Genomic DNA, 116,155 nt, shown 5'->3' on the forward strand with positions numbered 1-116,155 from the left:
TGGATCCCCTGAGGATTAAACCCTTTGCATATATGCTAAAATCACGTGGAGTGCATATCTTTTAATAGTTTTTATTTTCACTTAAAAAAATGACTTCAATGCCAGATCTGTGTTAGGAAACTGTTCTCGCAGTGCTAGCTGTGTAATTTTTGAGGCTTGAGAAAGGAACACAGAACTCTGACACATATGCTTCAACTCATGACAGGTCTCTGGGTATTTGGATCAACCATATATATAAGATATACAAGATATTACTCCCTCAATCTGAGGACACAGGGAGATTCAAACATGTCTGAGAATTCTAATAGAAACTCTAGAAACAGCTGGTGAATCCTCACCGCTCTACATAAACTATTTGGGGGAAGCAGGGAGAAGATTACTGATAATTTTAATTTCCTTGTTGGAAATTTCCAAATTTATTATAATAAACATATTTTATAAAAAAGTGTTTTAAGAAATATACCATAAAGGAATAAGAGCATACCTTAATAATGTAAATGGAGATGGAAGAAAGCAGCCTAGATTTGTTCAAAAACTTTTTTCCAGTTATAAAGTCCTTTCTCTGTTACTTAAAAAAAAGTCTAGAGAAGATGCATCTTGAAAAAAGAGTTATTTGTTAGTTTTTAAAAAATGCTTTTCGGGTTTCCCTGGTGGCACAGTGGTTAAGAATCTGCCTGCCAATGCAAGGGACACAGGTTCGAGCCCTGGCCTGGGAGGATCCCGCATGCCGCGGAGCAACTGAGCCCGTGCACCACAACTACCGAGCCTGAGCTCTAGAGCCCCTGCGCCACAACTACTGAGCCCCTGCGCCACAACTACTGAGCCCCTGTGCCACAACTACTGAGCCCCCGTGCCACAACTACTGAAGCTTGCACGCCTAGATCCCGTGCTCTGCAACGAGAAGCCACGGCAATGAGAAGCCCGCGCACCGCAACGAAGACCCAACACAGCCAAAAAAAAAAAAAAGTAAATAAATTTATATAAAAAAATGCTTTTCAAAAATGCAGCTAGAAAAACTAGCTTGATCATAAGTATCATTAAACTTGCCAATAATGTTGCTGTTTTTAGTTGAAAAGAGCTTCCTAATCCTTTTTTAATTTTCCTGATTTTCTTTTAATTAAAAAAACAAAGTAATGCATGTACATGGTAAAATATTCAAACAGTTCAAAATGGTATATAAAGTAAGTATTTCTCCTAACCCAGACACCAATTCTTTTCCCAGAGGTAATCACTGTTAGCAAGTTTCTTACATATTCTTCCAGAAATGTTTTATGCAACTACAAAGGATATATGTATACTATTTATTCCCACGAGATCATAATTTCTACTCCTCTTAAAATCCATCCACTTGATGGGATAATGTGAGGAAAAAATAGAATTACATAAAAATTAGGCCAAGATAAAAATTAGCCCAAAATTGTTGAAGAAAACTCAAATGGTCTATGAGAGAGCCAGAATTGAGGAGGAAAAAATATGAGGGGAAAATGCTTCTTAGGTCCTAAAAATTTTTCACCCTTTAAAAATTGTTATTCCTCAGGCTTCCCTGGTGGCGCAGTGGTTGAGAGTCTGCCTGCTAATGCAGGGGACACGGGTTCGAGCCCTGGTCTGGGAGGATCCCACATGCCGCGGAGCAACTAGGCCCGTGAGCCACAACTGCTGAGCCTGCGCATCTGGAGCCTGTGCTCCGCAACAGGAGAGGCCACGATAGTGAGAGGCCTGTGCACTGCGATGAAGAGTGGCCCCCGCTTGCCGCAACTAGAGAAAGCCCTCGCACAGAAACTAAGACCCAACACAGCCAAAAATAAATAAATAAATAAATTAATTAATTAAAAAAAAAATACTCATGTTAAAAAAAAAAATTGTTATTTCTCTCTTTAAGAGAATCTTCTTTAACATGAAGGAAAGTCATGCTACTGATGTTTATTTGGTAAGTAGGCTAAACATTTAAGCATTTTTTTCTCTGCTGGTTCTAGAAATTATCTCCTTCCTTTAAAAAAAAAAATGTTTAAAGGTAAAATTTTAAATGGTAAGAGAGTAAAGTGATGTAGAATAAGAAAAGTACTTTATTCAGTGCACCCTGACAGTTTTTTCAGTTCCATTCATAATTACAGCAAAAAAAAAAAAAAAAAAAAAATCCGCTGCTGAGTTTTTGTTATGTTTTACTTAAATAGTTATGCTCAAGAAGAAAATGCTAAATTTAAAAACTCCTATTATTGAAAGTTTATACTTCTTATAAATATATATGTATATATATATAATATATATGTATGTGCATATATATATATATCTGTCCTTTCATATGAACCACTCAAAACAATTTTAAAAGCTGTTCTTTTCTGTATTTAAAATTACTCGTTTAAATATTTAGAAGTTCCACAGGAGGTGGCTTTAATGGAATTTTTCCCAGAGTAAATTTCTTGGATTGAAATTGTTCCAGTTCTTCTGCTGTTAGTTGATCTTTGGGTGTGAATAATACATTATCTGTTGTGGTGCTGCCATTTGAGAATGAGAGAGAAGTGGATATGCTGCTGTTTCCAAAGGTGCCACTGGATGACTTGGAAAAAGCAGTGTGAGACTGTGAGCCTAGACTACCAAAACGAGCCGAAGAACTGCCGCTTCCAAAGGCTGGGGCCTCTGGAGCTCCAACAGGGCCTACTGCCATAGGAGCTGGAAATGCTGAAAACCCGGATGATCCAAAACCAGAAGCTGCAGGGCTTTTAAATGAAAATGAAGCAGCAGATGTGATTTGGGGTTTCCCAAGTCCAAAAGCTGGAGTAGAAGCAGTGATGGCAGAATTGGCGGAGGGTACAGCTCCAAATGCTGGAGTATTCCCAAACACAGAAGGGTTTCCAGAAGGGGCAGTAGCAAATCCAGAGCTTGGTTTAAAACTAAAATTCTGAGCATTATTGCTGCTGTTGTTATTCACTGGAAAACCTACAAAAACCAGAAAAAGAAAAAAAGAATCTATTAGTCAGAAAATGTAGCTATATTACTATTCCCCACCCGCCCTTTTTTTTCTTATTTCTGCCATATTTAGATGATAATTAACTTATTGGAAGGAAGAAGAGAAAAGTGAAAATGAGAAGCTAGGACAAACCCACTATACTCTGTTGTCCTGTCTTTCTGCTACATTGATCTCATTTGCACCATAATTTACACTCAAGGAGGCAGCTCTTGAGAAACCTCAGGAATTAGGGAGTGAGCCTTCACTTCACCTGTCCCCTCATCTCATCGGAGTTGTCATTTGAGGACAATACTATGCTGTTATGTACAGGGACAATGAAGTCCTCAAAGGTGCTGCTACCTTAACTATGTATTCCTATGGACGTCTTGAAAAACCATTCCTAAAATACTTCTAAAGCCTGAGCCATGTTCTTCTTTCAAAGAACATGCCCATTCTTAACCCTATTTCGCAAATGCTTGATGAGCCAAATTCTTTGAAGTTCTATTATGGAAGGTGGTAGAAGGTGGCAAGGGTGACTTAAAATGGCACTAAACAAAACTTCAGGCTTTATATTTGAAACCTATAAAATCCTATTTTTCTGAATCAGTGGAGTCCTTCATTACTTTGTCACTTACCTGGTGACCCAAATGTTACTGATGGCCTACTGCCAAATCCAAACGCAGGTGCTGCTTGATTTACTCCACCCTTTATATCAGAGAGCTATTAAAAAAAAGGTAGGCAAGTGAATAATTCTCAAGTACCTTTTCTATACACTTTATAGCCAAATTCAATTTTTAAAATGTGCACTTAAAAACGTCTTCATTTTGTTTAACATAGAAAAATGCCTACAAGTGAATGTTCATAGAAAAAAATGGGCCAACCTCAATGAGTTCGAAGTGATTGTCTGGCTGATGAATTATGAATGATTTTAATTTTACTTATGCTTTTAAAACACTTTCTAAATTTCTTCAATGAACACATATTAAAATCAGGAAAATACTTTTTAATTCTAGGTTTTAGTTTCTACTGGTTGATCTGCATTTACCAAAAAACCTAGAGATTAGGTAAAGGACCTTTAGAGGCTACCCAGTCTACTTACTCAAATGCTTGAACTGAAGTTAATTTGCAATTACATTATTAAAAGCTTACCACTAAAATCTATTAAACATTTCCTATTCCCTGAAAATATTTTATGCTCTTGCTATTTTCTGCTCTAGAAATGTCTTTCATCTCTGCTTACTGAAATCTTAATCTCCTTTTCAAGGAACATTTCACTTAAATCCTTAACTCTAAGAAGCCTTTCCTCATCAACCTAAGCGTATAAGATTTCTCTCATTTTAAAACCCTATTGGCATTTTTTCTTTAAAAAAAAAACAACTTTACTGAGGTACAGTTTACATAAAATAAAATGCATCCATTAAAACAATCTATCTATATTTTGATGAGTTTTGATAAACTTATAACCACCACTACAATCAAGATTTAGAATATTTCCATCACCCATAAAAGTTCCCTTGTGTCCCCTTCCAGTCAACACTGTCCCAACCTCTGGCCCCAGGGAACCATTCACCTACTTTCTATTACTAGAGATGAGGTTTGTCTTTTCTAGAGTGTCATATAAATGGAATCATATAGTATGTACTTTTTCTTTTTTTCATCTAGCTTCTCTCCCTCAGTCATTAACAGGTATGTGATAAACAAATTATATCCATATAATAGATTAAAAGAATAAAGAATAAACCACTTGGCAGGGACTTCCCTAGTGGTCCAGTGGTTAAGAATCGCCTTCCAATGCAGGGGACGTGGGCTTGACCCCTGGTTGGGGAACTAAGATCCCACATGACGTGAGGCAGCTAACCCCGCACACCACAGCTACTGAGCACGCGGGCCACAACTAGAGAGAAGCCCGCACCCTGCAATGAGGAGCCTGCGCAATGAGGAGCCTGGGTGCCGCAGCGGAGGATCCCGCATGCCGCGATGAAGATCCCGCTAACCGCAACTAAGACCCGACACAGCCAAAAATAAAATAAATAAATAAATATTAAAAAAAAACCAATCACTTGGCATAAAGAATTGACACATGGTAAGCCAGTTGTAGGTAGGCTGTCCAAGATTCTCACCTACAGAAGGGCCCCTAGGAAGGTGGCAAAGAACATGGAACTTCCAACCTTGAAGGAAGCTCTGTAGTTCTCTGGACTCAGTTATCCCTTCTACATCAGTAATGGTGATGGTGGGCCACCTCTCATCTAGAGAAAAAATACTTCCGAGGAGTCCTACTGAATTCAAATGGCATTACAACAACCGAAAGGTAGAAGAAATTAGCTTGCACAAGAGTCTAGTCATTTGGGAGGGTGTGAGGAATTGGGGCATTGGGGTTGACACATATACACTATTGATACTGTGCATAAAATAGACAACTAATGAGAACATACTGTATAGCACAGAAAACTCTACTTAATGCACTGTGGTGACCTAAACAGTAAGGAAATCCAAAAAAGAGGGAATATATGTATATGTACAGTTGATTCATTTTGCTGTACAGTAGAAACTAACACAACATTGTAAAGCAACTATACTCCAATAAAAATTAATTAAACAAAAATAAAATGCAATGCCAAAAAAAAAGTCTAGTCATTTAGAAGCACATATTTAAGAAAAGAGTAGGGGGACTTCTCTGGTGGCGCAGTGGCTGAGAATCTGCCTGCCAATGCAGGGGACACGGGTTTGAGCGCTGGTTTGGGAAGATCCCATATGCCGCGGAGCAACTAAGCCTGTGTGCCACAACTACTGAGCCTGCGTTCTAGAGCCCGTGAGCCACAACTACTGAGCCCGCGTGCCACAACTACTAAAGCCCACGTGCCTAGAGCCCGTGCTCCACAACAAGAGAAGCCACCGCGATGAGACATCCGCGCACTGCAACGAAGCGTAGCCCCCTCTCGCCACAACTAGAGAAAGCCCACACACAGCAACGAAGACCCAACACAACCAAAAATAAATAAATAAATAAATAAATTTAAAAAAAAAAGAAAGGAGTAGGGTGTCGGGACTTTCAAACAGTCATTCACTAACTTTAGGCAGCTACAACTCTCATAGCCTTTTTCAGAAAGTACAAAGAAAAACCACCTAGGAGACTGGAAATATCAAATTCTAAATGTAAATATCTTATTTAAAAATAATATTCTTAAGAACTTCTTATGGGGGTAGCAAAATAAACTTAATTGACAGAGATAATGAATATGCTGCAGTAGGATCATGTATCTTTGGGGACAAGTGGGCATATATCTCCTAAAGGCATTTCTGTATAAGACAAGGAACATATGGTCCTTCAGTCACAAAAGTATACATTAGTCTAAATATGCATTCATATTTTTCAAAGCAATTTCTTTTTAAATGCTGATAACCTGGAATACTTGAATTTATGTAATATTTTCCAATTTTTAAAACTAGTACCACCAAAGTTAAAAACCTTATCCTAAAAATAGTTTTAGAAAAGCATAATTATCTGTGCTTTTCTGACGAAGGAACAGAGAGAAAACAATTCCAGGACCGTGCCTCTAAATGATAATATAGTTCTTGAGAATGTGTGTATCACAATTCTTGACAGAGAATTTTAGCTTTGCTTTCCAAATCCAAAGTGAAATTCTGCAAAAAAGCAATAGATAAGACATCTCCCTGTAGAAAATTCTCCAATACTCACCAAAGCTATTGTAGTTGATGTATTTAGACTTTTCAGTTCATTTACCCTGTTCCTCCACTGATTTATTAACTGTTGGATAGAATGTAGCTGGAGAGAAGACAGAAAAATAATGAGTCAATATTGAGTGTTTAAGATAATCTCTCCAACAACTTCATTTCTGTATTTCCAAAGTCACAATAAATTTATAAAACATTTTTACGGCCCATAACTTGTAAAATTTGCATTGACCTACCCCTACTTGCCAAAGATACTCCAGCTGTAGACCCCTTTCCCTGTTCTCCAACTCCTTGTATCACCTAGTTAAAATCACAAGTACCTGGCAGTACAGAGACAAACATGTGTACTAGGTGAAACACATGATATTGACTGTAGACAATAGAAAAATACAGGATTTATGTCCTTTCCTTTAGGCACTGAACTTATTCAAGCCCAGCTTTTCAATTTTTTGATATTTGATATATGAGAATGTTAATCTATATACAACACTGCATTTTATTTAAGTTTGTTTTTCTAGCATTCATTGTGGTGTCTGCACCTAAGAGATGCTCCATAGATGTTTGCCAAATGATGAAAGGTATGATTTCTGGGACTGATTGCTGGATAACCCGTAATAAAAAGAATGACATTCCTAGTTACTACAGTCAAAGTATATTATCACCATTTTAGATAACCAAGCAATTTCAAAGAAATTCTAAATTTTAATTTAGAATAGAAAAATAGCCTTGTTCTGAAAAAAAATTATAGACCTCATCCACTTTGCCAACACACAAGCAAGCCACTACAGAGAAGACAATAATTAACAGCTAATCTGTTAGGTAGATGAATAGGAAACAAACTTACATAACTCTGTAAGTTATTGCTTGTTAAGAAGTTATGGTATTCAAGTCTCAACTCCTCTGGTGAAATATCTGTAAAACCTGAAGTGAGGAATCAATTGGAATCTTTAAATACCAATACTTTTGATAGTATAGTAAAATAAGAGGTGCTAGACAGGAAAATATGCTAATCTTGATCATTAGAAAAATTTCATAATCATAAGGAAAAAATTCAAAGCCTGTACTCTATTTAATAAAGTATAAAATTAGAATAAAATATAGTTGGTTATTTGATCTTTTTTTAATAAATTTATTTATTTATTTATTTAGTTAGTTAGTTTTTTTGGCTGTGTTGGGTCTTCGTTTCTGTGCGAGGGCTTTCTCTAGTTGCGGCGAGCGGGGGCCACTCTTCATCGCGGTGCGTGGGCCTCTCACTATCGCGGCCTCTCTTGTTGCGGAGCACAGGCTCCAGACACGCAGGCTCAGTAGTTGTGGCTCACGGGCCCAGTTGCTCCGCGGCATGTGGGATCTTCCCAGACCAGGGCTCGAACCCGTGTCCCCTGCATTGGCAGGCAGATTCTCAACCACTGTGCCACCAGGGAAGCCCTGGTTATTCGATCTTTGAAGGGGAAAAATTTTCTAAAGATAAATGGAGTGGAAGGAATAATAAACAAAAGAAACAAGAAAGAGTTGACTACATATACATTCATACTTCTAAAAAAAATATTCTGCAAGTCAGAAACTACAATAGCAGAATTGAAAGGCAAACAGTAAACTGGGAAAACCATAATTGCAACATATATGACAGGAGAAGAGCTAACATCAATGTATAAATAGCTATTACAAATTAGTAAGAAAAATAAGTTAGTATGGGTAAAGATAATGAACGGGCAATTCACAAAACAATTCAAATAGCCAGTAAATAAATGAAACTAAAAAGTTCACACACACACACACAAAAAGTTCAATTAAAAAATACAACTTAAATAGAGCTACAATGCTTTATTTATCAGACTGACAAAAATTAATAATGAATAACTGTTATTAAGGATGTGGTGAAATGGACATTCTCCTAAGTTGCCATTATGGAAATCAAAAAGGTAAAACTTTTCTGGGAGGAAAATTGTCAATAAATGTCGAATGCCTTAAAAATGCTCATACCTTTTGATCTTAGAATTTCTAGGATTTAACCTCAGGAAATAATTAAATGTATAAACAAAGGGTGTTACATAAAAAGATGTTCATTCTAGTATTTTTAGTAATAGAGACACTGAAAACAAAGCAGAATACAACACTAGGTTATGATTCCTAATTATACATATAAATAAGAAATATGTGTGTGCATGTTTTGAAAGAAATACACTAAAATGTTACAGTTGTTATCTCTGAGATCAGTAGATCTTTATTCACATATTTCTGTATTTTCCAAGTTTTCTATGGCAACAGCTGTAACTTTCATAATTAGGAAAACTTTTTAAGAAAGGGAAAAAAAGTTCAGGATATTTTTCTACAGAGAATTACTTATAACCAGACACCATTAACTCCAAAGACCCTTACCTCAGAATAAAGAAAAGACTAAACATTCAAATCAGAATCCTGGAGGCTCTCTAACAACTTGTCTTTACCACCTTTATTAACTGCTCAGGCCACAAAACCTAGAATCACTTTGCATTTCTCTCTTTCCCCATATCTAATTAATAAGCCTCTTGCCAGTTCTAGCTCCAAAACAGAACACGAATTTGACCTATTCCGTCTCCACCGCTAGTAACTCTCAGTCATCAGCAGTTGTCTCTGAACTCATTGCCCTGCCGCTATTTTGCCCCCCAACAGACCATTTCTTTTCATACAACAGTCTAAGTGAGCTTTTTAAAAATTAATTAATTTATTTATTTTAATTATTTATTTTTGGCTGCATTGAGTCTTTGCTGCTTGTGCGCGGCCTTTCTCAAGTTGCGGTGAGCAGGGGTTACTCTTTGCTGCGGTGCGCAGGCTTCTCAGTGCGGTGGCTTTTATTGTTGCGGAGCACGGGCTTCATTAGCTGTGGCAGGCGGGCTCAGCAGTTGTGGCTCGCGGGCTCTAGAGTGCTGGCTCAGTAGTTGTGGCGCATGGGCTTAGTTGCTCCGCGGCATGTGGGATCTTCCCGGACCAGGGCTTGAACGCATGTCCCCTGCGTTGGCAGGTGGATTCTTAACCACTGTGCCGCCAGGGAAGTCCCTAAGTGAGCTTTTTCTAATCAGATCATATCCCTCCTCCTGCTCAAAGCTCTTTCTGGCTTCCTAGTGCAATTTGGCCCAACATAATCTGGCCCCTGGCTGCCTCTCTCTGGCCTTATGTCATATTACTCTTTCTCTTATTTACTCTCCTCTGGCAATTCAGGCCTTGCTAGACTAAATACATGCCAACCTTGTTTCCACAAGGGCCTCTGCACTAGCTATTGTACTGTCAGGAACATTTTCCCCCAAATCTTCCCGTAAGTGACATCTTCTCTTCATTCAGGACTCAGCTCCAATACTGCTTCCTAAGAATAGATAACCACTCTCTGTGAAGAAACACTATCCCTCTGGATACTTTCTCCTCCTTCCATCTGTTACTCATCTGAACCATGAAGACAGAAAATGATTTGAGTGACTATTTCCTCAATTCTTTCAAGGGTGGTACAAACGTAGTATCATTCTAGCTGCACAGGAAAAATTAATTCATTATAATGGATGCCTACAGACAGTGATTCTCCAACTTTCTGGTTTCAGGACCCATTTACATTCTTAAAAGTAAATAAGGATGCCAGACCTTTTGCTTACATGGGTTACATAAATCAATATTTACCATATTTGAAATGAGAACTGAAAAAATGTAGAAAATATTAATTCCCTTAAAAATAAGAAACAAATATATCAACATAAATGAAAAAACTATTTTCCAAAACAAAAAATAAAAATTCAGTGATACAAGTGGCATTGTCTTATGTTTGTAAATCTCTTTAATGTATGGCTTCATAGAAGACTGTTGGATTATTATATCTGCTTCTGCTGTTCAATCTGCTTCAACCTGTTTCAGTATATTGCCTGGTTCAAGTATATGAAGAAAAACTGTTCTCACACAGATGTGTAGCTGGAAAAGGATGACTTTAATGGCCTTTTCAGATAATTGTGGATATCCTTCTTGATACTATACCAAAACTTGACAGACAGTAGTTTCTTAAAGGTTAGCTATAATGTGGACTCAAATCATATTAATGAAATCATATTAATAAACCAAAACTATTAACTGTTTTATCTTGCACTTTGAAAGGATTTTTCAAACATGCATAATTTTGTAACATCACACATTGGTCATCTGGAAAATATTGGTTCAGTGAGTTATCCAGAACCTCCAAATGTTGGCACATGTCATCTTACAATATCAAAAAATTTGTTAATGTTACTTTGTGTGTGCTTCCCATTTTGTCACATAGAATATTTAAAAGGTGTACACTTAAGGGTCAATATTTAATAAAATTAATAATTTTTACCTCTTCATCAAGGACATTCTTAAGTGAAAATGGCGTTAAAATTTTTTTTTATTGACTATTATAATCTACTAGTACAGTTTGTTGCCTGTGCCTCATCAAAGCTTTTGTACCAACAGTGCAAATGTCAACACAGTGAAAATGGCAATTAATGTCTTAGTATTATTATGAAAATATTTCTAAACTTGTACAGCCTCTAAAAGGATTTTAGGAATAGGGTTGCCAGATTTAGCCAAAAAAAAGAGGATGCCCAGGTAAATTTGAATATTTGACAAACAACAAATACTTTAAAAGTATAAGTATGTCCTGGGAATTCCCTGGTGGTCCAGTGGTTAGGACTTGGTGCTTTCACTGCCGTGGGCCCGGGTTCAATCCCTGGTCGGGGAGCTAAGATCCCACAAGCTGCACGGCACAGCCAAAAAAAAAAAAAAAAAAAAAAAGTATAAGTATGTTCTAAATACTACATGGGATATTCATATACTAAAAATATTGTTTATCTGAAATTTAAATTCAACTGGATGTCCCATATTTTATCTTACAACCCTGCTTATGGATCTACATTTCACACTGAGAACCACTGCTCTAGGGCGTTAGGCATTAAGTTCAATTCTGAACTTTTTAAAAAAGGCTTAACACTTATTTTCGTTTTGTTTTTTTTTTAATATTTTGCTTGTAGAGAAGAATCCTTCGAAGGTGTCAAAGATTTCAAGTTGCAAATTCAAGAAGATTGTTGATCATTTTTTTTTTAAAATTAATTAATTAATTAATTAATTTATGGCTGTGTTGGGTCTTCGTTTCTGTGCGAGGGCTTTCTCTAGTTGTGGCAGGCGGGGGCCACTCTTCATCACGGTGCGCGGGCCTCTCACTATCGCGGCCTCTTTTGTCGCGGAGCACAGGCTCCAGACGCGCAGGCTCAGTAATTGTGGCTCACGGGCCCAGTTGCTCTGCGGCATGTGGGATCTTCCCAGACCAGGGCTCGAACCCGTGTCCCCTGCATTGGCAGGCAGATTCTCAACTGCTGCGCCACCAGGGAAGCCCTGTTGATCATTTTTTAATTTAAATAATCAACATATATGGTCATATTGGGGGAAGCTTTTTTTTTTTTTTTTTTTAATTTATTTTTGGGTGTGTTGGGTCTTCGCTTCTGTGCGAGGGCTTTCTCTAGTTGTGGCAAGCGAGGGCCACTCTTCATCGCGGTGCACGGGCCTCTCACTATCGTGGCCTCTCTTGTTGAGGAGCACAGGCTCCAGACGCGCAGGCTCAGTCGTGGCTCACGGGCCTAGTTGCTCCATGGCATATGGGATCTTCCCAGACCAGGGCTCGAACCCGTGTCCCCTGCATTGGCAGGCAGACTCTCAACCACTGCGCTACCAGGGAAGCCCACACTTATTTTCTTTACAGAAAAATGACTATCTAAAATTATCTTATTTATTTGTATTACTTACTGCCTCCATCCCTCAAGAAAATAAACTTCATAAGGGATGGATCCTATCTATCTTACTCATTGCTATATCCCTAGCACCTAGAATGAGGCCTGGCACAAAAGAAATTCAATAAGTATTTGTTGAATGATTAAGTAAATAAATGACTAAGGAGTGGTGTGACACAAATGCTCACAGAGAATGAGCAGATAGAGCAGAGACAGACAGAAATCCCAGAGTTCTGAGAGACTGAAAGGGCTCTCATCTTCTAGGCACTTGCTGTTCAACTTAATGCCCAGGACCACCCAGAGTAGGCTTAGAAAACTGTGGTGGTCTAATGCAAGAGGGAGGGGATATGGGGATATATGTATGCATATAGCTGATTCACTTTGTTATACAGCAGAAACTAACATACCATTGTAAAGCAATTATACTCCAATAAAGATGTCAAAAAACCAAAACAAAACAAAACAAAAAAATCTGTGGTTGTCTAGCTTTCAGCCCAAAAAGGGCTATGGGCAAAAGAAAATGGGAAGGAAAGGAGTATTCTAAAGAAATGCTATCTCTGTAGCCCAGCTAAAGCTCCTTCCCTTCAAATATTACCCCCAGAATAGATCTCAACATGCTTTATGAAAAATAACTATCCTTAGAAAAAAAGATAGGGGAGAAAGAACAGAATCAGGCAGCCAAAGCCTTGGCATAACAGGACTCTTCTATTCACTGCAGGCAGCTAAAGGGTTCTGAAGTTGTATCTACAGGAAACCAAGGAAGCAGAACCTCTTCTTGGGCTTACAGAATTGGAAATGTGGTGGGTCCTGATTCTACTATTTTTCCCAAGGGATCTATATATCTTGAACTATATCTTCCAACCTCAATCTCTGAATTATGAAGTTCTGCTAGAATACTCGGATACTTTAAACAATGTCCAAACTCTCCTAACTGTAGCTAAGTTTGTGGTCGATTTCTTTATTTGACATAGTCTTAGTTTTAGAAAATAATAGTTGTAAAACACAATTTAAAAACACATAATTTCTAGTTACCTGAAATATTAGGTTTCTTTTTCACTGGTGAATAAACAGAAAACATCCACTGCCCTGATGATTCCCAAACCTCCATATCTTTTACAATTCCTTCCCTGAAAGAATAAAAAGGGCAAAAGATCTTTTTCTTCTGACTGTTAAAATTTATCATTCATAATTTTCAATCATGGAAATTTTAATTGTAGTAAATATATAATTTTAGATTTTTCCGTTATATTTTCTGAGGAGTATTCTTTAAAGCAGAAGCTTATAGAAATATGAGCTATATTTCATGATTATAAATATTATAATATCAAAGAAGTTCATAATTTTGGTTTTCCAATACACTGAACCATTAACTGATACATTTACTGAGAACTCAACTATCGTACCATACATATCTTAAAGAACTGAAATATAATAAAATACACAATACTAAGTTTAATCTTTCTTTGTTCATTATCATTAACATCAATGATCATTTAACTGGGAAAGAAAGAACCAGTAAGTAATAAAGAACCATAAAATATTTAAGTGGTTAGGACTTCAGAGATCATTTTGTCTAATTCTCACATTTTGCAAAAAGGGAACAGACCCATGTCCATGGTTAACTTGTTGGCAAAGTCATGGATATATCTGGGTCTAAATTAAACATTTTCCCTTTATCCAGAAGAGCAAAATTAATCAAATAAGAATAACTGATAATAAAATAATAATAAAATTTAGGATTTTTATGACAACATCAAATATAGGAAGGGGGGTTTCTTTTTTCTTTTTTTATTTGTTTTTTTACTTTATTTATTTATTTTAATTAATTATATATGGTACATGGTTCAAAATGTTTACAACTAGTCTAATTTAGTTATGGGATGTAAAAGACTAATGAGTATATTTAAGTTCTGTCCTAGTTGCTGGGGGCTGACGGAACAGTTATACACAGCCAGGCACTGTTTCGGCACCAATCATAAATTCTACTACGAATGTTCTCAATAAATGATAAGAAATCTACTCCACAATAATGAAGGAAATCAAATGAAATGTTTGCATGGGCTTACTGAAGTAAACGTTTTAGAAAGAAGAATACAAGATGCTATAAGTGACCTCCAAGATCACAAGTTGCTTTAAATCACCCCATACTTTGTAAAGAACTCATAATTTAATATAAGCAGGACTACATTAGAAAGATATTCACAGGACAGTGTTATCAATAGAAAAGTGGAAAAAGCATAATTATCCCCAAGAACTCACTGTATTGATAAAGAAGAATGACATTTTTAAGTGAAATAAAGTCTAGTATGATACCTGCAAAATAGTAGTTATCTCTGATCATGGATGTTTTTTCTGCTTTTTGCTTATTCTGATTTTTTAACAATTTAATAATAATAACATTACCTCTTTTTTAAGGAAAGTACTGTAGGTATTTTTGAAAAAAATAAGCAAATGGGCAGGAATTTTTCTGAAGGCTTTCACTTACAGAAGTTTCTTTTCATCTTTCTGCCCATCAGAGTTAGGTGAAGCAAATGGGTTCTGAGACAATCCAAACCCACTGTTCCTGCTAGCTGACGCTCCAGAATCAAAAGAAGCAAAAGATGGCTTTTCTTGATCTCTGCTGCCCCCCCATGGTGGGGATTTGGAGAAACTGGATGGCTGGATAACACTGGAATATCTCTGGCTGGTGGTATTCCATCCTCGTCTGTTACTACCTGAAATAAACAACAAAATAAACAACTTTACTAGCAACTCATTTTTAAAATCTCTTAAAATTTCATTGTAGTTTGTCTTATTATGTGCAGACGTTATGTAAAGATTCAACAAGCACTACATTTCCACTCATTTTAAATTACAAAACTCTTCATTTTCAATTTATATAGGTAAGTGTAGTATCCACAAATCACATAATGGTCTAAGTTAACAAGATTGAGAAGACTGTAAATACACAGAAAAATAACGATATATTACTAAATTCAGCTGACGTAAGTTTATTAGGTAAACAACTGTTCGATAATGGAGTGGATAGAAGGCATGTATCTTAAATCATAAGCTCCTTCATGATAAAAAGATGTGTCTGTATCATTCTTTGCTCCCCAACTGGGCCCTATATAGTAGTAAAATCTGAAAAACAGACAATGTATTGAGAAGTGTATTGAATATAAAAGATTAGATTCTATCTTCTGTCCTTGAATAGATGGGTAAGTCTATTTGACTCAGTATTCTCTCTGAGAAAACAACACCTACCCACCTACCTTCCATAAGGAGATTATAGAGGTAATTTACACATGAATAAAGTGCACTGAGTTCCTCTATTATGAGCAGATTTCTAGTATTCTATAACTATCAAAATAAGCCAACATTTTCCTCCTCTCTGTCTCTATATTTTACAAAATTTTTTCACTTCTACTGTCTCATTTATTCATCACTTCTTAGTTGGGGTCAAGATAATTCACCTTGTTTCTGACTGAATTAGGAGATATGCCATTAAATATGTATATTAAAAACTGGAGTGGGGCTTCCCTGGTGGCGCAGTGGTTGAGAATCTGCCTGCCGATGCAGGGGACACGGGTTCGAGCCCTGGTCTGGGAAGATCCCACATGCCGCGGAGCAACTAGGCCCGTGAGCCACAACTACTGAGCCTGCGCGTCTGGAGCTTGTCCTCCCCAACAAGAGAGGCCGCGACAGTGAGAGGCCCGCGCACCGCGATGAAGAGTGGCCCCCGCTCGCCGCAACTAGAGAAAGCCCTCGCACAGAAACGAAGACCCAACACAGCCAAAAATAAATAAATAAATTCATTAATTAAAAATCCTCTGCCTATAAAAAAAAAATTGCTTGTTGCGGAGCACAGGCTCCAGATGCGCAGACTCAGCCGTTGTGGCTCACGGGCCCAGCCGCTCCGTGGCATGTGGGATCCTCCCAGACCAGGGCCCGAACCCGTGTCCCCTGCATTGGCAGGCAGACTCTCAACCACTGCGCCACCAGGGAAGCCCCACAAGGTAAGTTCTGACACGTATTCCGACTTAAAAATTAACTGTTCTTCATTAGTAACCAGGACCAGTAACCATGCCTCCAACCGCTCAACAAAAGATAACCGAGTTCCTAATAAATGAATAAAAAAGCCGGTGGGCGGGGTGGGCGGGGCGGGGCGGGCGAGGGGACGACGCGGGCACGTCCGCGTCACCTGACTGGTGCGCTACGGCGCTGTGCCCAGCGGCTGGGCCCACGAGGGACGGCTGTTCCTCGCCGGCCCGGCCCCACGCCAGGCCTTCCTCAGCTCGGCTAGGGGCGAAGGATGGAGGAGAACGTCACCTGAGAGCTGCTGCTGCCGTCCTTCGCCCAAACCCCCGGCGCCGGGATGTTCGTTCCAGCATCGATCTCCGAAGCGACACCGGCCTTGAAGGAAGAACTGACAAATGGTCATGGCGACGGCATCGCGGACGGAACTGTTTTCAGTCCACACCCTCAGCTAGCAGAGCCCAAAGCAACCGGAGGTCGCAGGTCCGCTACTGTGACGTCATCTTCTCGCGCCTGGGAAAGGCCCTTTCTCTCTTGTCCCGCCCCCAATGCGAAGAGAGGCGTGGATTTTACCCAATAGGATTTGAGAAGAGTGGGACCGCCCCCCACGCACTGAGCGTGGGCTGGGAAGGCAGGATGATTGAAAGGTTATGTGAAGAAAGGTGCTGAAGACCGTGGTGTAGGGTCTCGTTCATCAGGGGAGGCTTGAGGTCCAAAATGAGAGGAAAGAAGGTTCGTCAGGCAAACCCATAACTTCAGCAAGGCCCTGAGAGGAGGATTAAATGTGGTTTGAGAGACCGAGTCGTATTTTTCATTTGTAACTGCTGAGAAAGTAAAAATCTGCCCAGCCATTCATCAGGATGGGTAACAGTATAAGATAAAGCCAGTTGTAACGTTTACAGGAAACAGTTTCTTTTAAGGACAAACTGCAACTAAAAAGTATCATAACAACCCGCGTCTTTGGATGAGTACTACATTCTTACACGGAGAAACCTTGTTCTTTAAAGTCCATGTAAACGTTGCTATTTGAAATTTTATCAGTAAGAATGAAACATTCCACTCTTGCCTGGAGGATCTAAGACACTTTGACACAGAGAAGCAGCTTCTATTTCTAATCAGGTGCAGAGCTGCGGACAAGGGGTTCCTGAAAAGAACATTACTTATTCTCTTAACTTTGTGGTTTCCAAGGGAACATGACCCTACACCCACTTCTCACTCCAGATGTGATGTTGATGCCTCTTTACACCGCTCTGCTTTGCTTTGAGACTATCAAAACTGTTTCATTTAGATTTTACCTGAACTACACCTTTCCCACAAATCCTACATCTACCTTTTCCATTGTGTGGTGAGACACCCTACACTTCCTCTAGTGTGCAGTCTCCTTGGTTGCAGTGCGTCAATAAATCTGACTTTGCTGGATTACAGGTTCGTCCCCGGTGGTTTAAGATGACTAGCCATTGTTCTGGCTCATATACTTTGTTTGGATTTTGATGACAGCAGAATCTACAGGAGCACTGGGAATAACTGGTGCAACCTAGTTTTTTAAATCAGTTTAATTCATTTATTTTGAAAAAAATTTATGGAGGAGTTACATGTATATATAGTACAAAGATCTTTTTCCTGAACCATTTGAGACTATATTGCAGACCTCATGCCCCAATACCCAATTATTTATTGTATTTCCTACAGACAAGGACACTCTACTTAACCACAATATAATCACCAAAATCAGGACATTAATATTGCTGCATACTACTATGTAATCCTTAGATTCTATTCATATTTTGCCTAATGTCCCAGTAATGTCCTTTAAAGGACAAGGATGCAGTTCGGAATCATTGTTGCCTTACTCATGTTTCTTCAGGCTTCATTCTGGAACATTTTCTCAGTCTCTCCTTGACTTTCATGACCTTGACACAAACATTACAGCTAGTTATTTTGTAGAATTTCCTTAATGCAGACTTATCTGTTTTCTAGTAATTAGATTTAGATTATGCATCTTTGGCATCCATGGCCTTCACAATGTACCTGTCAAGTTGTGCACAATTTCTGTTTGTCACATTGTCACGTTCACTTTGATCACTTCAGGTGTTGTCTGGCAAGCTGCTCCACTGTAAAATTACTCTTTTCCTCTTTGTTAGTAATAAGGATTTTGTAGGGAGAGACTTTGAAAGTATATAAAAACCTCATTCCTCAGCAAACTTTTAGTTCACTCATTTATTTATCCCTATCAGTATGACTTACGGTTTCCAATTTTATTCATTGGGTTATAATTTGTTACTATCATTTGTTGTGATGCTCAAATCATTTCCAGTTGACACATCCCATGATTCTTTGAGCACTTCACTTCCTGGCCTAAAAGATGCTCCAGGGTCATCTGACAGTTTCCCTGCTTCAGTCCTGGAATCAGCCTGTTCTCCAAGGAGCCCTGGGTCTTTTTTGGTGGCACTTAGAAGCCAAGATCTGAGCTCTAAATTTGCTCATTGCTATTGTGGTATCTTTGTTCCCAAATCCTTTCATGGGCATTGCTAGAGAATACATACTATACACAGACACATTTACATTAATACATATTCCTATAGCTATATGTATATTAAAAACTATGACTTCACACTGATAACCTCCAATTTCAACCCAAGATCACAGAATTCATTTTATTTCCCCTCTGTATTTTTTTCTTTCATAGTGAGAAACTTGGCTCCCATTATTCTTAACATATCTATTTTGAGCAGTCCCTTTGTAGTAATGAATCTCTGTGTTCACTGACTTTTCACCCATGCAAACGCCAGCATGTGTAAGGACTTTGCTGGCATCAAAGACCTAAAATAATACCAGTTAGGCTGAAGCTTAAACGAGGGTGTGTATGGTGCTCCGTGAAGGTGGAGAGGTGGGCAAGGGCAGAATTCTGACTGAAATCATCTGGATAAAGTGCTGCGTGAGATGATGACAGCCTAGGGCTGAGGCATGTAGAACTCAGTAGTGATAGGGGAGGGGTAGGTGGAAATCAGGAGAGTGAGGTCACGGGAAGGAAATGTCTGGTTTCAAGGTGGCAGAGTAAAAACGCCTCTGCCACCCTTTCCTCTTGAAAATATCTCAAAATGAGAGGGAAGACAAACAAAAACATCGTCTTTGATTATACTAGGAGATAACCGTGATTTCAAACCACAATTTATGAAGACTGAATGCACATAGAAGAGTACATAGTAAATTACTTACAGGAAGAATCATATTCCTGTAAGATGGACGACTGATGTCCCCAGAGAAGGCTGAAAAGCCACAAGAATTAAGAACCACCAGGTATCACAGAACGGTGGACTGTTTGAAAATCTGTATGAGGTTCAGTTAGAAATCCATTAGGTGACTATCCTTACCTGTTGGGAGACAGGTTCTTTTCTTGAAAAAAGGGAACAAGAGAGGCTTTAGAGTTCAGGATGTAAATATAGAGGGTCAAGTTATGGTACTGACAAAAGAGGAACCGAACTCTGCCTGTTGAATGGCGCTTTGCCTGAGCTCCAGAAATCCTGCAGCCAGGCTTATAGTCAGTCTCTTCCCAGCTTGCCCTCCCCCACCCAAGGGGCAGGAGTTTGTAAGTTTATATTCTGGAGAATCAAACATCCCAGAAAAAGATCTGTGGATCTCTTATGGATCTCCAACAAAAACAGGCAGACAGGGGCTTCCCTGGTGGCACAGTGGTTAAGAATTTGTCTGCCAGTGCAAGGGACACGGGTTTGAGCCCTGGCCCGGGAAGATCCCACATGCCGCGGAGCAACTAAGCCCGTGCGCCACAACTACTGAGCCTGAGCTCTAGAGCCCGCGAGCCACAACTACTGAGCCCATGTGCCACAACTACTGAAGGCTGCGCGCCTAGAGCCCATGCTCTGCAACGAGAAGCCACGACAATGAGAAGCCTGTGCACCGCAACGAAGAGTAGTCCCCGCTCACCACAACTAGAGAAAGCCCGCGTGCAGCAACGAAGACCCAACACAGCCATAAATAAATAAATAAATAAATAAATAAATAAATAAGTAAATAAATAAATAAATAAATTTATTAAAAAACAGGCAGCCATTTCCTTAACATATGATGAGATTCACTGACAATTCAGCTCACGTTTGTAAACAAAAGTTCGCAACTTCTTAATGTCTAATTTTAAATATAAAATGCACAGCCAGGCACCAGATATTTGAGGAAAGACTCCAATAGGAAAGAGCAAAGCAATCGAAAAAGAAGTCAGAGGAAAGAGAAACACACCAAAAATATAAGTAATGTTAAGGAAACTAAAATATCCTCAGACAGGGCAACATGAAACAAGACCAACATGCTATATAAAAGGACAATCCTAAAAAGAAAATGCTCTTGGAAATTAAACATGGATAGTGGAAACAAATTCAATGGATGGCTGGAAGATAGTCAGGGAGATCCCCTACAAGAACTGAATAAATTGTACTCCAATGAAGATGTTAAAAAAAAAAAAAAAAGAACTGAATAAACCAGACCTTGAACCCCATTTTACAGCTTTGTTATCAGAAGAGGTTTAAAGCTCTGGAAAGTAAAAAAGCTTTCTACTTAGTAAGGATGACATTTCAGACAATTTCCCAGTACAGATTTTCTCCTAAAGTAGTTTGGATCACCTTGGGAAGGAGGAAAGTTAGGAAGATGAAAGTAGATTCAAGCTTTTAAAAGTCTTTTGAGGCAACTGTAAGGAGAAAGGGGGTTATTTAAAGGAATGATTTATCAAGTGCTGAATGATATAACCTGTAAAATATACTTTCATATTAACAAATTACGGGGACTTAGTGAGAGCTGTTTTGGTGCCATGTTTGTGTGGATTGAATTTTTGAAGTTGTTGATGTGTGTTAACACTACCACCCTTAAAAAGCAAAATTTCCTTCAAATATCTCCTTTACCCTGGCCTCTGCAGCAAATCCAAAATATTTGCCGTTAACAGTATATGAGGCAAAAGGAAAATAGACTGCTGGTTTTAAAAAATGTCTCCTTTTCATGACTCTAAATTTTCCATGACACTGTATGTCACATTTTTGAAAGCTAGGTCACAATTGTAATTAATGACTGTTTTTGACAGCAGCAATTTTTTTCAAGACATTAAAATTTCATGTTCACACTGTGATTTTCAAAAGTAAAAGCTAAACTGCTATGTCATCAAAGTCGTGTCACTGCAAAAAATATAACATTAACAATCACTTATCTACTAAAAAGAAAGTAGAGCACTATACAGGATAGGAATTTTGGGTGGGGGAGTAATAGAAAATATACTCGCCAACATATTGTACTTTTACTCATTATCATGATATTGACAATATCATAGACTATTTCCAGGACAGAAAACAGACACTAATTGGAATTACTAAGATTACTAAGGAAAAAAACCAAACACACTTCATTATAACCTACATCAAAGCTGTCTACATACTTATCGTAGTGTGCTCTAGTCAGCAGATACAGCCTAAAGAAAAGGGTAGTTATTTAAAATACCTTAAACAGCTGCATATTCCCATATGGGAAATTATTGTATCAAATTAAGTAATATAACCATTGTAATATGATAAATGGATATTCTACCCTCAAAAAAAATTGACACATTTTTTTCCAACGGAGAGAAAAATTCAAAATCCAACATAAAAATGTTCAGAATGGGCAAATCTAGAGACAGAAAGATTAATGGTTTCCTAGGGATGGGGTGTTTGGGAGATGCAACTGGGTTGAATAATGTCTCCCCAAAACTCCAAAATGGGACCTTATTTGGAGACAGGGTCTTTGCAGATGTCATTGGTTAAGATATGGTCACAATGGATTAAGAGGAGGGTGAGCTAAATCCAATGACTGTTGTCCTTATAACACCACATGAAGATGCAGAGAGACGAGACACACAGGGAAGAAGGCCATGTGAAGACTGGGGCAGTGACTGAAGTGATGTAGTTATAAGCCAAGAAACACCGACATTTGCCGGCAGCCATCAGAAGCTACAGGAGAGGCGTGGGAAGTTTTCCCCTCAGAGCCTGCAGAAGGACTCAACTCTAACAGCACCTTGATTTAGGATTTCTGGTCTCCCAAATTGTGAAAGAATAAATTTCTGTTGTTTTAAGCAACAAAGTTTATGGTAATTTGTTCCAGGAGCCATAAGAAAGTAATACAGGGAAAATGGGGAGTGACTGCTAATGAGGATGGGGTTTCTTTTTGTGGTGAAGAAAGTGTTCCAAAATTATGGTGATGGTTGCACAACTCTGTGAATATATTAAAGACCATTGAATAGTACACTTTAAATCAGTGAACTGTATGACATGTAAATTATATCTTAATAAAGCTGTTATGTACATAAAACCTTACATAAATAGAAATATATCTACCATAATCTTTTTATAATTCCTTTTTCATTTAAACATTTTTAGGTTCTAAGCTTATAACCCCCATTATAAAGAAAACAATAAAAATTTAAAAAGAAACATTGTTTCACAAGTTCAAAAAACAACCATTACCTAACACATTTAAAATGAAGAATGAACTTAGCGGTCTACTTGAAGTTTAAAAATATTTAATATTACCAGGTAAAAACATGGATGGTGACAGCTTTACATGGCTCACTCCATACATTTCATAATGTGAAAGGGCAAAACATTACTAGGAAAGAAATGAATAGGTGGGTTTGTAAAAGATTTACTGACCACATATAAGCAATTAATACAAGATGACAAATATTTAACTCAACTAAAAAACTTTTAGAGACAACTGAGTCAAATATCAATGATGTGCTCTGCTAAGGAAGAGAAGTCATGTACCTTTCTAATCTGTAAGAAGTTCAAAATGTATAACTATCAGTGCTGTTCTAGTGACCTAGAAATTTGCTCTAAGTAGCTTTCTTTTGCTAGGTAATAATTCTTATAATGATTGGATTTTATTTAACAGAGTGAGCACTGAAGAGGCATAATCCTTTTTTAACCCCTGGGAAAAAAAGTGATATAAATTAGTGATGGGTGCTAGGCTTGACATTTTGTGTTAAAAAGATGGAATGATTTAACTGGATAGAATATATTTCATGAGGAGTTGGGTACATTTTTAACTCTCAAAATGTGTTTATGAAGTTTTGTGAGATATAAGTGTATGCTTTGACTCACTCTGGCTTGTTTTTAAAATGCAATACATTTGGCACTAAATGGAACAAATGAAGACAAGCAAAACTACGTGAGACTAAGCTGCTCCATCAGAACCGCCTATCTTTGACTTACAATCCATACTATTTCTTAGTTCTTGACTGAACAGAAACAAACAGACCTAACTACATAGCACTTCTATGATGTATGAAAATAGAATCTAGAGCTAAGATGAGGTTGCTTCTATGGTGAGTCAGTCCCCCATTCTGCCATAATCATAGTTACAAATGTGAAATTCATTTAAGAATTCATACTTTCACCAAGTGCTTATAACTTTACAAGTTTTCTTGCTAGATACGTTCTTGGTTATGTGGCCAGCTGAAATACGGTCTTTGAATTAAGTAAGAAATCCCATATAAAAGAAAATCTATTTTATAGGAATCTTACTTTACTTGAAACTTCCTTGAAAAAAACAAAACACCAAACTAAAACTTTGCAACCAAACTCTTGGAACAAAGCACTGGTGGCCATAGTTTTGAATCTCCAGTGAGTCTTGAAGTTCACTCATTTTTCATGTTTCAAGGGTTTCTTCATTTGCTCCACAAGTATCAACAACACAAATTAAACAACTTGTTACTGGAAAAGCTCGGACTTTGGAGTTGGCGATCCATTTGTCTGTTTCAGTGTTATATTCAAGGATGTGTCCTAATCGACCCACACCTTGAAAACCAGCCAAGACATAAACTACAGAGCCGACTGCTGCACACTTCACAGTTACACCCTTCCATGGCATTGGTGAGACCATCTTCCATTCGTTTAATTTAATATCGTAATATTCCACATTGTCCAGACCACCTTCAAAAGAATAAAACGTGAACAACTACATGAACAAGTCTAAGATCTCTTAAAGTAATAATTCTTTGTATTTTTTCCAAACCTTTTATTATGAAAAACTTCAAACATGTAGAAGAGTTGTCAGAATTTTACAATGAATCCTCACATATCTACCATTTAAATTCCTATTCTTACTTGAACACAACAGAAATTTAACTTAATTTTTATTTGTCATTTTAGAATCATAAATACTTATATTTATTCTATAAAATTAAAGATGTTCTATCTTCTCTGGAAAAATTAAAAAGTAGACCAGTGACGTTTCCTTCTGATTAAGTTTGATTATAATCATTCAAATGTCCTTCTGTTTCCTTCTACCATTTATCTGTCAGCAGCTTATGAAAAACAGCAATGGATAGAGACAGAAGAAGGAAATAAAGTTATTTCTTTGTTATACTTAAGTAATGATTAAAGGTACTGACTAAAATAAGCTTTGTGGAATCTTATCTATAGATTCAGTCCAAATTCTACATTATTAAAAGAAATTATTTAAGATTCTTTAGTACAACATTATTTAAGAAAATAAAAAGATCAAATTTACTCATTTAAAAAAGTAATACTGATATTTTCACGCAACGTTTAAAAATGTTTAGGAAACACTGCCATTCAGAGCCTGGATACAAGTCTTAAAAGTTAAATTAAAAAGTTATATTCAAGTTCAAATGTTTCTGTCACTCAATAGTTTTTTTTTTTAAATATTTATTTATTTGGCTGTGCCAGGTCTTAGTTGTGGCATGTGGGATCTTTAGTTGCGGTACGTGATCTCTTAGTTGCAGCATGTGGGATCTAGTTCCCAGACCAGGAATCGAACCCGGGCCCCCTGCATTGGGAGCATGGAGTCTTAGCCACTGGACCACCAGGGAAGTCCCCACTCAATAGTTCTTAAGCTAATGTGATACCATTCCCCAGAGGGTATTTGGAAATGTGCTAAAGCCACCTGAGACTGTCACAATGACTGGTGGCTATTACCTACATTCGTGGACAGAAATGTTAAATGTATTACAATGTTTCATAAACCATTAGTTACAGAAACTATAAAAAGAAAAGTCTAATGATGCATGTGATTAATGCTTGTATCTAGATCTCAAGAAACATTTTCATAACTTAAGATAAGGAAATATCAGCAAATTCATTGCAAAAGTTGAGAAGTGAACTAACTTCACATACCTAAGCCATTCTGACCACCCACAGCAAATATCTTGTCTTTTACAAATACCAGTCCATGATTCTTCCTGGCTTCAATCATTGGACACAGCTCAGTCCATCTGAAAAAACAAAGGTAAGTTTTCAGTACACATGTTCACAAGAAGGTAAAAGGACTCATACGAATTTATAAGAAAGGTCTGTTATCCCAAGTAAGCGCTCATTTACCACTCACATATGTGTACACATGCACGCACACACACACAAATGTGCACGTGCACGTTTGGAAAGCTAGAAAACAAAAGTTTAACAGTGGTTTTCAGTAATTTATAGGTGGGGTAAATAGGGATTTTATTCCTTTCAACTCCAATAGGATATGGGAAATAGAGGATATCTGGAGACTATTAACATGTCTTTGGAAGACATCCATTTCCTACAGTTCACAATAACTTGTAAAACAGTAACAAACAAAACGGGGAAGATATGTAAGAAAATATAAGGTACTAATATGGTTTTAGTCACACGTGGTTTTAATTAATATTTACATAGGGTAAGTAAAACAAATTTATCATGGGCCTCTAGCAATCAGCAAATTAGCATATCTGTTACTATTCACACACCCATCTTTAAATATACACTTAGAACTTCAGGCAGCTCCTATCATTCTGTCATGTTTAATAACTTATCAGCACGTTGCTGTGTTCACAGGCACTACTATAAAGAAAGAGACGGAGAATATAAATGTGGACACAAGTGTTGAAGGATACTAATTCACAGGTAGCAGCATTAAACACACAGACAATTTTGTTATTGTTTTCTATGAGATTCATCTCTTCTTTTGCACGTACTCCCATACAGATAACTGACATTGGTGACTGTGAAGGTGGTACCAACACACAGCTCTTAACAGCTGATATAAATCGAAAGACTCCAAACAAAAACAAAAAAAGGGCAATGTGGCATAAGTGTAATGCTCTAATATGGTTATTTATAACTCTTCTTTTAAATAATTTAATACATTTAGCTTTTCAAAACATAATTAGAGCATAATGATGAACTCTGAAATATCAACAACTCTTGTTGCCTTATATTTACATACTTTTGGTTTGTTTTAAAAATGGTTTGACAGTCACCACTCTCATTTTCTGAGCATTCAGTTAAAGTAAGTCCTCCTGTTTTTCAGGATGAACACACGTGCTCCTCCAGGTGAAAAGACCAGCATTCAGCTCGGAAGTAGGAGAGGCAGTACTCGACCTCCACAGCCTCTCCACACAGTGAGCTGTCAAAGTGTGTTAAACAGAGTATCTGACTTGGAAAAATTCAATATACATACCCCTTTCTTCTCTAAATATGTCTATGATATAAAATAAGAGAATGTTTTATGTACATCTAAGTCTCCTCAAGGTTTAGAATTAAGGAACTTCGTGAACCACGCTTCCTTCCTCCTATAATTCACATGCAGAGTATGCACTAGGTCTTCGCTCTCTCCAACCTGAGTTTAGTGTTCAATAGCTTTCCTTAAAATTCTAACTGTGGAAACTGTGTTGTGTTGTTTCCATAGGTTTCATTTCTTAGCTTCCAATCGAACATATTCTAGTTAAAAAACACTTTAAAAATTGTCAAAATTGGGAAGAAACAGTTTTACAAAAAATACGTTGGATGGACACAACATATTAGAAAGGAAATCATAGTAGTATATAACATCTTTCACTTTGAGATTTGGATAATTATATTCACACTAGCTTTTTCACTTAGGAAAATTTAGAGAATATAGAGAATTCAAATTTAATACATAAGCTCAGTATATACAAAAGAAATGCTAAGTTGTGTAAGTTTTAAAATATTCCCCAAACTGATTATATTCACCTAGTTTTAAAAAATATTGAAGTTGTAGAATCCCTTTATACTCTTTCTCTGCTACTATAAATAAGAATATATTGATTTCCACCGATACTGCCTGAATAAAGATCTCAGAATTTAGAAGCCTGGAGTTCATATGGTATGGGTTCTACTCTAAGATATTTTTTTAGAAACAATAATTAGGCAGCAGAATGAATGAGATTACAGCTTTCCAACTAGTATGCTGTAATGCTTTTTGAGTATAGGATTTATGGGAGGTTAAGTAGAGATTGATATAGGAGGGAGGACAGTTGTTATATACCCTGCTCCTATGGTTTAGGACAAGAGGGGGTGGATAGATAGCTGGATGGACGGATGATGGGATTAGGATAAGGCGTATCCCTAGCGTGCCCTGGCAAGTACAAAGGTACAGTTTAAAAAAAACATTGGGAAGTATTAAGTTTGATGATCTCAAGAGATTTCCTAGTCTAGACACTTAGCAAAAGATAAGTTTCAAGATAAGCTTCTTTCAATTCTATCCCTAACATGGGTGACTAGTTGAGCAAAAAATGAGAAAAGAACAATTGTAATTGCACTTTTCTTTGGGAAAGGAGTTACTGATTTTGCTTCCTTAAATCCTTCAAAAATAGGTGGGAAGCATAAATAACTGCAAATGACAATCATATTTTATAATTAAATCTTTACTCTTAATTTAATAAAAGCAATAGCTGGAGTAGAAGACTTCTATGTTTCGTAGCCTGGAAATATTTCCTAAATACAAAAATTGAGCACAAGAGTTTTGGTGCAGCTCTTTGGCATAACATTTAAGTTGAACATATTTGCCCAATAACTTGTTCTGGTAAAGGAAGAACAATCCTTTCAAACGAGCAAGTTAATTTTCTTATTGAAGGTCTTTGGATGTTTCTGATTATCAACAAAAGGTCTGACTGGAAGATCATCTGGGTTCATTTTCTTGTTAGTTAATTACACTATACTTACCACCCCCCACTATCAATAACTAGCTCATATCCTTTGGCTGTATTGAATGGGTTCCATCATTAATTACGAGATCAGAAAAGTGGGCTAACCATTTATTTCTTTGTATTTTGCCTTTTTTTTTTTTTAATGTCTGAAACATTTATATGAACATATTTCCATACATATTTCCATACACATACAAATATAAGATTTTTAGAAATTTCATGTAATGTCTGAAACATTTATATTAACATATTTCCATACAAATAACCCAATGAAAGTTTAGTATTAGTTGTTTTGTTTGTTTTTTTATACTGCAGGTTATTAGGCATCAATTTTATAAACATCAGTGTATACATGTCAATCCCAATCGCCCAATTCAGCACACCACCATCCCCACCCCACCGCAGTTTTCCCCCCTTGGTGTCCATATGTCCATTCTCTACATCTGTGTCTCAACTTCTGCCCTGCAAACTGGCTCATCTGTACCATTTTTCTAGGTTCCACATACATGCATTAATATACGATATTTGTTTTTCTCTTTCTGACTTACTTCACTCTGTATGACAGTCTCTAGATCCATCCACGTCTCAACAAATGACTCAATTTCGTTCCTTTTTATGGCTGAGTAATATTCCATTGTATATATGTACCACAACTTCTTTATCCATTCGTCTGTCGATGGGCATTTAGGTTGCTTCCATGACCTGGCTATTGTAAATAGTGCTGCAATGAACATTCGGGTGCATGTGTCTTTTTGAATTACGGTTTTCTCTGGGTATATGCCCAGTAGTGGGATTGCTGGGTCATATGGTAATTCTATTTTTAGTTTTTTAAGGAACCTCCATATTGTTCTCCATAGTGGCTGTATCAATTTACATTCCCACCAACAGTGCAAGAGGGTTCCCTTTTCTCCACACCCTCTCCAGCATTTGTTGTTTGTAGATTTTCTGATGATGCCCATTCTAACAGGAGTGAGGTGATACCTCATTGTAGTTTTGATTTGCATTTCTCTAATAATTAGTGATGTTGAGCAGCTTTTCATGTGCTTCTTGGCCGTCTGTATGTCTTCTTTGGAGAAATGTCTATTTAGGTCTTCTGCCCATTTTTGGATTGGGGTGTTTGTTTCTTTAATATTGAGCTGAATGAGATGTTTATATATTTTGGAGATTAATCCTTTGTCCATTGATTCATTTGCAAATATTTTCTCCCATTCTGAGGGTTGTCTTTTTGTCTTGTTTATGGTTTCCTTTGCTGTGCAAAAGCTTTGAAGTTTCATTAGGTCCCACTTGTTTATTTTTGTTTTTATTTCCATTACTTTAGGAGGTGGATCAAAAAAGATCTTGCTGTGATTTATGTCAAAGAGTGTTCTTCCTATGTTTTCCTCTAAGAGTTTTATAGTGTCCAGTCTTATATTTAGGTCTCTAATCCATTTTGAGTTTATTTTTGTGTATGGTGTTAGGGAGTATTCTAATTTCATTCTTTTACATGTAGCTGTCCAGTTTTCCCAGCACCACTTATTGAAGAGACTGTCTTTTCTCCATTGTATATCTTTGCCTCCTTTGTCATAGATTAGTTGACCATAGGTGCGTGGGTTTATCTCTGGGCTTTCTATCTTGTTCCATTGATCTATGTTTCTGTTTTTGTGCCAGTACCATATTGTCTTGATTACTGTAGCTTTGTAGTATAGTCTGAAGTCAGGGAGTCTGATTCCTCCAGCTCCATTTTTTTGCCTCAAGACTGCTTTGGCTATTCGGGGTCTTTTGTGTCTCCATACAAATTTTAAGATGATTTGTTCTAGCTCCGTAAAAAATGCCATTGGTAATTTGATAGGGATTGCATTGAATCTGTAGATTGCTTTGGGTAGTATACTCATTTTCACAATGTTGATTCTTCCAATCCAAGAACATGGTATATCTCTCCATCTGTTGGTATCATCTTTAATTTCTTTCATCAGTGTCTTATAGTTTTCTGCATACAGGTCTTTTGTCTCCCTAGGTAGGTTTATTCCTAGGTATTTTATTCTTTTTGTTGCAATGGTAAATGGGAGTGTTTCCTTAACTTCTCTTTCAGACTTTTCATCATTAGTGTATAGGAATGCAAGAGATTTCTGTGCATTAATTTTGTATCCTGCAACTTTACCATATTCATTAATTAGCTCTAGCAGTTTTCTGGTGGCAGTTTTAGGATTCTCTATGTATAGTATCATGTCATCCGCAAACAGTGACAGTTTTACTTCTTCTTTTCCAATTTGTATTCCTTTTATTTCTTTTTCTTCTCTGATTGCCGTGGCTAGGACTTCCAGAACTATGTTGAATAATAGTGGTGAGAGTGGACATCCTTGTCTCATTCCTGATCTTAGAGGAAATGCTTTCAATTTTTCACCATTGAGAATGATGTTTGCTGTGGGTTTGTCATATATGGCCTTTATTATGTTGAGGTAGGTTCCCTCTATGCCCACTTTCTGGAGAGTTTTTATCAGAAATGGGTGTTGAATTTTGTCAAAAGCTTTTTCTGCATCTATTGAGATGATCATATGGTTTTTATTCTTCAATTTGTTAATATGGTGTATCACATTGATTGATTTGCGTGTATTGAAGAATCCTTGCATCCCTGGGATAAATCCCACTTGATCGTGGTGTATGATCCTTTTAATGTGTTGTTGGATTCTGTTTGCTAGTATTTTGTTGAGGATTTTTGCATCTATATTCATCAGTGATATCGGTCTGTAATTTTCTTTTTTTGTAGTGTCTTTGTCTGGTTTTGGTATCAGGGTGATGGTGGCCTCATAGAATGAGTCTGGGAGTGTTCCTTCCTCTGCAATTTCTTGGAAGAGTTTGAGAAGGATGGGTGTTAGCTCTTCTCTAAATGTTTGATAGAATTCACCTGTGAAGCCATCTGGTCCTGGACTTTTGTTTGTTGGAAGATTTGTAATCACAGTTTCAATTTCATTACTTGTGATTGGTCTGTTCATATTTTCTGTTTCTTCCTGGTTCAGTCTTGGAAGGCTATACCCTTCTAAGAATTTGTCCATTTCTTCCAGGTTGTCCATTTTATTGGCATAAAGTTGCTTGTAGTAGTCTCTTAGGATGCTTTGTATTTCTGCGGTGTCTGTTGTAACTTCTCCTTTTTCATTTCTGATTTTATTGATTTGAGTCCTCTCCCTCTTTTTCTTGATGAGTCTGGCTAATGGCTTATCAATTTTGTTTATCTTCTCAAAGAACCAACTTTTAGTTTTATTAATCTTTGCTATTGTTTTCTTTGTTTCTATTTCATTTATTTCTGCTCTGATTTTTATGATTTCTTTCCTTCTGCTAACTTTGGGTTTTGTTTGTTCTTCTTTCTCTAGTTTCTTTAGGTGTAAGGTTAGATTGTTTACTTGAGATTTTTCTTGTTTCTTTAGGTAGGCTTGTATAGCTATAAACTTCCCTCTTAGAACTGCTTTTGCTGCATCCCATAGGTTTTGGGTCGTCGTGTTTTCATTGTCATTTGTCTCTAGGTATTTTTTTATTTCCTCTTTGATTCCTTCAGTGATCTCTTGGTTATTTAGTAACGTATTGTTTAGCCTCCATGTGTTTGTCTTTTTTACGTTTTTTTCCCTGTAATTCATTTCTAATCTCATAGCGTTGTGGTCAGAAAAGATGCTTGATATGATTTCAATTTTCTTAAATTTACTGAGGCTTGATTTGTGACCCAAGATGTGATCTATCCTGGAGAATGTTCCGTGTGCACTTGAGAAGAACGTGTAATCTGCTGTTTTTGGATGGAATGTCCTATATATATCAATTAAATCTATCTGGTCTATTGTGTCATTTAAAGCTTCTGTTTCCTTATTTATTTTCATTTTGGATGATCTGTCCATTGGTGTAAGTGAGGTGTTAAAGTCCCCCACTATTACTGTGTTACTGTCGATTTCCTCTTTTATAGCTGTTAGCAGTTGCCTTATGTATTGAGGTGCTCCTGTGTTGGGTGCATATATATTTATAACTGTTATATCTTCTTCTTGGATTGATCCCTGGATCATTATGTAGTGTCCTTCCTTGTCTCTTGTAACATTCTTTATTTTAAAGTCTATTTTATCTGATATGAGTATAGCTACTCCAGCTTTCTTTTGATTTCCATTTGCATGGAATATCTTTTTCCATCCCCTCACTTCCAGTCTGTATGTGTCCCTAGGTCTAAAGTGGGTCTCTTGTAGACAGCATATATATGGGTCTTGTTTTTGTATCCATTCAGCCAGTCTATGTCTTTTGGTTGGGGCATTTAATCCATTCACGTTTAAGGTAATTATCGATATGTATGTTCCTATGACCATTTTCTTAATTGTTTTGGGTTTGTTTTTGTAGGTCCTTTTCTTCTCTTGTGTTTCCCACTTAGAGAAGTTCCTTTAGCATTTGTTGTAGAGCTGGTTTGGTGGTGCTGAATTCTCTTAGCTTTTGCTTGTCTGTAAAGCTTTTGATTTCTCCATCAAATCTAAATGAGATCCTTGCCGGGTAGAGTAATCTTGGTTGTAGGTTCTTCCCTTTCATCACTTTAAGTATATCATGCCACTCCCTTCTGGCTTGCAGAGTTTCTGCTGAGAAATCAGCTGTTAACCTTATGGGAGTTCCCTTGTATGTTATTTGTCGTTTTTCCCTTGCTGCTTTCAATAATTTTTCTTTGTCTTTAATTTTTGCCACTTTGATTACTATGTGTCTCGGCGTGTTTCTCCTTGGGTTTATTCTGTATGGGACTCTCTGCGCTTCCTGGACTTGGGTGGCTATTTCCTTTCCCATGTTAGGGAAGTTTTCGACTATAATCTCTTCAAATATTTTCTCTGGTCCTTTCTCTCTCTCTTCTCCTTCTGGGACCCCTATAATGCGAATGTTGTTGCGTTTAATGTTGTCCCAGAGGTCTCTTAGGCTGTCTTCATTTCTTTTCATTCTTTTTTCTTTAGTCTGTTCTGCAGCAGTGAATTCCACCATTCTGTCTTCCAGGTCACTTATCCGTTCTTCTGCCTCAGTTATTCTGCTATTGATTCCTTCTAGTGTAGTTTTCATTTCAGTTATTGTATTGGTCATCTCTGTTTGTTTGTTCTTTAATTCTTCTAGGTCTTTGTTAATCATTTCTTGCATCTTCTCAATCTTTGCCTCCATTCTTATTCCGAGGTCCTGGATCATCTTCACTATCATTATTCTGAATTCTTTTTCTGGAAGGTTGCCTATCTCCACTTCATTTAGTTGTTTTTCTGGGGTTTTTTCTTGTTCCTTCATCTGGTACATAGCCCTCTGCCTTTTCATCTTCTCTACCTTTCTGTAACTGTGGTTTTTGATCCACAGGCTGCAGGATTGTAGTTTTTCTTGCTTCTGCTGTCTGCCCTCTGGTGGTTGAGGCTATCTAAGAGGCTTGATGGGAGGCTCTGGTGGTGGGTAGAGCTGACTGTTGCTGTGATGGTCAGAGCCCAGTAAAACCTTAATCCACTTGACTGTTGATGGGTGGGGCTGGGTTCCCTCCCTGTTGGTTGTTTTGCCTGAGGCAACCCAACACTGGAGCCTACCCGTGCTCTTTGGTGGGGTTAATGGCAGACTCTGGGAGGGCTCACGCCAAGGAGAACTTCCCAGAACCTCTGCTGCCAGTGCCCTTATCCCCACGGTGAAACAGAGCCACCACCCGCCTCTGCAGGAGACCCCCCAACACCAGCAGGTAGGTCTGGTTCAGTCTCCCCCAGGGTCACTGCTCCTTCCCCTGGGTCCCGATGCACACATTACTTTGTGTGTGCCCTCCAAGAGTGGGGTCTCTGTTTCCCCCAGTCCTGTCAAAGTCCTGCAATCAATTCCCACTAGGCTTCAAAGTCTGATTCTCTAGGAATTCCTCCTCCCGTAGCCGGACCCCCAGGTTGGGAAGCCTGACGTGGGGCTCAGAACCTTCACTCCAGTGGGTGGACTTCTGTGGTATAAGTGTTCGCCAGTCTGTGAGTCACCCACCCAGCAGTTATGGGATTTGATTTTACTCTGATTGCGCCCCTCCTACCGTCTCACTGTGGCTTCTCCTCTGTCCTTGGACGTGGGGTATCCTCCTGGGTGAAGTCCAGGGTCTTCCTGTCAATGATTGTCCAGCAGCCAGCTGTGATTCTGGTGCTCTCGCAAGAGGGAGTGAGAGCACGTCCTTCTACTCCGCCATCTTGGTTAATCCCCTTAATTCTTTTTTTATCCAGAGGTTTTTATAACAATTTTATAGCTGTCTTCCTCCATGAAGCATGATACATTTTGTTGTTGAATTCTAACTCTTTTGTTTGGAATATCAATTCTGTTCTTTGATTTTGTTCCTCAAGTCATGCTGGTGATGCTGGTCCAAAGTCGTTGGTCTAGGAAGCAGCATCACCTGGGAGCTTGTTGGAAACCTGTATTTTGCCTTTTAAAAGCAGTTATTTTACTTCCCAGTTGACTTAAGAATATTTTATTTAGGGACCTCCCTGGTGGTCCAGTGGTTAAGTCTCTGCGCTCTCAATGCAGGGGGCCCGGGTTTGATCCCTGGTCAGGGAACTAGATACCACATGCCTCAACTAAGACATGGCACAGCCCAATAAATAAGTAAATAAATATTAAAAAAAAGAATAGTTTTATTTAATAAATATGAATCCAAACATACTTTAGTAAGCACAAACTCAAAAAAGACATTATACCTAGGGGTATGATTCATTAATGCCACGAACCAATACATAATATTTTTCTAATTAAAGGCAAATTTACTACTGATCATAAATTGTTTCCCCTTCTCTACACTTCCTGATCTCTCAAACAAAAATATTTTGAGTTTGATGAATCGGTCATATTTTCTTATTCTCAGACATTTATTTATTGCACAAGCAGGAATAGAAAGAGAGGGGCTCCCATGGGGTATAAGGTCAAGCCATTTCTTAAGGTGTAGAGGAAGGGTCAAGGCTATAAACATGCCCCTGACCCTAGCACATTCAAAAATCCTTCTGCTGGATTCTTTCTACCTTTTGACATCTTCTTCCATTGAGCTTATAGAATACAATTAATTGTGTAGTAAGAGTTTTAAACTGATACATACGTTTCTGTGGCAGGATCATAGACTTCACAGGAATTCAGTACTCGCCCAGAAACATTGTTCCCTAAACTTCCACCACAAACATAGATCAGGCCGTTGGCTTCCACCATCCCATGGCTGCAGCGCTGAGTCAGCATGCTGGGCTTTGTGTGCCAGCTTTCAGTTCTTGTGTCATAGCACTCAAATAAATACAGAGCCGAGTTTCCTGTAAAAGAAAAGGACCCCATCTTGCTTAACTTAGTGTGTATGTGGGCCTGAAGTGAGTTGACTGTAGAGTTGAATCATTAATTACTGGAGGAAAGAATTTAGGGTTGTAGAGTCTTTTCTCTACTCACCAACAACAACAAAATGTAGAAATATTTTCAGAAAAAGCTATCCCTGTTTGTACAGACCTTGGAAAATATTCAAAAAAGGATCTGCTGGAGAGACATTAATTGGTAATTAAACAAAAAAAAAAGAAATTGGTTTGATTTCAAAAGATTTTCAAATTAAATAAGAAACATTATGTATGTCTTCCGGCCCAGTTATGCATGATGGGAATTAATTGAACCTCAAATGTTTATAGAGAGGGGGAAAAACACAGCTGTTTACAGATGGGAAGTCTATATCTTAAAATATGAAGACTACTATCTGAAGAGTATCCTCAGGCTTGTCATTTAATGTTCTACAACAGCTACTGCATCATTAACAAAACTGTTCTTCCTGACTGCTCTCAGTAGTTGTGTGGGTAGGCCCTGAAGTCATGCCAGTCCATTCTTGAGTATACACTCAAAGTATCGTTATGTGTTTCTGGTGTACTTTGATTATACACTTTAACGGCAAAACACACCCATCCTGTTTTGCAACTTCTGCACATTTTAGGAGCTCAATAAAGAGTTTTAGAAATGATACCACTAAAGATCAAGTGCTTTTTTTCTTTCCCAAGAAAAACGAAGCTAGAACTTTATCAAATTATTGCTCCCCTCCCACTTTTCTGGACTTTTCTAACGCTTAAAAGCAATAACACCCTTATAAGTCTCTATCAAAACCAAAGCCTATGAAGAGTAACAGACAGAAGAAGTAATAGTCATGACTAACAGTAACTTCTTTTTAACTTTTTAAACATTTCAAATTTGGTAGATTCAGTCGGCTGACACTAAAGGGAAATATACAGTATATAGCAGATTAAAAAAAGTTACTATTTAAGTGAAAAACTGACTTAGTAAATGCTGAAGAAATGAAGTTATCTACTATACTTTACACAAAAAAGTATATCTATAAAACACTTCCTACTATATTTAGGATTTATTGTATTTGAAATATGCTGTATTAGACATTCTGTGAGAATGCTTTTAAAGAGAGGGAAAGATCACCTCTTAAGTCACATTTAGAAAATCATCATCTTTCTTGTATTCATTTTGCATCTAGTGGGAGCGGGGGGTAGAAACTTAAAACAAATAAATATGCTGACCAAGAGTAAAACAGTCTTTGGGCTAATATAAAAATCATAAAAGAAAATAAAAAGACAATGTTTAAATTCCATACTTTAGATTTACTTGGTCTTCCTAGTTTTCTTTATAAGCCCATTATTTAGCTAAAGAAATTACTTGAAAAGACGAAAGCATATAAAAGCTAGTCTGCACCTAGAATATTCATTTAGAAAAATTATTCATTTAGTAAACGAACACTAGTAGACACTTACAAATTATCTGTCAATGAGAAAGGTTTTTATACCCATACCCACACCCTGTTCTGATCAATAAGCTTAAGATACCACTACCAATCATTACATTAAAAAGTTAAAGAATAGGGACTTCTCTGGTGGTCCAGTGGTAAATAATCTGCCTTCCAATGCAGTGGACACGGGTTCAACCCCTGGTTGGGCAACTAGGCCCACGTGCTTCAACTAGAGAGCCCGAGTGCCGCTAACTACAGAGCCCGCGTGCCACGACCAGAGACAGAAAACCTGCACGCCACAACTAGAGAGAAGCCCACGCACCGCAACGAAGATCCCGCATGCCACAACGAAGACCCGACGAAGCCAAAAGAAACAAAAAAAGTTAAAGAATAAAGCAAATGAAAAAGATTATTCTTACTTTTTTCTGATACAAAGAAAGCAAAGATAATACAGATTTTAAAAGCCTGAATGTGGGTCTATGAGTAAGCCAAACTCTGAAATCTTTAAAGCAAATAATATTACGTATATAAAAATGACTAATCCAGATGGCAACAATGAAGCTAAAATCCAGGTGACTTCAACGAAACCGCTGTCATGACAAAAAATGGACAGTTAACGTAATCAAGGAAGTTGAAGTTCTCGTAAATTAATGACTTATAAAGGGTAAGGTAAACCTTCAGGGAAATGTGCTCTAAAATATGACAGATATGTATTTAAATTTGTCAAAAAGTATCTGGACAAATAATACCAACTCTGTTTAAATATGAAAGCCAAGATCCTCAGCTTTAAAGCACACACAAATACTGAATAAGTCCTTACCAACTTCGGAACCTCCAGATGTATAAATTTTGCCTTCTGCAGCGCAGGCAGCAAGGCTGTCTCGAGGTGTTGGAGGGCCCAGTTTGGAATACCAGCTATCTTTAACGACATTATAGCAGTCCATTCGTTTTATGGGGAAAAGCTGAGAGCCACCCAAAATGTAAACTACATTGTCCCAAAACACGCATGCTGCGTCTCTTCGTTTTTCAAAGGGGCAGCGGATGTCTGTCCAGCTATAATCCTGTAACAGGAAAGGACAGGAAGATTTCAGTAATGGAAAACTATAATAGAAAAGGATGAAGCAAAGATATAATTGAGAACATACAAAACATAAGAATATGTTAAATTTATCAGAGTACATATAAGAATGCTTGGCTTGAGACTATTACTTAATCTTGCGTGGCTTCTTCGGAATGTTGGTTAGTCGTGTCAGAAGGCAAGAGGAAGACAGTGACGGCTTTGGGTCTTTTCTGGCTCTAAAATAAACTTTAACACATTTGTATGTATCACCACCACCCAGTCTTCTATTCCTTCCGTTACTGAGGATAACAATACAAGAAAATACTAAAATAAGCAGTTTTGTTATTTAAAGAAAGATTTTTTTTTCAGATGTAAATATGCACATCCCTTCTTTGCCGGATGTATAGGGATATAAAGAATCAATGGATAATTTGAAGCTTTAACTGCCATTAACCTACTAATGTCTAAAGCCAGAAGGCATTTTGTAGACTTCTGAGAGATATTAATTTTCTGTAAATATTCAGGTGAGCCAGTATAGTCAGCCAGACTCTTAAAGCTGTGATATTATGAAATACTTGAATAACCTGAGTAGTCTGGAAACAATTTTTTTCTTCTCAATGAGAAGAAATGGGCACCCATCAGTACTTCACCATAAAGGCTGTTCACAGCACCACTGATTCCTATGTTTGATGACATCCAAGGACACCTGTGCCCTTCTTCTATGTAAATATGTGGGGGAATGCTCCCAAAGTTATAGCTTGTTGGATCCTCCCCCTATTAAAGCAAGGAAGTTACAGTGTTCCTGCTGCTTTCTGAAAATGGTTGAAAATAATTAGGGTCAGATAGAAATCCAAACAATCCCCAATCTCATCAATCAAAGCACTGTGTGTGATTTATTAATGTTGATTTCCCTTTGGGAAAATTTGATATCTATCATGCTAATGTCCTGTTTTTCAGGCATTCACTGAATTAGATCAAAGCATCATGGAACATAAGAAATGGTCTCTTAGGAAAAAGAAGAGTCCCTGATTGAGAATATCTTGATTCCTAGTGATGATAAACATTCTGCTTTTCAGGTGACCAGAGAAACAGAGCCTTAATCCCTTTCATATTCTCAAATTAGGGTCTATGAGTCCCCCTGGGTTACTCAGTGGTATTTTTATTGGTAGGCACACAGAACTGTAGGATAAACATAACATCTTCCTGAAGCTTCAGTTTTACTCAATGGATTTGAAAAACTGAGGAAGAATATCTTAAAAATTTGTTTTCTTGGGGAAACTGTGTACCACAGGATGAAAAAAAGTAAGCGATAAAATATTCTACAGGGAGCGATACCTCAAAAGTAAACAAAATTACTCTCTTACATATTATGCAAATCTACTCATAGCTCCTACCTGACCAGGTTCATTAGCAGAGAAATACAATTTCATTAATAAGGTACATTAACTTAGTGAATCTCAAGTCTTGCCACTCTTACACCCAATTTATCTGATATTATTAGAAAGTAATAAGCAAATTTTCCCATAATTTCTAAAGACATCATTAAGAACATTATCTTTCTAAACTCTTCCTTAATTTCAGGATGAGCAAGTTGGTCAGATATTCTTTGAAATGGTCTCCAAGACCTGATACTCTTCAAATTAAAAAGAACTGCCCATGTAGAAGCTGGAACTAAAAGAACAATATACTATTTCTTTTAGCTAGATGAGCTTAAACACTTAGGCACTAAGATTATGAGGTTCCAAAGAATGAAATAATTTCAAAGAGGTTGGTAACAGAATAATTCTAACTTTCCAATACTACTCAAGGGTCTGAGTAGGGAATGGATGATCATAAGTCATATAGGACTTGGTTATGCTTCATATCTAAGAATTAAAATGCATTGCTCTCTCAGAACTCTAAGCCCAAGGGAAAATTGATTAGCTTGTGTGTCTGCAGTGTGTGTGTGTAACACGGGAATAGGCACATGTTTCTATCTACTTGCAATGTGGGCTCTGATTTCTCTAGAAGTCCTCAAGTTTTTAAATCTTTTCCAACTCTCCCAATACTGTCATTGGTCACCATACATGTTAAACACTATGCTTGATAAATACTAGCTATAAATAATATTCTCCCTAATAGTTCATCTTCTACGCAGGTAAGTGAAATGATCTTTCTTTTTACCTGGAATGCAAAATAGACTTTATTTCAGATAAAATGTAATGCTTTACATTTGGGCTCATTAAATATACCTGTCAGGTGTTAAATGCACCTATGTTTGAGCATATCTGCCTTTGGTTGTATGCAGGGGAGCTTATGGTATTTTTTTTCTGTGTGTGTATGGGCCAACCTCCCTTGGAAATCTACCCAATTCCCTCAATCTACCCCACATCCAATATAGAGTACTGAGAATGTGATTTAACGTTTGCCCTTTAATAACTTATTACACTACCTAGGAGATGTGTGTAGTTGAAGAAGCAAGCAGAGAGGGGAAAAAAACAGATGGGAAGTCAGGCTTGTCAGCTCAGTGGATATCTTTGCCAGGTCTTATTCTAGTCATGGGACCACTCCCAACCTGGGGCCTGTAGGTGGAGGAAGAATTACTTATGGCTCCCAGCACTCACAGGCTACAGGGCAAGCTAGAGGGACATGGAGCTTTCATGTTAGCAACAGACGGATGAATAGCACTAGAGTCACAGTGTACGTGTGTGGGCAGGAAATTGTTACCCTAAAAATATAATTTAATGCAGTTTTTATTGAGTACCTATTCCAGGCAAGGTTCTATGCTTAGCTGCTGAGAAGATATGAAAATGAGAAAACTGGAAAGCTTAGAAAAAACACAGGTAGAAGGATTTCTTAAGTTCTGACACATCACCCATGTATGCATCCACACATATATATGCAGAAATACCCATGTATAAAGTCCTGTCTTTCCTGGTCCCAGTCAGCCTTTCTTGCCTCTGCTATGATATATCACATTCTAGACTTTTTTCAAGCTCAAGACTCCTTTTCTTTTTGCAAGCTTCCCTCAGATTTCCTTTTTATGAATCCCCACCACACTGAAGTCTGCAGTTGATGACTGAGTACGCCATTACATCTTGTCTTGTGTGACTTTTCAGCTGTAGGACACTGCTACAGGAAGTGAGAGTGAAAGCCCTTCTTGAGTTGAAGGGCTGTAATATTTTTCTCCAAATGCCTTAGGGTAAAAACATCAGCCTGCTATTTTCCTTGAGAGTAAGGATTGATTTTATATAATCTTTATTCTGAAAACACATGAATCCTCAAATAATATAAACACTAAAGATGTAAATTTTAATAATAATCAAGACAACCAAAATGCAAAATGAAAGAACCTTTTTATTTTTAAGACTTGAGAACTTTATTTTGCATCATTTTGAGAGAAAATCAAGCAAAGCTAGGGGAGCGAGGAGGTATAGGCCAAATGCCGCAACATTCCTAGAAGTAGTTTCATGAAAAGTACATCAAAACACTGTGGCTTATAAAAAAGAACAAAATAATGCCATTTACAGCAACATGGATGGACCTAGAGATTGTCATACTGAGTGAAGTAAGTGAGACAGAGAAAGACAAATATATGATATCACAAATATATGATATCCACATATAATGTAGAATCTAAAAAAATGGTACAAATGAACTTACTTACAAAACAGAAATAGAGTCACTATTACAAATAAATGATAATATTACATATCCTTATGAGGAATACTCCACAGCCCTTCAAAAGGATGGTATTTTCATTGACATGAAAATACCACCACGATATAAATGCTGAGAGAGTAAAAAAAAGTTTTTGTAAAATAGCACGTATGGCATGATCTCACATATATAAAGTGGGAACACTGGGGACTTCCCTGGCAGTCCAGTGGTTAAGACTCCGTGCTTCCACTGCAGAGGGCATGGGTTCGATCCCTGGTCAGGGAAGCTCTGCATGCCGCGAGGTGCGGCCAAAAACAAAAAATAAATAAAAAATAAAATTAAAAAAATAAAAAATTCTAAATTAAAAAAAAAAAATGAGAGCACTGGAATGATGTTCACCAACTACTGATGACTGTCTGTTATGCTGGGAGCACTCTGGCTTTCTCCTTTTTATCTTGCTATGTTTGAATTTTCTACAATGAGCATATATTATTTTTTTTTAAACAGAAAAAGTAAATACAACAACCAGGCAAGCAGTACCAAAAGTATGGTACAAAGAAAACAACTTCTCACATCAGATGCTTATAATAGTACTAAATGTTTTAACAGAAATGTGGACTTAAAACTAATTTAAGTTAAGGCTTTAAAAATTTAAACACTTAAATAGCTATTATACTACGTGGCTGAATTTCAACTACAAGACGGATCAGAAACAGTCTTTGCCTTCCTTCTAAATAGCAGACTATTAGGGCACTCTAGTTTTTCAGAAGTGAACACTTGATTGTGCTTAATTTCCTAGGCTGTACCCACCTTGAAATGCACTCATTTTCAATGGGATCACACAGATATTTCTGTAAACATATTAACCTCCCAAAGTCCAGAAAGGGATTTAATAATCAGCCATTGGAAGAAAATACTCTTGTAACTTAAGTTCTTCATAAAACATAGCATCACAGCTAGAAAAAAGGCTTCCACAGTTGGCAGTGGGTGGGCAGGACGTGACTGTGCTACTGTAAGCTGCTAGATAAACTCAGGAACACTGAACATATCAACGGGCAGTTCCCAGCTACTGATCAGTTAAAACTAGCAAGGAGTGGGAAGTGAGGCCAGACACCAGCTCAAAGGGAATTACTAATTAAGAATCACTACTGTTTTATAAAGTCATAAAATGTTCTCCCCACTCCACTCTCAAACTAAAACCATACCACCAAGACACACAACTCAAATCTACTCAGAAATTTAAGTGAGATGAAACTCAGTTCAAAAGTGAAACCTCATATGAATATTATGCTCAATATCAGCTCTTGTCCTTTCAGTAAAAAATACATGAAATAGCAGGGGAGCATCTCTGCGCTAGCACCTTGCCAGACATCTCAATGACAAGATTTGCCTTTAGATGAACTTTGACGTGTAATTTTTTATCTTGGCACAGGAAGGCATATTATACTTTAAATGATTATCTCAAATCTCAAAATGCAGTAACATATCCATTTAATAAAACATTCTCACCAATGGGACAAACATCAACTCTGTCTCAGATGTGTGGAGTATAGGAGATAATGCACCCAGTCAGGGGGTTTGGAAGAGTTAGGCAGGGGGAAGAAAAAAACAAAATGGAGATGGTAAGCCTTTTTACATTTAAATATGGGAAAATGAGAAAAACTTAAGGATGGCAGGGAGAAAGAGACTCAGTGAATGAAGATCAAAGAGTCAAATGAACATAATTGATATTCACGCAAATCCTAAGATTTAAACCTTCTGTTAATAGACCAGAAAACTGAAGTTCAGAAAGGCTGACTTGCCTAAGCTCCTATACCTGGACTTGAAATGCTCCTTCTACAAAATAGCTGCTTTCTTTTAGAAATAAAGGAAGGAAGGAAGGAAAGAAGGAAGGAAAGGAGGGAGGAAGTAAGACAAGACAAGGGACCAAAAAAAAGGTCTCACAAAAGAAAAAAGACCAATGGGTGAGTCCTTCAGTTCTTCCACCTATATCTAAATTCTTTTTTTTTTAAAGCAAAAAGTTAGACTCCATTCAGTTAAATAATACTTTGTATGCATTTTATGAAAACTTTTAATACTCATACTTATCAAACCAAAAAGATATATTCATACTTAGGACTCAATATATTCTTTTCTTTCTCTTTCTTCCTATCTAAACTCTACCAGTAAGTGTCCCTCAAGAAAACTTCCATGGGGCTTCCCTGGTGGCGCAGTGGTTGAGAATCTGCCTGCCAATGCAGGGGACACGGGTTCGAGCCCCGGTCTGGGAAGATCCCACATGCCGCGGAGCAACTGGGCCCGTGAGCCACAATTACTGAGCCTGCGCGTCTGGAGCCTGTGCTCCGCAACGAGAGAGGCCGCGATAGTGAGAGGCCCGCGCACCGCGATGAAGAGTGGCCCCCGCTTGCCACAACTGGAGAAAGCCCTCGCACGGAAACGAAGACCCAACGCAGCCATAAATAAATTAATTTAAAAAAAATGCATTGAGTTTGGGGGACATATATCTAATATTTAAAAAAAAAAGAAAACTTCCATGAAGCTTCCATGGACAAATTCAACCCAGGGGAATCTCCTCTTTTCAGACCACCAAGGCTGTCATTACCTATCCCATACCGGGACTTTTAATTGGCTACATTCAGGGGCAGCTTCACGAACCTCAGCCTCCGTGTTCTCTAATTGCTTCAAGCTTGTATACATCTCATACACTTTGCGTTTTGACTCCTTCATAATCCCTGCTGCAGTCCAACCCCCCAAATTTCAAATTCTAGATGAATTGTCATACTGGTAATATATGACAAAATATTTGTTCAAACTGCAGTTTATAACCAGCTAACTGTACAATATGCTATGGTACAATCTGCTATTGTTTACAGCAACTGAAGTTAGCTTTCTCTTATACTGATCACCAATTTTCAAAGAATATCACAAGAAACCTGTCTGAACATGATTTAATACTTCTAGGATAAAAGATCTTACTGTGCCTTTGGGTCATCATATGAACAATTACCAAAGGTAGCCAACAGTAATTTTTGAATGACATGGTATAGTAAATATTTATTTCATTCCCTGTTGATTTCCCTCAGCCTCTTACCCCCTAGCCCTGCATTTATGTAGCCACTACCCTCCAGCTAATTCCAGGATGACAAGAGTCCTTTAAAACACCACCACACAGATTTATCATCCCTAGTTTCCTTATCCCTTCCCACCTGTGGCCCTCAATCAAATACCTACAGCTTTGTTTGTGCCCTCTCTGTCCTTTAAGGGGACTGATCTGTTAATTTATAATAATTATGGCTGGCTGTGGCTTACAGAGAGTCTGAAGTCATCCCTCTCTTGGTGAGTCATATTTTCACTGGGGTTTTTTGCAGGCACAGTGACTAAACACAAAAGGAAACTGGGGCTTCCATGGTGGTGCAGTGGTTGAGAACCTGCCTGCCAATGCAGGGGACATGGGTTCAAGCCCTGGTCTGGGAAGATCCCACATGCCGCGAAGCAACTGGGCCCGTGAGCCACAATTACTGAGCCTGTGCGTCTGGAGCCTGTGCTCTGCAACAAGAGAGGCCGCGATAGTGAGAGGGCTGCGCATCGCGATGAAGAGTGGCCCCCACTCGCCGCAACTAGAGAGAAAGCCCTCGCACAGAAACGAAGACCCAACACAGCCATAAATAAATAAATAAATAAATAAATAAATAAATAAAAAAAGGGAACTGATCCCTGAAGGTGAGAACTTCAGGTACTGCACCTTTGTAGGGTACAAGGGCTGTGAGGTTGACTTTACAACAAAACTACAAAAGTGTGTTATGGAGATGCTTGAAAACAAAACAAAACAGAGGCTCTCGATATTCCTATTTTGGAAGACATTCTAGGAAGGCACTCTACTGAGAATTTACCTCAGAATGTGTTCCAGTCTCTTCTACTTGAGTGTGAGGACCACCTGTCTAACCAAACTGCCTGCAAACAGTCAGGTATGAGGAATACTTATTGTGCATAAGCGGCAAAGAACACTGATTTTTACCACCGGCGCCTCTTATACTGGCCACTAAGGAAGCTTAAGGGATACCCATGTTGACCCACACTTGCATTCCATCAACGTCAGTCCCTGCGGGACACAGCTATAGGTCCAAACCACCTGGGATTACTGCTGTCCATTTTGGATATTTTGTTCTTACAGGTGCCCCTGATCATTTTAGCAGCACTCACTCTTTGACTCCAGTACACTGCTCCTACAACACTCTTCTGCAGGTGACAAATACTACTGATGCACTCTTACAAAAGCTTCATTAATTTTTTAATGTAACACCATTTTCCTATAAGGTTTACACTTCTTTTACACACAGGTCTTTTAAAATCACATGCAACGTATAACTGCCAGTTTCCACCCTGATGACAGTGTAGGACTGTCTCCTTAGTGAAGGCCTGTTTAAGAGGGAAGGTAGCTATGATACTGTGAGAAAAGGCACTGTGATACCTTTAGTAAACAATATTTCCAAGAGGAAAATGCGTTTTGTGTTGAAAGTAACTTCACCTCTTTTGATTTAGGGTCCACCTATATTTAAGTCCAGTCCTATAAAACCAACTGACAAAATTGCTTATGAAATATTATATAAAGTTATACTGGTTCATTCATCCTCACAAACTTGACTACCCACATTGGGCCAGACACTAAGCTCAGTGATGAGTCTACTTCAGAGTTTTAAGTAGGAAAAGGTAGTAGGAGGGAATTCCCTGGCGGTCCAGTGGTTAGGACTCTGTGCTCTCATTGCCAAGGGCCTGGGTTCAATCCCTGGTTGGGGAACTAAAATCCCACAAGCCCCCGCGGTGAGACCAAAAAAAAAAAAAGAAGAAAAGGTACTCAGGGGAAGAACCCGATGGTTCCATAAAATATGGCACCATATGGTTTTCTGCATTTGCAATTTACAGGGTCTAGTCCTCACTCTGTTGGTCTTACTCCTTGTTTGGTTTTGCCAGGGAATATGCAGAATCCCTTTTTCTCTAGAGCATAGTCTCCTTTTTTTTTTGGTTGTGTTGGGTCTTTGTTGCTGGCCACAGGCTTTCTCTATTTGTGGCGAGCAGGGGCTACTCTTCACTGTGGTGGCTTCTCCTGTTGCAGAGCATGGGCTCTAGGTGCTCGGGCTTCAGTAGTTGCGGCACGTGGGCTTAGTAGTTGTGGCGCACGGGTTTAGCTGCTCTGTGGCATGTGGGATCTTCCCGGACCAGGGATCGAACCTGTATTGGCAGGTAGATTCTTAACCACTGCACCACCAGGGAAGTCCCAGAGTCTCCTATTTCTCCAGCATATGAAAGTGGTGAGCCAAGACCCCTACAAAGTTTTAAGCCCTCAAAGCTGATCATTTCACTGACAAGAATAGTCCAAATAATCTGGTCAATTAAGTCAACTTTTATTTGGCATCAATATCATAAAACATTCCCATACTACAATTTGAGAACACCAATTCTAAGAGAACAGAGCACTGGATTCAGAAAAATAACTCTTTTAGTAATCAATAAGCACTGGAAAACTTTAAAAACAGGTACAGGTGGGGAAGGGGAGACTCAGCAGGCTTCATGAAAGGACCCTGACAAGAAGAGTATCATTTCAATTCAATATAGCAACCCAAGATTTCTTTATCCTTTATCTACTTATCTACCAGAAAAAATGTTAAGATTTTCTTTCTTATCATTTTTCAGTCAGCAGTTAATACAAATATTTGCCACCTCTCATGAGCAATATCCAAGGAATATCTAAAGATAATAGTTTATAGGGATGTTGGCTTAATTCTAGATAATTCAGTTAAGTAGTATTGCTTAAATTGTCTCTTTGAAGGAGATCAATTCAGTGAAAATAATCATTTTGGGTTGGTATAGGACACACATCAATGGGTTCTGTTTAATGACAGTTAAAACCATTTTAGCATCTCTGAAAATAATAAGTTCAAGAATTTTAAAACAATTCCTATACAGTACTTATTATTAAGCAGTCTACCTAAATAATGAAATAATGTTCACCTTGGGAGATTCAAGGTAAATAATAATAACTTATAATGAAATCAGCCTTCCCAATTGTTTTAACATTAGAAATAATAAAGACAACCAACTTATATTAAAATATTATAAATAATAGTAAATAGTGAATATTTTCAAGATGAAGTTTTCAGCAGAAAGAAAGGAGAGGTTGGTACTTCTAATAGAAATATTTAATAAATATTGTAATGGGATTCTAATGGTGTCAGCGTTAGGGAATAAAGTAATAACTGATGGAACGAGGATGTTTTTATTGGTAGTTATAGCCTCAGTTATTTAAATTTTTCCACGGGAAGTCTAAAAGCTTGTGACTGAGTATACAAAAGAGCACTAGGAACGTGCCATTTATAAGAGCAAAGTAAGACATCAAATGAGAATTCTGAAGTTACAGTCTCATTTCCAGGCTCGTGCAGAATACCCATCTTTTTTTTTTTCATCTGTCCAATTTAAAAAAAAAAATTAAGGGAAGTGTTACAACTACAGACCAAAAACAAAGTGCTAGTAGTCATTCCATATTTGCCTTATTCTAAAAACAGTGCTGTCTCCCAAATGAAATCAGGATTCTCCTTGTCCCCCTGTACATCAGAATAGACATCTACTTTAAGATAAAGTATTTTCTACCAAAACATACTTTAATTGCCTTTTAACTGTCAAAATCAACACCAAAGTTAGGCTTTGGGAAACAAGAGGGGTGTAACTATTATCAACACCTGAAAGCTGTGGTTTACAGATTTAAGCTCCTATGACTTCAGATTTTCCTTGGAAAAAAAAAAGTTTATTTACAAATTTCCTGCTGTTGACTCAAAAGGATCCTGAAAAATTAAAAAACAGCGAAATTAAATAGCCACTGAAATGTCAGTAGTCTTAAAACTTACCTGGTGTGAAACAGATGTGTAGGTGTATCAACCTGTTAAGCACACTGACATTGTGCTTATTGAACTGTATTGCACAGGCCATGAAAACTCATGGTACCTGCCAGTCGCTCAGTCTTCTACTAAGAAAGGAAGCTAGATGTCTTTAGTAAAAAATCAGCCTATATATTGGAGATGGAGGAATGGACCAGAGATAGATATATGACCTGAGAGCAGCCCACAGGGACAGTCCATATATGATGGTATTTAACCAATCTAACCTGATACTCTTTCCTTGGAGGTCTTTTTGATATCTGGCAGCATATATACTCTATGAGTTATATGACTCACACTGGTGACTCTAACTATTGTAGCAGGGCCAGATGTGGTCTCCTTACTGGACCAGATTGACTAAAACTTGGTCTGTAGTTAACACTCTGGCTAATGTGTATTTCTGTTACTATTTACCCAGATCATTACATGGAATTTCAACTGGCAGGGAAAGTAAAATAATTTCATAGTCTGACCTCAAGATCTCTAGACTCTAACTCTCTGCTATAATCTCAGCTGCAGGAGCCCTGGTCTATCTCACCTTGCCAAAGGTCTCCTATATTGATGCCTGTAATACTGATCAGTTCAAGAAACAGAACTGAACAGAAAATGGAAAGGATCCCGTATGTCTTGGTGAGACAAGTGCTTCACAGGACAGGAGAGAAGTTATCCTAGAGTACAGTGTTGGTCACTTCAGAGTCCCTAGATGTCCACAGGTCTGCAGCAGGGGTTGGCAAACTATGGCTTGCAGGCTAAATCCAACCCAATGATTGTTTCTGTAAATAAAATTTGATTGGAGGGACTTCCCTGGTGGCGCAGTGGTTAAGAATCCGCCTGCCAATGCAGGGGACACGGGTTCAAGCCCTGGTCCAGGACGATCCCACATGCCGCTAAGCAACTAAGCCCGTGCGCCACAAATGAGCCTGCGCTCTAGAGCCCGCAAGCCACAACTACTGAGCCCGCGTGCCACAACTACTGAAGCCTGTGCGCCTAGATCCTGTGCTCTGCAACAAGAGAAGCCACTGCAATGAGAAGCCCGCGCACTGCAACGAAGAGTAGCCCCCGCTTGCCGCAACCAGAGAAAGCTTGCGCACAGCATTGAAGACGCAACATAGCCAAAAATAAATAAACTAATTAAAAAAAAAAACCTCATCACACTGTTTAAAAAAAAAAATCTGATTGGAATACAGCCATGCCCACTTGTTTATGTATTATCTATGGCTGCTTTCCTGCTACAGCATCAGAGTTGAGCAGTTATGGCAGAGAACGTGTAGCCTAAAAAGCTAAAAATATTCTTTGGTCTTGTATAGAAAAAGTTTGGCAAGCCCTGATCTACAGCATGTTGGCATAGCCCCTTGGAAAGGAAGGACAGCTTGCTGCCCCAACCATCTTCTAACATTTTACAGGTGACACATATCCTGTGTTTGGGTGTCCTACATTTATACTTTTACTGGGTAAACTTTCTAAGTGGGACAGGCTATAATCATATGGCTCAGCTGCTCAGGCTATCCTGTGATCCTAGGGCATTGGGATGTTGATTGAGATGCTGCATATAACTTCAGGCATGTCTCAATATGACCAGAGAGCACACCTGTGGGATTCTGGAGCAAGGCCAACCTACTTTAAGCAGGTACCATTTTTTCAGTAAATATCTCCTGGCTGGCTGCTAGGGTCTGACAGACAGCAAATGTCTGACACCAAGGGACACCAGGTGACCATATCATTAACCCATTTTGAACAGTTTTCCCTGACCTACCAAATCACAAATAGCATGCTTTCAACCCACGATCTAGTATTTAAACATAAAACTGGGCATATGGAGGTCCCAAAGGCACAGAATACCCAAATGGGATAATCACAACCCTTACTCAGTAGGCCTTCTCCCTCACCCAGGGTTATGTCTTCATGGAGGTGGTCCCTACAGATCAGCTGACAAAATTGAGAGACCTGAGCTTGGTTCATTTGTGATAGTACTAGCCAAAAGTGGACTGCTTAAGCATTATACTCCCTTCAGGAATGGTACTGAAGGATAATACAGAAGAGACATATCCTGATATGGCAGATTTTCAAGCAGTTCCTTTTAATGTCCATTATACCTCCCAGTAGAGAAAGCCTCAGGTCAGTTTTTATCCATTCTCGGATGGTGACTAATGGTTTTCCCAGATGGATACAGACTTAAAATAAGCAAGCACGAAAGACTGCTGACAAGGAGATCTGAGGAAGGATAATGTAGAACGCACTCCAGAAAGAAAACAAATTTGGGTCCCACATGAATTCTTACCAGAGTGCCCACAACTGCAGCAAAGCCTCTTAATAATCATGTGGACGGGACTGCATCTATATCTTTCCTCCCCAATCCGATGCTTGCTCAATGGGCTTATGAGTGACTCCAGTGGCAGTGATAGATAAGCATGCAGTAACTGCATAAGTCAGTGGCTACAGAAGCTGATGGACTTTCCCTCCCTGAGGCCAGTGTGGCTGTCCACTACTGGCTAGCACCCACTTTGTTGGCAATATTGACCAATTCTAAGAACTTGATTTGTTATCACACCTTGAGGGAACCAGTTAGTTACCTAACACCAAGCTAACTACACTGGAACCCTTCCATTGTTGAAGGGACAAAGCTCTGTCCTCATTGGAACTGATACTTACTCTGGATTTGGATTGGCCTTTGCTGTCTTTTGCACTCTTGACAACACCATCATATGTGTTTTTATAAATGCCTTGTATTATCACCACTACAGTATTACACAGAAAGCCTCCAAGGACCCACATCTCAGAGAAAGAAGTATCAGAAGTATCCTGATGTAAAAAGGATGCTCTGGACTCACCAGGTTATCTATCATCAACAAAAAATGGGCCTATGAGATGTTGAAAGAGACCATTAAGCGCTAAGATTCAACATCGGTTATGGGTACCACCTTGCAAGGTCGGGGTGCTATCTTTTAGGATTATGGTATCTGCTCTGCTTGGGCAATACATGTAGTAACAGCAAAATATGGTATTATCTCCCCCACAGCCAAACAACACAGTTCTAAGAAACAAGGGGTAGAAATATGAGTGCATTTTCTCATAATCTATTTTTAAAAATTGTGTTCCTAGACCTATGACTCAGGCTCTGCTGTCCAACTGGCATAACACATAATGGAAAACACATTAAAATTGGTAATAATTTCTAGATGGTTGGGGCTTCCCTGGTGACGCAGCGGTTAAGAATCTGCCTACTAATGCAAGGGACACGGGTTTGAGCCCTGGTCTGGGAAGATCCCACATGGCGCGGAGCAACTAAGCCCATGCGCCACAACTCCTGAGCCTGAGCTCTAGAGCCCACGAGCTACAACTACTGAACCCACGCGCCACAACTACTGAGCCTGCGTGCCTAGAGCCCGTGCTCCGCAACAAGAGAAGGCACCGCAATGAGAAGCCCGCGCACCGCAATGAAGAGTAGCCCCCGCTCGCTGCAACTAGAGAAAGCCCATGTGCAGCAATGAAGACCCAACACAGCCAAAAATAAATAAAATAAATTTATATTTTTTTTAGATGATTGGATTAAAGGTAATTTTCTTTTTTTCTTCATGATGGTCTAGATTTTCCACATTTTCTAGAATGACTGTGTATTATTTTATATTCAAACATAATTACTAAGGGGAAAAAAAACCAACCCACATAGCTCTAGAAGCAGATTTTCAATGAAAATCGCACATAAGGAAAGCAAGGAGCTGTAATGAACGCAAGGACCTCCTAACAAAAGAAGCTAGAACTGTTTCCCGTTTTCTTTGATAATGGTTACCATGTAGCACTCCAGAGCAATCATGGAAACATTTGAAATCTGACTAACCCTCACAGTTTCCTTATTTGTAAAATGAAGGTGATAACTATGTATCTTGTAAGGTCTATGAAAGAACACCATAAACTATAACATCTCCTATATGAGTTATTACTACTGGTGGTAGGTGCGTGTCTATGTGCTCAGTGCTTTTAAAAACAAAAACAAGAATAAAAATTAGTTACCTTTGGGTTAAAATATCTACAAGACTGTGGTTGGGAGCCTCCAAATAGTGCTATGCGGTAGTCATGTTTCTTTCTTCTGGGCCTTGTGCCTTCTACCAGTTCTTCTCGATCCTCTGGAGACAGGAGATGATACCTCATTCCACCTGTAGAAAAATACATGGCAACTCTTCAAGAACTTCAGGCACTTTAATACTTTGAAAAGGAAATACCCGAACAAAATAGTGTTTTTATTTCTGGAACTGTTTTTTTTTTTTTTTTTTAAATCATCCCTCTATAGCATTTAAGGAAAGAGTGAGGGAGAAGAGGCAGGAGAAATGTATAATCATCTGAGTCCTAATCAATTTATTATTCTCAGCCATCACCATTAATGCTAAGATTGTCCCACCCACTTACTAAAATACCAGGGAATTATCTGGCTTTTCAAGCAACAGCTGCCATAATACTAATTATTGAAATTCAGATCTCCCAACCCAGCTGTTCTCAATCTTCACTGTACATTAGAATCACCTAGAAAATCTCAGAAACTATCTATACCTGGGCCCGACCACAGGCCAGTTAAATCAAAATCTCTGGTGGTAGGGCTGAGGCACTGGTATCGCCACTTAAATGTGGTTAAAAGATCAGCAGCTTCAGCACCTGGGAGCTTGTTAGAAATACTGAATCCCAGACCTACTGAATCAGAATCCACATATTTAACAAAATCCTAAGGTAAATCAGACGCACATAAAACTTTGAGAAGTACTTACTGCTTAGACGATTCTAAAATGCAGTGAGGATTCAGAACTATTGTGATCTAACATGACCCTTTTCCTTTAAGCAATTCCTTCATTTTGTCAAGTCAGGGGACACTCAACAGTTAAAAACTTTTAAGACGTCATTTCAAATCAGTGTGGGAAAGGTAGATTGTTCAATAAATGATGTTAGACAATGATATGGAGAAAATATTTGTACCGCTACCTCATATTTTACTCTAAAGCAAATGCCAAATCAATAGAATATTTTAAAATGTAAAAAACCTCACAAACGAACTATAGGAAAAATCGGATAGTTAAAAAAATAGGCCCAGAACGAGGAAGCCTAAGAAAAGACAAATAACACAGAAACTATGAAAAAAGTATTCAGAACTACATAAAATTTTAAGTTAAACTACTTCATGGCAAAAAAGAAAAAACAAAATCAAAAGACAATGACAAACTAGGAAAGTATTTATAAATCATATAAAAGACCTAAGGATATTCTTAATAATATTAAGACAATCAACTAACAGAAAATTAGATTAATAATCTGAACAAAGTTCACAGAAAAAGAACTAATTACAAATAACTCTCAAACATATGAAGAGATGCTCAACTGCTCTAGTTAGAGAAATACAAATTAAAATCATACTTTCTCACTCATCAGATTGTACAAGATCAAACTATCTGGAACACAGGGTATGATAAAGGAAGCAGCATGCTCCTACACTGCTGGTGGGGATGTGGATGGGTACAAATTATCTGGAAGGCAATACAGGATAATCTGTGAAAATCACAAATGCACACACCCTTTAGCCAGTAATTCCTCCTTTAGGATTTTATCAACCTAAAGTTCACTGTCAGGCAAGTGGTTAAAAATTATGGTATATCCACATAATGGAATACTGTATGTGGCTGTTGAGAAACTTGAGGAAGGGTAACATGTACACATGGGACGATTTCCAAGAAATAATGTGGAATGAAAAAAAACAAGATGGGAAATTTCCTGGTGGTCCAGTGGTTAGGACTCAGGGCTTCCACTGCCAAGGGCCCAGGTTCCATCCCTGGTTGGGGAACTAAGATCCTACAAGCCATGTGGTGCAGCCAAAAGAAAAAAAAGAAAGAAAAAAAGCAAGACGTAAAAGAGTACACAGAGTGTGATACCATTTGTTTAAAAAATTTATATCTTTATTCATATATATTTTTATACATAATTTATACAAGTATATGTCAGTAAATTACTGTATATGCACAAACTCAAGACTACCTTTGGAAGGATATGCAAGATAATAATGGTTACCTCCACTGAGACTTACTTTTCACCATATACCCTTTTATAACTTTTTGAATTGTAGATGATGTGCAGTATTACTGATCCAAAAATAAAATAATGTAAGCAATTCTCAATACATGCAGAAAACACTTCTGTTCATGAGGCTGTGTTGGGCCTTTATAAGAGAGATAGAGAAGACACGTTTGGAAAACAGGTTGTGAATGAATGAAAATCAGTATCAATATTGCTAGCATCTCCTTCCATTTCAGAGTATGAGTAGAAGCACTGTGCATTAGAACAGCTGGAACGCTCAGCAGCCTGCTCTAGGTCAGGGGTCAGCAAACTTCCTCTGTAAAGGGCCAGAGAGCAAATATTTTAGGCTCTGCAGGCCACATATGGTTTCTATCATATATTCTTCATTTGTTTGTTTTTTACAATCCTTTACAATTATAGAAACCACTTCTCCTCATTCCCTCCTCTCCCACTCTAGGTCTAAGACTGTAGTTCTTAAGGTATATAGTTCCCTGACTAGCAGCATCACTTGGAAACGTGTCAGAAATCCGAATTATTGAACACTACACCTGAACGGATCTTGTGGGGTTTGGGAGCCGCTGCTCTAGTGAGGGCTCCACACAGGGCAGAGGTGTATTGTGGGATCTATGAACATAATACTCCCAACAAGAGAAGACAGGCAGCAGGGAAGGAGAGAAACAGGAGGGAACTGTTCCAGGCAACAGGCCACTGGGTAAAAGTGGCTGAATGTGGCTAACCATGTCGACCCTGGAGGAAGCACAAACTCCTTCACTGATGGGCTGTTTCTCTCCCAGGACAGGGCTGGGGACAAACTCTCTTGCACCTTTCCCTGAGAAACGCCTTGCTCCTTAGGTTTACTCCTTTGGGAGTTATTCCTTTGAGAGTCAGGTACTGTCATTTGCAAATTTTGAATAAGAACTTAGTCTGACCCTTTGTTTAGGTTTTTTTTTAATATAAATTTATGTATTTATTTATTTTTGGCTGTGTTGGGTCTTTGTTGCTGCGTGCGGGCTTTCTCTAGTTGTGGCGAGCGGGGGGCTACTCTTCGTTGTGGTGTGCGGGCTTCTCATTGCTGTGGAACACAGGCTCTAGGTGCGCAGGCTTCAGGAGTTGTGGCACGTGGGCTCAGTAGTTGTGGCACACGGGCTCAGTAGTTGTGGCACGCGGGCTCTAGAGTGCAGGCTCAGTAGTTGTGGTGCACAGGCTTAATTGCTCCGCAGCATGTGGGATCTTCCCAGACCAGGGCTCAAACCCATGTCCCCTGCATTGGCAGGCAAATTCTTAACCACTGCACCACCAGGGAAGCCCCTTTGTTATGGTTTTGACTGTGTTCTTCATTTTGTTTTTATGACTTGTTTTCTTTTAGTTGTAAATTCTTTCAGTTTAGTTTTATTCTATATTCCTATCATCTTTTTTCTTCTTCTCTCAAAAGGCAGCCCCTAAATCAGATGGTAGGAAGGTAACTGATGATCTGAAGAAGGGAGGCCTTCTTTCCTCCACTGAGCTCTACCCAGGCTCCAAAGCCTGGAAGAGTCTCAGCTGCTTGTGCCTAGTCAAGGAATTTTAGAACTCACAGTTCTTTATTAGAACAAGACGAAACAAAAAAGGAAAAGAAAAAGAAAAAAATGTAACAAAAAACAAAGATTCCTGCTCAAGAGCCTAATCCCCACACTTGTTTGGATTTCTTGAATAATCCTGGTATCCTGTTTCTAAATCAATTCAGAATCCACATAAGAACTAAATACTTCACTGAAAATGGCTAATTTATCTTCAACAGCTTACACCATGTATGAAGAAACAGGTGCAGCTCTCTACCCAATGAAACCAGAAATATAACACAGAGTTTGCAAATAGAGGCATAACAAAAAATCTGATATTAACTTGTGAAATCCAAAAGATGAAAGTCCTAATCTAAAGGCATCTTCTAGGCCTGATTTTCTTTGACGTCCCCGTACTTCAAGAAACTAGTGGCAACCTATGCTGTGCTTCTTAAAACTCCCTACATCTTGGTTATCAAGATACCAGCCTGGGAAGGGTAAGCTGGGACGAAGTGAGAGAGTGGCATGGACTTATATATACTACCAATTGTAAAATAGATAGCTAGTGGGAAGCAGCTGCATAGCACAGGGAGATCAGCTTGGTGCTTTGTGACCACCTAGAGGGGTGGGATAGGGAGGGTGGGAGGGAGACGCCAGAGGGAGGGGATATGGGGATATATGTATATGTATATGTATAGCTGATTCACTTTGTTATAAAGCAGAAACTAACACACCATTGTAAAGCAATTATACTCCAATAAAGATGTTAAAAAAAAAAAAAAAAAAAGATACCAGCCTGTGGTTCAAGTAGCTTGGTGAACTCTCTTTTCCCAGTTCTTTGTCTACCAGCCCTTAAATGTAGATATTCACAAGGATATATCTTTGATTCATACCCTCTTTTTTTTTCCCTTGACACCATAACTGTAACCAAAAGGTATTATACCATGCACTGTCTTGTACTTTTGCCACTCATGAAAAATTTTTATATTATTAGATATTCATCTAAAATATTTTTAGTAAATATAGAGCATTCCATTGTATGGATATATTGTAATACTTTTCCAAACTAGGGGACACCATTGGGTCAACTTACCTAAAACCACAATAATATTTTTAGGTAGTAGCTATGTGATGAGTCTGACAGAAATTTTACTTTACTTCCAAATTAACAGGCAAGTGATACTATTTAATAATCAGGACACTCAAACTTATTGCCACTCTTGAGAAGGGTATCTTAGGCAGGAATGAAAGTTCTCATTTCTCTTTTATTTCCTTCCTTAATTTTGTGTCTGAAACCAGCGATACCTTAAATGAAATGTGCAGATGAATGCCAAAAACAACTTAAGGTTTCAAAGTAGGTTTCTAAATACCTTCTAGGAGAGGCTTTCTTGCTCATTACATATTAATTGAAATCTATACTGCTATCCCATGTGTGGATACTGTCTATGTGGTTTTTGGTTTAAGATGAATGGGAACTCAAGAAGAGCCTGGTAGAGTTAGCAGGAACATACTTATCTCAGCATATCACAGTCATACACTACACATTTCATGCCTGTTTAAAGAACAAGCTGAACTTCCACTTACAGCAGTATGACAGTTGAGACTTTTAGAAATAACTTTCTGCTACAAAATTACTATAATGCTGGAAAGAATAAAAGAAACATTCTTTTAAGTGTATAGCTAAGATCAGAGGCCCAAAAATGGAGAGTGAACTAAACACCAGAATAGTGAGCGTTAAGAGACCCTGGAGCTACTCTGAGAGCTTTCGATAATACTGGAAACCTAGAAATGGATATTATTGGCTGTATGAGGGAAATAAGATTAGGTCTTGGATTTGCACAAGTGTTGGAACTGAGAGCTCTATCTAAAGCTGGATCACTTGTATTGGTTATACTTTTGATGAAGATAAGCTAAGAAAACTGTCTAATGGCAAAAAGGAAAAATAGTAATCTGCCTATTTCAACTTCACCTCCAGGCAGAGGTAAAGTCTCCCTCTTTTGAGAATTTATAATGACAGCTCATACAGGTTTGAGGTTTGAATTTACCTGTCTACAAGTCTAGAAACCCATAAGCCGAGAAAAATTCAAAGTAGTCCTGGATTGTTGTGGTCCAGGGCACTTGGCAAAAGCAAACACTATTCTCCTCTTAAGGAAAACAGGGAAAACCTGGAGGAATACAAACCACACCTCCCAATATTTCTGGAGATTAAGATCGATCAAATATAAGCTCACGGGACTTTCCTGGTGGTCTAGTGGCTAAGACTTTGCACTCCCAATGCAGGGGGTCCGGGTTCGATCCCTGGTCAGGGAACTAGATCCCACATGCCGCAACTAAAGATCCTGCACGCCGCAAGGAAGACCCGAAGCAGCCAAATAAACAAATATTTAAAAAAAAAAAAAATATATATATATATATAAATATATATATATATATAAGCTCCCAATCCAAAATTACAAAACACAAAGAATTAAGCCACCAGGAATAAGTCAATGAAAAAACAGCAGCATTTGGTCTTCAAAGACTTCAGATATTGGTATTATCAATCACAGAATATAAAATAACTGTATTTAATGGGACTTCCCTGGTGGTCCAGTGGTCAAGACTCTGAAATTCCACTGCAGGGGGCACAGGTTCGACCCCTTGTCAGGGAACTACAATCCAGCAGGCCACACGGTGCAGCCAAAAAAAAAGAAAAGAAAAGTGCTGAAGGAAAAATTAAGCCTATCTCCAAGAAGATAGAACAAAGAGGCAAAGATGGATAACAAGAGAGACTTTAGAGACTCAATGCCTAAAGAATCACAATATCAATAATAAAGAACTGAGAAATCTGTGGCTGAAAAGATAGAGAATGCCCAATATGATAACTTAAAAAAAAGAAAAAAAAAAAAAGAAAAGATGCACACCAAGGTACATTATTGTGAACTTTCAAAACACCAGGGATTAAAAAAAAAAAAAGATTTAAAATGCTTACAAGGAAGGATAAATAAATAAATAAACTGGCATCAGATTTCTCAAAAGCAACAATGAAAGCTAGCAAATAATGGAGAATGCCTATGATTTTCAACATAATTCTATACCCAGGTTAACTATCTTTCAACATTTTATGATAAAATAAAGGTATGAGATTTGTCAAATCTCCAAATATTTATTGATCATATATTCTTTCTCAGGAACCTTTTAAGGATATGTTCAATCAAACAGAATTAAGAAAGGTAAAGACCTGGGGTTGAGGAAGATAGTGAATCTAACTTAGGAAAGGAGTGAAAGAACATCCCAGTATGGCAGAGAAGGGAAGGCCCAGGACAAGAACTGTGCCTTAAGCCTAAAGGGCAAACACTCCATACTGGAATAGGCAGAAGGAAGGCTCTATAAATGTGTTTCCAAAAAATAAAAGCAACAGATTGTTTAATTGTACAGACAATTTTATTAAGAGGCATTTTACAGAGGGTTTGGAACTTAGCCTGCAAGTCAAGAAAAATTAAGTAAATGAAAAAAAAAACGTGGCAAAAAATGTGCTCCAGGCACAACAAACAAACCTTTTTCTTTAAGAAAGAAAATGTGATCACAGTACACTACTTGACTAAATTATTTTAAAAAGGAAACACAAAACCAAAGTGAATGAAAGTTATTGTACACAAAAGGAGACAAAGCATAAGTAATTTTTAAACTTCTATCACACATGTTCCTATAAATAAGGGCTGAGGCTAAGTTCCGTCCAGATAGACAGTTGAGAACCCCAATAGATTAATTATCCAGAAGGGCAAAGTCTTGAGCGTTTCTCCCTGGCTACCGAGTCTGATCCATTCTGAAGGGTTTTAAGCCCATGAGAAACTGGCTACACGATAAGTTATAAATGGATATTAAGGCAACTTACTTATCACCATCTTAAGGCATTCAGGATTGTCTTGAATAAGTGGTTCAGCTTGTACTGTTTTACTTAAGAAATTCTTTGATATAAGAGGAAACCTGACTTTAGCAAGGATGTCAACCATAAATGGCTGGCGGTTAGGTTCATCATATTTCAACCACCTGACTGCAGCATCATAAACCTAAGGGGAGAAAAACAGCATAGTACAGTTCTTAGAAGGCAGCAGCACTTCCAATTACCTATGTTTGCTCTCACGTTGAAGGCGGAGAGTCTCATGAAGACACAACTTCTTATTCCCAATATTTTATCCAGATACTTGCTTTCATCCCCAAACACCATCTGTACTTCAGAACAGTTTACACAATGCTCTAGTGATTCTTCTAGGTAATATGTTTTTTAAAACTAATTACTACTACGTAATGTAATGACACGTAGGATGTTGAATCTATAATTGTTTTTAAACAAAACATAGCTTCCTTTTTGGAAGGAGATATGATGTACATTTCCACTGAAAAATATCTATTGGTCAATGATAGTTTCAATATATGTTCACATGGTACCAGGAAAGCAGGTTAATTTCCTCAGAGGCCTTCTACCCCAAGAGATATGAAGGTCATCTACGATTTTATTCCTGAATAATGAATTGACAGACTTATTTACTTTATGGAAACTTTATGATATAATAATTCTGTATAAAAAAAATAAATTACAGGATATTTACATAAGAATTGCTTTCCAAAATAATATGGTAGCATTCATTTAACTGTACCAAACAAGCCCAAGTTTATTAACATAATTGGATTTATAAATCACTAGTTTAAATACACTGAAAACCAACCCATTATTTCATATACATATACATCTACCACACACATTTGAGTTAGTTACATTAGTTATTTTGGGTTGGTGTTAATAAGCCCTAAGTCTGAGACAGTTAATTTTTTATGGGAATTGGTCTGTTTTTTAAATAAACTATTTATTGGAATACTTTCTGATTTACAGAAAAGTTGCAAAGATAGTGCAGAGTTCCCATACACCCTGCACTCAGTTGTTAAAATAGTACATTAGTATGAAACTCTTATCATAACTAATGAACCAATACTGATACATTATTATTAACTAAGGTCCATACTTTAAAAAAAAAAAATCCTTTAGTTTTTGTCTAATGTTCTTTTTCTGTTCCACAATCCCATAAAAGATACCACATTACATTTAGTGGTTATGTCACCTTAGGCTCTTCTAGACTATGACTGTTTCTCAGACCCTCCTTGTTTTTGAGGACTTTTTGACAGCTTTGAGTTCTGATCAGGTATTTTATAGACTGTCCCTCAATCTGGGTCTGTCTGATGTTTTTCTCATGATTAGGCTGGGGCTACAGTTTTTTTGGGAGGAAGACCCAGAGGTAACATGCCATCCTCATTACACAAGGGTACATGATATCACTGATGATATTAACCTGTAGGTAGTGTTCATCAAGTTTGTCAGGTTTCTTCAGTCTAAAATTACTTATTCTTCCCTTTCTATACTATATATAAGTCAGTCAATTTTGATCATATAACTGAGTTTTTTCTTTATGCCTACTCAGGTTCTCCAGGTCCAACCTGTCAACTTGCAAACTAATACTCTGGGCCATGAAGACTGGGAGAAAGAATATGGCTCAGTGCAAACCTTTTATCTCTAGAACGAAAGTAACTCAAAGCATGCGATCTTACTGTACCTCTATTAGTTTCCTATTGCTGCTGTAACACATTATCACAAACTTATTGACTTAAAATACAGAGAAGGATGGGGAACTGAAAACAGGGCTTAAGTGAGTGTCTGTATATCAAAGTGTTACCCCATCCAGTTCCCAACACCTGTACCTAGCTTACACCTCTGACTGTTTATCTGACAGTTCTGGAGGTCAGAGTCCAAAATGGGTCACACACTGGGCAAAAATCAAGGTGTCAGCAGGGCTGCCTGAAGGCCTAGAGGAGAAACCATTTCCTTGCTTTTTTCTAACATCTAGCAGCCATCTGCATTCCTTGGCTTGCGGCCCTTCCTCTATCTTCAAAGCCAGCAATGGCCAACCAAGTCTATCTCATATCACATCACACTGACACTGACTCTTCTGTCCCTCTTCCATATTTAAGCACCCTTAAATATTACATTGGACCTACCCAATAATCTCCTCCTCTCATGATCCTTAACCACATCTGCTGAGTCTCAACTGCTATGTAAGGTAACACATTCACAGATTCCAGGGATTAGGATGTGGACAACTTTGGGGGAGGCATTGTTTTACCGACCCAATAGCATCTCTACAAGTGGCCTGTCTCTCAAAGAGCCAGCCCCAACAAGCACCCAAAACTTATTTTTCCTATGAAACAGAATTTGGAATTAGTGTAAAGAACACATTCTCTCCTAATATGATTCTTTTCTTTGTCATGTATCCAAAAATGAAGCATAAGAAATCCATAGGGACATTTTTACTAAGAAAAATGTGAGAAGCCAATTTAGTCACCTGATCCTCTGCCCTCACAGTCAGAGTGTCCTGGTTGAGGAGATGTGTAACTCGCTTGACATCAAGTTGTAGAAATTCATCAGTTTTATAAACTTCAGTAAAATGCTGATGAATAAAGTCATCTGCGGTTGCTTTCAATTCAGGACAGTCTAGACACTCTGCTAGCACACTTATACCTGAACACAGAAAGAAAATAAATGAATAAAAAATGAATACCTTAAAAAACAAACAAATATACATTAAAGATTAAGTATGACTCTAGGAAAATGAGACAATAAATTTCATAAATCTGGATCCTTTTCTTTTCCATTGATTTGTCTATTGTTATGCCAATATACTCTCTTCTGTGTGGCTGAATTTGGTACTTTGTAGGACAGGCCCCCTTCAGTGTTTTTTCAAACTTTTCTTGGCTACTGGTATAACATTTTCTCTTGCAAATAAATTTAAAATAAGCTTATAACATTCTACTTTTTAAAAATCCTGATATGACTTCAATTAGGATTGCTGAATTTTTGGATTACGTTAGGGACAGTTGCCTGTTCTGCAACATGGAGGAGTTCCACTTAGGAACATGACATAGATCTCCACTTACATTTTTCAATGATCTTCAATGTAATTAACAGTTTTCTTCATAGAAACCCCATATATTTTCCATTCAGCTATTTTATTTTCTCTTTAGGAGGGAAGATCCCCCCTAACTGATTATTAATGTTCTGTATCAGGAGTCTGCAAAATACTGTCCATGAGCCAAATCCACCCCACATCCAGCTGTAGGGTCAGCAGCTAAGAACATTTTTCATATTTTTGAAGGGTTGTGAAAAATGAGGGAGTGGGGGAGAAGGGGGGGAGGGGAAGGAGAGGAGAAGCAGGAGAGGGAGAAGTAGGAAGAGGAGCAACAAGGACCACACGTGACACGTGGCCCACAAAGCCTAAAATATTTGCTATTTGGCCCTTATAGGAAAAATTTGCCAACCTCTGCTAAATAAAACCACTGATTACTGTATATGATTTGTGGCAGGCCTCCGTTCAAAGTCATCAGTTAAATTTTTTTTAGTTTATTAGCTTTGATTTTCCATGTTTCAACTTCATGTTGTCTTCAGATAGTTTTGACACTTTCATATTTATAACCATACAGGTTCTCATAACTGATGCCTGCTAGTGACTTGTCAGACTAGTTGCCATTTTCTAAATGCACCGACCAATGCCATGGCATGCTACGTGCTCACAGTTTGCTACATCTGAACATTTATGTTCCCACCAGGGAAATGATATTTTCACCAAGAACCAGTATTTGTTTTTTAACTAAGTTATGGCAGTTGAATTTGTTGTAATTATGCAACCCAATTAAATATCATGCAGATCAATAAAATATGAATGTGAAAAGAAAGCAGTTGCTTCTATGAAAACTAATTCTAAGGTTTATGACAGACTTGAAAACAGCTCAAATTAAGCATAACCAGGACAACTGATAAAATCTGGGAAAACACTGCAAAATTCTAGAGGGATTCTGTAATCAGACTGTCTTGCTCAGTTATCAATTCATTTTAAGGAAACTAAAAATAAAAAATCATAGATAATATATTATTGATGTGATTTAGGAAAGACAGACAATGGATCAGTATTCAAATCATAGACTTGGTCTTACAGTCAGAGATTGGCAGATTGGTATATTATTATGTTACACTAAAATAACACCTTTATGACAGATGTAATCTTGTTTAACCACTCACTGCGTTAATGAAATTTTAAATTAGCCAACAAACTACTGTTCTGATTATGCCTGATAAGGAAACTTTTATTGTTACCTTATTTATTTTTTTGATTGACTACATGGATGGAAATCTTCAGCACGAAGCTGAACAGTAGCATGTTTCCGTGCAAAGAATATTAGCTTTAGGTTTCAGACACATATAGGTTAACTTAGGTATTTTATTTCTAGTTTAAGAGTTTTTTTTAAACATTAGGAATGGGCACTGAAAACACAAAAGTTCCTTCAGCATCTGTTGCTATGATTTTAAGTATTTTTTTCCTATAGCATGTTAGTATAGTATATTATGTTTGGTTTTTTAATACTGAATCATTCTGTCATTTCTGAAGTAAATCATTACTCCTTTTCCTAAACACACAAAAACTCATTACTGAGGCTACTTTTTATTTTGGAAAATGTTGATACGGTATTTTATGGCTTGTTTCTGCCCAGGTTAATATGTATCTCCTTAACCTCCTCTTAAAATATATTACTAGGTGACCACCTATAGCGGTGGGATAGGGAGGGTGGGAGGGAGATGCAAGAGGGAGGGGATATGGGGATATATGTATACATATAGCTGATTCACTTTGTTATATAGCAGAAACTAACACACCATTGTAAAGCAATTATATGCCAATAAAGATGTTAAAAATAAATAAATAAATAAATAAATAAAATAAAATATATTACTAGAAAATTTTGTAGTGGACAATGTCTTTAAGATTAAATGAGGGTAAAAAAAAGATTAAATGAGGACACTTATAACCATGCTTTTTTTCTTTATTAAAATACACATTAATGGTGTTTTTTGGTTTTTTTAAAAATAGGAATCTCATTTCTTACCAAGACAATTTGAAGCATCAACTTGTTCTTTCAAAAAATCAACACACATTTTCTTCACAGGTTCAATCTGGTACTGGTTTGCTGCATCTAACAAAGACTGAACATTGTTGCTATTCACAGAAATTCTGTAAGTAAGTTAAAGTGAAAGTTAATTTTCTACAATTTATTATTTAAATAATGCTACCATAGAATGTATCCTTCTAGCCCCTGAAATTAAACAAAAAATTAAACTTTTCAGCCCTTGAATTAGTATGGCATAGGATCCTCAAGCCCCGCCCCTACCACCCGTGTAGTTTTTCATTCTGAAGATTCTGGAGCACACCAATTTGTTACAACAACGCTTTGTCATGGCAGATCCCGACCTTACTCCTCCACAACAGAAACGATCCTTAACTTACCTAGCGGTATAAGCGAATTCCACAAGTTGTTCAATAATGTCAGGTTCAGCATCTTTGAGTTCCACTTCAAAGGACTTTGATTCAAGCATGTTAGCTAATACAAAGAGAAGAAACATAAATGGCATGGGTACTACCCTGAGTTTAACTGAAGAACCCGATCATTCTAGGCTGTGTTAAATGTTGGAGAAAAATAACAGGACAGAGACCTCTCTGAAAGAAAATACCTCAGAAAGCCCAACACATTCCTATAATAAATGCAAATTAATTCTCCATACTTGACATGTGCCTTAAAATAATTTAAGAAATTAGTGAATTAGTGTACTTCGAGAAAAAAAGCCCAAGTGAACAGAGAGACATAAAACTACATTTAGTATTTCCCCAACTCCTAAATTAATTTGGTAGCATTCTCTTAAATTGTTACAGGCAAAATGCCTCTGATGTAACTGGAACAAACCTACAAGAACAATGACAATTATATATATAGTCAGCTCTCACTAGCAAAGCTCTCATTCTTCCCCAAAACCCTGGTAGGTAGCCAGAGCACTAAAGAGAAAACTTGAGGCAGATATATTATATAACCTGATCAAGCTCACAAGCAGTATTAAGTAGAACCAGGGCTTGGACCCAATTCTCAACTCCAAACTAGGGTTCTTTCTAGTATAATATGTTATATTTCATTTTTATTTAGTTTAACTTGCTAGATAAAATGCCATAAGACTTATCTGCTCCTTTGCCTTTCTACCGGAGGTTAAGAAAAAAACCCGGTATTCAAGCAGAAGCTATATCTCCATTAATAAAGACTTCAGGCCTTTAGGGCCAATGAAAGGACAGTTTTCCTTTGATCAGTCATCACCATGACCACTCTTCAATCTCTTCACTGTTCTGTGGCCTTAACTTAACTGCTTCTAAAACTGGGAAAAATGGCATATTTTCAATTAGACCCCACCTAATTCTCATAGAAAAAATATTATGTTTTATCTTAAGATACTTACTTGTGAACATTAAGTTAAAAAAATGACTCGCTGCAGCAAGGACAACACGATGAGCAGGTATCTTTCTTTCCTGGACCATAAGGATCACATCACACAATGTTTTCTAATCAAGAGAGAAATAAATAAAATTAAAAGGGGTTCAATGGGCATGGCTTAGCGAAGATATAAAACAGGCGCTTGCCAAATGCTTTATCTCTATTTTGTATTTAAATCCAGTCTTTTTCCAGCACAGATTTTGTTTTTAATGTAAAACCTATTTAGGAAGGACTTACAGAGTTGCTGTCATGAGTTTGCTGTATCAAAATTTGGCACTTAGCTTCCCAACAGTCAGAAAAAAAAAAAGATCTTTATAATCAGAAAAAAAGTAGTCTACTAATCTTTGGGGGAAGCCAAATTTTTTTTTCTGACACAAATTCTACGATATTTCTCATGGTGAGATTTTATGGGGACATTAAATGACCTAATGGCAATGTCCTTGATGGTTTTTCAAATATAACAATCTGCTTTTTAAAAATTGTCCTTGATAAAATGCAGGTGGCACACTGCATTTTCCAAAGAAGTTGCCTTCATAGATCTAACTTGCAACAGAAACAACTCAGAATATACAGAGTGGATGAACCAAATGTCCATTCAGCACTCTTTCCTTAAATAACACTTCTCTAAAATGCACTTCTGATGGGACCTGGATAGCAGCCACTTTTTTAAAATTAAATTTATTTATTTATTTATTTATTTATTTTTTGGCTGTGTTGGGTCTTCGTTTCTGTGCGAGGACTTTCTCTAGTTGCAGCAAGTGGGGTCCACTCTTCATCGCAGTGCGCGGGTCTCTCACTATCGCGGCCTCTCTTGTTGCGGAGCACAGGCTCCAGACGCGCAGGCTCAGTAGTTGTGGCTCACGGGCCTAGTTGCTCCGTGGCATGTGGGATCATCCCGGACCAGGGCTCGAACCCGTGTCCCCTGCATTGGCAGGCAGATTCTCAACCACTGCGCCACCAGGGAAGCCCAGCAGCCACTTTTAAATTGTGATTTCTGACCTAGGCCAAAATGTGTCGCTCTAGGTTACTGAGAGAAGGCAGATCTAAATTATACACTTAAAATGTTGGAAAAATGGGGTACATTAAGGAAAAAATTTAAGATTTACTGGAACCCTTAAAGATGAATTTCAAGGAAAAAGAAATGTCCTTTTTATCAAATAAAATTTCAATTTTTTAATGAAGTTAAAGATAATGTACAGCTTGGGCTCAGAAAAAATTTTGTGAAGCACCCTCTTAGGCACTGGGAATATGAGGTAAATAATATTTTCAGAGTAATTTCACTCACAAAACTAAATAATGGCTCAGGAGCTCAGAGGATATGGCATTTTGCAAATTTTAAGTATTTTACTGAAACTACTGATATAGTTTCTGATAGATAAATCACTGCTATTTCCTACTTTATTACTTCATGAATAAAAAACCCAAATAAGATGGTAATGCTTAGCATGAGAAAAGAAATGAGTCCCAATTAATGGGCTAAGGGATGAACATTTCACTCTTACAGCTTACTTAAATATTTTTTTATAAGGCCTATAGACTATTGCTTAGACATTATATGCAGATTATAGTTAAAGCTACTGTTATTCCAACAGTGTCTTAAATTTTTATTTCCTTTTATTTGGGGAGGGGGTACAGAATACGCATAGCTCTCAGGTGATTTTGCCGCACCCAAAAATACCAGGTAGCAAAACCAAGCCAACTATTTGGTTACTATCAAAACAAGCTGATCAAGTTGCTGAAGATAAAGAAAGAGAAAGGGAGAAGGGAGGGAGGGAAGGAAGGAAAAAAGGAGGGAGAGGAAGAAAGAATACTGACAGAATAGCAAGCAAATTAGATAGGGGAGGGACCTATGGCTGAGGATGGGAAGTTCCAGAAAATGTAAAGGTAAACTGAAATGTAGCAAAAAACCTTTCCAAGGCATACTCAGGAATGGGGAATGTTAGTGTAGTGAATTTACAGGCACTGAAGGAAATTAGAGGAATCAGAGGGATCTCTGTACAATTTAGTCTTAGTCTAAGATTAATCTCTAGCCAGATATTAATGCTGTGTGTGGCGAGTAGGAGGAGGTGAAATGGGAGCAATCTTTTATATCCAAATGGTGCATTTATTTGACTGGACTACAATAGATGAATAGGTCCTATTCAACAAGAAATGAGACTGACCTAAAAAGAGAGGTCCCTCCTGCTATCAATCCTCTGGGGAAGAGGTGTACGCAAAGACAGGAAATGGGAAGAGACAGAGATTCAGGTGATCTGGATAATGAGAGGTAACAAGTCCTGGGTGAATGGAAGAGAAACAAAACAAACAAAACTACCTTTTGAACAATACATCTTCACTGGATTAAACAAACCAAAAAACCTTGAAATTTCTCTGTTTATGTCCTCCCAAAATTATATCTTTGTATTTATTATTTTCAGCTTTTGAATTTTTAGCCTCTTATAAACAGCATAGATTTTTGTGTAACTTAGTCTGAAGTTCTCACCATCTAAGGATCATTTTTAGTAGGGTTTAGTTGAATCCCTCCTATTTATTACTGATAACTTATGTTTCATCTTACATATGCCATCTTTTTAAATACTATTTATTGTTTCCTTGCTGTCTTCATTTTTTTTTTTTTAAACTGTTGGTTGCTATTTTGGTCACATTTTCTTTGGACTTTTTCCTCCTTTAGGTGTCTCATTTACAGATCTGTCAAGTATTTGCAAACTGAATCCAGCAGGGTATTGTTCTAGGAATGCAAGAAGGGTTCAAGAATGATAATTCTATAAATGTAATTCATCATACTGACAGGTTAAAAGAGAAAATTTTCATGTAGAAGGACTTCAGGGAATTCCCTGGTGGTCCAGTGGTTAGGACTCCGTGCTTCCATTGCAGGGGGCACGGGTTCGATCCCTGGTTAGGGAACTAAGATCCTGCATGCCATGAGGCTTGGCCAAAAAAAAAGAAAAACTTCAATATATGGGCAAAAGGGTGTTTGATAAAATTAAAAATTCATTTCCTGAGATTCTTTAGTAAAGAAAATGATGTGTCTGTATGTTGAAGGTCATTCATCAGAATCAACAACAAACTAGTGAAACAGGAGAGACATTCTCATTCAAGTTTGAAATACACACACACACACACACACACACACACACACACACACACACACACACACACCCCTGTCACACTGTTCTGGAAATTTTAGCCATATCACTAAGGAAATAAAGATAAATCAATTTAACACTTGTAGAACTAATATGAAAAGTTAGTAAGGTGGCTAGACTTACGATAAACATGAAAAAGCAATTAGATGTAATATGCCATTAGAAAAACACAAAAATGAGAGAAATAAAAATCCCAGTCATAGCAGCAACAAAATAATTAAATGTTGAGAAATAAACCTAAGAAATGTGAGGGATCCACATTAACGGGCATTTGGCATATGATAAAGATACCATTTCACATATGTAGTGAGAAGGTGGAGCACAGGTAATGTTTAAGGCAGGGAAATTATTTTGTATGATACTCTAACAGTGGATATATGTCATTATACATCTGTCAAAACCCACAGAATGTACAACACAAAGAGTGAACCAGTAATGTAACAATGGCTCATCCATTGTAACAAATGCCCCACACTTAGACAAGATGTTAATAATAGGGGAAACTGGGGCGGGGGGGAGGGGCAACGGGGGTAAATGAAAACTGCACTTTCTGCTCAATTTTTCTGTTAAACCTAAAACTGCTCTAAAAAAAATAAAGTTTAATTTAAAAAATGTGGTGAGAGATTTGATAATTGAAAAAATGGGATAACATATCAATTTGAGAAACAACAGATTTCTCTGTCATGAAGTCCTCTCTCTTCCTCTGGGGAAGGTAAGTACTGGGAAGGAAGTTTCAGTCCTTTTCTCCATCTGTCGCTTGTGGAAGAGTGACTACAGGATGAGCAAGAGCATGGTAGAGGTCACTGACCACACAGAGCCAGGCCTCCTGGCTCACTCTTCTTCCATTAATCTGCCCCCAAAGTAGAACATAATTCATTGGGAGGCTTGCCCCTATCTATGGCAGGAGAGGACTGTTCCCATTCCTCAGCTGCTCTGCCTCAGACTGGGTAAGATTTTGGTTAAGGGGAAAAAGAAGAGGAAGCCCATTTTATGCTCAACTCAATGTCATGTTCACTAGTCTGTCATCACCATTAATTTATCTGTCTCCTACCTCTACTTCTCAAATATTTAGAGCCAGAAGAAGAAGAGGGCCCCTCAAATCCGTATGCATAGACACTCAAACAGAGGCAAACAGAAACTTTGGTGCTACTTTAGTGTTTGCAAGTATTAGACACTTTTGAGGGAAGAGTCCTTTGGTTTGGAAAGACCTCAAAACAGGCAAGCATTTTAGGCATGCATTAGTGGAATAACCTTTTGCTCTCTTTATGTATTTGCCAGACAGGACTGCAAAAGGCACTTTAGGTTCCTGTAAGCTCCACAGCATTGCATGAGGTTCTAGCTTTTAACAATATGTGCTGGCGTTAGTAGGAGGCATGCAAGCAGCTGTCCCAAATTCTATTCTTTACTGTATCCCAAGGAGAGGACTGAGGAATGACTAACCTTTGGATTTATGTAGCTTGTCAACAAGGTTCTGCAATCAGTCCCTCCCAGCGTGATTTCAAGTTGACCCTGGGTACAAATCCCTGGGTAGACTGTAGATTCAACTATAGTTGGGTGGTGGATTTAAATCACTGAAAGGATAAACGAAAATGGAACCCTTATTATATAGGGTAAATCATCATGTTGGATTGAGATACTAGAAAAGTCTCAACAAAGCCATAATAAACCCAAAGGTTAAGAGAAAAAATTTAAAAGGCCTCTTTGGAAATCATCTTTGTTCAGAAAAGCAAGAAAAACAGCACTGGGCTTAAACACATGTATAATCACAATAAGGCGAGTGGGACAGTTAAAGAAAAACAAAGGAACACACCTAGATTAATAAAGGAAAAGGGCATTTCCTTCCTTAAGGGAAACATATGACAAGCTAGGCCAAACAGCTTCGAAAGGGAAAGGAGATGAACTTTGGTATAACTGTTCTTTAAAAGACGAGATTAGGAAACACAAAAAAGTTATTTTTATTGTTATTTATACAAAAGTAATATGGACCAAAGAGATACAATGAAGGAAGAAAGAATTCAGGAGCAGACTAAATCGTTTCTCTCAGAAAGAAGCTTGATCCTGGAATTTTTTTTATAAGATTTATTTTAAAGCTAAAGGTAAGAAATCAAACGCATAATTAAAGGACTGCCCTCAAAAGCCTGGGACAATTATAGTAGGTGATTACAGTAAGTTCAGATTGATTTGAAAAGGGAAAAGGAAGAGCAGCAATAGAGTATTTCATGCATTATTAAATAATCTGCAAGGTGATCTGGTGGGAAGACAGGAACGGTATATGCTCTAGTGCAATGTATATGGGAAGTTTGTGGAGATAAGACTAAGGGAGAGTACTAGGTCACTTTAAGGGAAGCCAAATAATTCAGACATAGTCCAGACCTAAGTTAGATGCTGGGATTCCCCATGATTAAAATTACCTTACTGAGGGTGGTAAGGGTTGGCAGTAATCCTGAACGCATAGACCTCTTATTTTCCACCATGGCAAAATCTATAGACTTTGAAAGGCACTAGTAGAAGTAGGTTAGCAAAACATCTGGGCCCAAAAAGAAAAGGAAAAGAGGCATTTGATCTAAACAATGTTAGCTCTACCGGATAGGAAAGTATTCAACTTAAAAAACAGGTTAATAACTCAGCTGGGGCTGTCTGGAAGGAACAGACACGAAGACACAGCCCATTTTGACACAAGTAGGTAACAGAAAGGAATGTGTCTGCTACCACCAAGTTTCCAAGGCCTGGAAAACAAAAAATGAAGAAAGGCAAGGTTTTGAGGAGCACACTGTAAAGGGCCACAGGCCTTAGAGGAATCTGTTAAAGGTCACACTCCAGCTGAGACAAATGGAGGGGAAAAAAGAAAAGGCTCTTCCAAGAGACAGGATTAATGTATATAAAGAAACTGAATCACTGTGCTGTACACTTGAAACTAACACAACATTGTAAATTAACTATACTTCAATATATTTTAAACATACACATGTATATGTATATATATAAGGAATTTCACAGGCGGTGAGGCTTCTGATGAGGACACAAAGGTGCAGAACAACCAGGAGGATTAGAACTGTAGAGAATTCAAGGCCACAAACTGTGCTCTGCACAACTGCCTGTCACAAATGTGGATCACTCTCCTCCCAAAAGGGAGGGAAGAGTTTGTCACTAGACAAAACTCAATCATTTCTGCACTGAGTGGCCAGGACCACAGGGTTCAAAAAAGAAATGAAAATTAATCTTTAAACATGCAGGATGGACAACAAGGGGAAAAAAGAAACTCTAAGAGACTGAGCAGCTGAGAAATCCCCCTGGCAAATACCTAACATTTTGCCCGTGAAAAACAATGTATCATATGCCAATGAAACATTATTATGCATACGTGAAATTCCTTCCCTATCCAGTAAACATAGTGTCCCTATTAGCCTCTTGATAAGTGATTCTTCCCAGCTGAGTTTAGTCTTAGGGTCTATCAATTACAGAGAGCTGACACAGACTGGCAATCTGTCAAAACCAAAAGCCAAGATTTTCTTACTTTGAAAACCCTGTTCCTCCAGAAACGAAGTTTCTATCTGTTTTTGGCTGGGAACAATAAGGTGGGTTAGGACTGTATAATAATGTGTCAACATCTGCACTATTTACTGTAGAGAGAGGAGATGTGCTTGAATCTTTTCAGGTTTGTAGGGGTGGGGGTGACACTATGCTAATCTTAAAAGTCCCAGAGACCCTTTGACATACTGAAAACACGTGACACAAACTACCTTGAAACTGGAGATGTTCAGCTTTGGAGGTGCTAAACTAACTTAATCTATTCCAATGGAAGACAGCCGACGCTGAAGCTGCTGAAGAAGTTACCCTGACTTGACCCAAACACTTAAGTGAACGCCTTCTGGCTGAGACTGAGCAGTTTAAGAAACCGGGGAGAGCAGACTTTTGCCTTTCAATTGCTTTAATTTTAATTTACAGGGAGATTATAGATGTGGGAATTTAATAATAAGAGGGTTCACAACAGACAAATTTGGGGGATTTTCTGTTGCTAGTATGGAATTAGATGGAGTGCTGTCATTCGGTTCACTGCAGACAATCCGGAGAGCTATGAATGACATCTTGGCTGAGAAAAATTTGAGATGAGAAATGGAAATGACCTTCCAGTCTAGAGTTAACTTAAGAGGTATCGACCCATTCCAGAGCTTTCTGGAGTAAAAATGTAAATAACCTCTTCAACTGTTCTTCAGAGGCTACAAAAAGGAACAGTCATTGATAGAGGATGCCTTGTCAGCATTTAAGATAGAACAAAGCACTCCCTGTGCCAGTAAGAAAACAGAACAACTAAAAGACAAAGCAAACCTGGGAATTCGAACTCACAGTACTTTGTCCAGCCAACTTTTGTGAGGGGATTTGGTGCCGGAATTCTACCATTCAGCTCTCTGAGATTCTCAACTCAGGGAGTTTATGTAGAGATCAACAGCCAACTGAGACATAATAGAACACCCTATTGACAGATGGGCAACTACCTGGTAATCCCCTATATGCAGTGCTTCTCTAGTAAAATAAAGTTGGAAGATGAGGCTTTGCTTAAGACCACCCCTGCAAATCCTCTGTTCTCAACACCGCTTCGACACAGAAAGACACACACAGTTTATTCTCTTTTCAGGGAAACGCCTCAGATCAGTGGTTTTCAAACCTTTTTCTTTAAGCAGCTGAATCCATTTTCATTCTATCTATACAAATTAGGTGGATTTCACTTAATTTGTATAGATAGAATGGGTTCTAGCCAGAACTAGCCTGGCAACCAAGGCATGGAAGAGGCTCCCCTCACTAATATGCTTAAGGATTCATTTACAGAAATTTTGTTTCTGATCTCAGCAATTAGTCTTTCTGGAGGTGGGTTCTGCTAGCAGTTTAGAGATATGGGGACCCAAAAGAAGAATCATTTAATCAAGCGATATAACAACATTTCCACAGAATGGACAGTTAAGACTGTGACCTGGCCAGTTTGGCCTCCTCATGCCACCGGTAAAAAGTTATTACATTTGGGTAGGCGCCTGATCCTGGCCATCAAGAAAAAAGTTGTTGCTCTTCCTCCATGGGACAGAAGATGACTGGAACTCGGGGGACCCCCTTGGATACCTTCTGGTTGTTGGGAGAGACAGTTCTCTATGGGTCTCGAGTTCCTGCATATCTTCCTGGACATGCCAAGAATGCAAGGCTCTACCACTTTTTACCCAGGCCATCATTTCTCAGGGTTTTGTTGGCAGAAAGCGACCATAAGGGTGAGATAATGTCTCCCCTCCAGGATAAACAGCAAGCTTGCCTATCATTTGCTATAAAAGTGGCAGATTCCTTACTGTTTATTCCTTAGCTGCAACACAAACCCTAACATCCATCTGGGTCCCACCATGTCACCCTCATTGTACTTGTGGGGCAAGGGGAACTGATGCATACATGCTGATGCTGGTGATGCTGTGCTGTGAACAATCAAGTCTGTTGTCTCTGACCTAGCAGTCTCATGTCTTCTGCCAGCATCCATTAAACAGCAACAGGCTAACTAATCAGCTTTTAAGTAGCATAAAATCAAATCCCAGAGCCAACACTAGTACTGCCAACTGCAGTGGTAAATGTGAATGTAAGACTAAAGTAACCCTATACAGGCAAGACCAAAGGTTCAAGATACCTAGGAATAAAAGATCAGGTCACCCCATCAGATAAAGAACCTTAAGGGGTTGGCTAAAGACAAAGAATAGGAATAGCCAGTGAAGGAAGAAGTCACAAATACAACAATGAAAAAATAATAAACAATGAATGTGGCTTCTACTTTTATTTTCATCTTTGCTTTTATATTTACCTAAGTGTTAACTAGTTTCCTTTCCCCTCCACGATCATATAAAGAATCTATTATTACATATACCCTTAGGGTCTTAAAATGCCTATAGAAGAAATGGATATCACCAAGTGATCTTGGAGTTAGATATGGTAAGTGAAAAAATTTAATTGGTGATATATATATATAATTTTAAAAAAATTATAGGACAGAATAAGGGCATGCATGTTTGCACTGGACACCTAAGGTATAGGTCATAGTGGATATTTGTGGATTCTGGCAATCTAGCATCCAATTTCCCCTGCCTCCTAGAACCCCAAACTCTCATTTCTGGAAAAAATCCTCATTATGAACTATCTTGGGGAGAGGGCAATTCTCAGAGCCTGCCTCTCGTTATGGAACAAGTAAGTCAGATAATTCTTCTATTCACTCCTTAGCACAGCCCTAATCTGGCAAACAATCTAAGGCCAACCAGTTAGATACCTACTTCCAGGATTCTGAATCTTGGGTGAATGACAGAAAGATGGGGCGGTGTGTCGGGGACAACGGGATGTCTTTATGGTGGCACCAGCAAGTCGTCAAGACTGTTCCTGCATTGTAACCTTGACTCCAGGGTTTCTGCAGCCTAGCTACCAAAGAATCCCTAGGCTTGTTTGCCAGGACTGCTCATCTTCCAGCCTACGATGAACGGTGTAAGTTCCCGATACCCTTGCAATAAATTACTTTTACTTAAGACAGAATGGTTTCTGTTGCTGGTAACCAAGAATCCCAGCAGATTCACTGTGATAATAACAATACCAACAATATCTGTGTAACACTGAATAATTTATCAAGAGTTTTCACATTCTTTCTCTCACTAGTTCCAACATCAGTAAGGTAGGATATTATGATCATTGTGCACATAGGAACACAAAAGGCTGAAGAATCGACTTGCTCAACGTCACACAATTAGTAAGAAGACAGAGCAGAATTCAAACCCAGAAATCTGTTTGAATCCAATGTCCATGTTATTTCCACTATAGCATGCTGCTTCCTAAAGCAATGAGTGACTAAAGGCAAAATTGCTAAAAGAAGTTTTATAGAAGACACAAAACCATTCTAAAATAATTTTTCACAGTAATAGCTTACAGTGTAATATTAAATTGTGATTCAATTTAATTGCAACTCAAAGAGAAGGTCTAAGGCAGAACTCATTTAATCCTGGCACACCATTTTCCAGTAAGCTAATCTGAAATAAGATGGCATATTCTTAAGAGTGTCTCTCTTAAATGTTAATCAACCACATTTTTTGACAGCTCAACAGAATGTAACTAAATTATATGCTATATTATGTACTAAAAAATTTATCAGTGATTTCACTAATACGAATCTTTGTAGTAGATGCCAACTGGAGTAGCCACCTGACTTACAATTCTTCCTTCTCAGGAAATGGCCTCAATACATGGGCCTTTCAAGATCATGTTTGTGCTACATGGCCCTATTCTGCTTAGGATAATTTATTCACAGGATTAACATTTAACCCAAACTATGTCTATCAGATCCTCTCTCTCCAGGATTTGAAATTCTGAAAGAGAAACAGACTGCAAGTAGTCAGAGGTGAGGTGCAATGAAGACACTGTCCTAGAAAAAGGCCAGAGGCTTTTGGGGCTACCCTGGTTCTTACATCTCCCAAATCTTGACTGTCCCCCTTCTTCTCAGAAGGTAATTTTAATACAATCATGTCTCTCTTAAGATGTGCTTCTGTACTCATTTATTCAACACACACATGGTGTCATGATGACAGTATGCACTAGATACTACAGAGTTTAGCAGAACATTGATCCCATCTGGGAAAGCTTGGGCCACAAAGGGGGCAGTTTCCTCTCCATGTACTCCCCACTCTGTCCCTGCTTTGTCCTCTAAAATTTGCTTTTTCCCCCCACCATTCCATTAAAACTTTACTTGCTAAAACCACCAATTTTCAAATCCACTGGACACTCTCTTTTTTGACCTCCCTATAGCACTGGATACTCCCGACTGGCTCTCCTTTGTAACTTAATCTTGGTTTCAATGACATTATTCCCTGCTGTCTTTCTTCCTCCCACACCTTAATCTCCAACGCACTTTTCTTCCTATCCTTTAAAATGTTGATGCTACCCAGATCCTCTGTCCACTCATCCTCTAGGTGTTATCAACCATACATATGATATCAACTATTGTATTAACAAATATTTGAGCACCTATGTGGTAGATGTTGGCAATATAGCCGAACAAGCCAAACACAGTCCCTGCCCTCATGGAGCTTAGAGCCTAGTAGCAAAGACATGCTTTAAACTAAATAGTGTTTATTGCCTTTATAGAGCTGATAAATGCATGAAAGAAAGGAATAGAGTGCTGTAAGAGCATATGTAATAGAGGGGCTTGACATAATCTAGGGCATTCAGGGAAGAAGTGGCTTTTAAAGTAAGAACTTTACTTTAAAGTAAGGACTTCCCTGGGGGTTAAGACTTTGCCTTCCAATGCAGAGGGTGCGGGTTCAATCCCGGGTGCGGGTTCAATCCCTGGTCGGGGAAGCTAAGATCCCACATGCCTCGGGGCCAAAAAAACCCCATAAACATAAAACAGAAGCAGTACTGTAACAAATTCAATAAAGACTTTAAAAATGGTCCACATGAAAAAAATCTTAAAAAATAAAAAAAATAAAGAACTGAAGCATGAGTAGGAAGGGAAGCGAGTCATAGAACCTTTATGACAGGGCTTTGAAGGCCAGGTTAAGGATAAATATTCATTATAAGTTCATGATAATTAACCTCAAAAAATACTGCTGTCAATCCCTGGTCAGGGAACTAAGATCCCACAAGCTGTGCGGTGTGGCAAAAAAAAAAAAAAAAGACGACGACGACTTAGATATTGGGAATTCGCCGGCGGTCCAGTGGTTAGGACTCCTACAGGGGGTATGGATTTGATCCCTGGTTGGTCGGGTAACTAAGATCCCACACGCCATGCGGTGCGGCCAAAACAGCAACAAAACAAAACCACACTGCCAGCCATCATACCATTTCTATTCTTCACAAAAACAACTTTCCTCAACCTCCAGCTTCATCTTCTTCCTCCTTCATTTTAGCAGATGATCTCATCTCCTACTTTTCAGAGAAAACAAAAGCCTCTAGGTAGGAACTCCTTCATTCTCTTGATTCCAAACACACCCACCTATGTACCTACCAACCCTCTCCTCCTTCCCACTCCTATGGAAGAGGAACCATCCTCCTCCCATAGGAGATTACTCACCTTTACTTTGGACTTCATCTCAGGAATCATCTATCAATCACCCATTCTGTTTCACATATATTAAACCTCGCCATTTCAAATGAATTCTTCCTACTAGTTTTTAAACACACATACATCTTCCATTTAAAAAGCCTTTATTTGATTCCCTCACTCCCTTCAGGGCCAAATCTCAAATGAACTGTCTCAATTTTCTCATACCCTATTCACACTAATCTGACTTCCATCCGTCTCCCCATCAAAACAACTCTCATCACAGTCAATAAACCCCTCTTTGTTGCTATATCCTCTGAACGTTTCTAGTTCTGATCTTACTCTGACTTCTCTTAGGCATCAAAATTTGTCATCTTCCTTCTGAAACAATTTCTTCTCTGATCCTCAAAACTCTCATTTTCCTCCTACTCTTCTGGCCACTACTTTTTTGTCTTCTTTACAGGCTCATTCCCTACCCAGCCTTTATCCTAGATTCTTAACTCTCCACAGCTTCAATGAAGTTTATCTTCTATATGCAAATAACTCAAAAATTTATACTTTTAACCCACAACTCTCCAGACCTGTCCACTCATCAGATACCTTAATGTCTCAGGGGCACTGCAAACTAAACTATCTAAAACACAAACTATAATCCTTTCCTCAAAGCCTTGATCCATTTCCAGTATCTCCTCTCTCAGAGAACTGTGTCATCATCCATCTAGTTATGCATTTCAGAACCCTGGAGGTCATAAATGACATCTTGTACAGAACCCCTCAGCATCCAATCAACCACCACCATCACAACAACAGCAAAAATAGCCAACATTTATTGAGAGCTTACTCATTATTAGGTTCTGTTTTAAGTTATCTTAATTTGTTTTTCTAATTTAGTCATCACAACCACATGTCGTTACCATCACTAAGTCCTGTTGATCTTACCCCCTAAATCTCTTGAATATACCATCTTTTCTTTATTGATATTGCCGTTGCTGCTATCACCTTAGTCCAAAGGACCATCTCACTGCGCTACTGTAACAACTTCCTGTTTGGTCTGCCAGCTTCTACTCTGAGAGCTAATTCATTCACCATAGAGCAGTCAATCATCTTTTTCAAAAGAAAAACTGATACACCTATTCCTCCTCTTATACACACATATATTTGAAAGGGTTTTAGAATAAAGGCAAAACCCCCTAACTTGACTTATGAGGCTATACACGGGCAGATCTTTAGCTACTTCTCCAATTTCATCTTGCACCATCCTCCCCTTATGTTCTGTGCTCCAGTCACACTGGCCTTTTATCAGTCTCTTGTACCTGCCATTTTATGGTAAGTAGGTCTCACACAATGGGTTCTCAACAAGTATTCATCTAAATGGATAAGTTAGAAAGCCAAACTGAAATAGGGGAATAGATAAACAGTGAGCCAAGAGGCAGTGACTCTACCCACCTTTTGGTTTTAACAAGGGGGAGAGGGATTTTATTTACAGGGAAATATTGAGACTAAGAATAAGTGTATTGGTTTGTTGGTTAGTTTAAAGGCTAGAGAGGTTAAAACATGCCTAAATGTTGATGGCTAGAATCCAGCAGAGAAGGAGAAGTTAAAGATGCTTAACAAAGAAAGAATAACTAATGGTGTAACTTTTCTGACTACACTAGTACTGAGAAAGTCAAAGCCCAGGTGAAAGTACTGGCTTTAAATGGCTTTATCCATTGCAGCAGAATAAAAAAAGGTGCCAAAACAGGTTTATAGATTTGGTGGTGGAAAGTTTAAAGTTAGATAGTTCCAGACTAATGACTTCTATTTATTTGTGATGTCAAAAGAGAGATGATGTACTGAAAATGAGGATACAGAGTAAGGGCTTGGGTTAGAGGAAAACAGTAAAATAAATAGTAAGTAGAACTGCTCACCAGTAGTACTGCCAGCCCAGCTGAAGTTAGGACTCACCTGGCAGAGGACTGCCCAGTAATGGAATATTCTTCAGCTGTGCTTAGAAGCCTTGCACAAAGAAGGTAAACAGTCATCAGTGCTTTTTGCCCAAAGTATGTGAAAAAAGGACGGAGGGCCAAGAAAGCTTAGGACATTGAAAAGACAGTGAAGAGAGAGATATATCTCCTAAACTGGACAGACAAAAAGAGAAAATAGAATAGAGTTAAGAATAGGAAGATATGGATAATGGGAGTTGTCAATGGGAGTTGTTATGAAAATTAAATGAGACAAGCATATAAAACACTTTGGAGAATGGCTGGTGTTTCTATTATTGAGGATTTAATGCAGAAGGTTTGGATTATTCACAAGAGACCCTAAAGATTAATGACATGTAGTAATTGACAGTCTTGGAGAGGTGTGTATACAGAAGCTGAGTCATTTCAGTTAGTAAGTGAGCCCAGGTGACTGCCCAGCATCCAATCCTCAAATCAGCTTTGTGGTTCTCTCACTTAACTCTCAGTGGGGCTTTAACATAAGCTTTAAAATTCTAATTATGTTTTAATTCATTTAACCTGAGGAAACTGTGAACTGTAGTGGTACTCAGAAAGTTCTCAAAACATCTCTCAATTGTTAAGGGTCTTCTGGACTTCATTAACACAATAGCAATAGCACTGGGTACCTGCAAGAGTGACTTTGACCCTGCCCTGCTTTGTAGAGCCCCTTTCTAGTGTAACAGATAATAACATTAATCTAAAAAAGAGTTGGAAAAATGAATGAAAAGGTGCTCAACCAAATTAAATAAGATGCCACTATACATCCGCTAGAATGGCTAATGTTATAAAGACTGACAATATCAAGTGTTAGCAAAGATGTAGAGCAAAAGCCTCTCTCATACAGAGCTGGCCAAAGTGTGAACTGGCACAACTTCGGAAATTGTACCACAGGATCTATTAAAGCTGAATGTAGCCTAACCTATGACTCAACAACTCCACGCTTGGGTATTTCCCAACAAAAATGCAGAAATGCATACATGTACACATCAAGAGTCATGTACAAAATGTACAAAAATATTCAAAGTAGCACTACTTTTAACAGTCCCAAATACCCAACATGATAGAATGGATAAATTCTGGTGTATTCATACAATGGGATATTACACACAATGAAGACGGACTAGAGCAACACACAATAGAGATAAATCTCACAAACAAAATGCTAGCTTTAGTGTCCATAAGTCTGTTCTCTACATCTGTGTCTCAATTTCTGCCCTGCAAACTGGTTCATCTGTACCATTTTTCTAGGTTCCACATATATGCGTTAATATACGATATTTGTTTTTCTCTTTCTGACTTACTTCACTCTGTATGACAGTTTCTAGACTTGGACACCAAGGGGGGAAAGTGGCGGGGTGGCGGGGTGGTGGTGGGGGTGGTGGTGGTGGTGGTGGTGGTGGGATGAATTGGGAGATTGGGATTGACATTTATACAGTAATATGTATAAAATGGATAACTAAAAAGAACCTGCTGTATAAAAAAATAAAATTCAAAAATTAAAAAAAATGCTAGCTTTAAGAAAGCAAGACACACAAGTATATACTGTATGATTCCATGTATACAAGTTCAAAAACAGGACAAACAAATCTATGGTAGTAGAAATTAGAATAGTGGTTACCTTTGAGGGGGTAGCAATTGAGAAGGGCACAAGGTGGAGACTTTCTGGTGTACTAGCCAATCTCTTTTTCTTGGAGGGGGTGTGTTCGTTTTGCAGTAATTCTTTGAGCTGCACATTTATGATTTGGATCCTTTTCGTGAATCCTATACTTCATTGTAGAGTTTACTTAAAAACAAAAGGCTAGAAATGACTGAAAGGATAATGGAGGAAAAGCCTCCACTGGAAGCTGAGGCTGCGGGCTCAGCAGAACCCCCTTTCACCACTACGTACAGATTGGCTGCAATGCTACAGAGAGATGAAATGACCTAAATCTTTTTCTAATATCACAATACTAATTAATGATAGAGCAGGAATTGGGATTCAGGAATTCTAATTTCACAGTGTTCTTAAATTTGTATAGGGATGTTTCTGGGGGCCCTTGTCATCCAGGCACTCATTATCCTGATCCCCAAAGTAATGAGATCGTAAGGGAAAGCAAAAATAGTAATAACACAGAAGTATTCACCATAGAAGAACACTTTTAAAACTGGTCCTCACTCAAACATTCCTCCTCTGGCTCAGACCAGCTTCTATTTCTGCCACTTCCCATCAACTGCCCTTGTCAGTCACTCTTGGTGAGCCTCTTCTCTGTTATGTTAAACAGAACAATACATGTATAATGTAAATCAACTGCAAAGTGAAGCTGCCCACCTTACAAAAGATGCAGGATTCCATGAAGTTGGTAAAAGTGTTACTGGAGAACTGTCTGAATGACAAGCAAAGCCAATGACAAAAGGAGAAACTGGCAGATTAAGGCCAGTTAACCATTGTCGAAGAAATTCCTGATATCTCACCCAGCATCCATTTTCCCCTTCCTACTCAGTAACAGAATCCTGGTATTTCAGTAACTGTATTTCTATTTTAACAGTAAATAAGTAGATGCTAATATTGTTTAAAGCTAAGTCTAAGAAATGGATATGAATCAATTTTTAAACCCCAAAAGCTAAACATACAGTCTCAGACAATCCCCTCCTCTTCAAGTAAACATCTGATGCTGCAACCCAGTTGCACCCCATCTACGCAGGGAACGAGGCAATGCTTTACAATGCTACAGTCTGCGTATGAAAACACGTATTTGGGGGAGTGGGAGGGTTGCTGGAAACAAATGCGGGCACTGGTGAATTGCGGTGCAATTACGTTTTAGAGGCAGACGCTAGTTAAATGCACCAGCAATGCAAAGTCAGTGGTGTCCTAAACGTAAGAAAGGTTCACAGGAAAGGAACATGAATGTATACATGGAAATAGATACATGAAAGTTACATAAAATATTGAATTCAAGCATTCACAGCTACTTCAGCCCAAAGACCAGGCAAGATTTAAAGGCACTCCCACAAATATCTACCGCATTCATGCACAATGTCAGGAGCTGATGAACAAAGACAAGACCCCAGCAGAGTTTGCTTAAAGAAACCAAAGTTAATACCCTCATAAAACTCTTAAATTCCTCTACTGTTGTCCACAGTCCCATCAGAACTGAAACAGGAGGAAAGGGGGCAGGGCACAACCTTTAAAAGAATGACATAGCCATAGAACATGACAAAAACTGGTTAGAACCAACTAGGTCCAAAATGGTGGAAGATCTGACTTCCAGTGGACCGTCTTCTTCATTACACGCTCACCGTGATGTATTAGCATATGCTAAATGACACACCCACCAGTGCCCTGACTGTTCTGAGGTTAACCATAAAAGGCCAAAAAGTAGGTGTTGGCCCAGTTCCTGGAAATCTCCGCCCCTTCCCCCACCCCCACCCCCGCAGTAGTTGGAATAATCCTCCCACGCATTAGTCTATGAAACTACCCAGCCCATAAAAACGAACCACCCCATATTTTGGGGACTCTTGCCTTCTGCGATTGCCCACACTCTGTCTGTGAAGTGTGTTTCTCCCAAGGCCGTTCTCGCCTTTTGAGACAGACTGCGTTCTGTCTATGGAATGTGTATCTCTATAAATAAATCCACTTCTTACCTATCACCTTGTCTTTCACTGAATTCCTTCTGCCATGAGACATAAACTACCTGAGCTTTGGGAACTCCCTGGCGGCCCAGTGGTTAGGACTCTGCGCTTTCACTGCCGAGGGCGCAGGTTCAATCCCTGGTCGGGGAACTAAGATCCCACAAGCCACGCTGCGCAGCCAAAAAAAAAAAAAAAACCCCAAAACAAAAAAAGAACCTGAGCTTCATTAAAGTCCTGAGACCAGGTGTGTGATCTCAGTTAAAAGACGGTGGATTCGAGTCCCTGCCTGTAGGTTCCAGTCCCAATCTGGGTTGTGTGGTTTCAGCACCACCAGCTGAGCAAACTAGGTTTTGCAGTTACTTATACTCATGTCCCGCTTTTGTCATGAAAAACAGGACCACGGTCACAAAACTGAAACATTCCCACAAATCTTCCTGGATGCATATTTCTAGAAATAAAGCTGCCAGGACGAGAAAATAACCAAGTGACTTTTCTACGCCTACTGGTATAAGATGCTATGGAATTTAAAAACAAATAGATGCTCTAGTCTACATTCTCTGGCGTTAAAACCCATTCTTTTCATAACCCACCTTTCGCCGACGTGCTGAAGACTTTCACTAATACGCCACACATCAAAGAACAAAGAACTCCTCTCAACAGAGGCGCACGGTGCCCTTAAAAGGCGGCACGGTATTTATCCACGGCTGTTTCTGCTCTAAATTAACACGTACAGGAGGATTTGTCTTCTACTAGCTCCACCCTGGTAACACAGAAGGGGGGCGGGGATCCTTATTTTAGAGGAGCTGATGTCAGGCCAGCAATGCTTCTCCCTTCCTTGGGGGGCTTCGGTTTGGGCTGTGCCAGTGAGGTTCTTCGCCCGAGATCTCCCGACACCTTAAAACGGCTGGCCAATGGAGGGATCCTCGCCTCACAAAGAGATAACTAGGGCACAGCTGTTATACAAGAGATACCCGACGCCGAATGCCGGCCCACGGGGCCCCATAGGAGTCAGGAGCCACAGCATCGGCGGACGACGAGGCACTTTTGCTCGAGAACTGTTTAACGCTACCCTCCACCGACAGCGGCTTCGCCGGCGTGCGAAAATGCAAGGAAGGGCGAGGACAGAGGAAGAAGAGGGTCGCGATCCCCGGGGCGCGGGTTTCAGCCGCGGCTGACAGGGGCCCGAGTCCCGGACCACCTCCCCGACGCCGTCGGTCACTCCCACAGAGGCGGTACCTGTTTCCGCATGTTATTCATGACGCCCATGAAGCCCGCCAACAGTTTAGCTTCCTCTCGAGCAGCAAGTTTCTTCTCGGTCTTCTTCTTGCTGCTCTTCTCCACCCCGGAGGCTGCCATCCTCCGTCAGCGCGGTTCACGCCCGGGGCTCGCCGGGCCGGGCGAGGGGTTGCACGCTCCCGGCACGCTGGGGCTTCTGTTTACCAAACACCGAGGCCGGGACCGCGGCTGCAGCGCCCTGCTCCCGAGCCGCGCGGCGCGGCCACTGCGGTAGGACAAGGCCCGGCAGCTAACCTCAGAAGCACGCGGGGAGGCGACGTCTGCGACTCCGCAGCGTCTCCAGCAGAAGCAGAGCCCGGAGGAGGAGTCTGCGCATTTCGCTCAAGGGGGCGGGGGCGCTATGAAGGGAGCATGGGGCGGAGCCGACGCGTCACAGCGGCGCGCCGCTCCGAGCGGAGCGAGGCGAGGGCGCCCTCTCGCGTTTGGCGCCCCGCGTCCTTTCCGCACAGGCTGAGTTTTCATTTCAAGCTGATCCGAGGATGCGCGTGCCGTTCCCTTTGCCCAAGACAGATTTTACACAATTGGATTACGTGGCGAGATTATCTTTTTTGGATAATTGGGTGGTAGAACACATTAAAGAGTCTCCCATTAATGTAAGCTCCGTAGGAGCAGGGTTGGTGTTTTCTTCACTGCTGTATCAGAGACTGGCATATTGCAGGCGCCCAATAAATATTTATGAAATGAGGAAAGACTGTCACATACTGAAAGTTAAAGGTTTATTGCATGGAGTACAAGATTTACTTGCTTGGGATTCATAAGGCAAGAACACACAATCCCCATTGATGTCTCCTTGATGTAGAATGCCTGCTTGCTTAGGCTTGCTTACTCCTCAATGTTTGAGACTAAGATCAGGTGTCAGGTCCAGAAATCTTCAATTAGGCTTCCCCAAGTGTTCTACAGGAACACGGAACTTAGTCACGGAACTCAGGAGCATGCTTTTTGTAACTATCATAATTTTTTCTTTTTAGTATATGATAATATACAAGATTATTTGAAATTGTACATTATTTTACATTTTGAAAACTTATACATATCGCTTTAATTTGCTACCTAGGTCTATACAGGAATACATAGAAACGTTTTAAGTAAAATAATTGACACTATCAAAGCATTATGCTTTCTCTTGATGAGAACAAAACAATACAGTATAACTCAAATGAAAGAGCAAGTGGCATATAAGCCTACGTTTCTACAAAAGAATAAGACATTTATGTTTTTGTGTGCCTTTTCTTTTTCTTTTCATCTAAAGGTTCTCAGATCTTCTATTTTAACTAGTCAATACAGTCATCGCCGGGTATTTGCGGGGGGGGGGGGGTTGGTTCCAGGACCTGTCGGGGACACCAAAATCCATGAATGCTCAAAGTCCCATAATGAGCCCTCTATATCCATGGTTCTGCATCAGGTGATCCAACCAACCATGGATCGTGTAGTACTACATGTATTTATTGAAAAAAATCCATGGGTAAGCGACACTGTGCAGTTCAGACCCCTGTTGTTCAAGAGTGAGCTCTAATTTGAGGCTTTAGAGCAGAACCTGGCAATAGAAACCATTTATTCCTAATGGAATTAGAAATGAGGAAAATTTCATTTACTTTATTAAACGACCTAGGATACTGAAGAGTGAGTGTATTGAAACATTTTTTAATTGAAATGAAGTGGAAATCTGTCTTCTTACTCTAAGGCCTTGGCAGACACTAAGGATCCATGATTCGAAGGCAGAAATGTTGGTGATGAGATGGAGTGCGATTCTGTAACACTGAGATGGATGGCAAAGGAAACAAGGAGGAGCATCCTTTCTACCTGATGTTGGAACAGTCCTTTCACGTATTGCGGAATATATAGAACACCAGACGTCATGGAAGAGCCTTAGGATTCAGAGCTTAAAGAGACCATGGAGGGGCTTCCCTGGAGGGGCTTCCCTGGTGGCGCAGTGGTTGAGAGTCTGCCTGCCAATGCAGGGGACGCGGGTTCGAGCCCTGGTCTGGGAGGATCCCACATGCCGCGGAGCGACTGGGCCCGTGAGCCACGACTACTGAGCCTGCGCGTCTGGAGCCTGTGCTCCGCAACAAGAGAGGCCGCGACGGTGAGAGGCCCGCGCACCGCGATGAGGAGTGGCCCCCGCTCGCCGCAACTAGAGAAAGCCCTCGCACAGAAATGAAGACCCAACACGGCCATAAGTAAATAAATTAAAAAAAAAAAAAAAAAAAGAGACCATGGAGGTTATATAGCACAGAGGTTAGGCACTAGGCTTCGCCTGGATGCAAAGTCAAACTCGCCACTCTCTAGTTGTTCAACTTTGGGCAAATTGCTTAACTTCTCTTGTGTCTCAGTCTCCTTATCTGTAAAAATAGAACCTCCCATGGAACTGTTATAAGGTTTACAAAAATGCTTAGATTGGTGCCAGAGCAAGACAAACAGTATTACTTTATAGAGCTAATAATATTAACTATTATTATTTAATCCAGCATTTCCCAAAATGTGTTCTTCAGAATACTAGTGCTGTGAACCATCCCCCTCTCCTCTCTCCTCTCCTGAAATAGTATCCCTGGGAATACAACTTTGCGAAATAAATTAACATGTCATTCTCGGAGAAAATCTCAAATATATTTGCATATTAAGTGTTTGGAGAAGACTTGTTGTACCTATTGCTTGAACCTTGATTAGGTCTACTTTGCTGTAGTAGACTACCTTTTGAGGTTTCTTAGCTTTTCTAATTGTCAGAAGACCTCCTTTGTTCCTTTTGTAAAGATAACTAATGAATGGAGGGATCATTCACCTGGAAGGAAGAGTCCCAAGTGGACAAGAAAACTGACTACAAGCTTGGAGGCATTGGGATCACCATTTTAAAAAGAGCTTTAGATCCATATTATGACAGTGGAACCCTAGGTTTTAGAAACCTTTATAAATATGACAGGCAAAAAATGATTTTTTGTGTTATTTAAAAAATTCCTAATGAGATTGAATATTTTTTCATGTTTATTGGCCATTTACGTTTTTTGTTTCATGCATCTTCTGTATTGCCTATGTCCTTTGTTCATTTTTCTTTCGCATATTTTTTTCTTATTGATTTGTAAGCATGGAACTAAGCAGGACCCTATGGGATTTCTGGGCACAAAAGTCTTTTTGTGTCCCCCGTTTCTCGTTTGTAGGAAATAGGCTTCATTCAGCCTCCATGACCTTCCCTGATTTCCAAAGGGCAGGTTCAAACAGTTGCTAATCAAGGAAGGGAGAGAATGCGGAAACAAGAGGGGAGCAGTCAAGAAACAATAGTGCAGACTTGGGGAGGGGTCCTGATTCCGCCTCTCAAGGAATATACATAATAATATCTTTGAGCTGTTTTGCAGATACTGAAACCCCTATCAGGTGGAAGAAGTTAACTGTGTGATGCCCACAAGCATGTATGTAGACCCCAGACTGGTTGGAAACAGAAGGTTGATGATGCCGACTCCCAATTACCTCACTACCAACCAATCACAAAAATGTCCATGAGCTAGATGATCATGCCATCTGCTTTGAACAATTAGTATAAAACTCCTCATTACCTCCTCCAGGTGGACACATAGTTTTGAGGGCATTAGTCTGCTGTGGCCCCCTTTGCCTGGCAAAGCAATAGAGCTATTCTTTTCTACTTCACCCAAAACTCTGTCTCTGAGTTTCAGTTCGGTACCAGGGTACGGAGGCTGAATTTCACCTATAAGGATTCTTTGTTAAGGTGGGTTTTAGGTAAACTGTGAGATAATATATGTGTAAAATATCCAGTGAGTCATTGAAGACTCAGGACGTGGCCGCCAATAAAAGAATACAAATGTGGGGCTTCCCTGGTAGCACAGTGGTTGAGAGTCTGCCTGTCAATGCAGGGGACGCGGGTTCGAGCCCTGGTCTGGGAAGATCCCGCGTGCCGTGGAACAACTAGGCCCGTGAGCCACAATTACTGAGCCTGCGTGTCTGGAGCCTGTGCTCCGCAACAAGAGAGGCCGCGATAGTGGGAGGCCCGCGCACTGCGATGAAGAGTGGCCCCCACTTGCCACAATTAGAGAGGGTCCTCGCACGGAAACGAAGACCCAACACAGCCATAAAGAAAGAAAGAAAGAAAGAAAGAAAGAAAGAAAGAAAGAAAGAAAGAAAGAAAGAAAGGAATACAAATGAGGGAAAGTAGAATACTGATTTAGAACTCATGGAGGAAAAGGATCCAGCAGAGGCAAAAAAGAAGTATTCAGAGTGATGTGGAAAAGCATGTCCTCATATGATCCTCACAAGCCATGCTTCCTTTTTTTATACAATCTAGTGTGGCATGCATGACTGCAGGAAGTCCAGTATTTTTTGAGTTTTCCTCCCCAAGTACTGTATATCCAAGAAGCTGGTTCGTGTCCAAATGTTCGTCCTTCTAGCTATTTTTCTTTGCAAACCCAAAACTCAGTGTGCCCCCTTGAGGCCAGAGGATTCCGCAGAGCAGCCCTGATGCTGTAACTCCAGAATGTGCTGCTGACTCAGTGTTGACTAAGGTGCCTGGTACACTGCCTTTGGAAACCTGAGCAGTCTGAAGGCATGCCCTGACCAGGCCATGCTGCTGTTGCACAGTGACCACCTGCACTGTCACTGCTGTTGCTGACACTGAACCTCAGGATTGCTGTCTGCTGATCCGTGCCAACCCAAACAGCTGTGGCTCTAATTCCACCACAGGTCCTAGCCCAGGCTATGGTTGTTCCTCCTTGTACAAAGGAGAAATGCACAATTTGTTGTCACGTGGGATTGAAACTACAGGGTTAACAGAAGCTGGCGTCTTAGAAATCCTTGAGTGTGTCTTACAGAACAGCAGATAAGGGAACAGCTTATTAAAACCCCCTCTGTTTGTAACCTGCCTTTACTAATTAACCTGCTTTAGTTATTTTTTTCTTTAATTGCCTACCCTCCAAGCTTCACGTAGCCTAGATAATATATTACAGGACTCCTTAACCACCCCTACAGATAACACCTCTGATGTATGGGTCACTATAGTAACAGGTGGGCTTAAGTTGTTTCCCAGGGACCTGGAGTTGACTCTCACCCAGTTCAAACTGGCCAAGAGTGGTTGGGACCACTGACCCCCAAACTGGGCCTGCCCAGGTGTTCCGTAAATGACCTTTTGACATCAGAAGACTAAAAACTGCACCATTTTGGAACATGTATCCCATGAAGAGGCATGTAACGCGGATACGCCTCTGCAGAACACCGATTACCTCACCTTTTCCCTACCTCCAGTCACATTTCCCATGCCTAAGACCACCCTGCTTTTTTTTTTTTTTTTTATTAATTTATTTATTTTTGGCTGTGTTGGGTCTTCGTTGCTGCACGCAGGCTTTCTCTAGTTGTGGCGAGTGGGGGCTACTCTTCGTTGTGGTTACCTCAGGGTAACCTCCAGCTTTATAGGGCTGTGGCACCATTTGCCGTTTTATCAGTTGTGGGCTGTTGGTCAAACATACTTTGAAAACAAAGCTACTAGAATCAGATGAAGGTAAACCAGGACTGCACAGTTTCACTCTGTTTCCTCGCTGGAGACGCTCCCTCCCTCCTTTGAAAGTTCTCACAATATGTCTTTGTAAGGGAGCCAGTATTTTCCTGTACCACCATGGCTAAAATTGTGTATAAAATAGGAATAAATGCTCCAGGAGGCATGTCTAGGGATTCAACTTATGACTTTCAGTATTTGGAATGTGGGAAATTGGTTTTGGCTGCTCAGAAACGTCTATTACCCACCAGTTAATTCCCCACTGAGTTCAATATTTAGGCAAAATGACTGTTCCTTTCTAGCTGCCTTCACAACCAATGCTGCTTCTTTTAAATGCAAGAGTCAAAGAACTGCTTATAAAATCGGTACCAAAAGAAATTCTGGTGGCAGGGATTTGTTTTTCCTCCTTACCTTTGTATCATTAGTCCTAACACAAGACCTGGCACATAGTAGATATTCAGTAAATGAAGTAAGCATATGCAAATTTAACTAGACTATAAATACTTCTTGTCTATAAACTTTACCTAGTACTGGAATGTGATAAAATTGGATAAATGGAGTTTGTGAATTGCCTGTTCAAATTTCAGCATCTTTTCAGAAAGTAAGGCAATAAGGTCTCCTGTTAACCTCACCCTCATGAGGTTTGGAAAATCTTTTATACATTACTTTGATTATGGAAAATAATCCATAATCATGGATTATGGAAACTCTTTTATACATTACTTCATCCTCCTCCATTTGTGAGGCTAGGTACCCCAAATTTTGTCTCTTATAAATGATTCAAAGAGATAGTAACTTAAATGTGTCCCCAAATTTGGTTCATTTGTGATTTTTTTGAATGATTAAGTGATCAATTTTATTTATTTTTAAACTATTTATTTATTTATTTAGGCTGTGCCTGGTCTTAGTTGCGGCATGCGGGATCTAGTTCCAGACCAGGGATCGAACCGGCGCCCCCTGCACTGGGAACGTGGAGCCTTACCCATTGGACCACCAGGGAAGTCCCTCATTTGTGATTTTTAAAGGATAACTTCTCTTCTTTGGGGGTAATATTAACTTCTCAGTGATCAGAAATGAACAGAGCACTTTGTTGCTTCATACTCACCATTAACTGCTGCTTGCTTCAGACAAGCAGAGAGGAGGTCATTTTCAAGATGGAAATATAATATTAGTTGACAGACCCTACAGTATTCCCACAAAGTGTATACAAATCATTCAAGTCTATTCTTTACCTGGTAATCTGTGATACAGTTTTAGGAAGAATCTTATTGTAATACAACAACATTTCATTCTTTGAGTGTGTGTGTGTGTATGTTTGTGTGAAGGGAGGGCACTTAAATTTTGATTTGATTGTCTTTGAGAAACAATCTAGATTTTAAGAGAGGTTGGCCCCAAGTCACATGAGCTCCGTGCTAAAGCACAGCCAATCCATGGAGACAGGAGCTGTACTCTCTCTCCACTCTGGCTGCCTCACATGGGAACTGAGAGGATGCCTGAGCCCTCTAACTCAGATGTGGCTGTATTTAATGCTTAGATCCAAGAATCTGACATTAGTCATGGTTCCAGTTCTCTGGGTGGGGCAAGATGCAATTTGTTCTGATGAAAAGTGCAACTAAGGGGAGGAAACTCAGTGGGGAATTAGCTGGTAAGAGGAAAACTCTTTAGAATCAAGTGGTACTTGCTTTTCATAGCCAAAGTGAAAAACCTCACAGTGGAAAAAAAATTGTATTTCCTGCTTTAGAGAAAGCTCCAGGGGATCATAAGCCACAGTTACAGCGCTCTTGGAGAACACTGACTCTCTGTCGCTACCAAGGGGGAGGTTAAGATGAATATTTTACTTCATCCAATTTGGGAATCTAGTTCGAACCCAGAGGAATGGAGATTGTTGTTGTTGTTTTTTTAGTTTTTATTTATTTATTTATATTTTTAAATTTATGGCTGTGTTGGGTCTTCGTTTCTGTGCGAGGGCTTTCTCTAGTTGTGGCAAGTGGGGGCCACTCCTCATCGCTGTGCGCGGGCCTCTCACTATCGCGGCCTCTCTTGTTGGGAGCACAGGCTCCAGACGCGCAGGCTCAGTAGTTGTGGCTCACGGGCCCAGTCGCTCCGCGGCATGTGGGATCTTCCCAGACCAGGGCTCGAACCCGTGTCCCCTGCATTAGCAGGCAGATTCTCAACCACTGCGCCACCAGGGAAGCCCTGGAGATTAAGACAGAATATTTGAGTTCTTGTTCATGGTTCATATCTTGTCCTCATTATGTCCCTAAGTGATTTTCCCAAATCTTTGTGGTTTCCAACTCTCTTCCCTCCTCTTGTCATATGTAAATAACTATCCATACAAGATTAGGGAAAGGAAATAAGTTAGAATTAAGATAGAAACCTTTGTTTTGCAGCTGTCCCCCAAGCATTCTTCTTTGTATCTGGAAACCTATGTCTCTGTGTTTTTCTATGGGTTTAGCATGTTTACTTTAGCAGAAGCATGGGAAAAATTCTCAGAGGTCAGTAAAACCCCAGCCTATGAGAAAAGTAGGACATAGCAATTTAATATACTTGGGGAAATGAGTATGAACTCAAGACTCCAAAAAGACTTATATTTTCCAACTCTGTGACTTCTCCAATGCCTCAACAGCAGTAGCATTCGCTCACCACCAACTCTCATGTGTACTTATAATGCCCATATTTGGGTCTTTGATACTTTTCTCCACCAAAAGGAGCCTGGACTCCTTGGACGGTAGCAGTTTCCCAGATGACAGGAAAAAAAATGGAAACGGGTCAGGAAATATCCTTCTATTGACAGAAGACAAAGATACTTTAAAAAAACATTAGAGTCAGTGCTGAAAGGGCGTAGGTGTAAATTAAAGGCGTTCCCATATTCTAAATTTTGAAAAATTAAGAATCAAATCATTATTTTTATTTTCTAAGTTCACAATAATACTCAAAAGAAAAAAGTTAAAATAATAAAATGTAAGAAAAAAGGTGGATATAAGACAAAAGAATGGTGAAGATGAATAGATTTGTTTAATTTTTACTTATTAATGATATTAAATAGTGAATAAGACAGTAAGCAGTTTTTTTCTTTTCAATTTCTATGTCTTGCTAAAGGATAATTTTTAAAAGCGAGCATTATTTCTATATGACATTCTTACGTAGACATAAAATAAATCCATGTGACTCATTAATTAATGAAGGTACCAGCCCTTTGTTACTACTTGGTCAAAGGAGAATTAAAAAAACCACGTATATATACAGGCAATAAGGAATGCCAAAATAATTTTACAAATAGATGAAAATGCATATATCCACAGGCAATAATAAATTGCATTCGACTGTTAATTTGCATTTCTATAGACAAAAATCCTTTGTACTATTATTAGTCCACTACAGCTTACAGAGTTGTAAAATAGTTTACAGTGGAGGAAAAATATAGTTTTCTTCTACCTTTCTAAGTTCTTGGCTGGGACAAGAACAAGACAGATTCACGAGAGAAAAGCATATGAATTTGTTTAATATAAGTTCTATGTGACACAAGACACTTCATAAGAAAATGAAGACCTGAAGTGGTTACACCTGAGTGCTTGTTTTTTTTCTTTTAATTAATTAATTAATTAATTTTTTGGCTGCATTAAGTCTTCATTTCTGCGTGAGGGCTTTCTCTAGTTGTGGTGAGTGGGGGCTACTCTTCGTTGTGCAGCGCAGGCTTCTCGTGGCGGTGGCTTCTCTTGTTGCGGAGCACAGGCTCTAGGCAAGCAGGCTTCAGTAGTTGTGGCACATGGGCTCAGTAGTTGTGGCTCGCGGGCTCTAGAGCACAGGTTTGGTAGTCGTGGCTCATGGGCTTAGTTGTTCCAGGGCACGTGGGATCTTCCCGGACCAGGGCTCGAATGTGTGTCCCCTGCATTGGCAGGCGGATTCCCAACCACTGTGCCACCAGGGAAGTCCCATACCTGAGTGTTTTAATGCTAGGTTTGATGAAGAGTAGAGAGTGGTGGAAAAATGTGGTAGGACAAAAATGGGATATGAGCTAAGTATAGAAAACTGGGGTAAACAGCAAGGCCTGTTCAGATTCCACTTGGAGTCTTGGAGATAAGGATGTTCTTTTCCAAGTACAGGGAGGGCACTTCTCACATAAGGGTTTCATAAACTGCTTCAGAGTAAGGTCAGAAAGTCCTTCCTGCACACGCCATCTCTCAAATTTCTTCAGCCTAATATATTCAATATGCCAAGGTGCCATATTTTGTGGTAGTGTGTCCTGAACCCCATCAATGAACTGTTGAAAATTGTGCTAGACAGGAGAGTTAATAATTTTTTTTTTCTGATTTCAAAGTCTTTCACAATTTTTCCTCACAGTCTGTTTATGAGGTATTTAAGTCAAGTTGACTTAAGCTCAGTTGACTTAAGCTCAGTTGACTTATAAATCTGTTTATGAGGTATATAAATGTCCTTATTTTTATGTCTGTATATAGGAAAGAATATACACAGGGAACAACAGAAGAAGTAGATATTGTTCCAAGAAACTCTTCAACACCAGCAGCGGCATGAAGTAACCAATAGAATGGGGATTTGACAACTGTTCAGCACATACAATAGCCGTGCAGGAAGATAATATATTCCAAGAAAATAAAAGAGCCAGTTATCCCAAAGAAGAGAATGGGCTACATAGACATAATCCTTAACCACCCAGGAGAAGACATCTCTATATCTTTGTTATGCAAAGTATGTTTCAAGGGCCAGTAGCCTCAGCATCACTTGGGAGCTTGTTAGAAATGCAGAATCGCAGGTCCTATTCCAAACCTACTGAACCAAAGTCTGTAGTTTAACAAGATTCGCAGGTGATTTGCATGTACCTTAAAGTTTACAAAACCCTGATCTAGATATTCTGCTAATTATAATGAGGTACTCATGAAACAGAAGTTGTCAATTAAACCTTCAGGTTAGACTATTAAGTCAGAGTGGTAAGCTATTTGGTTATATACTGCCAGACATAGAAAACATGAAAGAACATATCATTTTGTAGAGAGAAACCACGTGTCAAAAAATTAAAATCTATAAGCAAGGTAATTAATTAAAAGTAAAAGTGAGTGTTGACTATAATAGAGGTTTAATTTAGTAACCAGTGGTTTGGGGTAGAACTGTGTGATTGGATTCCAAATCCAACTGAGAAGCAGTCATTTGTCTACCCAAACCCTTTAGTGCTAGTAATCAGTATAATACTGTGTGTGTGTTTTGTCTTTATTATAAGTTGTTTTAAACGTTTATAAGAACCTATGTTAATTTGTGATTTAAAGTCATTATTTATTTTATTTTATTTTATTTTTATTTTTAAATTTTTTGTCTGCACGGCATGTGGGATCTTAGTTTCCTGGCCAGGGATCGAACCTGCGCCCCCTGCATTGGAAGCGCGGAGTCTTAACCACTGGACTGCCAGGGAAGTTCCTAAGTCATTATCTAGAGAGTATAATTAAATAAGTTTATAATCAATGTTTGAATATCTGAGAAATTTGACTTATAAATCTGTGATTTGATTTATCAGCAGTATGAATGTTGTATGAATATTTAGGATAATGTTGATTGTTTACTATTTAAAGAAATGCGAATTGCTTAATGCATCAGTCAGGTTTCTTCTGCAATATTGATGTGTAAAGTGTAACACCCAAATTGCTTATTTCATGTTCACGGCCTGTAGTTGGGGGCTGGCGAGGATATCTTTCAGGTTGTGTGTTGAGTTTAGGTATGTTCCAAGTGCTTCTATTGTAGGACCAGTGGCTACTCAAGGATCTTTTCAAGCTAGATGGCAGAAGTGCAAGAGAAGAGTAGAAACAGGTAACTACCTTAATACCTTGGCTCAAAACTGACAGGCTCTCTTTTCTACCCATATTCCATTGTCTAAAGCATGTCACATGGCCAAGGCCAACATCAAAGAGGTAAGGAAGAATGGTCTGCCTGCAGTGAACCGTGGCGAAGAGGGGAGGGAAGGAAGAATTGTGGACAGATAATGTAGTCTACCACATTTAATACATCCACGAGATTAAAATATTGGATAATAACTAAAGCACAAATAGTAGTGATCATTCTTCATGCACAAAAGCCTCTCGTAAAGAAAAACCTTTATCAGTAACAAAGTTCTGAGGAATAAAAGACTATTTTTGTGGGGTCAAATGCAGTATGATGTGAACTTATTATTTGATCTCAGTGTTTTTGTAGCAGGATTGCAAAATTACTCATGATAACAGAAACTTAGAAAAAATTTAGTTTCTTTATTTTGTCTATAGCTGATCTGGTCTTATGACCTGGTAGGTAGTGGGAAAGAAAAAACAAGACAAAACTAACTTGATTTGATCTGGTTTCAATGTATTCCGATCCAGTAATTTAAACCACCTCATTAGATATTTCTCAGGTTCTGAGATTTCCCACATTTTCACTTCTCACTGCCCTCCTATCTGAAAATACATGGGGAAGGGTATAGTTTATTGTATTCTTATGGTATGCGGTTGGGAGAGGGGGTCCGTATGGACTTGTCCTGTCCTGGCTTTTGATTGTGCACTGGTCAGTTCATCCAAGTTTTGGCTACAGACTTCAGTTGCTCCTAAAGTTGTCTATTTTTTCCTGCTTTAATCAGGGCTTGGTCATGCCTTCCTTGTTTGCTTGGCCCTCCTTCAACTCTCTCTGGCTGCAGACCCTCCGGTTCTCTCCCCCATCCAGCCCCCGGCCAGGCTGTCCATCCTGAAAACACAGTGGGATCATCTCTTCCATTGCCACAACAGGTCCCATGGCAAGCTTCTGGCTGCCAATTCTGTGTCCATGTTACATGGGTACCAAGGTAGGCTTTGGAGTGCAAATTAAGTTCTCTCTCTCATTCTCTCTCTCTTTCTCTCAGGGAGGGACCTCAGCACTGCAGTCTTCTCATCATACTGGGACATTACATGGTGAAGTGAAGCCACTCAGCATAAGTCTCCCAGAATCCCACAAGGACAAGATGACCACCTTGGGGCATGAGTTTCTCATTGTCTACTTTCCCTTCCTCTGATCCCTCTTTTCCTTCTCACCATCCCAGGGACCACAGAGGAAGGATTTCTTTTACTTCTTCTCCATCCATCCTCTTTCTACACACCTACAGAGTAGGAAGTTTCTTGGCATAGTGTTTAAGTGAAAGAGGAAAAGCTCTATGATTTTGTTTGCCAAGTCTAGCTCCTAACATGTTAAGTGGGAGCCAGAGAGATGTAGAAAATAAATCTCCTTCCCCTTGACTGTTTCTCATTGCAAAATCCTAGTTTACGTGTCAGAAACTGCCTGTTACTTCTTTCATTCCTAATTACCACCCTTACCCAAAGATGGGTGCTTTAACTCTTTAAAGAGAAGGTCATGACTTCTAGGAAAAGCAAAAGAGAAAAACGTGAATTTTTCCAAGTTCAGCTGCTGTTACACTGACACTCTGTACTTGTCAGGGCTCAAGTTGAATAATACTTCAGACAATCAGATTTGCTTCCACTCTTAGGTCTATTATCTTCGTAGGCAGCATGGTGGAGCACAAACTAGGACATACATGACCTGAGGTTGACATTCACTTGTAAACAGCCATTAACTTTGTGTGTGTGTGTTTGTGTGTGTGTGTTTTGGGGGGTGGGGGGGGCAGCCAGGAATGATGAGACTTATCTAAGAATAGGAAAGAAAAATAGATTAATCATCTCCAAATTACTTATCATTACAAGCTAGGCAATAGGAATCATTTTCATTTATCACCCACCCTTAACCTCTGATCAAAAGAAGTCTTATTTGCATTGTCATGAATCCTGTGCCCCCTCTCTGTGGCCAGACTCTGGGACCTACAACCTTAGGACAATGAGTTGCTGCACTGTGGCATTTAGCATCTCAGAAGGAGATACTACCTCTTCTCCTGGTTGACAACCACCTGGGAAGATTAAGAGCACTGCTCTCATAGGAGCCATAACTCACTGAATTAATGCTGCTCCTGATCTTGAGGGCTTTTAAGAAATAGAAACCACTTCATACATACTCCTATCCAGAGTAGAGTTTTGTAGAAACTCCTAGAGGAGATTTCAAACCAATTCCCAAATCCATCAGGACTTGTTAGGATCTGGGAAATGAACTGATTCCTCCAATGAGGAAATGCCACATCTACTGTGTCTATTCTATTACTGGGCTGGCACCTGGGGTTAGCAGAGATACCCTGGTAACAAAACACTTTGATAGCATCGTGTCCTGTGGAGTGGTACTCTGAGAGTTACAGCCTTCTTGGTAGAATATTTTCTCCTTTATATATCTCCTTGGGCCTTTAAAATCCTTTTAAAACTCAGAATCATATTGATATAGACTTTATGGGAAAATCCAGACTCTTAGATTGATTATCTAGTCAAGAGGAGAGCTGCAAATATTTTAGAACCATTCTCGGCAAAGGGAGAAACAGCATTCTAGGGACAGCTACTGTATTACTCACTGCTCTCTGCAATGTGAGCTCAGTTGCCATGAGAATGAGGCCAGTGAGGCTAGAGTTGTATGTTCAGGTCTCCAGGGTACAGTCATTTTGACTCTACTTCGTGGCCTTATATGAGCATTCCAACCCCAAGCTGCTCCTGATCATAAGGAAAGCAAACAAGTGGCTGAAACGATGTCTCAAAGCTCAGGTCTTACTGACCCCTTAGACAGACAGAGCCTTTCCAGTTCCAACGACCTAGGGAACTGTAACTGTAGCATGGTCGAAGAGTCTCAGCATTTTCAGTTTTTGCTGTAAACCTTGTCAAATGCAACCACCAGTTACAACTCACCGAAGTTAGATATTACATCTGGGCAGAGGTCCCTACAGATCCTTGATCCCAGGTACCAAATCTGGGTGGATTCAAAGATGCCTGGGGCCCCAAGAAAAAGCTCAAGAAGATTTAATATTTTTTATGCATAAAACAGTGGTCTGGACTTCCCTGGCAGTCCAGTGGTTAAGACTCTGCGCCGCAGTGCAGAGAGCAGGGGTTCTATCCCTGGTCGGGGAACTAAGATACCACATGCCTCGGCACAGCTAAAACAAAAACAAAAACAAACAGTGATCTTCGTCAACTACATGGGGGATGGGCACTGCCCCTGGAAGGAGTATTTAAGAATCTCTGAGAGAAAATATTCATTTTAAAAGTTTATTTAATATTATAATATACCTTGGGAATTGGATATTAAATGAACTTTTCCTGTTATCTCAAAGTTTCAGCAGAAGCTTTGTAAGGGAGAAAACTTTTCCTCTACCCTTCTAGGTTCTTCTGGCTGCTCTATTAGTTAAGTTACCATAAGAGAGATTAATAGGAGATAAACAAATTTAATTACGTATGTATAGGAGCCCCACAAAGTCAATGAGAGGCTCCTGACAGACAGTTGAGGCTTAGATGCCTTTCTGAGCTAAGAAGAAGGGGGTAGGGTCCTGGGGCTTCTAAGGGAAGGAAAACAATTCTCAAGAAGATGGCAAGAGCAAAAGTTTGGTAAACAAATGTTTGCCTTGCCATGTAGAGACAGTGGGAGACAGAGAGGACTTTGAATAAACAGACCCTGCCCAGTTCCCCCCAGCCCATCACACTTAGCCCATATTCTCTGTAGTTTTCTCTGGTGATAGCATTCTTCCTGGACCAGGCCCTTTATCTATGGATTAAAGATCTAAATGTAAGGCCAGACACTATAAAACTCTTAGAGGAAAACATAGGCAGAACACTCTTTGACATAAATCACAGCAAGATCTCTTTTGACCTACCTCCTAGAGTAATGAAAATAAAAACAAAAATAAATAAATGGTACCTAATTAAACTTAAAAGTTTTTGCACAGCAAAGGAAACCATTACAAAGGTGAAAAGACAACCCTTAGAATGGGAGAAAATATTTGCAAATGAAGCAAGTGACAAAGGATTAATCTCCAAAATATACAAGAAGCTCATGCAGCGCAATATCAAAAAAACAAACAACCCAATCCAAAAATGTGCAGAAGACCTAAATAGACATTTTTTCAAAGAAAACATACAGATGGCCAACAAACATATGAAAAAATGCTCAATATCACTAATTATTAGAGAAATGCAAATCAAAACTACAATGAGGTATCACCTCACATCAGTCAGAATGGCCATCATCAAAAAATCTACAAACAATAAATGCTGGAGAGGGTGTGGTGAAAAGGGAACCCTCATGCACTGTTGGTGGGAATGTAAATTGATACAGCCACTATGGAAAACAGTATGGAGGTTCCTTAAAAAACTAAAAATAGAATTACCATATGACCCAGCAATCCCACTACTGGGCATATACCCAGAGAAAACCATAATTCAAAAAGGCACATGCACCCCAATGTTCATTTACAATAGCCAGGACATGGAAGCAACCTAAATGTCCGTCAACAGAGGAATGGATAAAGAAGATGTGGTACATATATACAATGGAATATTATTCAGCCATAAAAAGGAATGAAATTGGGTCATGTGTAGAGACATGGATGGACCTAGAGTGTGTCATACAGAGTGAAGTAAGTCAGAAAGAGAAAAACAAATATTGTATATTAACGCATATGTGTGGAATGTAGAAAAATAGTATAGATGATCTTATTTGCAGAACAGAAATAGAGACACAGATGTAGAGAACAAATGTGTGGATACCAGCTGGACAAGGGGGAAAGGTGGGAGGAACTGGGAAATAGGGATTGACACATATACACTATCGATCGATATTATGTATAAAATAAGTAACTAATGAGAACATACTGTATAGCACAGGGAACTCTACTTAATGCAGTGTGGTGACCTAAATGGGAAGGAAATCCAAAAAAGAAGGGATGTATGTGTATGTATAGGTGATTCATTTTACTGTACAGTAGAAACTAATACAACATTGTAATGGAACTATACTCCAATAAAAATTAATTTAAAAAATAAATTCTTTCAGGCAGTTGAGGGGGAGGAAAAAAGATCTTCCTAAGTCTTTCGAGCCTCTGTTGTCTTCAACTCAAAATAATCCATTGACCAAACTGGCACGTTTTGGGGAGGCTCATTTTGAAACTGAAGGCTAAATCCTTTCAGTTTCAAAATCCAAAAATAATACAAAAGTACTAATAACTCTCACACCCTAAAGAAAATGTGAGGCTACCTCAGGATGGCCCCATCTTGCTGCCATCGCCCATGACCCACTTCCAGACTGTCTGAGAAAATAGGGGGTATTCAAGTTTGAAAGAGACTTGGGAGGAGGGCAGGGTGCTGTGCATTTCTTCTTCTTGCCTCCAAGAAGGAGGGATGCGGAAGGGAGAGACTGAACCTCATCTGAAGCGAGGTGCAATAGGCTTCAATGGAACCACTTGGAGAACTTGACATACATCCCTGGAGTTGGGGGACACAGAGCTTGACACTGAACTCACACTTGAAAAGTCTGAAGTTGAGGGGTTGCACCTGGATTTGACAGGGTAGAAAGTGCTTCAGCAGGTCAAAAACACAAGCATATTTCTCCTGGGCTAGAGTGGACCCTGCAGATTAAACCTGGGCATGGGTTGCTGTCTTGAAATTGGCCATGCCCAAGAGGGCCTTCTGATAAGGGTGAGGGGACCACAGCGGGAAGAAGCTACAGATGAACCTTCAGATGGGGAAGCAGAGTCCGGGTCCCCTAAGGAGGCATCACCTACATCAAAGGAAGTGGAGACAGCTGATCTCAGAGGCGGGAGGGTACAGAGGGGGTTAGGGTGGGGCTTCACCAGAGAACCCAAAATGGTTCCCCAGAAGGAAAGAGGATGCACTTGGAAACTGGCACACCCAGATTAAAACTGTACTCATCAAGGACTGTTCCTGCCCGTTATGCTTCTCCTTCACCCCTGCTCCAAACTGCAGCCAGCAGGTGGGGGGAAGGATAACATGAGACAGAGAGAAGAAACTGAGGCATCACCCCTGCAGGTCTTGACTTCATCCAAGCAGAAAGGAGGGAGGAGAGATGTTTTCAATCGCATGAGAGTTTAGAGTTTTGATGTTTCACTGAACTGGATTATTTAAGACCTGAAAACAAGGAGAACGTTCTTTTATTACCGAGAATGGCAAGAAAAGCTATGAGATCTGCCAAAGATTTCATCCAAGGGACAGAAAAGAACAATCAGAGAGGATTTGCAAGGGCAGTGGGGAGAAAACACTACCTTGTTTTTTGCTTGCACCCTGTGGAGTCTGGATTATTCAATACACTGGTTATAATTTTAAATTTTTGTATATTTTTTCTAAAACAAACTACAGAAAGGGTTGAGATACTTATGTATATTAAAGGGGGTGTGATATAGTGAACCACTAAACACCCTCCTTATATAGCGAATATGTAACACAAATATATAATATTCTCTGTGCTATACTATATATCTTTGTCCCTTATCTATTTTATACATAGTAGTTTATATCTGTTAATCCCATACTCCTAATTTGTCCCTCCCCTCTTCCCTCTCCCCTTTGGTACCACAAGTTTGTTTTCTATATCTGTGAATCTGTTTCTGTTCTGCATATACATTCATTTGTATTATTTTCTAGATTCCATATATCATATAGTATTTGTCTTTGACATTTCACTAAGCATAATATTCTCTAGGTCCATCCATGTTGCTGCAAATGGCAGAATTTCATTCTTTTTTATGGTTGAGTAATACTCCATTGTATATATACACCACATCTTCTTTATCCATTCGCCTGTTGATGGGCACTTGGATTGCTTCCATGTCTTGGCTATTGTAAATAGTGCTGCTATGAACACTGGGGTGCATATATCTTTTAGAATTAGTTTTTTTATTTTTTCTGGATATACTCAGGAGTGGTCATATGTTTAAAACAAACAAAAGATAATTCAGTTCTAAGCTGCTGGTATTTGGGGATGATAATGATAATCTGGGGATAGGAAAGAATAAAGAATAATGATAATGATAATAATAATAATAATGATAATGGTAATATAGGTATAAATTTTTTGCCTTTTATCTCAAGTCAAAGAACGTTCCCCATTTAGACAGGTGCTCAAAGGAAAGGACCGTCTTTTTTTTTTTTTAAGCATTTTGTTTTTGTTTGTTTATTTTATTATTTAATTTTTTATTTTTGGCTGTGTCAGCTATTAGTTGCAGCACATGGGATCTTTGTCATGGCATGAGGGCTTTCATTGCGGTGTGCGGGCTTCTCTCTAGTTGTGGCGTGAGGGTTTTCTCTCTCTAGTTGTGGTGCGCTGGCTCCAGAGCGCATGGGCTCTGTAGTTTGCAGCAGGTGGGCTCTCTCTTTGAGGCGTGTGGGTTCAGCAGTTGCGGCACGCAGGCTTAGTTGCCCCGCGGCAAGTGGGATCTTAGTTCCCCGACCAGGGATCGAACCCATGTCCCCTGCATTTCAGGGTGGATTCTTTACCACTGGACCACGAGGGAAGTCCCGGAAAGGGCTGTCTCTTAATTCTCTGCATGGAAGAGTGTGTTTGCATAGAATTTAATCTTCTCTTCAGAACACTTTCCTATAAGTCATTTTATTTTGCTCCCTAACAACTATGTGAAATCCATCTATAAACTGATGCTATTAAAAAGGAAGTGAAGTATAGTGGGTGTTATTATCCATATTTTTCAGATGAGAAAGCTAAAGTCAAGTGAGTTGTCCTGAATTGACCAGCTGGTTAGTATAAACTCCTTGAAGGTAGATACAGGGTCTTAAAAATCATTGTAATTCCAGCACATGGCACAGTGCTTGATACAGGAGAGGTTCTCAATAGAGGTTTGTTGAATGAATAAACGAATGTATAAACTAGGGACAGAGAGGGCACTGGGACCCAGCTCAGCCTACTTCTAGTCCAGTGTTCTTCCTGCTCACCAGTGTCTGGACACACAAGTTATATAGAATTTATGTAGACGAGGATCTGGCTGTAGCCCTTAATGTTCTTCTGCATTTCTGGTGACCAGAAGGTTGTTTTAGGGCCATATGATACCTGAGGACAAACATGGTTTGGTAGATGCTGGGGTCATCTGTCAAGTACTGCCAGGTGGAGAGAGAGAACTGAAGTAGCTTGGGACTTAGTGACCTGGCATCACCCAAAGCTGCTTGGCTCACTCAGGATGGGTGGAATGGTGTTAGGGAAGCTCATGCCTATGGAGGGCAGAGGGGTCTGTGAGCATGCCTGGCTGAATCCCTGTAGAAGGTGAGTTGGTCAAACTTCTTTCATTAATCGCTTATATTCTTCATTTGGTAAAATTGTATTGAAGATGTACTGTATACCAGACACTACTTAGGAGAAGGAAAACCTTCTACAAATGGTGAATTTTTCTTCCTCTGGACACCCCATCATCCCCATTGTCTCTGACCTACTTTGGGCCAGAGAAGATAGGTCTGGAGGTCAGAGGCATAGGTCCTGGTCCCATGTCTGTCACCAACTCCCTGTGAGATCTTGGGTAAGCCCCTGTACCAGATTTCTTTGAATGTCCCCTACAGATTTACTTTCCACTCTCTTCCACCTTGCTCCTTGCCCTGCGAGGCTAGCCTGGATGAACTGCATCAGTGGGGCCTCTTTCCTTCTGGCTTTGGTTGAATTCAGCAAAAGTAGTGCACTGGCTGGAGTAGGAGGGAGGAGAGTGAGATCAGGGTATTTAGTCCTCTAGCTCCCACCTACCCAGATCCCTTCCCATACAGTGCCCCTGGTTTTAGTAACTTCTTCTTTCTCCTTCAGACATGATGGTAAAACTTTCCCACTGATTCTGGCTCTGTTGCTTTTCCTAAGACCTGGCCACAGCTTTATTATAAACAGACCCTTTATTAAATTCTCCTTAATTACCCCTCTTAATATAGTCAGTAAATCCTTCTGAGCCTGTTTCTCGATTTGCATATCATAATGTAGGGAAATTGTTATTATTTTAATATTATAATAGGTTTTAAGCAAAATTTCTCTTCAGGAGAGAACCATCTTGTCTTGGAAGAACACTGTGCTAGATAGTTGATGTATTGTCTATTGCTGTGTAGAAAATCACTACAAACTTAGCAGCTTAAAATAGCACACATTTATTGTCTCACAATTTCTGTGGGTCAGGAGTTTGGGTACAGCTTACCTGGGTCCTCTGATTAGGGTCTCACCCAACCACAAACAAGATGTGGTCTCATCTGGAGGACTGAGTGGGGGAAGAACTGCTTCCAAGCTCACTTAGATTGTTAGCAGAATTCATTTCCTTTTAGTGGTAGGACTGAGGGTCCCAGCTTCTTGCTACATCTAGAAGCTGTCCTCAACTCCTAGAGACCGTACAGTTCATAGAAGCTGCCCACAGTTCCTTGCCTTGTGGACCTCATGATATGGCTGCTTACTTCATCAAGACAGCAAGGAAAGCCTCTAGAGGGAGTGTGCTAGCAAGCCAGGGTCTTACATAAGGTAACATGATCACAGAAGTGACATCCCATCACCTTGGACTCATTCTATTGATTAGAAACATGTCACAGGTCTTGTCCACACTCAACAGGAGGGAATTACACCAGGGCATGAATGATGGGAATTGGGGTTCATGAGGGCATCCTAGATGAGGGCATCTTGCTGAGGACTTGGATGTTGGGTATGGTCAAGATTTGAAATGAGTAATTTAAATAAGATATCCCTAAATTGGTGAGGGAGGGAGGGGAAGAGGAAGAGGGAGAGAGAGAGAGAGAGTGGGAGGGGAGAGTTGGGGGCAGGGAAGGCATTTATTAAGGCACCTATTAAGCCTAAGATGACCATATGTCTTGGTTGCCTGGATCAGTGTTAGTTTAAACAACAAATTATACAATCACCAAATTAAGGCCCTCCTATGTGTCAGGACCTGCATAGTCAAAAGAGAAACTAAGACAAAGCTTTCTATGTGTTTCTATATGATCCTTATCACAAATGCTATCAGGTAAGTATTGTTCTTCCCACCTGACAAATTTCAAAAGTGAGGCTCAGAGATGTTAAATAATTTGTTTAAGATCACACTGCTGTTAAGTGGCAGAGCCAAGATTCAAGTCCATACCTGTCTTATCCTAAAACTTGTCTTCTTTTCATTCTTTTTTCATCTTAATGTACGAGGGATGTTTGGGATATTTATTATAAGCCAAGTTGGATTGTGTACTGCTTATTTCCCCATAATATATCCCCTTTACAGAGAGCTTTAGGAACTTGCCTAACTTCACACATCAATTTTAGTTTAGAACCAAGTGAATTATGGTTTGAATTAACTAGGAGGCTTTTGGTTGCAAGTAACAGAATATCTGACTAAACATGGCTAAATAATGGGAGTCTATTATCTTATATAAAAAGAAATCTAGATGTGAGAAGTTCCAGAATGTTTATTGATGCTTGAGCTCTTGGTCAGCTAGACTGCAATTTTATTGTTTTTCTCCTCATGGACACAAAATAATTGCTGCAATTCTAAACATTATGCCCTCATCAGACAATATCAGCAATAGGAAAGGATTTTCTTCTCATATGACTCCCTCTTTCATCAGGGAATTTAAAAAATAACCTCCAGCTGACTTTCCCTTATAATTAATCGACCCCCAATGTATCACACTTTTATACTTAAGCCAATGAAATAAAGGGAAATGAGATTACCAGGACTGGTTTAGGCCAATTATGATTTATTCCCAGAGGCAGAATTGACCTTCCCTGAGCATTTTGCTGCCTGATGCTTGAAAGAGTTTGGCATTCTAGTAGTGTTGGAGAAAGGAAGAAAAGTAGTTGGATCCACAGTGTCTGCTACAGGGTTCTATGCCAAAGGCTTATAACAGTGAAAGCCTCATAACAATGGACCTGCATGGGCAGGGTCACTGTGCTGAGTCACTGCTTCTTATGGGTTGGAGGGGACACTCCTTAATAACTACTGCCTCTCTGTCATCCCTGCCAGGTGGCTTAATGCAAAAAGTTAGGTTCAAGTTTCTGACTTTACACTTGTGGTAAATAACCATCATTCTTTGGTACATGGTGTTTTCCATAAAGCATATCATTGTTCCAAATTCTTACTACTTTGCTTCAAATATTTTTGAAGAAAGAACAGTATGAGTCATCTTTCCCAGGATTGGAAATGTGAATGCCTCCCTTTGGAAACAGCACACAAATATGTAACTGAAAATGGCAAGCACTCTCATTATCAATTTGTGTTCCTGGTATAACAGTAACACAGTAATATAGTCATAATAGTAATGATTAATAATAATGATAGCTACCATTTATTGAATGGTGCCAACCACTGGGCTGAGACTATTTATACACACATTTATTTTTTTCTTTTCTTTTTTTTAATTGAAGTAGAGTTGATTTACAATACTGTGTTAGTTTCAGATGTACAGCAAAGTGATTTAGTTATACATATATTTTTTTCAGATTATTTTCCATTTAGATTATTATAAGATATTGAATATAGTTCTCTGTGCTATTCAGTAAATCCTTGTTGCTTATCTGTTTTATATATAGTGGTGTGTGTTTCTGTTAATCCCGTACTCCTCCCCCCTGCCCTTTCCCCCTTGGTAACCATAAGTTTGTTTTCTATGTCTGTGAGTCTGTTTCTGTTTTGTAAATAAATTCATTTGTATTATTTTTTAGATTCCACATATAAGTGACATCATATGGTATTTGTCTTCTCTGTCTGAATAACTTCACTTAGTATTATGATATTTTCTAGGTCCATCTGTGTTGCTGCAAATGGCGTCATTTCATTCTTTCTTATGGCTGAGTAGTATTCCATTGTATATATGTACCACATCTTCTTTATACATTCATCTATTGATGGATATTTACTTAGGTTGCTTCCATGTCTTGGCTATTATAAACAGTGCTGCTGTGAACACTGGGGTGCATACACACATACAGTTTTTTTTTTTTAATGTAGTGTTATCTTTAAGTACAAGTCATGTCACTTAGAGATCATTTTATCCACTGCTCTGTTTGGCCGCCAGTCTCTTGCCTCTCTCCTCAGCAATGGTAAGGCGGATACACTTTCCACGGGGAAGAGAGATCCATGGTTTGTTGCCCAGTGTCAGATTTGATGAAGTCAGTAATATTGCCAGTCTCCAAATCAATTTGAATAGTGTCATTCATCTTGATGAGGGGATCAGGGTAGCGGATGGTGTGAGCATAGTGGGTCACCAGATGAGGGATTCCTTTTGTTCCCACAAAGATCTTTCTCACTTTGCACAACTTATACTTGGCCTCCTCTGGTGTAATACGATGAACAGCAAAGCGACCCTTGGTTTCATAGGTGAGACGAAAATTCTCTCCAGTCTTGTCAATGCTGATGACATATATAAAACCAGCAGAGTAGGTTATATCAGTGTGGATATCGCCATCAATCTAAATGAAACGCTGCATGCAGATCTTCTTTACTTCATCTCCTGTTAGGGCATACTTAAGTCTGTTCCTTAGGAAAATGATGAGGGGGAGACATCCCCTCAGCCTGTGGGGTCCTCTAGATGGACGAGGAACAAACACACCAGTCAGTTTATCCAGCATTCAATGCTCTGGAGCTGCTACGTGCTTCAGCTGCTTCTTGGGACCATGAGCCATGGCTGCACTAGGCATGAAAAGAGCCACACATACATTTAAAAAAAAATAAATTTATTTATTTATTTTATATTTTATTTTTGGCTGTGTTGGGTCTTCGTTGCTGGGTGCAGGCTTTCTCTAGTTGCGGCAAGCGGGGGCTACTCCTCATTGCGGTGCTCGGGCTTCTCACTGTGGTGGCCTCTCTTGTTGCGGAGCACAGGCTCTAGGGGCGCGGGCTTCACTAGTTGTGGCACGCAGGCTCAGTAGGTGTGGTGCATGGGCTTAGCTGCTCCGTGGCACGTGGGATCTTCCCCAACCAGGGCTTGAACCCGTGTCCCCCGCATTGGCAGGGGGATTTTTACCCACTGCGCCACCCGGGAAGTCCCCACACATACCTTTTTAATCCTCATAACAATGACATGAGATAGGGTTGAATATCCCCATTCTATACACAAGAGAACTAAGGGGGAGGTTATGGGACTTGTCCAATTTTACACAGCTGGGAGTTAAGCTTTGAATCCTGTCCACTGATTCAGAGCAAGCCTGCTGAATGTCTGTGGTGTGCTGCTGTCACTGAGCTCATGACCTCACCTGCTACAGATGAAGAACAAGGGTGTGCAAAGGGAGTGGGAAGAGAGATGTCTTCTAAAGGCTGAAACTGATCACCATCGGGGAGGATTTCAAAATTCATTTGTAAGAAGACAAATCTCAAGTTAGAGTTTTAGAGAAACATTATTGTATTGTCAAGGCTATCTGGGGTCAAATCCAAGCTTTACCATTTTCTAGCTGCCTAGCCTGGGACAGATTATTTCTGCTGTCACTGTGTCCGGGTCTTCATGTGTAAATAGAGATAATAATAGTCCTACTCCATAGAACTACAGGGAAGATTAAATGAGTTAATGGACATAAAGCACTTAAGACCATGGCTGAGATTTTATGTCATTGATAGGATGTTGAAATAATGGGGGAAATAATGTGAGTCAGATGAGCTTGGGTTTAAATCCTGACTCAGCTACTTAGCAACCATGTGACCTGGACCAAAATGTTAGACTCTGTGTACCTAATGTATGACTTGTGTTAATAAACAGGTTTTAAGAATAGGACCTGTTTTAGCACTACAGCATTACCCCTTCCCCTACAATCATTTCTTCCTATTTTGATAGGTCTGATTGATAACAATCAGGTTAATGCTGATTATTAATGCTTATTAAAATCAGGTTGATGCTGCTTTGAGTAAAGCAGCTCAGATTCCTCTACCTTAAAGATAAGTAGGCCTCAGTATATTATCTCAAATTAATGTCTGGCCAAAGGATTTTCACAAGTGAAACATTTAGTACTGAACGGAGGGGGAAATGTTAGTAAAGGTGATAACAGTTATCCACTAGGTATTTCATCCTCTGAATTTCTCAGCAAAGGAATCTGGATACTGAGTAGGAGGCAAACATATGTGCCTAGTTGCTGTTGCTGCTTGTAATAAATACCTTTAAGCAGAAGTGCTGCTGCTACTGCTACAGTTTTGGGCAGTCCCCCGAGTGTCCCAATACTTTCTTCTTCCAAAATCATTCCTCCTCCCTATCTTAAATAGATTTTTTTTAGAGTATATGGTTTCTTTAGAGCCCTGTTTTGGGCCAGATGCTACATAAGAGTGAAATCTGACAAATGAATTCACTCAAGGGTGTTAGTGACCGGTATAACTGCAGTTTACAGTGAGTGACCAGAAAGAACTGCAACTTACAAAATTAGATACATGCATTTCTAACAAGAGTCTGGGTGGGTAGAGATGTTAGAGTGGGAGACTCTCTAAGGCTCCTCCCGTCTCACGTGGTCTGCTTTCCATCAAAAAGCTTCCATTGGCCCCAGTGGACTAGACTTCAGTATATGCACCAGTTTACACCCCAAGCAAGCTAAGAGCAAGGTAGGACTCCAGTGGGGCTGTAGAGATTCACTTCCTTTGGTTTTATCTCTTCATCTGGGGCAGGGTCTTTTCCCTGGACACAAGCCAAGCACATTTAGTCACACCAAAATATCTTTTAACCTGAATAATATGAACAGTTATAGCTATAATTTTATCTTACAATTATTTATTTTTTTTCTGTTACCTAAGGTTAAGTCTGCCCCGTGGTGAGGTTGTTATTTTGTAAAATTTTTTATTATGAGAGACCCAAACTCCAAATAACTCAGGCCAGAAGACAAACTGCTGTCCTGAAATTGCTCAAGCTATGGCCCAAATGTCCACCTACCTTTAAACTTTATGGAGATGGGCTAAAAATATTTCCACTTTGGTAAGCACCAGGGGTTCAGATGAGGACTTATGGGAATCATGATTTGCTGGACTGCCATTCTGCTTTCTGAGATAAAATGGTAATCAATTTTTAAGCCGAAGACTTTTTACAATGCAACTGACAGGCCAAAAGCAATTTTCAGTTTTTCACAAGGATCCAGGGAGTAGAACTCCCTACCACACCAATAAGCATTTCTTGGCAGCCGCTAGCTAGATGTGCCTAGAGCTCTCGGCAGAAGCTATAATAAACTTGTCCTTCTTCCCTCTATCACACCAGCCATTCACAGTTGATTTATAGTGCTTTCTGAGAAAGGCAATTCTCAGTCCTAAGGGACATCAAAGTGAAAAGCACACCAAATGAAGTGTTTAATTTCATCAACCCAAGAATTAAGTAAAAAGTCTTTTTCTCTGTAGGGTTTATAATAGCAAAGTAGCCTTCTGTTAGAGAGACTTGATTACATGAGCCCTTATAAAATAAACTTCTGGCATAGATTATGTGTCATTTAAAATTGTAGCAGAGAATAACATTAGAAGGTAAACCTGTTCAATTCATTCCTTATAAGACCATATGCATTTTTTTTTACCATAACAAATAGATCCTATAATATATCAATATGATAGAAGTTTATTTCTTTTCATTTTTTAAATGAATAGACTCTTTTTTAGAGTAATTTTAGGTTTATAGAAAAATTGATTAGGAAGTACAGAGTTCCTACACACTTCCTCCGCTGCCTCCTCCCCGCCCCAGAGTTTCTCCTATTGTTAACATCTCGCATTAGTGTAGTACACTTGTTGCAACTGAGCCTATACTGATCCATTATTACTGACTAAAGTACTTAGTTTACAATAGGGTTCACTCTCTGTGTTGTCCATTCTCTGGGTTTAAACAAACGTATCATGTATGTCGTATCCACCATTACAGTATCATACAGAATAGTTTCACTGTCCCAAAGATCCCTGTTCATCTATTTATTCCCTTCCTCCCCCTGACCCCTGGCAACCACTGAACTTTTTCTATCTCCATAGTTTTATCTTTTCCAGACTGTCATATAGTTGGCATTGTACAGTACGTAGCCTCTTCACACTGGTTTCTTTCACTTAGCAATATGCATTTGTAGGAGAGCAAAATTGGCCCTCCCAAAATGTCTCTTTGGCTTGTGGTTTATTTTGAACGGAAAATAATCAAGGCCCGAAAGACTCAGGAAGAAACTTTGACCCCTCTCTTAGCTGCCTAAAGCATTTAAAGGCCCTGTTCCCGGAACAGAGCTGTCAGCAGGGATATATGGAAAGAACACGGGCCAGGTGTGGTGGGGGAAACTTGGCAGGGCCTGGAGATCAGAGTCCGCTCTGTGTCCCATTGCCTTTGAGTGGCCCAGAAAACATTTGTTTACCAAACATTTGCTTTTCCAACTTCATGTGAATTGCCTTCCTCTGCTTTGAAGTCCCAAACTACTACGTGAAACACCCTCTTTTGTCTTTAGCTGAAGAGGGCATTTAAGGTGAGGGTTTCAGCCATTTTGGTGGGTTACTCAGTTTTCCTGGGTCTCTCCCATGTACACATGTTATTAAACTTTTGTATGATTCTCTCCTATTAATCTCTCTCATGTCAATTTAATTCTTAGACCAGCCAGAAGAACCTAGAAGAGTAGAGGAAAATTTCTTCCTCCTTAAGTTTCATCCAAGTCTTTGCGTGACTTAACAGTTTATTTTTATTGCTAAATAATATTTCATTGCATGGATTACAACAATTTGTTTATCCATTCACTTACTAAAGGACATCTTTGTTGCTTTTGGTAGTTATGAGTCAATTTGTTATAAAAATTTACATGCAGATTTTTGTGTGAACATAAGTTTTTACCCCAGTTGGGTAAATACCAAGGAGCATGAGTGCTTGTTCATACATGAAGGTATGTTTAGTTTTATGAGGAACTGCAAAACTGTCCTCCAAAGTGACTGTAACATTTTACATTCCTACCAACAATGAATGAGAATTCCTGTTGCTTCACATATTTGTTAGCATTTGGTGTTGCCAATGTTTTGGATTTTAGCGTTTCTTTTTTTTTTTTTTAATTTTTCATCTTAACCACTTTATTTATTTATTTATGGTTGTGTTGGGTCTTCGTTTTTGTGCGAGGGCTTTCTCTAGTGGCAAGCGGAGGCTACTCTTCATCGCGGTGCGCGGGCCTCTCATTATCGCGGCCTCTCTTGTTGCGGAGCACAGGCTCCAGACGCGCAGGCTCAGTAGTTGTGGCTCACGGGCCTAGTTGCTCCGCGTCATGTGGGATCTTCCCAGACCAGGGCCCGAACCCGTGTTCCCTGCATTGGCAGGCAGACTCTCAACCACTGCGCCACCAGGGAAGCCCTGGATTTTAGCGTTTCTAATAGGTATAGAATGATATCTCATTGTTGTTTTAATTTGTCCACATGCATTTTGAAATGTCTCAAAACATATTGCTCCCTCCTGATCTGGGGTTCTTAACCTGGAGCTGAGAGATGGGATTTAAGCCCTTTGTGAAATGGTGTGTAAAATTGTGTGTGATTTTTCTGGAACGTGGGACTTACTTTTATTTTTAGACTTTATAAGAGATTTCTCAATCACAAACATGAAGAGCCATCATTTTAGAGTATTTTATCATTTTTAAAAAAATGTAAATCACTGTTACAATATTATCAGATTCCATGCTTTTTAAATATATTGATTTATTTATTTTTGTCTATGTTGGGTCTTTGTTGCTGCACGCGGGCTTTCTCTAGTTGCAGTGAGCGGGGGCTACTCTTCGTTGCGGTGCACAGGCTTCTCACTGAGGTGGCTTCTCTTGTTGCATAGCACGGGCTCTAGGCACGCGGGCTTCAGTAGTTGTGGCTCGCGGCTCTAGAGTTCAGACTCAGTAGTTGTGGCGCACTGGCTTAGTTGCCACGGCATGTGGGATCTTCCCCGAACAGGGCTGGAACCCGTGTCCCCTGCATTGGCAGGCGGATTCTTAACAACTGTACCACCAGGAAAGTCCTATGCTTTTTAAAAGGTTAGACTACAGGCAATTACGTTCATGATCGTCCAACACATTTGTAGAACATCTTTAATGTGCCAAGCATAGTATCAGGCACCACAGAGTCAAAGCTCAAAAACACATGATCTCTGGGACTTCCCTGGTGGTCCAGTGGTTAAGACTCTACGCTCCCAATGCAGGGGGCCCGGGTTTGATCCCTGGTCAGGGAACTAGATCCCGCACGCATGCTGCAACTAAGAGCCCACATGCTGCAACTAAAAGATCCCTCATGCTGCAAGGAAGATCCCGCGTGCCACATCTAAGACTGGGCCCAGCGAAATAAATAAATATTAAAAAACAAAACAAAACAAAAAACATGATCTCCGTTCTTAAGAAATTCAGGCTGGTGCAACTCATATTATCAGGCAGTAATGATAAAGGAAGACTCAAAGACTGCTGTGTCACATTCACAATTACCTCTGGATGCTCAGTCCAGCTTGTGCCAGTAGATGTCATTGTCGTGTAGGCCAGCTAACTGATCAGCTACCCCAAAGACAAGGAATTCAGAAATGTCTTTTCTTCCCCTGGATGCATGATGCACATACATGTTAAAAAGACATCATGTAGATTTTTTTTCCTCTTATTGACAAAGACATAGAGCCACCATAAGTATAAAATTGTGGTTATTTTGAAAGTTAAAGGAGATTTTGAAGCCTAAGTAAAAAATATTTCTGCAAAAACAATATACATAACCAGTAATATTATAAGTCTATAATATATAATGTACCTTGCAACTTGAGACTATTAAGCTTTCAACATGATCTTGAGGTTTATTAAAGCTTCCATTTAAACAAGCAACAATTACCATTACTTATATTTAATACCATCTTGCTTTTCTCCTGTAAAACCCAAAGACAAATTGAATACAGTGAATACAGTAGCAGTGAAAGATTTAAATTTTAGTGTTTATGACATATGTTGTTTCAGAGAGTATTATTCTGTTCGGAAATAAGAATTTTGTACAAGGAAAAGCTGTACAAAGTAGCTTTTTAAAGTGCTCATTCATTCATTAAATAAAGTATGCTAATGCCCAAGAATTTTCAAGCCTTGTACTAGTATTGCAAATACAAAAATAAATAAATTATATGCCCTGTCCATAAGGAGATTATATTCTAGTGAGAGAGAATT

At 39.2% G+C, this 116,155-nt stretch overlaps 2 protein-coding genes and 1 pseudogene across 3 annotated transcripts; all 3 read right to left on the reverse strand.

Annotated features, from left to right (window-relative positions):
* Window positions 1-2,317: 2,317 nt before the first annotated feature.
* NUP42 (nucleoporin 42) lies at window positions 2,318-16,915 on the reverse strand. Its single transcript, XM_068550498.1, has 7 exons — window positions 16,702-16,915; window positions 14,876-15,104; window positions 13,423-13,517; window positions 7,482-7,558; window positions 6,642-6,728; window positions 3,580-3,664; window positions 2,318-2,934 (listed from the first exon to the last, which is right to left on the reverse strand). Exons 1-7 carry the CDS (start codon window positions 16,811-16,813, stop codon window positions 2,357-2,359), a joined length of 1,263 nt encoding a protein of 420 aa, XP_068406599.1. The 5' UTR covers window positions 16,814-16,915; the 3' UTR covers window positions 2,318-2,356.
* Window positions 16,916-22,925: 6,010 nt separating this feature from the next.
* KLHL7 (kelch like family member 7) lies at window positions 22,926-86,027 on the reverse strand. 2 transcript variants are annotated; one of them, XM_068550499.1, is made up of 11 exons: window positions 85,681-86,027; window positions 66,639-66,741; window positions 65,647-65,740; window positions 65,249-65,373; window positions 62,656-62,831; window positions 60,159-60,333; window positions 52,707-52,849; window positions 37,894-38,134; window positions 35,421-35,622; window positions 25,575-25,672; window positions 22,926-24,368 (listed from the first exon to the last, which is right to left on the reverse strand). In XM_068550499.1, the coding sequence occupies exons 1-11, from the start codon at window positions 85,798-85,800 to the stop codon at window positions 24,085-24,087; spliced, it is 1,761 nt and encodes a 586-aa protein (XP_068406600.1). In that variant the 5' UTR covers window positions 85,801-86,027; the 3' UTR covers window positions 22,926-24,084. The 2 variants fall into 2 exon arrangements, with proteins under 2 accessions (XP_068406600.1, XP_068406601.1); XM_068550500.1 differs by lacking the exon at window positions 85,681-86,027 and adding an exon at window positions 71,260-71,377.
* Window positions 86,028-109,086: 23,059 nt separating this feature from the next.
* On the reverse strand, window positions 109,087-109,720 carry LOC137768435 (small ribosomal subunit protein eS4, X isoform-like; annotated as a pseudogene).
* Window positions 109,721-116,155: the final 6,435 nt, after the last annotated feature.

The sequence above is a fragment of the Eschrichtius robustus genome, chromosome 8 (genome assembly GCF_028021215.1).
Source record: "Eschrichtius robustus isolate mEscRob2 chromosome 8, mEscRob2.pri, whole genome shotgun sequence".
NCBI lineage: Eukaryota > Metazoa > Chordata > Mammalia > Artiodactyla > Eschrichtiidae > Eschrichtius > Eschrichtius robustus.

Excerpts from the sequence above, each read along its gene's own strand:
- NUP42 (XM_068550498.1), bottom strand. The coding sequence starts at position 16,813 with ATGACCATTTGTCAGTTCTTCCTTCAAGGCCGGTGTCGCTTCGGAGAT. Across the intron at positions 6,729-7,481 it reads GCAATAACTTACAGAGTTAT|CTACATTCTATCCAACAGTT; the intron begins GTAAGTTTGTTT and ends TCTTCTCTCCAG. Across the intron at positions 2,935-3,579 it reads AGTAACATTTGGGTCACCAG|GTTTTCCAGTGAATAACAAC; the intron begins GTAAGTGACAAA and ends TGGTTTTTGTAG.
- KLHL7 (XM_068550499.1), bottom strand. The coding sequence starts at position 85,800 with ATGGCAGCCTCCGGGGTGGAGAAGAGCAGCAAGAAGAAGACCGAGAAG. Across the intron at positions 35,623-37,893 it reads ATCTGGAGGTTCCGAAGTTG|GAAACTCGGCTCTGTATTTA; the intron begins GTAAGGACTTAT and ends TTTCTTTTACAG. Across the intron at positions 25,673-35,420 it reads TATGATCCTGCCACAGAAAC|ATGGACTGAGCTGTGTCCAA; the intron begins GTATGTATCAGT and ends TTGTTTTTTCAG.